Source organism: Eriocheir sinensis, chromosome 6 (assembly GCF_024679095.1).
Source record: "Eriocheir sinensis breed Jianghai 21 chromosome 6, ASM2467909v1, whole genome shotgun sequence".
Classification (NCBI taxonomy): Eukaryota; Metazoa; Arthropoda; class Malacostraca; order Decapoda; family Varunidae; genus Eriocheir; species Eriocheir sinensis.
This window is the reverse complement of record NC_066514.1, coordinates 26,884,888-26,999,887: the sequence shown is the minus strand read 5'-3', so window position 1 is coordinate 26,999,887 and position 115,000 is coordinate 26,884,888. Positions and strand designations below refer to the sequence as shown.

Here is a 115,000-nt window from a genome sequence, read left to right as displayed (position 1 = left end):
GGGGAAAACCGGAGTGGTTGTAGATGAGACGCAGGCGTTAGAGAGTTCGCAAAGATTAAAGTCAACTATAGGACAGAATGGGCAATACCAAGATCCGATACTTCCCAGCGTTACCTAAGGACAAGGACGAACGCGGCACTCCTGAGCAGGGGAAAACCGGAGTGGTTGTAGATGAGACGCAGGCGTTAGAGAGCGGTGCAGGTGGTGTGGCGTCCGTCAGTTCCCACGCGGTGTACATGCTTAAGTTCGTTCTAAAGTGCGTCGGCAGCAGCAACACTTATTTACAGCTCAGCCTGCTCGCCTTTCTTCTCGTCAGTGGCTGCTGATTTGAATTACAATGGTGATAAATTGCTACACGGTGTATTTCACGCCGCCACAAGGCCAGCTGATGGATGGCGAGGCTGCGGTGATATATACTCCAGGTGCTTGGCTGGCTGGCTGGCTCCTTGCTGCTCACCTTGCCTCGCCTACAAACACCCTGAAGCCCCCAAATGTCCGTAGGCTGGGTTCTCTCTCTCTCTCTCTCTCTCTCTCTCTCTCTCTCTCTCTCTCTCTCTCTCTCTCTCTCTCTCTCTCTCTCTCTCTCTCTCTCTCTCTCTCTCTCTCTCTCTCTCTGTGTGTGTGTGTGTGTGTGTGTGTGTGTGTGTGTGTGTGTGAGTGAGTGAGTGAGCGGTCGCGCGTTTCACCTCCCTAAAACGTTGGGGCCGGCGAGGCTGTATGTGCTGCCTCCACGGTCTGCCATACCTGTCTTGCCCCCCCTCCCCCCCCTCCCCCCCCCCCGCACCGCCATGCAGACCTTCGCTGTGCACTGACATTATTTTTAGGTGTCGTTAATTGTTTAGACTTTTCTCCTTGTGTCTGCTCCTTTTCCTAGTATATTCACATTTCATTTATATCGCAGAGCTGTCGACCTGTACACCTGCTGCATGCCTCCGTGTCACGTCAGTGCCCCTCAGCTAACCTTCCTCCTTTTCCGGCAGATGCCTGCGGGCTGAGCGACCTTTCGCACATCGAGGGGCTGCAGGAGAAGTCCCAGTGTGCCCTGGAGGAGTACTGCCGGACACAGTACCCCAACCAGCCCACGAGGTTCGGCAAGCTGCTGCTCCGCCTGCCGTCGCTGCGCACCGTCTCCTCTACCGTCATAGAGCAACTCTTCTTCGTCAGACTGGTCGGCAAGACGCCCATCGAGACCCTCATCAGGTGAGTGCAGGCCCGCTCTCTCTCTCTCCTCGCAGTACAGTGGTTTTGATGCTCAGTTTGCGTTACTTTCGGGTTGTCAATGTTGAGTATACGCTGATCCGCTGTTGTCCTGCATTTGTTAATATTTTCTTCCTTTTCCGACAGGGACATGCTGCTCTCAGGATCGACCTTCAACTGGCCCTACATGGGCAGCATGTGACAGGCGGCTCTGGGCACGAACCCAGGCCTCACCCCCGGGAACGTGCCCACCTCTGCCGCCTCTCACGCCCTCTCCTCCGCCGCCCACGCCCTTACGTCCGTCGCTCACGCCCAGACTTCGGGACACACACACACTCCACCGGTGTCCTCCTTCCAGCTTCCCACTCTCTCCGCCACCTTTCGGTGATGAACCGCTGAGGGAAGTCCCTCCCACCCTCCACCACCCACATCGCCCCCTCTCTCGCCCCCCATGTCCACTCAAGGCGCCAGGGATGCCGCTCCACTCCCGCCCACACTGCGGGGACTCGGTGCGCCCATGTCAACGAAAAGATTCCTCCCTCCCATACTGCACCCCAGCATGAGTATGGTGCAAGTCGCAGGATTCTTTCAGCTGCTGCCCAGGTGGGACGAAGGGGCGAGGGTGGCGCAGCGACGCCAGGACACCTAGTGGGTGGACCAACATGAGGAGGGCGGCTGCTACTACAGAGGGTCAGGGCGAAGGTGGAAGGAAGGCCCGCCGGCACAGTCCACGAAGCAGACTGGCGTCCACCGTGTGTCCGACGGTCGTGCTGCGGCAAGTCTCCGGTGAACCCAAGTATCGATATAAGCAGATGACGCAAACACAAATAAAAAAGGTTTGATAACAGTTGCCGTTGGGACAACTTAAATGTAATGAAGCTAAACATGTATCTGAAACACAATGAAGCAAATTTTCCACATGAAAAAGGAAATAAAACGAAAAACGAGGTTGGTGTTTTCTCCCTCGAGGAGCGAAAAGCGCGAGCAAAGTGCAGGAATCGGCGGCTCGCGCGGCCCGGAGCTGAGGTCCTCGCTGGCTGCCCCGCGAATGTGATACCAGACGCGCAGGACAACGCCAATACCACACCAAGCGGTTATCTTTTCTCCGGATGCTGTATATTTTGTATATAATACGATGTAAGTAAGTTTTATACTCGGGTCGGGGTGTGTGGCCGGCCGGCAGCACCTCAACGTGTACAGAATGACCTGCCGTCCTGGCCCCCGCCGCACGCCCACACCGCCTAGGACGCCCGCCCGTGTCCCCTCACGAAACTCCTTCATCACAGTGTTCCCTCCCCTTACACACACACACACACACACACACACAGGTGCGTCGGAGGCCAGGGCGGAGACTGCTAGAGCAGGTGTTCTAGCTCTTGTCCCGGTATGGTAGATTTTCCCTCGTTTTGGAAGGCAGAGTTGGGGACAGTCTCAAGTTTTGTACTGACCTTCACCCCAGACCCATCCAGATCACGTGTCTCACTGTTACGATGTCCACCGGCGGGAAGCGGCATGAAACACTTGACTTGTGGTCCTGAATCCCACTTATAAATGATTTGACGAATTTGAATCACATATCCAATGAATCAAAACCTAAGACGATGCAGTGCACAAGACAGGCTGTGTTCTGCACTGGTCCGCCCCAAGGCCTCCGCCGCCCGTCTCTCGCCGCCGGTGGTCGCCTCTCGTTACCCACCGCCAGTCAGCCCACCATCAGCGGCCGTCTTGTTACCCTTCCCACCACCACGGCCGTCAGGAAGGCTGACGCTCGGCCCTGCCCGAGGTGTGGCCGGCGAGCCCCGCCCGAGGACCTGCGGCGGCTGGGGGCGGGCGTGGGGGCGGAGAGGTGTTCCTCACTGGGCGGGCAGCATCGTCTGTGTGCTGAATGTTGTTTTGTTTGTACAGTCTCGCTCCTGTGAGGACGTGCGGGGCTGAGGCAGCAGCTCCCTGTGTGCCAGGGCCACCAAGTGTGCGGGTGCCGTTACCTGTGTACAGGTGCCGCTGTTTAGTGTACAGGTGCCGCTGTCAGGGGTACAGATACTTCTACCAAGGGTACAAGTGCCGCTACTAAGTATACAGGTGCCGCTACCTAGCGTGCGGGTGCCACCAGTGTACAGGTGCCACCGACAAGTGTACAAAGAAGCACGGGCCGGGCTGCACAGCGTCACGACTCCCCCCGGACAAGGGTGTCGGCCCACCGCCGCGTTGGCAGCGCTGCCCGTGCGAGCGTCCTAGGTGTGTGACAACCGTGACGTCATCCATGTTGTTTGTACTTAGGCTACACAGGTGTCGTAGACACATGCAGTACGTTTTCTCTTAAATAAATGATCTCAAAAATTCTGTTGTAAAACGTCTTTCTTTTCCCACCACAAGATAAGCCTTTGCAGCAGATTCCTGAGCAGGTGTGTCTCAAGGCCCAAGGCGCCTCCACACGATCAGTTGTGTATGGCGGAGGAACATGAGCTGAAGCAGTCTCGAAGCACTGGGTGGGAGCAAGGCCCAGTGGTGCCCACACGCCAGTAGCTCCTCGGCCAGTGTGTGGTGGACAACACGACGGTGCGTGGCAGACAACACCAGCGCGGCGGCGACCCAGCAGGACCCGGGGCGAGGAACACGGCGGCGGGTGAGTCGGTAAGGGAACCGGGAAAGGTGTTCGTTAATGGGTCGAGTGGCGCCCATGGGAAGACTTTGAGGGCGGGACTGGGGAGAGTGGTGGACTTGGGGGGAGGGGTAAAGTTAGGGAGGATGAGAGCGGGCGTGGGGCAAAGGTGGGGGGGGGGTGATGGGGAGAAAAGAACATGACGCTGGAATCACGGCGAAACGTCTGACAACATACAACTCCGCGGGGTCGGAGGTCAGCGTGAGGGGCACCAAGAATGTGCCCTCACGACTCCCTCCCTCCCTCCCTCCTTCACGGTGATCGTCGACTCCCTCCTCCTTCATCTCCCTCCTTCCCTCCCCTCCTACCCTACATGCCCCCTCCCTTCCTCTCCACTAACACAGTCCCCCTCCTCCCCATTCCCCTCTCGCCGTGATCGACTTCCCACCGTCGTCCTGGTTGTGGTGAAAGTTCCATGGGTTGGCCCCTCATCCCCTCACCACGGGCGGGAGGTCACGGCCTCACACCTGCTGCAGCCGTGTGGTGTTCTCTCCCTCCCCCCCCCTCCTCGTCTCCCCCCTCACCCATCTGCGCTCTTCCTCACTATATAACGCACCACCCATCAGACTTGAATCAACGCACTCTAGTTTGCTCCATAATTTTGGAGTTGCTGGCGCTCAAGGTTGTTAGTGCTCGTCCTGGCTACACCCTCCGCCGGGCATGCCTTCCTTGTCTCCGCTCCTCCCCAGACAAGTCTTTCTCCGTTGTGCAATACTCGCTCGTGTGAAGAAAACTACAATGTGGCGTGTCTTGTTTATTGTTACCGGTGTGAAATGTTATGAAGGAAAGGGTAAAGGTGAAGTTTGGGGCGTACGTCAGAGCTGAGCGTTGCCTCGGTGCTCATCTCCGTCTCATGGACCCTAGCGTCTATGGTGGCGAAGAATCCTTTACCCCGGGAGTGAAGGAAAATAATGATATAATCAGCTGCATCCTCGACAAAGGGCAAAGGCAGCGACAGACAATGTTATATACGCGGTGCTTCACAAGTCTGCTGATAAACTTTATTTCATATCAATTAAAAATACAATACCAAGACAATTTTACCTCGCATCTTACATCTCCTTACTGTCCAGATAGAAAGGAATCCCTCATGTTGAATTGATCTTGCCTGGAAACTCTTGCCATAAACTGAACCAATGCATGTCAGATCATTATCACAACAACATCCTGGAAAACCACAAGCTAGCTACACGACGAAGAATCATTAAAAAATACGTAACAGTCGAAATCAAAAGACATCTGGATTTGTGATGGGAATGGACGAAAAATAATCGGCTCGTAACAATCGATTCTAAGTGTACGAAGGCACGGGTCACCCACACCGCTCCTAACACGCTTGTCTCATCCACACGCCTGCCAGGGAACTCTTATAGGTTGGTTTTACAAGACACTCTGTCATCTCACATCAGCTCTTTCTAAAGGCCAAAGAGGGGATCAATCGGGGTCTAATGAGTGTTTCTTTAGGTTCATGGTACAGAAGAAGGGTCAGACTACCACCAGGGTCATAAAACTACTCCTGGAAATGCCCACAACTCCTACGAAAGCCTTGTCAGCTATTTCTAGAGGTCAAAGAGGGGATCAATCGGGGTTTAATGAGTGTTTCTTTAGGTTCCTGGTACAGAAGAAGGGTCAGACTACCACCAGGGTCATACAACTACTCCTGGAAACGCCCACAACTCCTACGAAAGCCTTGTCAAATATGTGTTCTTGGGCGGCGAAATGTCTCGTAATACGACTCATAGTATGATTTGTACGTTCCACGGCGTTGCACTCACACGCTGGTATTCAAAGCCTTAACTGTTTGGATCTTAACACTCACACCTGACTACACAAGAAACATTGCAGGGTTTAATCTGCGCCATTCATCTCTTACAGTAAGCAAAATTGAGTCAACTTCTTATCATGCTCTCCCGTTGCGTCCATCCCAGCAAGACCCTCTTCAGAGTTTCCACAACCCACATCATCTCTTCCCTCGTCATTTGATCAGGTTCTTTACGTGTCCATCCTCATTTTCTTCGCCTCGTCCTTCTCTTCCTTTTCCTCACTCTTCTTCTCGTTCACTCCCTGGTCTCCGGCTCCTCCCTTCTGCTGCCCTTCAGGAGGATTCTCGCGTCTCTCATTCTTGCTTGTAGGGAGATTTTTCCGCTCCTCTCCTCGCCCTCTTCCATCTCCTTTCCCAGTGCCTTCTGCGTCCTCCTTCACCGCCGCCAGCCGCTCCCTCAGGAACTTGAAGATGCTGCTGAAGCTCGCCCAGGACGTCTGCTCATGGACGGTCACGCCTGCGGCAAATGAATTGAATTAAGAATGGTTAGCGTGGCAGCGGCGGAGTTTACTTGAGTTGCCCCTGGAAACTCGGAGACAGAAAATGAGGTGCAAGATTAATTTCTCTTATGCAAATCCGAGTCTGTCTGGCTGAGGGATTATTATTATTATTATAGTCAGAGAGAGAGAGAGAGAGAGAGACCCCAACGTAACTACAAGAGTCCTCGGTGTGGGTCAACAGAGAGGTCGTAAGGTCGTGGGCAACCCTCTTCCTTCACCCCCACCCCCAGATGCCCCCTAACCCCCAACACTTCCCAAAAGAAACCCTCACTCCGTCCCCACTACACCCCTCACCCTCTCCCCCCCCTTCCCCGCTACCCCTAACCACTCTCTCGCCCAGCGCTCCCACCCCCTTTCCCCCTTCCTCGCAACCTCTGCCAGCCCCCCAGCACGTCTTCCTCGCCCATTACCACTACAATGGCAGTGTTTTGAGTCCAAGTCCACAGCACATTATAAAACCATCTCCCTGCCCATAGGAGGCAGTGCAAGTGAGCTCCCCAAGCAGAGTCACTCCCTCAAGAGGTCGGGAACAGCACTCGTCCGCTTGGCCAAACATCCTCTGTTGTCCCAGCTTATTATTCTCCCTCCGTTCCTCTCCTCTTCCTCTTCCCCCTTCTCCTTCTTCTCCTCCTCCTCCTCCTCCTCCTTCTTCTTCTCCTTCCCCTCCTCTTTTCCCAATCCTTTTTCCATCGTCTTTTCATTCTTTTTCGTCTTTTTCCTTCTCCTTTTCTCCTCATTCTCCTGTTTCTCTCTCAATTCTTCTTCTTCTTCTTCTTCTTCTTTTTCTCCAGCTTCTTCCCAAATTCTTCTTCTTCGTCTTCTAAGTTAGTTTTTCTCTTTTCTCATTCTTCTTTTTTTCGTCGTCTTTTCATACTTGCTCTCCTCCTCCTCCCGCACCGCCCCCGCCGCCCCTGCGCCTCCACCCTCACTATCAACACCAGGACGGCCGTGATCACCACTTCAGACCGACTTTCACTGCCTGCCAACCCGTCTCTGTCCCGCCGAACCCACCGAGAAAGGGAGGCCTCAACACTTCCCCGTCTCTATCTCTATCTATCTAACTATCTATCTATCTCTCTAACTAACCCCTTGACTGCGGATTTCCTACCAGAAGACATCACCAAGCTACAGGAATGGGACAAAAAGTGGCTGCTACAATTCACTGAGGAAAAATGTAAAGTCATACACCTAGGGAGGGGATACCCAGCATACCAATACCACATGGGAAACACTCCACTATCTACCACAGAGGCAGAGGAAGACCTGGGACTATATGTTACCAGGCTACCAGTGAACTATATTCGTTCTCCCTAGAAACGCGATCGAATGTTTCAAAATACTTAATGATTTTACGAATATAGACAAATCCAAATAATTTATGATCGACGACGCGTTTCGAACAAGAAATAACGACAAACAAAATTAAAATGTAAACAAGTATATGCACACTTCCGAAATTCCGAAATTGACCTCTCTCTCTCTCTTTCGGCCACCTCTTTTGATTCTTTTTTTTTTTTAGGAGCAGCGAGTAGCAGGCTTTTTTATTATTTTTTCCTTTTTGTGTGCCCTTGATCTGTCTCCTTTGTTGTAATAAAAAAGAAAAAATTCGTCACCAACGTTGTAGCGCGAGTATGGAATAAACTCCCGCCTTCAGTGGTCCAGTGCAGACGGACTTGCTGACCATTAGGGAATTCGTTCTGCCGTGGTATCACTTAGTTTTAAAGACAAACCACCTAGTCTGAACCATAGGGTCTGTGTGGTCTGAATATCTATGTAAACGTGTATTCACTGTCCACATACATCTCCCTTACCCTGAGAGAGAGAGAGAGAGAGAGAGAGAGAGAGAGAGAGAGAGAGAGAGAGAGGAGGGGGGACACATAAAGAAGGAAAACAGAGGAAATGAGAGAGAGAGAGAGAGAGAGAGAGAGAGAGAGAGAGAGAGAGAGAGAGAGAGAGAAGGGCTCATAAAGAAGGAAAACAGAGGAAATCAAAGAGAGGAGAGGCGAATGGACAGACGAAAAGGGAAAAAGACCCACCCCCACCCCCACCCCAACATGCATACGAACACACAGAAAACAAACACACTTCACATAAACCACAGACCAATCACCCCGACAACTACTTGACTGTTATGTTGTGTTAGAGAAAGTCAGAGAACAAAAAATGGGGACAAACCACCAGAACTGTGCCATGGAGATCCAAAGAGCCAGAGCCAGGAGCGAGCCACAGGGCCACACGAGCCGCGACGAGAGGGCCAGTAATTAGACAGTGAGGTGAGGGGGGGCGTCGGGGGTGGGGCGGCGGGGGCGGGGTAATCCTCTCTGCTGATCTGTTAATCCCTAATAGTGTGACCGCTCGTGTCTGCTCGCACCACGCCTGGGCAAACTGATAGTGACGGAGGAGGAGGAAGAGGAGGAGGAGGAGGAGGAAAAGAGGAAGAGGAAGAAGAGGAAGAAGAGGAAGAGGAAAAGAGGAAGAGGAGGAGGAGGATGTCTGGGTGTGGAGAGTATAGTTTTGATATCTTAATTCCTCTTGGTTTGTTTAGCGCGAGGTTTGAAAGGACATGATTAGCCTCAACAACGATGTATGTAATCAAAGTTGCAATGGTCTCTCTCTCTCTCTCTCTCTCTCTCTCTCTCTCTCTCTCTCTCTCTCTCTCTCTCTCTCTCTCTCTCTCTCTCTCTCGAAACAAGTGTATAAATAGATATATCATTAGCAACACAACACAAAACAACACAGCGCAATACAACACGACATCACGCAAAACAACACAGCGCAATACAACACGACATCACGCAACGCAGCACAGCGCAACACAAAACAACGCAGCGCAATACAACGCAACACAACGCAACACAGCGCAACACAAAACAACGGGCATCTCATAACCCTGGAAATCTCATCCCTTAAGCATTCACAAAACACTTGCTTGCGGCCAGGAAAGGCGAGAAACCCCGCAACACAATACACTTGGAAGAACTTAATATTTATTGCCACTAATTGCGTGTGTGTGTGTGTGTGGGGGGGGGGTGCGCTTGTGTTAACCAGTCCCATATATACATTAAAAGGATAACTTCCACGCTGCTGCCTGAAAGCGACTCCAAGGGCCGCGTTCATAGTCGTTTTGTTTGTTTTGATCGTTACCAATGGCGGGGATCGACGCTATAGTTTTCCACGTGAAACGGCCTATGGGGTAGAGGCGGCTGCAGAGAAAGCGAGAGGTGTTGAGAGTGCGTGGCAAGGTGCGGGGCTATATTTTAAGACACCATCGCTTCTCACATCAACTATTTCTAAAGGTCAAAGAGGAGATCAATCTGGTTTTCATGAGTGTTTTTTTAAGGTTCATGGCACAGAGGAAGGGTCAAACTACCACCAGGGTCATAAAACTACCCCTGGAAAGGCTTACAGCTATTACGAAAGCCATGTCAAATATGTGAACTTGGGCGACGAAATGTTTTGAAATACGACACTAACCCCACAGCCGCCACTACCCCATCGGCCAGTTTTACGTGGAAATACTATTGCGGCGATCATTGGTACCGATCAAAATGACTGAAAGCGGCCCATGAACACGAAATACTTGGATTTGTTACAGGCGTGACGGCAAGCGACTGACTAATCAATCTCAAATAGGGTTCGGAAACCTAAGACGATGTAGTCACTGTGAGAGCGTCATGAACCTTTCTTGGGAAAATAAAAGACTAACGGCCATATTTTAAAGCATTTCTGCGCCCAAGAACACGTAATGTACTAGTCTTTCGTGGGAGTTTAGGGCATTTCCAGGGGTACTTTTATGACCCTGGTGGTAGTCTGAGCCTTCTTCTGTACCGTGAACCTGAAAGAACACTCATTAGAAACCGATTAACCTCCTTTTTGGCATTTGGAAATAGTTGGTATGAGGGCTGGGAGCATTTGACAATACCAACCTGACCCTCTCAGAGTCTACGAACCAAAGCCACGGAAACGTGAGGTTACTGGGTGATATTTTAGTTCAGGTCAACGCGACAGACCGAGACATTTCTAACAGTGTCGCTGCAACTGTATTCAACATTAAGAGAAAGGACAAGAGAGCGGTAAAGACAGCACGAAAGGAAATGAGACGAAGATTAAACCCATTTCCAGGTGGCTATCGGACGCCTCTCAACTGCACATGACATTCGACAGGGAAAGCACTGGGCACCTGGTACATCTGAGACACGCACGAACGTACGAACTTGAAACCACGTAACCGGTATGCGAAAAGAGCGAATGTGTGCAGATAGATAGATAGACAGATAGACAAATAGATAGATAAACAGATAGATAACCCAGACAGAGCGGAGGAGGTGAAACACAGGCTGCAGGTCACTCGCAAGGTAATTTAACTCTTTCATAAATTCATTTTTCCGAAAGCATTTACGAATAGCCAACCATTTCGTTTTCACCTCTCTCTCTCTCTCACACCATGGTCCCACATATAGTCATAATTCCTCCCCGTGAAACACAAGCGGGAACACGATATATCTGCCGCTTTATTCTGGCGGGGGCGAGCGGTTCAGTCCACGCCAACAGAGTCCACGGCGGAGGTTGGTTGAGTTCCCCCCCCTCACCCCCCACACATACACACGCACACACACATACACTATATAGGCAGAGGTTTCTTTCTCTAGAGTCCGGGTCGATGGGTGGTCTTCAGGACAGCATGTGGGTAGTTTTAAGCCACTCGGCGGTGACTGAAAAATCCCAGGTGGTAGCGGCGGATTCGAACCCCGTCGTCCACCACGCGGTGAATGTAGGGCGCGCACGTTAACCACTCAGCCACCACCTCCTCGTATGTGTGTGTGTGTGTGTGTGTGGATGGTAAGAGATCAAAAGACACGCCACAGGAAGGGAAGAAGGGGGCGGCGGCAGGAACCCTTTAACCGCCCTCATGTAAAACTGCACCAAGACAAAAGTACAGACGCCATCTCCGGTCGGGTGTCGTGGCTGGCCGATCCTTAACTGCGGCAGCTTCCTTCCTCTACCTCCCTCCCTTCCCTCCCTCCTCTGCACTATTCTTCGCCTCGTTTAAGGCTGCGATGGGGTTAGGCTGCAGTGTCTGGCGGGGCTTGGTATTGTCAGATGCTCCCACCCCTCACACACACTATTTCCAGCGGCCAAAAAATGAGGTTAATCGAGTTCTAATGAGTGTTCCTTTAGGTTCACGGTACAGAAGAAGACTCAGACTACCACCAGGGTCATAAAAGTACCCCTGGAAAGGCCCTAAACTCCCACGAAAGACTAGTATATTACGTGTTCTTGGGCGCAGAGATGTTTAAAAATATGGCCCTGAACACGCGAACACGAGACTCAAATGCACTGTCGAGAAGGGAGATGGCGATGGAATGAATGTCGGGCCTTGAAGAGCGCCCACAGGAAGGGAGGTGGAGGAACGCTAGGTGGAGGAGGAGGTGGGAGAAGTGGATGAGGAGGTAGAGGAGAGGAAGGAGGAGGAACACGAATAAAAAAAAGATGAAAAAGATGTGATCATAATTTTCGTTCTGTTTCTTCTTATTATTTTTTTCTTCCTCCTCCTATTTCTCCTTTTTTTCTCCCTTTCTTCCTTTTCCTCCTCTTCCTCTACCCTCTCCCTCCCTCAATCGTCTTCATCTTCTTCTATCTCCCTTTCTTTCCCTCTTCCTTTTCCTCCTCTTCCTCTACCCTCTCCCTTCTTCCATCGTCTTCATCTTCTTCTATCTCCCTTTTCCTCCTCTTCCTCTACCCTCTCCCTCCCTCAATTGTCTTCATCTTCTTCTATCTCCCTTTCTCCCCTTCTTCCTTTTCCTCCTCTTCCTCTACCCTCTCCCTTCTTCCATCGTCTTCATCTTCTTCTATCTCTCTTTCCTTCTTCCTTTTCCTCCTCTTCCTCTACCCTCTCCCTCCCCTCATTATCATCCTTCCTCCCTTCCTTCGTCGGCCCATATTTCCAGGGACAATATAATTCTTTTGACGGGGAGAGTTTGGAATTCGTTTCGGATATAATCACGAATCTTCCCGTCCACCCATTACAACCTGCAGTGGGGAGACGGGAAGAGAGGGAGGGGGAGAGGGAGGGAGACGGGCGGAAAGGAAAACAACTGCAGGGGAGAGAGAAGATGGACGGGGGGGGGGAGATATGTATGGGAGAGAAGGAGTGATGGATGGAAAAGGGAAAAGGGAAAAGGTTAAGGAAGGAAAGGAGAAGGGAAAAGGGCATAGGAGGAAGAAATGGAGGGAAAGGAAGAAGAGAGGCAGAGAGAGAGAAAACCGGAGGAGGAAAAACAGGGAAGGAAGGAGAGAAAAGTGAGAGAAAAGCGAGAGATTGCGAAGGAAAAGGTTAAGGAAGGAAAGGGGAGGAAACCGGAGGGGGAAAAACTGGGAAGGAGGAAGGGAGGCAGGGAGGGAGGGAGCGAGGGAAGGAGCCAGCAAAGAAGGAAGAGGGGGACAGCGAAGGAAGGAGGAGGAGGAGGAGGAGGAGGCGAGGGAACTGCAGGGGAAACTTAACTGAACTAATTTTTGTTGGCATAAGTTTTCCTCCCTAACATATGAGAGAGAGAGAGAGAGAGAGAGAGAGAGAGAGAGAGAGAGAGAGAGAGAGAGAGAGAGAGAGAGAGAGAGAGAGAGGGGGTGGGTGGGAGGAGGGGAAAGAGACGCGAGCATAACCACACACACACACACACACACACACACACACACACACACACACGAAGGAAACCACGACAAAAAACGAACATAAAAGACAAAAGAACAGAATATACTAATACCAATATACTAATACCAGCACCCACCTACGAGCACCCACCTACGAGCACCCACCTAGCGAACAGAGGCTCCGGCGATGGACAGAAGTGAGGCTTGAGAAGAACGCGGGTTGAAAAGGAGGGAAAAACACTATTGACAGAAAGAATTGAAGATTGAAAAGAGAAAGAGCGTTGAGGCAGAAGAAGAAGAAACGTATTTAAGTAAGAACGGGGGAACGGAAGGAGGTTAGAAGAACGACTCTCAGTAAGAAGGAAGAGAAGAAGAAATGTTTTAAAGGAGTAAGAAGGAAGAGAAGAAGAAACGTTTTAAATGAGTAAGAAGGGAAAGAATAAGAAACGTTTTAAAGGAGATAGAAGGAAAAGAAGAAGAAACGTTGTAAATAAGAACGAGGGAACGGAAGGTTAGAAGAACGAATCCCACCAGTAAGAAGGAAGAGAAACAGACTCGAAATAAGAACAGACAAGAACGTGGAGTCGAAAGGAGGCGCAGAGGCAAACGAGAGCAGCTATATCCTGAGTAGTTTAAATACCTAGTCAGAGGAGCAATTTCCCCGCGGGTGGAGGAGGGCAGATGGGCGGGGAGTGGCCGCGCCCGGATGGAACAAAGGATGCATTAGGCCAGATTACGGCAATAAGCGTGGATTTCCTGCCCCCTTGACTGCGTGGTGAGGGCCCTTCGCCTTTTGTTGTCCTCCTTCCACCTCCTCAACACACACACACACACACACACACACGATCTTCCTTTTTTTTATATCGACATCGCAAGCTAATACTCTCCCTACGTTTGTAAGCCTTGCGCGGTTTCAGCTGACGACCGCTAAATGTTTATTGCTTATTTTTCGGGCAGAGTTTACCCCCGCCCATGAGAAGAGCCCGGTACGCCTATATGGATCTATGTAATTATCCTGAAATCTCATCACAGCCACAAAAACCTTCACCATTTGGGATATTTTATTTTTTGACGAAGACGAGGGGGTGGGGGGGGCGCGGGAAGGGAAGGGAGGGAAAAAAAATACGTGTGAGGCGCTTCCTTCACGCCCGTCACGCCTCTGCGCCATTTGCCAGCACTTAACCGCCCATTAACAATCGTCATCTGCCACAAAGCCGGCCGCCACAACTGCCATTTTTCCTTCCACCGCGCCGGGCTGGACGTCACTGGCTGCCTCTCTCACCACCAGGCTCAATTTATTTCCTGGCTAAATCCCATCGCCTCCTTGTTACTGCCAGCCCCCTCCTCCTCCTCCTCCTCCTCCTCTTCGTTCTTTTCCGTTCTTGTCCTCTTCCTCCTCTTTGTCCCCATCCTCGTTCCTCCCTGTCCCTCTTCCTCTCCTCCTCCTTCTCTTCATTTTCCTTATCCTCCTCCTCCTCCTCTGTTACTCGAGTCCATACCTGCCTCTTTGACGTCCCAATGAACAAACCTACCGTCTCTAATTTCTATGATACGTTTCCTTGTTAAATTGTCAACAAATTAAGTTTCCTCCTCCCCATCTTTTTCCATTAACCCCCGGCCCTCCTCCTTCCTCCCTCCCTCCTGCCCGGCTAAACACATCATCTGTCTCGCTTAATGAACGGCGCCTGAGTTTGCAGAAATCCGCCTCCCCCTCGCAAGGTCCTTAGCGGCGTGATAGCCTTACTTTCGGGTGAGCTGCTCAGAGTCAAGCGGAACCCATAGTAAAGGGGAAAGGTGAGGCGGGGATGGGAGGATGTGAGTTTTGCTTGTTACCTCCGCAGAGCTTGACGTTTCTGAGCCAGGTGTGGGGATGATATTATGGGCCATATTGCTAAACATTTTGGCGCTCAAGTTCACATATTTGACAAGGTTTCATAGGACTTGTGGGCATTTCCAGGGGTAGTTTTATGACCCTGAGTCTGACCCTTCTTCTGTACCATGAACCTAAAAAAACACTAATTAGAACCTGACTGATCCCCTTTCTGATCTTTAGAGAGACAGCTGATGTGACCAGTGAAAGTGTCTTAAAATATCAAGCTAAGTATACCATGGGACAGACGGGACACTGCATACCTCAGTCCCTATAAAGACAGGGAGGAACACTTTACCATCATTTAAATTTTATGATATTTTTACTTTTTGATATCCACAGCTGGACGGATCACCCATGGATGAGCTGTACAATTTGGAGAAAAAAATAAATAAAATAAAATAATAATAATAATAATAATAATAATAATAATAATAATAATAATAATAATAATAATAATAATAATAATAATAAAAATAGGCCACACCAACAACTACACCATGGGGGAAAATTACAATAATGTTATTTGTCTCCCATCCTGAACATTTATAACAATATTGAGACAACTGTCGAACAATTGAGATCACTTCCTTGTACGTGACAGCCAGACTTCCACGTCATATTGGTGAAGCTGTACAGTACAAGAGGCTCTACTCAAGCTCAACCTCCGCTGTTCATTTTACTACTCCCAAACAACCTGAATCATCCGTTCTTCCCCCCTCTCCTTCCTCTCCCGGGGGGCAGGAGGCTCAGAGCAGCAAGTAGGTTTGGCGCTTGACTCACGACAGAGTGGTTCAGCCCCAAGTCACGGTGGCTACTCAGTGAGACAAGTAAGCACCTGGCAGGGCTATATGGTCTTGGCTGCCTAGCTCAGGGGATTCTTTAATCACCTGAGTCCATGGTAAATATTGCCTTTTTATGGACATCTACAATGAAGGATTGAGAAGATATGGACCTAAGACTTAACTCAGGCCCAATAACAAAGCTAAAAGAGTGGTTCAGCAACAGGTGTCAGGTCAGGAGGCCCTTGGAAAAAGGAGGAAGAGACCTTGTCGGGTCCTGAAATGAATATTAATTGGCAAGGAAATACATGGAGATGAGAAATTATGAAAAGAGAGAAAGTATAGGAATAGGATACCTATTTTAACTAAATGCAAAGACAAACCCAGATTATTCTCCTTATTTGTGAACAGCAAAATGACCAGACTGTTTCTTAAGCCCAAGGGGAGGGGATGCAAGTAAGATGAAGACATATGAGAATCCACGAAGGAAAGATTAGAACCGTTTTCACAACAGAACAAAATTTTACCAAGTCAAGTACAAACTGGTAACCTATAAACATGAGGTAATCGTTGATCAAGGGAGTTGTTGAGGTTGATGAAGAGCCTTAAAGTATGAGGACCTGATGAGAGTGTTGAATGGATTTAGAAAGAATGTGCAGAGCAACTGGTTGGACTAGTCTGTGATGGTGTACAAAGATCACTAGATGACACAGAGGTGCAAGAAGCCTGGAAGAGCAAACATAATATACCTATCTATAAAAGCAACAATGAGGAAGACCCACTTAACCCAGTAGCAGTGAGGGGCCAAATTTGTGGCTTTACCCAAATTTGTGGCTTTGCCTTGTAGGAGGGACAAATTTGTGGCTTTACCTTGTAGCAGCGACGGGACAAATTTGTGGCTTTACCTTGTAGCAGCGAGGGGACAAATTTGTGGCTTTACCTTGTAGCAGCGACGGGACAAATTTGTGGCTTTACCTTGTAGCAGCGACGGGCCAAATTTGTGGCTTTACCTTGTAGCAGCGAGGGGCCAAATTTGTGGCTTTACCTTGTGGCAGTGACGGGCCAAATTTGTGCCATGATATATAAACCCCCCAAAATAGATGATACATAATCTGATCACAAATGCTTTGATATATATTATGAAATGGTTTGTGTGAGGGGTGATTTTTTCTCATTTTTCTCGCTTGGAGGGACCATTAAGAAACATGATCCCCGCTGCAACCGGGTTAACTACAAGCCAGCATCATTAACAAGAGTGATATATAATACCTCTATAAAAGCAACAATGAGGAAGACCCACTTAACTACAAGCCGGCATCATTAACAAGAGTGATATGTGAGCTATGTGAAACAATCATAAAGAACAGATACACTCAGTTTCTGGAGAAAAATTTAATATAAGAATGACAGTTTAGATTCAGTTAGACATCATCATATGTTTCAAATTTACTGAGTTTCAGGAGAGGTGTGAATACTTTGCAAGAGAGAGAAGGACAAGTTGACTGCATCTATCTAGGTCTTAAGCCTTTGATAGAGTGACACACATGAGACTCCTTTGGAAACTGAAAACGTATGGGGGAGTGCCGGGGAAGTTGCTGAAGTGGATAGAGAGCTGCTTGACAGAAAGATGGATGAAGGCGGCCATAAGACACCATCATGGAGGCCTGTAACAGCTGGAGTGCCACAAGGTTCAATTATGGCACCAATTATGTTCCTGGTGTACAGCAGTGACATGCCAGACAGGTTGACAAGCAAATGTGTTTGCAGATAATGCAATACTCATAGTCAATTAATGGCACCAGGTGTTGTAAAGAGCTTCAAAAGGATCTGGATGAACTGCATAAATAAAGTTAAGTGTGGAAAATGGGGTTTAATGCTAAGAAATTCCAGGTTTCAAATATAAGGAACTGATCTACTCAGGAGAGATCTGTTCATCCCAACAACCTTCCCAGTTTCCACCCAGGCCCTCGGGACGTGACGTGGACTCCCTGGCATGAAGCTTGAGGCCCAGAGTCCTTGGCCATGTCTCAAGGCATTACATACACTGCCAAACAAGACTTTGTAATGTTAGAAATTACTTTCCTCTTCTGCATTTTAAGAACAAACAGTTGAGTGCACCACTTTGGGCTTTCCAGTCCTAATGATTCCATGAGGAACTGAGATCAATCTTTACTGAACTACAGCTGAAGAGCACCCACTCCCAGCAGTGACACACAACACTTTCCCTTACCTGCAGACACACGGGTGATGTCCCCCGGATGTGTTTTGACGGGTGTGTCCAGGGGCTCCGGGCTGCACACCCAATTTTTGGACACCTGATTGGAGGGGACTGGGTCATTAGGATATTAGTATTAGATAAATTTTCTACTGTAATAATAATATTCCTTCACAAGCAACTGACTGCCTACATCTCCTGAAGATAATAACCTAAGGCCAAAAGATGCCAAGAGAACACTGGAGCTCAGTCACCTGTGCCAGAGGACAGCGCCTCAGTGCATGGAACAGAGACAACAACTTAAGGAGAGAATAATGCCACAGCTGCTGATGACTTCAACAGAGCATGCATCCTCAATGGCCCACTACCCTATTGTAATGGTAATAGTAATAAAAGACAAAGTAATAGATAATGGCTAAACAGACACCTGTCCAAATGGGCACAAGCCACTCCTGGGGAGGTATATACAGGTGCTGCAGGCCTCAATGACCCTCCAGTGTCTGCCCTCTCTGTCTCCTCTGTTAAGGACAAATTCTCTAACTTTCCACAACAAACACACACACACAAGACACACACATGACACACTATTCCTTAAAAAAAAAAAAATTGTAAAGCTTCTTCATTTAACCCGTCCGCTGCGATTGAAACGAATTTGGCTTTCCCTGGTAGCCTGGTAACATATACTCCCAAATCTTTCTCTGCCTCTGTGGTGGATAGTGGAGTGTTTCCCATGTGGTATTGGTGTGCTGGATATCCCTTCACTGGTAGCCTGGTCACATACACTCCCATGTCTTTCTCTGCCTCTGTGGTGGATAGTGGAGTGTTTCCCATGTGGTATTGGTATGCTGGATATCCCTTCACTGGTAGCCTGGTAACATATACTCCCAGGTCCTTCTCTGCCTCTGTGGTGGATAGTGGAGTGTTTCCCATGTGGTATTGGTGTGCTGGATATCCCTTCACTGGTAGCCTGGTAACATATACTCCCAAGTCTTCCTCTGCCTCTGTGGTGGATAGTGGAGTGTTTCCCATGTGGTATTGGTGTGCTGGATATCCCTTCACTGGTAGCCTGGTAACATATACTCCCAGGTCTTTCTCTGCCTCTGTGGTGGATAGTGGAGTGTTTCCCATGTGGTATTGGTGTGCTGGATATCCCTTCACTGGTAGCCTGGTAACATATACTCCCTGGTCTTTCTCTGCCTCTGTGGTGGATAGTGGAGTGTTTCCCATGTGGTATTGGTGTGCTGGATATCCCTTCACTGGTAGCCTGATAACATATACTCCCATGTCTTTCTCTGCCTCTGTGGTGGATAGTGGAGTGTTTCCCATGTGGTATTGGTGTGCTGGATATCCCTTCACTGGTAGCCTGATAACATATACTCCCATGTCTTTCTCTGCCTCTGTGGTGGATAGTGGAGTGTTTCCCATGTGGTATTGGTGTGCTGGATATCCCTTCACTGGTAGCCTGGTAACATATACTCCCATGTCTTTCTCTGCCTCTGTGGTGGATAGTGGAGTGTTTCCCATGTGGTATTGGTGTGCTGGATATCCCTTCACTGGTAGCCTGGTAACATAGCGAACCATGTCTTTCTCTGCCTCTGTGGTGGATAGTGGAGTGTTTCCCATGTGGTATTGGTGTGCTGGATATCCCTTCACTGGTAGCCTGGTAACATACACTCCCAGGTCTTTCTCTGCCTCTGTGGTGGATAGTGGAGTGTTTCCCATGTGGTATTGGTGCTGGATATCCCTTCACTGGTAGCCTGGTAACATATACTCCCAGGTCTTTCTCTGCCTCTGTGGTGGATAGTGGAGTGTTTCCCATGTGGTATTGGTGTGCTGGATATCCCTTCACTGGTAGCCTGGTAACATATACTCCCATGTCTCTCTGCCTCTGTGGTGGATAGTGGAGTGTTTCCCATGTGGTATTGGTGTGCTGGATATCCCTTCACTGGTAGCCTGGTAACATATACTCCCAGGTCTTTCTCTGCCTCTGTGGTGGATAGTGGAGTGTTTCCCATGTGGTATTGGTGTGCTGGATATCCCTTCACTGGTAGCCTGGTAACATATACTCCCAGGTCCTTCTCTGCCTCTGTGGTAGATAGTGGAGTGTTTCCCATGTGGTATTGGTGTGCTGGATATCCCTTCACTGGTAGCCTGGTAACATACACTCCCATGTCTTTCTCTGCCTCTGTAGTGGATAGTGGAGTGTTTCCCATGTGGTATTGGTGTGCTGGATATCCCTTCACTGGTAGCCTGGTAACATATACTCCCAGGTCTTCCTCTGCCTCTGTGGTGGATAGTGGAGTGTTTCCCATGTGGTATTGGTGTGCTGGATATCCCCTCCCAAGGTGCAAGACTACATTTTTCTTCACTGAATTGTAGCAGCCACTTTTTGATCCATTCCTGTAGCTTGGTGATGTCTTCTTGTAGGAAATCCGCAGTCAAGGGGTTAATGTCCCTTATGGGATTGGGTGGGTTGATGGAGATGACGTCATTCCTTGCCGTGGATTGCCTGCCATGGCTAACAAGACCCACATGCCCGGGAAAAAATTAGCCTCGTGGTTCTCATCTGGAGAGGAGACCAGATATGTTTCCAAGTTAGTTAGGACCTATTTCGTGAAGGGAGTGAGAAGGCAATTAGTTACCCTCCTCAATGAGAGTAAAAGACACCAATTACTGTTAGTGCTTTGGGATGATCTTTGACACTGCCTGAGTATTTACCTTCACGAGGCCTTTGAAGGGGCCTGCCTCATGCAGGTAATGGACGGAGTCAGTGAGGGCCACGGCAAAGACTCTCTTCCTGAATTCTTCCTTCACTTGTGTGAACTACAGGGGAGAAAATAAAATAATAAGTCAGACTACATCAGTCTTGGTCAACTGACCTAATATCGAGATGACACAGTTTACTTCATGTACTGGATTTCAAATAATAAGATTTCTTTAAAACAAGCACATTACAACTGAATGATTATGGTTTAAATGATCTTTTTGTTACTGTCTGTTTTCCACAACTACTGATTTTCTATTATAATGAAAACCTTTTTAATATAGCAAAAGACTTCCCACAAAAATTAATAACTTAATAATTCACTGGACCTTCCCCTTGAATGACAGACAACTTCCTGGACACCTTGCTCAAGGAAAACACAACACAACCAATTCAACACAACACAATGGGAACGTTTGGCTCACCAGGGAGGTCACCACACACCCTCCGTAGCTGTGGGCGACGATGGCCACGTGTCTTGCCTTGGCATTGTGGATGTAATGGTTCCACACGTGATGGGCATGAGACTCGGGGTTTTGACTGCCCTGTTAAGGAGACAGAATACAATTAAATGACAAATGAAGGATAAATTTGAAGATGTCTGAAACTGACCTAGGGCGCCTTTCTATCATTTTGTTTGTTTTGATCGTTACCAATGGCGACGATCGGCCTATGGGGTAGTGGCGGCTGTGGGGTTAGCCTAGCCCCGCACCTTGCCACACACTCTCAACACCTCTCGTATCCTCTTCAGTCGCCACTACCCCATCGGCTAGTTTCACGTGGAAAACTATAGCGTCAATCAGCGCCATTGGTAACGCTCAAAACAAACAAAACGACTGTGAAACCAGCGGCCCGTAGACTGGAACATTTCCTAACAGCACGTTGTCTGTGCTTGCCGTGGTCCCCTGTTGGCTCCATGAAAATGAGTCGTAAATGAGCAGCAGACTGAACAAGGCTGTAAATAGCATACAAAGGACATGAACACAGTTGGCAATTTATGATTTAATTCAGGTTTTCTTATTTTCTATTTTAACATGTCTTATAAAAATGTAATAGTTGCATGAGAGACATGAGCTATTGTAAAACTAAACTAATAACCTACACTCTACCACTTTCAACAAGCATCTTGAGGTTTTATGCTTTTCTTATAACATTCTCTCAACACTTGACTTACTTTCTATGTATGAACACACAAGACTCATCCCACAAAAGGGCAACTCTTTCCCATTACAGTGTCAAAAGGTATCTCTGAGGTACCTTGATCCTGCCCTTGCCAGGCCGAGAGTTGTCGTTGGTGTTGGTGACCACGATGCCATAACCCTCTTTCTGGGCCTCCTTGATGAAGGGAATCTGTGTCCCAGACTTCAGTGAATCATTGATGATCAACCTGAAAGAAATACACTGACTGTAATGTACAAGAAAATATGACAATATTCACTGGAGTTAAGCCTTTCCATCCGGGACGCAGATGTCAGAGTCACCGTATGAAAAGGGTCAAGAGGAAATGGAAGAGAATTAACCCTCTTTTAAACCTCTCAATCCTCCTCTATATTCCTCTTAATCCTCTTAAAGGTTTAGAAGAGGATTAAGAGGAAATGGAAGAGAATTAACCCTCTTTTAAACCTCTCAATCCTCCTCTATATTCCTCTTAATCCTCTTAAGAGATTTAGAAGAGGATTAAGAGGAAATGGAAGAGGATTAAGAGGTTTAGAAGAGGATTAAGAGGAAATGGAAGAGGATTAAGAGGTTTAGAAGAGGATTAAGAGGAAATGGAAGAGGATTAAGAGGAAATGGAAGAGGATTAAGAGGTTTAGAAGAGGATTAAGAGGAAATGGAAGAGGATTAAGAGGTTCAGAAGAGGATTAAGAGGAAATGGAAGAGGATTAAGTGGTTTAGAAGAGGATTAAGAGGAAATGAAAGAGGATTAAGAGGTTTAGAAGAGGATTAAGAGGAAATGGAAGAGGATTAAGAGGAAATGGAAGAGGATTAAGAGGTTTAGAAGAGGATTAAGAGGAAATGGAAGAGGATTAAGAGGTTTAGAAGAGGATTAAGAGGAAATGGAAGAGGATTAAGAGGTTTAGAAGAGGATTAAGAGGTTTAGAAGAGGATTAAGAGGTTTAGAAGAGGATTAAGAGGAAATGGAAGAGGATTAAGAGATCCAGGAGGGACGTCGGTTCGAATCCTGGCCGGTACACAGCTGGGATTTTTCAGTCACTGCCGAGTGGCCCAAGACTACCCACATGCTGCCCTGAAGACCACCCATCAACCCGGACTCTAGATAATCTTTCTAAGGAGAGGCTTAAAGATGAGCTCTGGGGGGCAGTATGAGCCAATGCAAGATGGCGCCACTATAAAAAACACTCGCCTGCGCCACAACGGACTGGGCCGACCATCAGGACCCACCAGTGAAGGAAGCCTGATGGCACAATAGGGTACGACGTAAAAAAAAAAAATACCCACCTTCGGCTCCACTGGCCCGCCCTCACAACTCCGCTGCCGTGGATCAAGACTAAGAGCTTGTCAGGGTTGCTCAGAGCGTCATCAGAGAGGAAGATAAAGGTGCCTTCCTCCTCCCCCTGAGAGTTGTAGGGCACAGGAGCTTTCTTGAGCTGACACTCTGACTCCAGGAGTTTGTACACTTCTGTTGTCACAACCTGCAGAGGGAGTGGAGGCAATTAATAGGAAAAAATGAGAATTGTCTTGCATTAAACCAGTCTTGATTTCCTCTTTCTGTTGGTTTATATAATGGGACATGTTTTTTGACTCCTTTCTCATATGCCAAAATATCATACTATTCCTGCACCTTGTTTGTTCTTTTTAACTTTTCCCAGTCCAGTTTTTCATAATGTTTCTTGAGATTTTCTATGTCCAATTTCCTGTAGTTTCTCCTTTCTATGATATGTCTTCCTCAGTGTCTTCCTCATTGGCTTCCAACTCTATTATTACATGATTGCTTTTTCCAGTGGGACACATTTCAATTCATTTAACAGGTGCACTCCCTTCATCAGTACCAGGGACAGTCTTGCTGGTTCGCCATCACTCCTGTATCTTGCTTTCTCAGTCACCCATTGCATCATTAAGTTTTCCATAGTCATTTGTGTGTGTGTGTGTGTGTGTGTGTGTGTGTGTGTTTACCTAGTTGTGACATACAGGAAAATAGCTACGCTCACGCTGTCCTGTATCCATATCCTCTCTTATCCAACTTTTCCTTAAAATCATGAACGTTTCTTGCACAAACCACCTCCTCCTCCAGTCCATTCCACAGCGCAATGCTTCTGTTTGGGAAGCTAAACTTTGTCACATCTCGCCTACACGTGGTCGCCCTCAACTTCTTTCCATGTCCTCTTGTGTGTATGTGTGTGTGTGTGTGTGTGTGTATATTATCTATTTAGTCATGTCAATATTTACAGATATATTAGAGTATTTCTACATCTATCTCTCACCTCTCCTAGTGCCTCGTAATGCATCTGGTTATAGGCCAGGTCCCCTTCCCTGGCCACAAACTGGAACCCTTCTCCCGTCTTCACATTCTGAATCTTGCCGTCTGTAAAATATCCTCAATCACTGGTTATATCCTCTCATTTTGTTTCATTCCTCTCCCAGATTTTCATCCTTCAATTTTGACTTTTGCTAACACTTATTTTCCTATTACGTACCTTTAGAAAATTCATATCCAAAACCCAGAAGTGTGTTAGGGAATTCTTCTTCCACCTCCTTTTTCTTGTTCTTAAAGAAGACAGCCATTGTTCACACCACTCCTGCAAGGGAGAGAACTTATGTTTTCATGTCCAAGTCTGTTACCTATGAAATGGATCACCCAAAGATTAATACTTCATGCACCTAAATAGCAAAAATATTCTTCTTAGTTGTTCTGAATATGGGAAAATCTTATGAAAAATAATTGTTTAACCCGGTAGCAGCGGGGATCATGTTTCTTAATGGTCCCTCTAAGCGAGAAAAATGAGAAAAAAATCATCACTTGCACAAACCATTTCATAATATATATCAAAGCATTTGTGATCAGTTTATGTATCTTCTTTTGGGGGGTTTATATCATGGCACAAATTTGGCCCGTCGCTGCTACACGGTAAAGACACAAATTTGGCCCGTCACTGCTACACGGTAAAGACACAAATTTGGCCCGTCGCTGCTACACGGTAAAGACACAAATTTGGCCCGTCACTGCTACACGGTAAAGACACAAATTTGGCCCGTCGCTGCTACACAGTAAAGCCACAAATTTGGCCCGTCACTGCTACACGGTAAAGACACAAATTTGGCCCGTCACTGCTACACGGTAAAGACACAAATTTGGCCCGTCGCTGCTACACGATAAAGACACAAATTTGGCCCGTCGCTGCTACACGATAAAGACACAAATCTGGCCCGTCGCTCCTACACGGTAAAGCCACAAATTTGGCCCGTCAATGCTACCAGGTTAAGGTTTTGAATTTCAAGAGTAATGTGGTTCTGACACTACTGAAGAAAATGATGGCGATTCCTCTACCCCTAGCCAACTGTAACAACATCCAGGGTGACATACAGTACCTTTCCCAGGGTGCCTGTGAAAATGAGCAACTCTGAAGGCTTACAGATTCATAGTATGGGAGCCTAATTAACATCACCAAGCTACAGGAATGGAACAAAAAGTGGCTGCTACAATTCAGTGAAGAAAAACGATAAGTCCTGCACCTTGGGAGGGGATATCCAGCACGCCAATACCACATGGGAAACACTCCACCTTGTTATTTGCCCTTGAACACATCTTCTGTATGTATGTTTCTGTGCACTGGTTTGAGCTGGAAGGGTGAAAATGTTGACAGTGTTTGTGTATGCTATCTCCTGTTGGGTGTTCTTCTGGTGCTTCTTGGTGTGTGTCAGTGTTCTGTCACGGAGCGCAGCGGTGGCGTTGGTTAGTGGCGGCTGCGGTGGGTTCATGGTGTAGGTGGCCTGAAGGTGAGGTAGCTGTGCAGCCTGTAATTACCATGAGGGCTTTGTTCTGCATGGTTTGTGAGGTGTTTCAGCAAGGTTAGGAGCTCATGTGGGACAGGCATAATCCATCACTGAGCTTTATATGTTGTTCGTACACTTGTGGTATTGGTTTCTTTGTTGTGTCCAAATGTTGCGCGGGTAAGTGATTTGAGGGTGATTAGTCTGGATATTATTGTTTTTTTTATGTTGTTTGAATGACATCCATGTGTCGTATGTGACATCAAAAAATTTGGGTATACAGTCATACCTCAGTTTACGAGCTCAATTTGTTCCAGAATTTTGCTTGCAAACTAAAAAACTCGTAAAATGAGAACCCATTCCAAATGTTTTCCGCTCTGAGCACTTTCGTCTTGCGGCAAACAAAGGGAACCCACGCTCGTGTCTTTAACTTGCACAACGGGTTGCTCGTACACCAAGACACCACACATAAATCAAGGCAATTTTAGTGATGTTTTTTGCTCATGAATCAAAACCCTCATAAAGTCAGGCACTCATAAACCAAGGTATTACTGTAAATGTATGTTGTTTACGGTGAGGCGTGGGATGTGTCTGTGATCTGTATTCAGTTAGTGACGGGGGTGACTGGATTTTGTCAGGGCTAGTCATAGAATCATCAACCTAAATACCGACAAAACATAAATCCTGCTGTAGTATTAAGGCACATACATACTAGCAACATGGTCATACTGAGTTGTGTTCAGAACCACTGTTATCTTTAATTTGCGGCAATAACAACCACACTTCTGCAAGCACCATGACATTGCTGGCTTTGGGCAGGACGCTCCCATCCTTTTGCTTTCAGGGAAAATAAATAATGAGCTTCTAAAATGTGAGGAATATATTAACCATTATTACAACCATCAAATAAACACTACTCATATAGTTTATAGTACACCATAATAAGCAAGTAAGATGGACATAAAACTATGCTTTGACAGAAACAAACACACCATGAAAAATTGGTATATTATGACTTCCTGGACTTGGCATCGAAGGGAGGGTGAGGCGACGCGCTCCCTGCATGTGTCCCCACTGACTGATTGATTATATGAGTGTGCATATATATATTCACACACATGCAGTATATAAAATTGCATCTCTGAAGGCCCCATTTCTTACATACAAGGTGGGGTCAAACAATAGCTATATGGCTGTTTTCACAAGCATTCTAAGCAAAAATGTCTAACAGGTGGGAGCCAGTCACAAGCCTTTCCTTCATGTTACAGAAACCCTTAAGAGCATTCCTTGCATGTCAATTAATGGCTTGCAGTGAACTGACCACCTGGGACCCTTCCAATGTAACTCTTGGGGTGCCAGTCAACTTTCGGTTCATCGGACACGTTTGGCCTGTTTTTGTAATGTCACCAAGTCTATCAACCACAATGATGTATTTTCTGAGGGCATTTCAGTGATGGAGCAATATAAGAACTGGTAACGACACATTCCCACTCTGATGGCTGTTTGTCATCCCTGGGTGAGGTGCTTACGTCACTTTGCACATAGTTTTATTTCTTCAAAAATCGCCTTTAACAAGTACCGACAACGGTCTCGCCTCAGCTGCAATGCTTGATGCCACTATGTAAAATGAGGATAACCAGACACAATCACGGTGTTCAGTAATTCAACCTTTACCTCCTATTTTTTTCCTGCACTACAGTCCCTATAAACTCCATGATTCTAAATTTGGGTAACTTTCATTTAATTTATTAATGCCAAACAAAACAGATAATATTTTTCATACAATGGAGTTATAAGATCCCAGTACATAGTATGATATCTAATGAAACTTGGACCACTACTTTTAATGTTTATATTTGATGAGGCAAACACTGTACAAAACAATCATGGAAATGGAGATTGAATGTACATGTGTGTGTGTGTGTGTGTGTGTGTGTGTGTGTGTGTGTGTGTGAGCATAGTTGGAACGTTCAGAATTTTAAAACTTATGTTCTATCTTCATCTTTGCTGCCATCCAATCTTATCAGACAATCACAGACATTCTTTGTGTGTGTGTGTGTGTGTGTGTGTGTGTGTGTGTGTGTGTGTGTGTGTGTGTGTTCGTGTGTCTATATAATTTTGATGTTACATATAGATATATATATATGACTATCATTCTAATTCTAAAATACCCCATACTCTCACACTCTCACTCTCTCTCTCTCTCTCTCTCTCTCTCTCTCTCTCTCTCTCTCTCTCTCAGTTAGTCATTCTTCTTGTCTTGCTTAGTTCCTTCTGAAGAGCTGTCAGCCTTTTTTCCTGAGAATGGGCATGCTGGTCCTCCATTGCTCACTGCTGTTCCATTTGATGCTGGGCAGGCAGCTTCCTTCCCATCTTTCTCTTTCCCTTCCTGGCCCGTCACCTTCTTCCAGGGGTTCCAAAAAGTGAGGAACATAGGCTGCAGGAAGCGATGCCAGATGAAGAGCAGCACTGGCACCACAATGCAGGGGATGCACACCATCTTGTCACTACTCAAGCAACCCAAATGAAGAGGAAATTCAAGCAAGTCTGTGGTGGCTTGGGTCTGGGTTAAGATTTCTTTGAGCTTCTTGCGCGTAGAATGACAAAACCCTTCCGTCAATGATTCCCAAGATGCACAGTTTGGATTGGTTTGCAAGACGCCGCTTTGCAGTTCAGTCTGCTGGAAAGAAGTGGCAAAGGTCAATGAAACTTCAATTGATACTGCTGCTTGTGTATTTACTCAAACAATACAACACATTGAAAACTTAATTCCTGAGTAGAAAATTAGATTCTCAAAGATTACTGACAAAAGATACTGGCTTCAAGTACTTTAATGCACAAATGTAAACATATGAAGGGAAAGGTAAAATTGGGGGCATATGCCGTAACAGCGCATGGCCTCGGTGCTCATCTCCGTAACATTGGCCCTTGAGCCTGTGGTGGGAGGGAGCCCATTACCCCGGAACACAAGGCCAGTGTGACATCCAGGTTACCTTCCCCAGGTACCCATTTATCGACCAGCCCGAGAGGGAGGATGAACAGCTGGGTGAGCTGCACGCCGACTGCCCAGGCCGGGATTCGAACCCAGGCCCATGGAGTAGAAGCCAGGCATGCTGACCACTAGACCACAGAGGCGTATAAAAACATGTGAGGAAATCTGAATAGTACACACACACACACACACACACACACGTATGCACTCACACATGCATGGAAACAAGCACGCTCTCTCTCACACACACACACACACTCCATAGTGCAGTGGTTAGCATGCTTGCCTCACAACTGAGAGGTTCCACACATGGCTGGGCAGTTTCCTTTAATCTGTGCCCCTTGTCCACCCAGCAGTGAACACTTAGACTCAGGTGTTCACAGCATGGAACAATAATTCAGAATGGATACTGCCAATAGTACAGTAAACCCTCAGTGCAATGGACCCGCTTTTAATGTATTTCGAATATAACGGACAAGGTCAGAGGGTCAGAAATCCACGGGGACCAACTGAGAATAGTTTTTGAATAAATCATGCCCGGAAACTACAATGGCGTCTGCTAGCACCTGACCCTCCTCCCTCTGTCTGATCTCCCGTCCTTTGGTTACTGTGGCTTTTTCAGTCCACCTGATGAAATATTTTCCTCCTTGTGGTTCCCATTCAAATAAAGAATGTATTTACTCCACAAAAACGTCTTATGCATCAATCCAGGACGTAAATGTAATGGAAAATAGCCAAGTGTTTGTGAGTGTTGGTACTGACACACACACACACACACACACACACACACACACACACACACACACACACACACACACACATTCATGGAGGCAAAATTAGAGGCGCGTAGCAACTCTCCATATTTACGAAACAATTAATGTTTTTCTGTCTGGGTTAAGTACGAGTCAGAGACGGGTGTAAGTCTGAAATAACATACAAACTATACAATATATAATGCTTAGGTTAGTTTTAAATGCAATATCAGACACTTTAGAAATTCCCCAATGTTTTGTGAGAGGTTTAGGTGCAAGGCCCCAATGGAGGGTGATGTAAGGAGTTCCCGCAGCCCTTCCTATGCTTCTCCTCCCTCCCTTGAGTAATAATTGTCTGCTAACTTGATATATGAGCCAAAAATGATATACAGGAAATAATTAATGAAGTTTTGTGAGTGGTTCTGGTACGAGGCCCAATGGAGGGTGACTTAAGGAGTTCTCACAGCCCTTCCCAATGCTTCTCCTCCCTCCCTTGAGTAATAATTGTCTGCAAACTTGATATATGAGCCAAAAATAATATACAGGAAGTAATTAATGAAGTTTTGTGAGTGGTTTTGATACGAGGCCCCAATGGAGGGTGACTTAAGGAGTTCTCACAGCCCTTCCCAAAGCTTCACCTCCCTCCCTTGAGTAATATCAGTCTGCAAACTTAATATATGAGCCAAAAATAATAAAGAAATAATTAATAATGTTTTGTGAGTGGTTCTGATACGAGGCCCCAATGGAGGGTGACATAAGGAGTTCTCACAGCCCTTCCCAATGCTTCTCCTCCCTCCCTTGAGTAATATCAGTCTGCTAACTTACTATATGAGCCAAAAATAATAAAGAAATAATTAATAATGTTTTGTGAGTGGTTCTGATACGAGGCCCCAATGGAGGGTGACATAAGGAGTTCTCACAGCCCTTCCCAATGCTTCTCCTCCCTCCCTTGAGTAATATCAGTCTGCTAACTTACTATATGAGCCAAAAATAATAAAGAAATAATTAGTAATGTTTTGTGAGTGGTTCTGATACGAGGCCCCAATGGAGGGTGACATAAGGAGTTCTCACAGTCCTTCCCAAAGCTTCTCCTCCCTCCCTTGAGTAATATCAGTCTGCAAACTTAATATATGAGCCAAAAATAATAAAGAAATAATTAATAATGTTTTGTGAGTGGTTCTGATACGAGGCCCCAATGGAGGGTGACATAAGGAGTTCTCACAGCCCTTCCCAATGCTTCTCCTCCCTCCCTTAAGTAATATCAGTCTGCATGCACGTCCAGGGTGGTTCTAGAGCTTAATTAATTCCTCCAGAGTTAAATTAATGGACAAAAAGTCACTCACGTCACGTCTCGGCCAGTGTTGTTGTGACTGTCCCTCCTGCAGTGTTGCCACCTCGTCCTTCCTTCCCTCCGCCTCAACCTTGACCAATGTTACCAGATTCTCGTACTCAGCTTCCTATTTTTACTGATTTCTGACGCCAAAATTGTCTCCTGGGCCCCAATAACGAGATTCATTCATAGTTATCGTTAAAATAGTTAATTCCTGATGCTTCTTGGCAATAGTTATGCGTTAGAAGCCGGTAAATACTATGCTCTGGGTACGATAATTTGGCAACGGTAACCTTGACCCAGAACTTATAGCGATGACCTTATATAGAAGTGAACCTATATATAGCAATGAATTGTAAGTTCATATTGCTATATCTTGAGTTCATTGGTGTAAGTTCATTGCTGTAAGTTCATATATTGCTTTAAGTTCATTGCTGTAAGTTCATATATTGCAGTAAGCTCATTGCTGTAAGTTCATATATTGCTGTAAGTTCATTGCTGTAAGTTCATATATTGCAGTAAGTTCATTGCTGTAAGTTCATATATTGCTTTAAGTTCATTGCTGTAAGTTCATATATTGCTTTAAGTTCATTGCTGTAAGTTCATATATTGCTTTAAGCTCATTGCTGTAAGTTCAATTAATATTGCTATAAGTTGTTGTAAGTTCATTGCTGTTAATTCACTAATTGCTATAAGTGAATCATTGCAATAAGTTCACTGATATATAAGTTCATCGCTGTATTGTTATAATTAAGTTAATATATGAATGTACAGCAATGAACTTAATTATAACAATGAACTTAAAGTACAGCGATGAATTTATATATCAATGAACTTATAGCAATGATTCACTTATAGCAATTAATGAATTTACAGCAATGAACTTAATTACAGCAATGGATAAATTAAGTTACGTACAGCAATGAACTTATAGCAATGATTCACTTATAGCAATTATCTTTCAGCAATATGAACTTACAGCAATGAACTTATAGGGTACAGCAATGAACTTATAGCAATGAACTTATAACAATGAATTTACAGCAATGAACTTATAACAATGAACTTAAAGTACAGCAATGAACTTAATTACAGCAATGGATAAATTAAGTTACAGCAATGAACTTATAGCAATGAACTTACAGCAATTATCTTTCAGCAATATGAACTTACAGCAATGAACTTAAGGTACAGCAATATGAACTTATAGCAATGAACTTACAGCAATGAGCTTATAGCAATATGAACTTACAGCAATGAACTTATAGGGTACAGCAATGAACTTATAGGGTACAGCAATGAACTTATAGGGTACAGCAATGAACTTATAGCAATGAACTTACAGCAATTATCTTTCAGCAATATGAACTTACAGCAATGAACTTATAGGGTACAGCAATGAACTTATAGCAATGAACTTACAGCAATCATCTTTCAGCAATATGAACTTACAGCAATGAACTTATAGGGTACAGCAATGAACTTATAGCAATGAACTTATAACAATGAATTTACAGCAATGAACTTATAGCAATGAACTTAAAGTACAGCAATGAACTTATAGCAATGAACTCTCTAATTGCTATCATGGGAACAGTGTTGAGCGGTCTTTATGTTCCTTTTATTTTGTTTTTGAGCTGTTTCCTCTGCTGTAAAAAAATAGTATCATGTATAATATTTCCCTACACCTATACACACGAGAAGCCATATATATAAGATCCATCACCTCTTAGAACAGCCTTACTTCTTTTTGTCTCATATATGTTTTCACTTTTTCCTCCCTTCCTCTTCTGCAGCCAATTAAATATGATAGCTTTTTTTCTTCCCACAAAGACTTTTAAATCATCTCACGCATGTCGATCTCCTTAGTTGTATATGATAACTTTTTCTTCTTCTTCCCACAAAGACTTTTAAATCATCTCACGCATGTCGATCTCCTTAGTTGTATGTGATAACTTTTTCTTCTTAATTCCCAAAGACTTTTAAATCATCTCACGCATGTCTCCTTAATTACTTGCATACGATAACTTGTTCTTCTTAATTCCCACAGACTTTTAAATCATCTCACGCATGTCTCCTTAATTAGTTGTATACGATAACTTGTTCTTCTTAATTCCCACAGACTTTTAAATCATCTCACGCATGTCTCCTTATTAGTTGTATACGATAACTTTTTCTTCTTAATTCCCACAGACTTTTAAATCATCTCATGCATGTTGAATACGATAACTTTTTCTTCTTAATTCCCACAGACTTTTAAATCGTCTCACGCATGTCTCCTTAATTACTTGTATACGATAACTTTTTCTTCTTAATTCCCACAGACTTTTAAATCATCTCATGCATGTTGAATACGATAACTTTTTCTTCTTAATTCCCACAGACTTTTAAATCATCTCACGCATGTCTCCTTAATTACTTGTATACGATAACTTTTTCTTCTTAATTCCCACAGACTTTTAAATCATCTCACGCATGTCTCCTTAATTAGTTGAATACGATAACTTTTTCTTCTTAATTCCCACAGACTTTTAAATCATCTCACGCATGTCTCCTTAATTAGTTGAATACGATAACTTTTTCTTCTTAATTCCCACAGACTTTTAAATCATCTCACGCATGTCTCCTTAATTACTTGTATATGATAACTTTGTACTGCCTGGGGGTTGGGATGGCATGCTCCTCCCTTCTCCTGTGTTGTTTACTTGCAATAATAAACAATCAATCAATCAATCAATCAATCAATCAATTAATCAATCTATCAATCATGCAAGAAATTAAACTTTGACCTGTGTACGACAATCCTGTGGTCGGCATGGCAAGGAGCTATCGTTACCAGATATGTATTAAACAAAGTCATATTTATCACATTTTCCTGTTTCTGGAACGTGATTTTTGCATTAAAACGTCAATAGTTAACGAATATAACAATAACTTTAATTGATAACCACTATTTATGCGGTTAAGATAATCTGATAACGCTGATGGCAAGCAGGGTCACCAGATTGTCGTACTAAGAACATCATACTTATTGTTTTTTTAACCCCAAAACTGTCACACTCGCACGACTAACAATATCCGGATAAAATTGTTAATCAAAACGTTCACTACTGATCCTTTTGTGGCAGATATCAGGCAGAAACCGGGGAATATAATAGATCATACTTATCGTTTTTTTAACCCAAAACTGTCACACTCGCACGACTAACAATATCCGGATAAAATTGTTAATCAAAACGTTAATTACTGATGTTTTTGTGGCAGATATCAGGCAGAAACCGGGGAATATATAATACGCAGAGTACGATAATATGGCAGCTCGAACATCTGGCAGGGACTGGAGGAAGGAAGGAGGGAGGAGAGGACAGGAGGAGGTGGACGTGTCGGGCTGTCCTGAAGCACCGCGGACCTTAATTATCACCCTTTTGCCTTATATCCCCGCTGAAGATGTCCGGCAGAGGTGAGTATTGGGCGTGGGGGCGTGGAGGAAAGGCGGTAATGGGGCGGTGAGGGCGGGAAGGGCCATAAGAAGGGATGGACTCCAGGATTTTGGCGCCAATTTGAAATCCTCGTAATGTTCGTCACGTGTACATGTTAATTCCGTTATTTCCTCACACTAGGCCTTTGTGGAGTTATCAGAATAGTATGAGGCTGGAAATGCAGGGATGTGGGGTGACCAGGAGGAGAAGTTGAGGGAAAGGGAAGGAATTTTGGGTTTGGCGCCACGTTGGGGTATGGAGAAGAGGGTTGGTCACTCTTATATATATTGTACACGTGGCATTTTCTCACACTAATCACTCTATGCCTAAGTATGAGTCTGGGAAGTAGATTATATATGAGGTCAAGCATTCATTCCTCACTCTTAATAACCCTACAGTAGCTATGCGTAAATATGAGTGGAGGTAAAACACTCATTTCTCATACTAATCACTCTATGCCTAAGTATGAGTCTGGGAAGTAGATTATATATGAGGTCAAACATTCAATTCTCACTCTTAATAACCCTACGGTAGCTATGCCTAAATATGAGGAGGTAAAACACTCATTTCTCATACTAATCACTCTATGCCTAAGTATGAGTCTGGGAAGTAGATTATATATGAGGTCAAACATTCATTCCTCACTCTTAATAACCCTACAGTAGCTATGCGTAAATATGAGTGGAAGTAAAACACTCATTTCTCATACTAATCACTCTATGCCTAAGTATGAGTGGGAAGTAGATTATATATGAGGTCAAACATTCATTCCTCACTCTTAATAACCCTACGGTAGCTATGCCTAAATATGAGGAGGTAAAACACTCATTTCTCATACTAATCACTCTGCCTAAGTATGAGTCTGGGAAGTAGATTATATATGAGGTCAAACATTCATTCCTCACTCTTAATAACCCTACGGTAGCTATGCTTAAATATGAGTGGAGGTAAAACACTCATTTCTCATACTAATCACTCTATGCCTAAGTATGAGTCTGGGAAGTAGATTATATATGAGGTCAAACATTCATTCCTCACTCTTAATAACCCTACAGTAGCTATGCGTAAATATGAGTGGAGGTAAAACACTCATTTCTCATACTAATCACTCTATGCCTAAGTATGAGTCTGGGAAGTAGATTATATATGAGGTCAAACATTCATTTCTCACTCTCAAAACCCTACGGTAGCTATGCGTAAATATGAGTGGAAGTAAAACACTCATTTCTCATACTAATCACTCTATGGCCTATGCCTAAGTATGAGTCTGGAAAGTAGATTATATATGAGGTCAAACATTCATTCCTCACTCTTAATAACCCTACGGTAGCTATGTGTAAATATGAGTGGAAGTAAAACACTCATTTCTCATACTAATCACTCTATGCCTAAGTATGAGTCTGGGAAGTAGATTATATATGAGGTCAAACATTCATTTCTCACTCTTAATAACCCTACAGTAGCTATGCGTAAATATGAGTGGAGGTAAAACACTCATTTCTCATACTAATCACTCTATGTCTAAGTATGAGTCAGGAAAGTACAGTATGAGGTCAGACATTCATTTGGCACACTAATGACCCTATGCATAAATATGAGTGGAGGTAAAACACTCATTTCTCATACTAATCACTCTATGCCTAAGTATGAGTCTGGGAAGTAGATTATATATGAGGTCAAACATTCATTCCTCACTCTTAATAACCCTACAGTAGCTTTGCGTAAATATGAGTGGAGGTAAAACACTCATTTCTCATACTAATCACTCTATGCCTAAGTATGAGTCTGGGAAGTAGATTATATATGAGATCAAACATTCATTCCTCACTCTTAATAACCCTACAGTAGCTATGCATAAATATGAGTGGAGGTAAAACACTCATTTCTCATACTAATCACTCTATGCTTAAGTATGAGTCTGGGAAGTAGATTATATATGAGGTCAAACATTCATTCCTCACTCTCAAAACCCTACGGTAGCTATGCGTAAATATGAGTGGAGGTAAAACACTCATTTCTCATACTAATCACTCTATGCCTAAGTATGAGTCTGGGAAGTAGATTATATATGAGGTCAAGCATTCATTCCTCACTCTTAATAACCCTACAGTAGCTATGTGTAAATATGAGTGGAGGTAAAACACTCATTTCTCATACTAATCACTATGCCTAAGTATGAGTCTGGAAAGTAGATTATATATGAGGTCAAACATTCATTTCTCACTCTTAATAACACTACGGTAGCTATGCGTAAATATGAGGAGGTAAAACACTCATTTCTCATACTAATCACTCTATGCCTAAGTATGAGTCTGGGAAGTAGATTATATATGAGGTCAAACATTCATTCCTCACTCTTAATAACCCTACAGTAGCTATGCCTAAATATGAGGAGGTAAAACACTCATTTCTCATACTAACCACTCTATGCCTAAGTATGAGTCTGGGAAGTAGATTATATATGAGGTCAAACATTCATTCCTCACTCTCAAAACCCTACGGTAGCTATGCGTAAATATGAGACCATTGTGACATTAAACAAATTTACACTGTTGTTTGACTTTGCCAAAGCCTTCAACAAAGTCCCACACAAGGGACTGACATTAAAATTGAAATGCTATTGTATTTCCAGATCTATTTTTCACTGGATCACTGCATTTATTACTAACAGGACTCACCTTGACGGCTCTTCATCTGGCACTGTCCCTGTTTCTTCAGGTGTCCCACAAGGCACTGCTCTAGGTCCTCTTCTATTCCTCCTGTACATTAATGATCTTCCACTCTCGGTGCCTAACTCTTCCACTAGACTTTGCCGACGATAGTTTACTGTTTAGAGCAGTAAAGACTAATGGTGACTGCAGACTTCTACAAAAAGACCGATGAATAGTTTGATGAGTTAATATCTGTTAATTAACTTCAGTAATTCACAGACTAATGTGCTAAATCTAATTGCTGAACTGTTGATTAATACAAACGGTGAAGGAAACACGACCACATGTTTGGCTTCCAATTTTCATATGGAATGGAAGGAGAGGCCTAACAGTCAACAATTTCAGGAAAGTCAACTGGGAAGAAGAAGTCACGATCTAACCGAGCTGGCTTGCAGTTCCCAGTGGGTAGAATTCACAGGCTCCTACGGAAAGGAAACTATGCAGAACGGATTGGCACTGGAGCATCTGTGTACCTGGCGGCTGTGCTGGAGTACCTGGCTGCTGAGGTCCTGGAGCTGGCAGGTCAGTTCAGGTCATGCTTCATCTTATTGGCTCATGCAGTCACTGCCCTTGTTGCCCCATTGACCATGCTGTATTGAAAGTCAGCTTGGTTAATATATATTGATATTGTATTATAGTTCATTTCTGTTGACGATAGGATGTAGTGAAGAGTTTGGGAATTTGATACTGGTAGATCTGGCAAGAAAGTGCCCTCCCATGACACACACACACACACACACACACACACACACACACACACACACATATATGGAGATCTGTAGTGCAGTGGTTACCATGCTCGCCTCACAAGCAAGATGTTTTGGGGTCAGCTCCCAAACAGAGTAGAGACAAATGAGGAGTCTCCTATAATCTGTCTCCTGTCCATCCAGCAGTGAATGGGTAGACTACTGTGTCAGGAGAGGGCTGTGTCCTGCCTCCCAGCTGTGTTTGGGTGTGAAGTTCCCACTGTACCCAAAGATCTATCACTTGTAAGCTCCAAGTTCATTTGGGAAGGGTACTGGCTGGCTCTCTGACTAGCACCTTGACAGACCTTGGTGAATTACACACACACACACACACACACACACACACACACACACACACACACACACACTGATGATTAAATAAAGGAAATAGTGACATTTTTTTTGCTCGTAAATCCAAACACTCATAAAGTAAAGCACTCGTGAACCAAGGTATTACTGTGCATATATTTTAGAACCACTGAATGCTAAATTTTCCCTTCTGTTCATCCAATGTATGTCTCCAGGTAATGCTGCGCGGGACAACAAGAAATCGCGCATAATTCCTCGCCATGTGCAGCTGGCCATCCGCAATGACGAGGAACTCAACAAACTTCTGAGTGACGTCACCATAGCTCAGGTAGGTGTGGTGCTATGATGGAAGTAACTATCATGATCGAGGTTTATAAATGGATGAAGGGCTTTAATAAGGGAGACATTCATAAGGTTTTGTTGGTAAGAGAACCGGGTAGGACACGAAGTAACGGGTTTAAACTGGATAAATTCAGATTCAACAGGGACATAGGCAAAAATTGGTTTACTAACAGGGTGGTGGATGAGTGGAATAGGCTTAGCAGTCATGTGGTGAGTGCCAATACAATTGTCACATTCAAAAATAGACTAGATAAATTCATGGACAGCGATATTAGGTGGGGTTAGATACACGGGAGCTTAGGCTCAAAGGAGCTGCCTCGTACAGGCCTACCGGCCTCTTGCAGACTCCTGCGTTCTTATGTTCTTATGTTAACTATCATTCTTATTATCATGAACAATGCCATCATCATCATAATCATTTGACAAAGTATATGCCTGGGGTGCATTGCTGCATGTGTCTACCAGTCTGCAGTGTTTTGGTGGGCAAGCTGATTCTTTAGAGATTAACACAGGTGGTATTTAGGGTGATGACACTGTTTACCACAATTGATGCTTTTCAAATACATGGCGTATGTTATTCATCATTTTGCTTTTTCAATGGAAATATTTTTTGATAAGAAAAGAAAAACTTGCCCTTTCTTTCATCACTGCAACAAAATTTCAGTAATGACAGGTTACTATTTTAGCGGTGATAGGTTACTATCCGTTAGTTAACAGTGAGGTGGTTAGTTTATAAACAAGCGGGGCCTCAGGATGGCCAAGCAGTATATGTTGCCCTGTTTGTCGTGCGTCTTGCCAGCCAAAGCACAGTGCCATTCCGTCAGCAAGTTCACGCTGGCACTGTCATGGCCTGTGTCAAAGACTGCTCAGGTCTGAATGGAAATAGACTGCTCAGGTCTGAATGGAAATAGACTGCTCAGGTCTGAATGGAAATAGACTGCTCAGGTCTGAATGGAAATAGACTGCTCAGGTCTGAATGGAAATAGACTGCTCAGGTCTGAATTATATAGTATTCTGCAAAATGGTGTTTTGTTCTTCAAATCATTATTCATTGTGTTTTCTTGATATTAGAAATGAATAACATGAACCTCCTGTACTGTTTTTTCTTTGTGGGGGCAATGCTTCATAGGCCTTTAAAGATTTTAGTATGCCTCTGAGCTGCTTCATCTACCTTAGAGTATGTGTTAGTGAGACCTTCACCAATAGGTACGCATAAAATAAATTCTTTTCCAAGGAGACAGGCAGAAATTATATAAAAAAAAATTTTTTGGATAAAAAAATATTTGATTTAAATTGTTTTTTCTTTTTTCTTTTTTTATGATTTTTTTGCTTTAATAATTTATTTTATTTACAGTGATTATTTTTTTCATTTTTACGAGGATACTTTCTTGTAATAAACTTTGCCAATGTGAAGTAAAGCCTTGGTTGAGTGTTGTTATGTTACCCAAGGTGAGTTTCCACTTGGAAATCATCAGTAGAAAATCACTGATAGTTTAATCAGATCTGACAAGTTAAAATAATCAGGACATAGGTACAGAGCAACAGAAGAAGGACTTTAATCAATATATAGTCAAATTTGGATCATACTAATATGAAAATAGACTCAGGCATGTTCCTGTGCTTTCAGAAAAGAATTATGCTTATTGAACTTCATCATTAAATTTATTTTTTGTGCTTTTGAATATTTGTCTTGTAAGAAAAGGCAACCATTCACTGGTGCCTGATCTGCTATGGGACCAGTACAGGATCACCACAGGACCAGAACTATACAAACAGACCATGCTTGTCCTGTACAAGTAGATCACATTTCTTCTACCTTATATACATATATGATTATAATGGCTGGCAGTGGTTGATGGTGCCAATGCAGTGAGGGTGTGCTGTGCTTGGGAAATGAGGGTGAATATGGTATTGAAGTGGGTATTTACCTAAATTAATAACAAACTGAGTACCCTTGATTCTGCTGTACCATGTGAATGCGTTTTGGAAGAGAAGCAGCTAGATTTTGTGGTTATTCAAGGTCAGTGTTGTCCAAAATCTCTTGAAGGGCATTTTTGAGGCGTGGAATATATAAGATGTGTCCTGGTCATGTAGCCGACGTTTGATTATTGCCCAGGGTTTCTGATTGGATTAAGATCTGGTGAGTTTCCTGGCCATGGTGTTAGCTGCTTCACGTCACAAACTCAAAGCAGTTCCTTGCTATCCTGGCAGTGTGACGTGGTGCCCCATCCTGCAGGAAAACTTCAGCTTCACACTGGGTTATACAGGCATCAAGTTCATCCAGGACAAGTTCAAAGTAGTTGTACTGGCTCGTGGTAGTTTTCTTGGGTAAAAACACAAGTTTGCCAACACCATGATAAGTAAAGCAACCCCAAACCATGAGTGAGTCAGGGTGTTTGACAGCATCTGGTGTAGTGGGGGTTGCAAGGGTTGCGGCCGCTGTGGTGGTAAACTCTTCCTCTGATTATCAGTCACTCAAATCTTGCCTCATCAGACCCTAACACCTGCCACTCATCAAGGCCCCAGTCTTTATGTTGAGCAGCAAATGCTAGTCTTTAACACAGTGAGCATGAGTTATCCATGGTTTAGGCATAGCCCTGCAACTCCTGTACTTCAAATCCCGCTTCAAATAGTTTCTTACTGTGCGTTTCAGCCACTAGCTGCCTGTGAATAACATTCAAAGTCCTCTGACTGACTTTCTCTTTAGACCGTGCTGGCTTGTGTGGAGGCGGTGCGTCACGTGCTCCACAATCGTGAATTTTTCTGGTCCAAGCAAAGGAGACAGTTCAAGGGCATAAGAAAAAAGAAAATAATGAGAGAAAAAAGCCTGCTACCTACTGCTCCTAAAAAGAGTGCAGAGGAGTGGCCGAAAGAGAGGTCACGAGGGGGGGGACAAAGTTGAAGCATGTATATAACTATAAAATGACAGTGAATAGTATTTCAGAAATATGATACAGTGCCTGGCAGGCAGGCTGGTGTTGTGCAAAATCCCCCAAATTGCTCCCTAACCGTTGCTACCCTGATATACTACAACCAACAAAAGGGCAAAATTATTCACTGCAAGCAACAAAGAACAATAAGAACTTTTACAATGGCAAATAAAAACTAGACCTGTACAATAGAGCCAAAAATTAACCAACATTTGTGTAATCCAAACTCTACTTGTTGATTTGAGTTTAGCTTGATCATTATTCATTAACCCCTGTAGGGATTTATATAAAGAAGAGGTATTTTAAGTTCCATTTAGTGTGTATTGGGTCTGCAGTGATGCTGGGAACCAAGAAAAATGAGAGAGGAATCAGGTCAGTGTGGGAAGCCTTTGGGCACGCAGATCTATGCTAGCCGTCTCACTGCCCTATTTCACAGATTTAGGTTTATTTGCTTGTGTGGAGGTTTTATAGACAGGAAGTTCCATATTGCTGCTTGTAATATGTGCTGGGACACATTTTGAAGCTTAGGGATTTTGTACAACACTGTTAGCCCAGCGGTTCTGTAACAGCCTTCTGGTGACACCTCATTGCTCCCTCACTTAACCTAGTAGTTCCAGTACTGAAACTTTTGGTGACACTACCAATGCCATTAGGTGATAGTTGTGGCACCTGCCCAGCTCTAACTTCTAGTAAGTAACCTTATCCCCCCCACAGGGAGGCGTGCTTCCCAACATACAGGCAGTCCTCCTCCCCCAGAAGGCATCCACCAACCCAAAACAGACTAGCCAGTCCCAGGAATACTGAGCCAACACTTGGAGGGATGCCCACCAGATCTTTGTCCTATGCCTAAGTGATGGCCACTAAGCTTTGTGCCTATTAGTATGATAAGTTTATCTTTTTATAGCTGTTTAGAACTTCTTATTTCATTGTTACTGTTAGGAGGTCATGCACTGATAACTGTGATATGAAGCAGTCAGTGTGTGCTGAGTCATGTTGCTAGTTCATAAGAAGTATTTCATGTCATTATTATATTTACATTATTTTTTTTTTCCTAGTTTAATCTTTAAACCAAAGCCAAGACTTTGTTTTCATTCACCATTTCTGGGAGTTAGGATATCATGAAGGGTGTGAGATCATTTCACTTATTTATTATTAAGTCTTTTTGTCCATTCAGGGAATACTTGCAAGCTTTTCTTCAGAAAACAAGACTTCCTGTTGTTTTAATGCAGTGAAGTTGACATGTTGAAATGTTTGAAAAATGTATTTGATTAAATGTCATGTGAATGAAAAGAGTATTCATGTGAAGACCTTCTCTAAAGTAGTTAAAGATAGAGAGCCTTCAGTTTACAGAATCACTGCACATCCCTGTCAGCCTTGTGGTTACGCTCCCACAAAACACTGTGGTGAGTTGAAACATGTGACTGCTGAAGTGAACACCATTGGGAAAATAGGTCACTTTGGTGAAGCTGTAACGATATGCAAAAACACAGTGTTTTAACTTCCTTGGGGATTAAGAATACAGTACAAAAACAGTACAGATATCATTTAACATGTTGTTCTTAGCAAAAACTCCAATAAGTTATTTGTCATCACTTTAGACGTGTGATGGTTTTCAATTTGGCAGCCACTGCCTGGCTGGGAGAGGGAGGGATGTAGGATGTGTTGAGGCCAAACAGTGAAATATATTTATAAGCATAACCACTCAACACCAGAGGAGACAGTCAAGGGCAATAAAGGCTGTTGGGTAAAAACTGCAGGAATACTTTTTTTTTTTTTCCCTGAAACTTTTTGGGGTGGAGCTTGTTGGTTGGCCAGCCCATTATGGTCCAGGCGAGTGTTTTACAGTGACCCCATCTTGCCTTGGCTCATGCTGCCGTTCCGGAGCTCATTTTTTGCCCTCTTAGAGAGTTAATCAAGAGTCCAGGTTGCTAGGTGGTCTTCAGGACACCGTGTGGATAGTCTTAGCCACTCAGCAATGACAAAAGATTGCCAGCTTGTATCAGCAGGTGAGATGAAAACCTGAGTTCTCGAGGACTTGGCAGCAGCATGATGACCACCCAGTCACTGTCTCCCCAAATCCAAGAGTGAAAAATAGGAGATGATCCAAGTATAAGATTAAAGGGAGGGTTGGAGAGGTGTCTCGAGGCTCCTCTCTTGAAAGTGATCATGTTGTGGGAAAGTGGAAACACAGATGAAGGAAGGCTGTTTCAGGGTTAACCAGCAAAAGGGAAGAAGAAATAAAGATGCTGGTTAACTTGCATAAAGGACTTGGACAGCATAGGCGTGGGCTGGAGCTGAAAGTTGTGTACTGGGAGGCCACAAGAGTGGTGGAGGCTTAGACTTAGAAAGTTCAGGAGAGTAGTTTGCATGAAAATATCAGAAAAAGGTAGAGAGGCAATATTGCAGTGGATTTTGTAAGAGGTGGAAGAGTCAGTGAGAGAAGGGAAACTGATGAGGTGAAAAACCTTTACCCCTTCGCTACAGCCGGGCGGATATCATGTCTTGAGGCATAACTTGCCACGAGTAAGTTCTGAGAAAAACGTGTTTCAAGTCTTTGCACTGTCAACGCATGACAAAAACATCATTGATAGGGATAGAATAACACCAAGTCTTGGTTAGGTGGTTGAAAATTCTGAAGAATCGAAGACGTGGGTCCAAGAGTGTGTAATATCATTGCATACATAGATGAAGCATCCAGCGTTTGACTAAATTTTAGGGAGGAGAAAAGAAGAGGTAACAACAGAAATTATTGCCAGCAGCCTCAGAAACGTGTGTTCTAGTTAGGAAGAGGTGAGGTGAGGTGTTCCACAGAATGGAAATTAACACGAAGACCTGGAATGTTGCAGAAGTTAAGGAAGATCAAGTTGGAGGAGCTATCAAGGCACCTCTCTGGGTCATCACCAAAAATGGGATGTGACTTTGGGAAATTTTCAGACCTCTCCCCAGACCTCTCCTGAGTGGCTGGTTGATCATTCTTCACCATAATTTAGTAGTAATTTTGAAACTATTTTGAGGAAATGGTGTGTGTATCTTGTGCATGTAGTTCGGTGTGGAAAGTGAGTGAGTGACTTTAATGAGCATGGTAATCTGCCCTGGTATTCAGTGAGACAATAATTAGATGGAAGGTGAGGACTCAGGAGGGTCTTGGACAGGCATGCAACACCCAATTGTGTCCCATATATAATTATCTCAACAGGAGTGGCATGCGTCTGGCTGCCTACTCCCTGTACTCACCAATAATATTGATAGACGTGATAACGCATACTTAGAAGAGTCATCAGTGTCACCTCCAGGATGGTTGTGGCCCAGTCAAACCAAAAATAACTATGATAGCAATGATTGTATCAGGTGCTGCAGACTCCAGGGAAAGACCTTTGGTTATGTTGTAAATGAGGACTGGGACACTGGACATCCATTATACTACCTCTCTACACCACCACTATTACCACCACCGTAAGAGAACACACACAAACATACTTTACTACAAGTAAAGTCTGCAGTTTCTGCCACTCAGACAGCACACAGCACCTGTGTAATCTGCACCAATGGTCACCATTTCTAAATATCAAAAGCAATTTTTTCAGCATTATTTTAATCTTAACTTAATATGTTTCATTGTTTCAAAAATATATATAATTGCATAGAATACAAAAAAATAAAAATATTTAAGAGAACAGTTCATTTGACACGTCCCAGCACAGAATGTGATGGATGCTGGTCTGTAATGACTGTCTTTCACGGCACCCTGTGACATCCACGCATGCATCATGCATCATAAATGTAGAACTGATATAAATAGTTGTTGATGTTTACTCCTGCTACAACAGCAAGTGTTAAACAAGTGGCCAACATCTTATGGAAAAATACATCATTTTGGTCCCGTTTCTGCACTAAAGTACCGTATTTGCCGGGGTACAGCTCCACATAAGGCACCTTGTTTAACGAGGCCATTTTGAAGGAAACTCAATGCTGTTTCATTACAGATTTATTTGAAGTGATTTTAATGTAATGTTGTACAGCACACTTGAATGTCCTGAAGTTGAGTTTGCAAGGCAAGCACAAAGTATTTCTCATTTGCTGAACACAGCAAAGCCTCCAGCAAGAAGCTGCAGCTGTTCAGTGTGTCAAGGAAGAAGGTCCTGCACACTTTGCTTGCTTGTTGTCAACTCAATGCAGAAAATATTGAGTCAGATATTCCATGTTTTGTCAGTAAAATTGAACCTTTATCCAGAGGTTGACGAAAGATTTAGAAATTTTGAAGAATTGAAACAATCCTTTTATGTAACTTAATGGAAGGTGATGTAGAGACTGTTGCCAGAACTTCAGCTCAATTTGTGTGAACTGCAGGCTGACCAATAGTTGCCTTCAAAGAAATACGAAAATCAGGAAAATTTCTGAAAGTTTGTCTGCAATGATTAATTCCCCAAGCTGACTAACTTTGTGCTAAATGTACACTTAATCTCCAGTTGTACACACACACACACACACACACACACACCATTTAATTTTGATGTGTGGTCCTGAAGCTGCAGGTTACCGCTGGCGGCGCACAAGTGACACCACCAGATTTTTTTATGAGTCAGTTACTGTCCCTGAAATATGTTATTTATTATTTTATTTTATATTTTTACGTTTCCGCCTTGGGGGGCTCCCGTGGTAGTCTCTGCCTTGCGCTTCGGCGGGGTGCTAAGGCGTGGGTTCGAGACCTATCAGTTACCATGAGGGTGGAGAGGCGGGCTCTTTCCGACACCCTCAGCCCCGTTGTTGGGCCTCCTCCTTGAAAGAATTGGGTATCTCTCTACCAGCCGTCTGGGGGGTTGCGCGGCATGCTTCGCCTTCCTCCATTGGGGTATGTCCCCAACGAACTACCAAAAAAAAAAAAAAAAAGTTTCCGCCTATGTATATAAAATTATATTTGCCAAAATTAACACGTATACCACATGCATATTGCGACAGCTTGGTTAAGTATACGGTAAACGAGGAAGGAAGGTATTTATTTGATGAGTGTATGCACCCCTGCTTCGAGGCTTACGACTAGTGAAGCCTGTTTCCACATATCTGCGGAGCCATACTGATACGGTACAGACACCAGTCCGCCGATCGAGATGGCGATAAGTGAGACCTTCAGTGTTAAGGATAATAATGACTGCGCCGGTCTTGTGGGGTCTCCAATGCGACTAACGGGAGCATGACTTACTGCGAGTTCAACAGTACAGGCTCGAAGCGTATCATAAGCAGTAATGGATTCAGATGCGTCATCACAATCGGGGACACCAACCATTACGAGGCGACTGTATTATAGCCACAATCGACTCATTTTCACATCCATCGTCAGTTGTCTTGAGGCTGCTGCACGCGATGAAAGGCTGCAGGGCCGTAGGGGGAGGGGGGCTATAGCACCCCAATGTCATCTATATTGACCTCAAAATGCCCCTAAAAGTACTTATTTCTCTAAAACAATCTCCCTCACCTGTGCATGCTCGCTTCGTTCGCCCTCCTCCCCCACCTCATGAACCTGTAAATGGTGCCCTCTAACCCCCCTAAAAGTTGCCAGAGTTACGGTCATGGGTTGGGACAGTGCGCTTGTGTATTTTCCAAGGCGAGTGCAATTTTCAGAAAATCATTTCTAGCGGAAGAGACATGATTGAAGATTGATGACCCCCGAGTGACGTCAGAGCCGGGCAATCAGTGTTGACCCGAGGCGGAAGTTTAAACATTTTGAGAAGGTCTCGTATTTTAAAACATTTCGTCGCCCAAGTTCACATATTTGACATGGCTTTCGTAGGAGCTGTAGGCCTTTCCAGGGGTAGTTTTCTGACCCTGGTGGTAGTTTGACCCTTCTTCTGTGCCATGAACCTTAAAAAACACTCATGAAAACCCGATTGATCCCCTCTTTGACCTATAGAAATAGTTGATGTGAAAAGCGATGGTGTCTTAAAATATGGCCCTGTTGTTGTGTCCCCTGACCTCCCGCGCCGCTATTCAAAATTGTTTGTAAGTGAGGAAAATAAGCATAATCGCCCTCTGACGCGTCCCACAATCACGGCGTTTCTTTGAGTCGCCTCACGCCACGCCACGCGCCCGTCTCGAGACAGAGAAAGTGCCGCTGGCGGGTGTTGAACCGAGAAACAGGGAAATATGGCAACTATCCATCACGCCCCACAAAGTCTGCGCGTGGAGGCATCTCATCAGCGGTAACATCACTCATTCACACACTAAGCGGCACTCACGCTCCAGGACATTCGACCCAAAGACCTCGTCAAGACAGGAGGTAAGGGACAGAGGTGGCTGGGGACGGCGTGCGCACCTCTAATAATCACGTTTCTTTCTTTCCCTGTCACCCTCGCACCCGCTCTCAGTGCCAGCGGCGGGGAGCGAGTGATCAGGCGGGTTCCTGAGGGAGGTATTGTGGTGGCGTGAACGGTCTTGTGGCTGTGCTGTGTTACCTGTAATACCTGTGTCTCGTGCTGTAATTGGTGATACTTTTGTTGTGGTCGTATATAAGTTGTTGGTTGTGGTGGTGGTGGTGGTGGTAGTGATGGCGTGTATACCGACTGGCGTGTTGTAGTTACGCGTGAACATGCAGTTGTTTGTAGAACCAGTGGGATGTTTTTGGTAGTTATAGTTAGGTTAGGTTAGGTTGTAGTGGTGGTGCTGGTAGTTTCAGGGTTGGTAGGGGTGATGATGAAAAATGCACGTATTAGTAAATATATCGCTCTACACTAGTTGTTTGTAGAACCAATGTGATGTTTTTGGTAGTTATAGTTAGGTTAGGTTAGGTTATGGTGGTGGTGCTGGTACTTGCAGGGTTGGTAGGGGTAATGATGAAAAATGGCCTTATAAGTAAATATATCGCTCTACACTAGTTGTTTGTAGTACCAGTGTGATATTTTTGGTAGTTGTACTTAGGTTAGGTTAGGTTATGGTGGTGGCGCTGGTAGTTGCAGGGTTGGTAGGGGTAATGATGAAAAATGGCCGTATAATTAAATATATCGCTCTACACTAGTTGTTTGTAGAACCAGTGTGATGTTTTTGGTAGTTATAGTTAGGTTAGGTTAGGTTATGGTGGTGGTGCTGGTCGTTGCAGGGTTGGTAGGGGTAATGATGAAAAATGGCCTTATAAGTAAATATATCGCTCTACACTAGTTGTTTGTAGTACCAGTGTGATGCTTTTGGTAGTTATAGTTAGGTTAGGTTAGGTTATGGTGGTGGTGCTGGTAGTTTCAGGGTTGGTAGGGGTGATGATGAAAAATGCACGTATTAGTAAATATATCGCTCTACACTAGTTGTTTGTAGAACCAGTGTGATGTTTTTGGTAGTTATAGTTAGGTTAGGTTAGGTTATGGTGGTGGTGCTGGTCGTTGCAGGGTTGGTAGGGGAAATGATGAAAAATGTACGTATTAGTAAATATATCGCTCTACACTAGTTGTTTGTAGTACCAGTGTGATATTTTTGGTAGTTATAGTTAGGTTAGGTTAGGTTATGGTGGTGGTGCTGGTCGTTGCAGGGTTGGTAGGGGTAATGATGAAAAATGGCCTTATAAGTAAATATATCGCTCTACACTAGTTGTTTGTAGTACCAGTGTGATGCTTTTGGTAGTTATAGTTAGGTTAGGTTAGGTTATGGTGGTGGTGCTGGTCGTTGCAGGGTTGGTAGGGGTAATGATGAAAAATGCACGTCTAAATAAATATATCGCTCTACACTAGTCCACTGCCCGTTAACCCGTCCGCTGTGATTGGCACGGATTTCGCCTTCACTGGTACCCTATAGTAACATATGCTCCCAGGTCCTTCTGTGCCTCTGTGGTGGGTAGTGGAGTGTTTCCCATGTGGTATTGGTATGCTGGATATCCCTTCACTGGTAGGCTAGTAATATATGCTCCCAGGTCCTTCTGTGCCTCTGTGGTGGGTATTGGAGTGTTTCCCATGTGGTATTGGTGTGCTGGATATCCCCTCCCAAGATGCATGACCTCACATTTTTCTTCACTAAATTGGAACAGCCACTTTTTGTTCCACTCCAGTAGCTTGGTGATGTCTTGTAGCAAATCCACATCCAATGGGTTAAAAGGCCTTTCCCAACGTAATGTAGTGCACTTGTCCTGCTCCGGTATATGGTCTGACATGATCTCTCCACCTGTTTCTTTGTCTGCCCTGACTTACGCGGTCCTGAGGCGGTCACACTTTACTTTGCTTGTCCATCTGTTCTGCACGTGATATGACCCGCTGACCAAGTTCATTTCTCATTGTTAACTGATTATCTTCCAACAATTCTTCGTTCACTAATCCATGAGACTCGATCAATGCTTCCTGTCACCATGTTGCATCCAAAAAATATATATATCAGTATTTATTTCCTTTATTGTCGTTTCCGATTTTTGTTTTCTTCTTCCATTTGATAGTTTTAAAAGCTCGAGTATTTTGAAGCATCCTGATAATTCTTCGTTCACTAATCCATGAGACTCGGTCAATGCTTCCTGTCCCCATGTTGCATCCAAAAAATATATAAATCAGTATTTATTTCCTTTATTGTCGTTTCCGATTTTTGTTTTCTTCTTCCATTTGATAGTTTTAAAAGCTCGAGTATTCTGAAGCATCCTTTGTTGCGTTAAAGAATAATTGTCGTAATATGTCGATGTCAGATATACTCCGCCGGGTTAGGTTAGCGCACAACATATGATGCCTCAAAACATCTTGGAAATTATCGAATGTAAGAAAAAATACCAAAAATAGGAAACGGTAATGAGGTAAATATTTATATATACATAAAAAAAAATCCATTTCCGCTTCGTGCGATTCTTAGCTTTCTCTTTTTTTTTTGTGAGGCTAACAAAGTTCACATATTTGACAAGGCTTTCGTAGGATTTTGGGGCATTTCCGGGAGTAGTTTTATGACCCTGGTGGTAGTGTGACCCTTCTTCTGTACCATGAACCTGAAGAGACAATCATTAGAACACGATTGACCCCCTCTTTGACCTCTAGAAATAGGTGATGAGAGATGCGAATGTGTCTTGTATTGCCGACCCAAGTGTCCCAGCCGTCTGTTAAGATTCAAGCCCTTCAATTCACCTCACCTCTCTTTCATTTCCCTTCCTCTTCCCTTTTCTTCCCCTCAACTCTCCTTTATTCCTCTATCTCCGTTCATCCATCTTTCTTCACGTTTCCGTTTCTACTAATTCTCACCTATCTCCCCTTCAACTCGGAGGGCTTCGTGGTGCAGTGGTTAGCACACTCGCCTCACAACCGAGAGAGCCCGGGTTCGATTCCTGGGTGGAGTGGAAAAATTTGGGCGGCTTTTCCGATAGCCTACGCCCCTGTCCACCCAGCAGTGTACCAGGTATTAATCGGGGTTTGTGTCCCGTCTCCTGGGGTCTGTTCCCTTCTCCTATAATTCCTTCCCCTCCTGTCTCTCTCCGGCATATGACCACAGATGTTGAGCCGACTAAACGAAACTTTCCACTCCTATAATTCCTTCCCCTCCTGTCTCTCTCCGGCATATGACCACAGATGTTGCGCCGACTAAACGAAACTTTCCAAACATTTCCCTTCAACTCCCCTTACTTACCTTACCTCCCCTCTTCTTTCCTTCATCTCTTCTTCAACATTCCCTTCATCCTCTTCTCAGCTATTATCTTCAGGGGGCGGCAGGTTGGTATTTTGACGTTAGTATATCAAGAGCACTCCATCCTATTTCTAAGCGGTTTATACCTCTGGGTTATCACATCAGTTTGCCATAGCTGTGTGAATTCCTCCACGCTCAAATGTCTCGTTCCCTGTCATCAATAGCTGCCTAGTCAACTAAGCAAGACTTGAATAATTTTAAACGTGTAGCATCGACGGTCCAAATTTGTGGGTTTACCGTGTAGCAGCGACGGGCCAAATTTGTGGCTTTACCGTGTAGCAGCGACGGGCCAAATTTGTGGCTTTACCGTGTAGCAGCGACGGGCCAAATTTGTGACTTAACCGTGTAGCAGCGACGGGCCAAATTTGTGCCATGATATAAACCCCCCAAAATAGATGATGCATAATCTGACCACAAATGCTTTGATATATATTATGAAATGGTTTGTGTGAGGGGTGATTTTTCTCATTTTTCTCGCTTGGAGGGACCATTAAGAAACATGATCCCTGCTGCTACCACCGGGTTTTAAATATATATTACATTCCCTAATGCCTTTTTGAGTTATTATTTTTCTCTTACGGAGATTAATTATAGTCACAAACAGTCCAGTCCTTAGACATGCCCGGTAGTACTTGCCAGATTCTGTACTGTGCTGTAGTGGCAGAGTGCCGAAGTGGGAATTCCTGTATCATATGCGTTGAGTGCATGAGCGGTTCTTTTATCCTACTTCTCAGACTAAAGCAGATAATCTTGCTACAATTAACGTTTTTCTGTAGTTGTGAAGAGAGACTTGCCCCGTGACCCTGCTTTATATGCCGCTCTTTCTCTCGGCCCCTCAGGAACCCACATTCTCTGCACGCCACGCCGTCCCTCCCTCCAATAAGCGCCGCGGTAATGCCTCAGACCCTCACTTGCTGCGTGCCTGCCCTACATACTAAGACCCTGAAGAAGGAATGAGGTTGTGTTTAGAGCATTCCAACTATTTCTGCTTAGTTTAGTAACGCTAACGTCTGTTAATAGCATATAATTACTGAGGTCAAGGCAATTTTGCATTCAAATTGTGTATACTCTTCGTGCATAACCAAATGCACGACTTCTTTGTTTAAATAATCAGATGTTATGAGGGTCCTCTAAGAGCGATGGTTTGGTGGTTTTGCGAAGGTGATTCGGGTCCGGTCCAGTGGTATGCAAAGGTGATTCGGGTCCGGTCCAGTGGTCTGCAAAGGTGATTCGAGTCCGGTCCAGTGGTCTGCAAAGGTGATTCGAGTCCGGTCCAGTAGTTTGCAAAGGTGATTCGGGTCCGGTCCAGTGGTTTGCAAAGCTGATTCGGGTCCGGTCCAGTGGTGTGCAAAGGTGATTCGGGTCCGGTCCAGTGGTATGCAAAGGTGATTCGGGTCCGGTCCAGTGGTTTGCAAAGGTGATTCGGGTCCGGTCCAGTGGTATGCAAAGGTGATTCGGGTCCGGTCCAGTGGTTTGCAAAGGTGATTCGGGTCCGGTCCAGTGATGTGCAAAGGTGATTCGGGTCCGGTCCAGTGGTTTGCAAAGGTGATTCGAGTCCGGTCCAGTGGTTTGCAAAGGTGATTCGGGTCCGGTCCAGTGGTGTGCAAAGGTGATTCGGGTCCGGTCCAGTGGTTTGCAAAGCTGATTCGGGTCCGGTCCAGTGGTCAAAGGTGATTCGGGTCCGGTCCAATGGTATGCAAAGCTGATTCGGGTCCGGTCCAGTGGTTTGCAAAGGTGATTCGGGTCCGGTCCAGTGGTATGCAAAGCTGATTCGGGTCCGGTCCAGTGGTTTGCAAAGGTGATTCGGGTCCGGTCCAGTGGTTTGCAAAGGTGATTCGGGTCCGGTCCAGTGGTCAAAGGTGATTCGGGTCCGGTCCAGTGGTATGCAAAGGTGATTCGGGTCCGGTCCAATGGTTTGCAAAGGTGATTCGGGTCCGGTCCAATGGTTTGCAAAGGTGATTCGGGTCCGGTCCAGTGGTCTGCAAAGGTGATTCGGGTCCGGTCCAGTGGTTTGCAAAGGTGATTCGGGTCCGGTCCAGTGGTTTGCAAAGGTGATTCGGGTCCGGTCCAGTGGTTTGCAAAGGTGATTCGAGTCCGGTCCAGTGGTTTGCAAAGGTGATTCGGGTCCGGTCCAGTGGTATGCAAAGGTGATTCGGGTCCGGTCCAGTGGTTTGCAAAGGTGATTCGAGTCCGGTCCAGTGGTTTGCAAAGGTGATTCGGGTCCGGTCCAGTGGTTTGCAAAGGTGATTCGGGTCCGGTCCAGTGGTTTGCAAAGGTGATTCGGGTCCGGTCCAGTGGTTTGCAAAGGTGATTCGAGTCCGGTCCAGTGGTTTGCAAAGGTGATTCGGGTCCGGTCCAGTGGTTTGCAAAGGTGATTCGGGTCCGGTCCAGTGGTTTGCAAAGGTGATTCGAGTCCGGTCCAGTGGTTTGCAAAGGTGATTCGGGTCCGGTCCAGTGGTGTGCAAAGGTGATTCGGGTCCGGTCCAGTGGTATGCAAAGGTGATTCGGGTCCGGTCCAGTGGTTTGCAAAGGTGATTCGGGTCCGGTCCAGTGGTTTGCAAAGGTGATTCGGGTCCGGTCCAGTGGTATAAGTCCGGGTCGGATCTAAGGGCCGCTTTTAGTCACTTTGTTTGTGTTGATCGTTACCAATGGCGGGGATCGTGTTATAGTAGGATATCAATGTATTATTATTATTTAATATCACCACGAATTAGGCATACAATATTGTCAATGGAAAAACCCACGACAGATAGATCACGCCACCTTATAGGAATGTCGTCCGTCAGTGTTTACCGTCTCAGTTTTGTATACTTCGCACTCCGATGGTGCGTGGAGGTCACCTTGACATACGTGACCAATTGTATGCCTAATTCGTGGTGATATTAAATAATAATAATACATTGATATCCTACTATAACAATCGACGCTATAATTTTCCACGTGAAACTGGCCTATGGGGTAGTGGCGGCTGCAGGGGAAGGGAGAGGTGTTGAGAGTGTGGGGCAAGGTGCGGGGCCAGGCTAACCCCGCAGCCGCCACTACCCCATCGGCCAGTTTTACGTGGGAAACTATAGCGGCGATAACAGCCATTGGTGACGATCAAAACAGTGACTGTGGAAAGCGGCCCTAAGGAACACTCTCTCAACGACCTGCCCAGAACTACAAGGGACCCGAAAAAGAAGCTTGGCCGTTGAGGGAGAAGAGAGAAACGTATATGACAAAGCTTTTAAATTACGTGACCTCGAGAATCTGGTTTAAAAGGAGGGAGAAAAGGAGGAGGAGGAGGAGGGAGAAGAGGAGGAGGAGGAGGAGGAGGAGGAGGAGGAGGAGTGGGGGGGTCCTAACACGCAAAAGCAGCCTTAGGTACACGAGTAAATACAAAACACACACACACACACACACACACACACACACACACACACAAACAATTTTCTCCCCCTCTCTCTCTCTCTCTCTCTCTCTCTCCCCCATCCACCCCCTGTGAAGACAACACCGTTCTCACGAAACTCCCGCACACACACACATACGTACGCACGCACGCCACGAGAGGAGCAAAGTAAGGATGGAAGGAAGGGAGAGGAGTGGGAGGAAGCTCGGTGTAGCTTGTTGTTGCTCTTCTTAATGCTGTTTTTAATGTTGTGCCTGAAGGGGTATTGGGGTAGGGAGAGTACGGGAGTGACGTTCATGGTACAGAATAAGGGATTGATTGATTGATTGATAGTTTATTGTTGCAAGTAGACAATAAATAAGGGTCAAACTACAACCAGGGACCTAAAACTATGCAGAGAAATGCCCAAGACTCCTACAACAGCCTTGTCAAATACGTGAGAGCTTGGGCGCTGGAATGCTTGAAATATGATCGATGTAACTCCCCCCTCTTCAAAGGTGAAACAGCTCATTGTAAGCGCCCAAACCAAACCATATTCTCCACAATGATCCGCTATTTCTGCTCAATATAACATACTAAAGGGACTATTACACTGGGCAAATTTTCCGTCGATCTTCAGTCAAACCACGATTTCCGCTGGCGTGGTTCTCCTATTTCCGTGGTTTTCTGACGTGTCCACGATCTTCCAAAGCTACGGTAGATTTCACTGAAGGACGATGGTATTACTCACCATCATCATCAGCAATAACAAGAAACAAATGAGAACCACGCCAGCGGAAATCGTGGTTTGACTGAAGATCCACGGAAAATTTGCCCAGTGTAACAGTCCCTTTAGTATGTTATATTGAGCAGAAATAGCGAATCATTGTGTAGAATTTGGTTTGGTTTGGGCGCTTACAATTAGCTGTTTCACCTTTGAAGAGGGAGGAATTACAGTGGTCATATTTCAAGCATACCGGCGCCCAAGCTCTCACGTATTTGACAAGGCTTTTGTAGGAGTCTTGGGCATTTCTCTGCATAGTTTTATGTCCCTGGTTGTAGTTTGACCCTTATTCTGTACCGTGAACCTAAAGAACGATCATTAGAACACGACTGAGCTCCGTTTTGACCTCTGGAAATAGTTGAATTGAGAGATAGAAGCGTCTGACAGCACCAGCCCATGTGTTTCGGGGTGTTTTCCAAGCTATGTTATGCAGAAATAGTTGAATTGAGAGATAGAAGCGTCTGACAGCACCAGGCCATGTGTTTCGGGGTGTTTTGCAGGCTATGTTATGCAGAAATAGTTGATGTGGGAGATAGAAGCGTCTGACAGCACCAGGCCATGTGTTTCGGGGTGTGTTTTCCAAGCTGTGTTATGCAGAAATAGTTGAATTGAGAGAGAGAAGCGTCTGACAGCACCAGGCCATGTGTTTCGGGGTGTGTTTTCCAAGCTGTGTTATGCAGAAATAGTTGAATTGAGAGAGAGAAGCGTCTGACAGCACCAGGCCATGTGTTTCGGGGTGTGTTTTCCAAGCTATGTTATGCAGAAATAGTTGATGTGGGAGATAGAAGCGTCTGACAGCACCAGCCCATGTGTTTCGGGGTGTTTTCCAGGCTATGTTATGTAGAAATAGTTGAATTGAGAGATAGAAGCGTCTGACAGCACCAGGCCATGTGTTTCGGGGTGTTTTCCAAGCTATGTTATGCTGAAATAGTTGAATTGAGAGAGAGAAGCGTCTGACAGCACCAGGCCATGTGTTTCGGGGGGTGTTTTCCAAGCTATGTTATGCAGAAATAGTTGATGTGGGAGATAGAAGCGTCTGACAGCACCAGGCCATGTGTTTCGGGGTGTGTTTTCCAAGCTATGTTATGCAGAAATAGTTGATGTGGGAGATAGAAGCGTCTGACAGCACCAGGCCATGTGTTTCGGGGTGTTTTCCAAGCTATGTTATGCAGAAATAGTTGAATTGAGAGATAGAAGCGTCTGACAGCACCAGGCCATGTGTTTCGGGGGTGTTTTCCAAGCTATGTTATGCAGAAATAGTTGAATTGAGAGATAGAAGCGTCTGACAGCACCAGGCCATGTGTTTCGGGGTGTTTTCCAAGCTATGTTATGCAGAAATAGTTGAATTGAGAGATAGAAGCGTCTGACAGCACCAGGCCATGTGTTTCGGGGTGTGTTTTCCAAGCTATGTTATGTAGAAATAGTTGATGTGGGAGATAGAAGCGTCTGACAACACCAGCCCATGTGTTTCGGGGTGTGTTTTCCAAGCTATGTTATGTAGAAATTGGAGCTTCACAAAGCGACATTTGCTTAGTGTAGAAAAAGCATTAAATGTAGACATGGGACTAGCAATATATAGTATAAGCCATAGTAAAAGACTTATAGATTTTTTTAAGATTTTGTACAATAACGGAAGCAGCTCAAGGCCATCATAATCATCATTCCTATCATTATTATTATTATCATTATCGTTATTATATTTATTGTATTACTATTATTATTATTATTATTATTATTATTACTGTTGTTGTTGTTGTTGTTGGTTAGTTAGTAGTAGTATCATTATTATTATTGTTATTTTTATTATGATTATTATTATTGATATTAGCAATTAGTATTATTGGCATCACTATCATCAATACTACCATCATCAACACCACAACCACCACTAATAACCCCTCCCGTCCTCCGCCCCCCCAGCACCACCCAGAGCCATCAGTGTGTCTCCTTGCAGCGCGCACCCACAGACCCAACCCACGAACATCACCACCACCACCACAGAGACGATACCACAGAGACGACTACCCCCCCCACAAAACCAGCAAAACCGGCCAAACTAACACCACCAGACCCACCACAGCACACTCCCACACGTCCACGGGCAGGCGGGGCTAACATATACGCCGGACTGATCTCTTTTGTTGACCCCCTCCGCGTGCGTCACCATGTGGAAGACAGTGATGAGCAGGATCCGCCCGACGCGCCCCTCCCCCACGGCGCTGATGGAGGCTGCAGAGGCCCTGAGGTGAGTGTGTGTCCTTCCGTTTTCTTCTTCCTAGTTAGACCGATTAGAACAACATGTAAAGGGTCGTATTTTATAAGACATTTCGCCGCCCAAAAACACGTATTTGACAAGGCTTTCGCAGGAGCTGTGGGCATTTGCAAGGGTAGTTATTTGGCCCTGGTGGTAGTTTGACCCTTTTTCTTCACCGTGTACCAGCGACGGGCCAAATTTGTGCCATGATATAAACCCCCAAAATAGATGATGCATAAACTGATCACAAATGGCAAATGTGTTGATATATATTTTGAAATGGTTTGCGTGAGTGATGATTTTTTCTCATTTCTTTTTGCTTAGAGGGACCATTAAGAAACATGATCCCCGATGCTACTGGGTTAACGTTGTGTGTATGAGAGAGAGAGAGAGAGAGAGAGAGAGAGAGAGAGAGAGAGAGAGAGAGAGAGAGAGAGAGAGACTACGATCTCCCATTGCCGGAAAGAGTTATGAGGCGAATCCTGAAAGTCACGGCGGAAAGAAATATTTCGGAGGAGTTTCCGGGAAGAAGCGTGAGGCATCCGGGAGCCAATATCACGCTCGTTGTGTCCGGGGCGGAGACGGTAAAATTTGTTGGTTCTTCTATTAAAATTGTTTATGATGTTTTTTATACACACACACACACACACACACACACACACACACACACACACACACACACACACACACACACACACACACACACACACATCACCTCCCCTCCCTCTCTTCCTCTCTGTTCTCCCTTATTCTCTCCCTCACTTCGTCCTCCCTGCTTCTTTTCCTCCCTTCCCTGCCTCTCTCTTTTCCTCCTCCCTACCTCTCCTTTTTCTCTTCCTCTTCCTCGTTCTTCTTCTCTCGGTACCTTCCTCCAACTTTTCCTTCATATCTTACACACACACACACACACACACACACACACACACACACACACACACACACAGGGGGGGGATCTTGCACGACACACGTTCCACGATTCGATTATCTTATTTGGAAAGGCAAACATACCCACTCGTTGGTCCCCCTCCTTCCTCTTTTTTTTACCTCGGAGCCTTACCTGGGGAAACCTGAGGAAGAAAAACTGTGCTGACCCCGGACGTCACACTTGGCCCATGTCCCGGGTACGTGATGGGCTACTACTCGATCCTCCTTTAACTATTATTATTATTATTATTATTATTATTATTATTATCATCATCATTATCAAGGCACTTCTCCAAATGATTCCGTCCTCTCTGTTCCGCAAGTCTTTTCCAACACACCGTTTGAAAGAGCACCACCAGCGGCCTTCCTTGTTCCTTGCATTCTTTACCCTTGAACTTCCTCCTTTACTGTAAAAAAAAAGAGCTTGATTTAGTGTCTGTCTTTATTTCATCCGACTTCATTCATATAACTTTTTTTTTTTATAATTTTTTTTTTATATTCCCTGTACAGCGATAATGATGTTAGTTTGCGTGTATTTTCTCTCTCTCTCTCTCTCTCTCTCTCTCTCTCTCTCTCTCTCTCTCTCTCTCTCTCTCTCTCTCTCTCTCTCTCTCTCTCTCTCTCTCTCTCTCTCTCTCTCTCTCTCTCTTCTAACCCCCCTCTCTTTCCTCTATCTCTCCTCCCCTCTCTTTTTCTTCCCTCCCCGCTCTCTTTTTTCCCCCTCCTCCCTCTCCCCCCCTCCCCAGTACGCAGGCTATACACTCCCTCCGTCACTTCCACGAATAGCAATACTCGTAACGGTGTCGCAGACCGTTCATTCATCAGGTGCTCCAAGGACAGGACCAGGGGCAGGACAACGCCACATTCGTTCTCCCCTAAAATATGTGCATTGCCTTCCGGTTGGGTACTAGGGGCTTCGTGGTGCAGTGGTTAGCACACTCGGCTCACAATCGAGAGAGCCCGGGTTCGATTCCCGGGCGGAGTGGAAAAATTTGGGCGGCTTTTCCGATACCCCACGCCCCTGTCCACCCAGCAGTGAATGGGTACCAGGTATTAATGGAGGGGTTGTGTCACACTCGGCTCACAACCGAGAGAGCCTGGGTTCGATTCCCGGGCGGAGTGGAAAAATTTGGGCGGCTTGTCCGTTACCCTACGCCTCTGTCCACCCAGCAGTGAATGGGTACCAGGTATTAATCGGGGGTTGTGTCCCGTCTGTAATCCTATAATTCCTTCCCCTTCTGTCTCTCTCCGGCATATGACCACAGATGTTGCGGCGACTAAACGAAACTTTCCAAATTTGTCCGTTGGATTCTAAATACATCTCAAGGCGAACTAGCAGCAGAGTATAAGAACATAAGAACGTAAGGAATCTGCAAGAGGCCGGTTACATGCACTACTTGACTGATCTGTAAAAACCTTCGGACAAACCAGCGAGAGAAAGAAAGCAAGATATGTGTTACCATGTGATGTTATGTGATGTGCTGTTGAGATGTTTAGTATTGTTTTCGTTACTTGTATTGTGGCATGCCTTGAGGTACCTCTGATTATTGTTATTATTATTATTATTATTATTATTATTATTATTATTATTATTATTATTATTATTATTATTATTATTATTATTATTATTATTATTATTATTGTTATTATTATTGTTGTTATTATTATTATTATTATTATTATTATTATTATTATTATTATTATTATTATTATTATTATTATTATTATTATTATTATTATTTTTGTTGTTGTTGTTGTTGTTATTATTATTGTTACTATTATTATTATTATTGTTATTATTGTTATTATCATTATTATTATTATTGTTATTATTATTATTGTTATTATTATTATTGTTATTATTATTATTATTATTATTATTATTATTATTATTATTGTTGTTGTTATTGTTATTGTTATTATTATTATTATTATTGTTTTCTTATATTCTTTTACTCGATCGACAAAAAAAAAATGTTACTGACGAAACTGCCCACAGAGAATGTTCCCACGTGATAATGAGGTGTAAGGAGAACAATTTTAATGGGCTTTTTTCTACCAGGCTTTTTTTTCTACCGGGCTTTTTTTCTACCTCAAAGGCAATAAACAAAGATAAAAAAAAAGCCCGCTAATCGCCACTCCTGGAAAAGCCAACCGAAACTAAAAACGTAACATAAATATAACAAAAAATTAAGGCGTATTTTTCATATATACTAATAAAATAAACAAGCATCTTAAAGGAAACAAATTGCCTTAAAAGACTCTTCTTATACCTGTATGAACGAATCTATAGACAGGGCATCCCTTATCAACAAACAACAACAAAAGGAAATATAAACTCAACAAGAAATTGACAAGTATTATTGACACATACTAATAAAACCGATAAGCATTTCCTATGATGGTGAAACTAAATTGTTGAGGCCGGTCTGACACAGGCTCCCGCGGGTCCTTTCCTCCCCTCTGCTCTGCCACACACTCCCATCACCTATCCCTTCCTCTCATATGTCAGCTATACGTTACATATGAGAGGAAAAAATAGGTGCTGGGACTGTGTGGTAGAGGAGAGGGGAGGAATGGACCAGCGGGAGCCGACGTCAAGTTTGGTTGGACTTGAGTTGGTTACGAATGCAACCAAAAAAAAATACGGACAGAAAAGTTAATTACACAAGGTATTCGGTATATGCGAAGGTTAGGTTCTGCTAAAAGCTCGCATACTGTGAATTTACATATATCGAACCTATCATCCCATTAATTATAGCGCGTTATGTTCCACGACACGTTTTCAAACCCTCTTAACTATTTACTCCGGCACCGTTTCACAATAATACAGCACTAAATATTGCTTCTGGGGAGACACATCCAAAGTCTACGATTTAAGCTGATAATTAACTACCTGAGGATTAACTTTAGGATCAGAGGGAGGAAACGGTTAATTATAGGCGAAGAAAGTGCATGGAAGCATTTGCACGCCCCGCTCTCTAGTGCGATTCGGCCACCATACCTCACCAACCAGTCCCACCAGCGCCGCTACTCGCATGATAACGAATTTTTCTCGCATAAAACGAATACTTGGCACATTTAGGTTAGTCGCATATGAGCGAATTCGCATATATCGAATACCCGTTGTAATAAGTGTCACGCCCAAGTCCCCAACAACAGAGGTGACGATTCGAGCTAAGCACAAACTATTGATCCTCCCATAGAACGAGAGGAAATAATAAGTGTCACGCTCAAGTCCCCAACAACAAAGGCGAAGACTCGAGCTAAGCACAAACTATTGATCCTCCCAGCTCCGCCTCGGCCCGGCCTTCCTTACTCGCTGGGATCTGATTTAACGTCCTCGGACCTCACGAAGCCTATTTATGTGACATGCAATGCTTACCTCCCTTCCTCCTCCTCCTCCTCCTCCTCCTCCTCCTCCTCCTCTCGTCTTCGTGGTTCCATGCTCCTTCCCTCACGTCCATTCCTCCTCCTCCTCCTCTTCCTCCTTCTCTTCCTCCTTCTCCTCCATTTCTTCTTTTTCTCTCCTCCCTCTCCTCTTCTCACGATATCCAATCCTCCTCTTCCTCTTTTTTCTCCTCCATCCTCCTACCCCCACATCCATTCCTCCTCCTCCTCCTCCTCTTCCTCCTTCTCTCCCATTTCTTCTTTTTCTCTCCCATCTTCCTCTTTTCTCTCCGTCTCCCTTTCCTCTTCTCACTATATCCATTCCTCCTCCTCCTCATTTTTTCCTCCTCTTCTTCTTCCTGCTCCTTATCACTTTCTTCTTCTTCTTCCCCTCCCGTTTTCTCTTTCTCTTTCTCTTCCTCTCCCTGCTCCTCGTCTTCTCTCAATGTCCATTCTTCCTAATTTCATCTCTGCATGCGTACATTTCTCCTCCTCCCTATCCCCTTTCCCCTCTCTTTTCTTCTCCTGCTTTCTTTCCTTTCCGTACTGTCCTTTTCCCCTTCCCGACCCCCGTGTCACAGCCCGGCCACTCGACAGGCCTCATGGGGAGAGTCAGACAAGGAAAGGAAAATGCAACACGCGAGGCTTCGAGAAGGGTTCACGAGCTCACGAAGTCATCGGCACTCTCTTTGTTTGGTCCGCGGGTAACGGTGGAGCGAGACATCATCCAAGGAGAGGGAGCAATCATAGGCCTTACAATACTCCGTTCATTATAACAGGACAACTAAGCCACGCCCACCCCAACAACCACTAATGAGATTCAACCTTTCCGAGCACTTACCAGCAGCATGCCGCCTTGGTTTAGGGCGGGTTGTGGCCTGCTCGTGGACCAGACAGTGACGTGAAGGGAAGAGAGACACTGAGCTAGCAAGGGTGGAGGAGCTGGAAGTGGAGCAAAGATGACATTCCGAGCAACTATTAACCGCATAAACAGACTGAGTTGAGGACGCGTTGTGGCTTGCTTGTGGGCTATTCAATGACGTATATTTAATAAGACAAACTATAGCAAGGGTGGAGGATCTGGAAGTGGAGATAATGACATTCCGAGTACCTACCAACCACATATATACAGACTTGAGGTGTTGTTCCTTGCTTTTGAACTAGCCAACGACGTACACTTAATTACTGGGAAGAGACAAACTGAGATAGCAGCGTTGATGAAGGATCGGAAAGTGAGTATGATACAAAGGGGATGGGGCGAGAGTTTAGTCCATTCTTAAGGTTGGTATTTCAAGACTATCGCTTTTCACATTAACAATTTCTAAAGGTTCAAGAGGGGGTCAGTCGAGTTCTTAGGTTCATGGTACGGAAGAAAGGTCAAACTAACACCAGGGTCATAAAACTACTACTGGTATTACAAGACTGTCGCTTCTCACATTAACAATTTCTAAAGGTTCAAGATGGGTCAGTCGAGTTCTTAGGTTCATGGTACAGAAGAAGGGTCAAACTAACACCAGGGTCTTAAAACTACTACTGGTATTTCAAGACTATCGCTTTTCACATTAACAATTTCTAAAGGTTCAAGATGGGGTCAGTCGAGTTCTTAGGTTCATGGTACAGAAGAAAGGTCAAACTAACACCAGGGTCTTAAGACTACTACTGGTATTACAAGACTATCGCTTTTCACATTAACATTTTCTAAAGGTTAAAGATGGGGTCAGTCGAGTTCTAATGAGTGTTTCCTTAGGTTCATGGTACAGAAGAAGGGTCAAACTAACACCAGGGTCTTAAAACTACTACTGGTATTTCAAGACTATCGCTTTTCACATTAACAATTTCTAAAGGTTCAAGATGGGGTCAGTCGAGTTCTTAGGTTCATGGTACAGAAGAAAGGTCAAACTAACACCAGGGTCATAAAACTACTACTGGTATTTCAAGACTATCGCTTTTCACATTAACAATTTCTAAAGGTTCAAGATGGGGTCAGTCGAGTTCTTAGGTTCATGGTACAGAAGAAGGGTCAAACTAACACCAGGGTCTTAAAACTACTACTGGTATTTCAAGACTATCGCTTTTCACATTAACAATTTCTAAAGGTCAAAGATGGGGTCAGTCGAGTTCTAATGAGTGTTTCCTTAGGTTCATGGTACAGAAGAAGGGTCAGACTAACACCAGGGTCATAAAACTACTCCTGGAAATGCCCACAACTCCTGCGAAAGCCTTGCTAAATATGTGTTCTTGGGCAGCGAAATGTCTTATAAGTATCGTATAGACTGGATTTCGTGCGAGTTTAGGGCATTTCCAGAGGTACTTTTATGACCCTGGTGGTGGTTCGATCCTTCTTCTCAACTATAAACGTGTAAAATCACTCATGGAAACCGATTAATCCCTTGGATGTGTATTTCCTACAAGAAGCCATCACCAAGCTACAGGAGTGGAACAAAAAGTGGCTGCTACAATTTAGTGAAGTAAAAATGTAAAGTCATGCACCTTAGGAGGGAAAATCCAGCACACCAATACCACATGGGAAACACTCCACTATCCACCACAGAGGCAGAGAAAGACTTGGGGCTCTATGTTACCAGGCTACCAGTGAAGGGATATCCAGCACACCAATACCACATGGGAAACACTCCACTATCCACCACAGAGGCAGAGAAAGACTTTGGGCTCTATGTTACCAGGCTACCAGTGAAGGGATATCCAGCACACCAATACCACATGGGAAACACTCCACTACCCACCACAGAGGCAGAGAAAGCCTTGGGACTCTGTGTTACCAGGCTACCAGTGAAAGCCAAATCCGGGCCTGTCGCAGCGGGGGGGTTAAGGGACTATTACACTGGGCAAATTTTCCGTGGATCTTCAATCAAACCACGATTTCCGCTGGCGTGGTTCTCATATTTCCGCGGTTTTCTGACGTGTCCACGATCTTCCAAAGCTACGGTAGATTTCACAGAAGGACGATGGTATTACTCACCATCATCATCAGCAGCAATAACAAGAAACAGATGAGAATCACGCTAGCGGAAATCGTGGTTTGACTGAAGATCCACGGAAAATTCGCCCAGTGTAAAAGCCCGTTAACCCCTTGACTGCGGATTTCTTGGTGGATGCGTGCGAATTCCGACCTTATTTCCGAAGTGTGGAATGAGTATAGTCCATTTTTGTCCGTTCCTCTCCTTACAAATTACGAATTCCTAAGATTCCTCACACTCCTTAACGTGCCGGTGCAGCGAGGGAAGTCACGACACCTTCTGTATACTGCTTTGTTCTTTGTTTCAATCGTGCATTTCACTCTGAGGAGGTATGTAGGGTATTGCTAAGTATCCAGGGCGGTTATTTTGGACTAGCTGGTACAAGTTTTTCACCTTTCGGATCTTCACAGGAGCAGAATGTAACACTTTCGAATATACCCTTGTAGGCGGTGGGCTACATAGGCCCATCGTGCACCCCCCCCCACAGCATAACGAAAGTGCATTTTTCTGAAGCTTTGGGATGTCCCCAATACCAAATGGAACTTTAACAGGAAAAATCTAGGGATGCAATAGGGGTAACTCTCATATGTTTTGAAGGTACCGTAAAAATACCACATCGGTGAGCGTAAAACAGTTCTTATTCAAAGCTGCCTCCTGACCTTACTTTTTTACACAATTAAGCATGTGACGTGTCATTTTAAAGGATTTTCATCAGTCTTCACTTTAGTATATAACAAAATACAATATCTTAATTATATTTACGAATAATATCACTAACACACGTACCACCACAGTTTCCTTAGCACAATCATAAAAAAATATTGAATAATATTTTACATACACAATTCTTGTAAACTTTTCACTATATTTTCAGTTTGATAGAGAGAGCTAGTTACATGATGGCACTGAAGAATGAACACCCTCACTCCAAGAGGAATAGATCAAATGCTGATGATGCTGAGATTGTCTGTGTGCTTCATATGGAGGGACAAAAATATGGAGCGATAAAGCCATTCTCCACTGTAACAGATCCTCAATCTAGATTGCTAAGACTACAGGATATCAAAAGGAGACGCCTTGCACAGCCTATAGATTCCCCATATCGTATGGAGTCAACATGTGAACTAATTCCTGATATATTAAATGATAAACATGGATACCATCAAATCTGTTATCAGAGATTCTGCGCCAATCTACATCGTCTGGGCATTCAAGTAGTTGACACTGAAGTGTCTTCAACTTCCAGGTCTAGTCGCAAGAAATCTTCAAGAGACAGCACTCAATTCAAACCAGATTGTATCTTCTGTAACAATGAAGGTCGCAGAAAGATTAAGAGTGGAGGAACCTGGACCACCGGTAATTCCCTGTGAGTCCCTTCTGCACCAGATACTTCCTGTAGCATTATGCCATGTGCTGTGTGAACTGAACCACCGCCAGTCATATCGTTGATTAACATGTCAAAATTATCAAACTCTGAATGGAACAGGGACAGTGGACCAGGATTCCGGACAATCTGGTTAGTCAGCAACGTAGAGGAATCTTCAACACACTGTGCTATAGCAGTTTCCAGCTCCAGTGAGAAGGCATAATTCTCTGAGTGACCAAACCTGCCGAAATACAAAGTAAAACAAATGTATGAATTTGGTAGAATGGAACTAGTTTAAGAGAATAAATTGTCAGTTACTATAGGTCATTCAAAGTACACAGAGGGTTGCTGAGTAAATAGTACGTTGAATTTCTACACTATCTCCTTGGGCAATATATAAGCAACAATACCAATGTTAAAATGTCAAATTCTACATAGTATTGATGCGAACCTGTTCAGCATGGTGACGAGACGCTCACTTCTGAACATATGTCGCAGAGTCAAACACATCAAAACATGCTTAGGGAGCTTCCATTCACTGTTGGTGGCTGCTCTACAGATATCCTGAGCAATGGATGACACTAATCGCTTGGATTTTTCAGTTCTTGGGGACGATGCACCATATTGCATGTTAGACAAGAATTTTTCTAAAGATGAAGGCAAACCAATGTCTGAGTTGATTAGAGATTGGGCAGTTGGTGGCCACATCAACTCTGCAGAATTCTTGAAAGCGTTCAGGATGTCCTGCAAAATATTTCCATCGTATGTGAAATCTACATGTTTTTCTTTTCAAAATACTGTGATTCTACCTGTTATTTTAAGTATTTAGTCACTCATTTTCTCAAACCTCAAAATTTAAAACATTTAGTATATGTGATATTTATAATATGTATTTTTCTATTCAAATTATTGTTGATGTAATACATATTTGCAGCATTACATGTTTAATATATGTAATAATCATACATCTTAGATAATCAATATAACACGGAAAAAAATAATAATTTTTGTCAATATACCTGATGTAGACGAGCTCCAGCTGTTTCAATCACGTCTTTGCTGCCCAGTTCATATGCATATTTCATGACTTGGTTGATTTCAACATTGCTGTTGTACAGGATATATGAATGAAATTGTCTCAAGGGGCAGAATGATAAGTGACTTCCATAATGCTTCTCCAGTTTTGTTTTCAAGTTTTCACTACGGAAGTTAGGATTTTTATGATCTGAGTTCTCCAGAGTATGTCTATATGTGTCACATAAATTTTTTAACATCAAAATGTTCCGTTGCTTCAGCACCACATCATCAACAATTTTACAAACACTCGCAAATGCATTAGCATGAGCTTCAACCATCGATTCTTGCTTCTCTTTCTTTTCTTTGTCAGGACTTCTCCATTTTATGGGATCTTGGCAATACTTGGCATGGCATGACCTGTGATATTTGGCTCCGCAAGCATACATGTCAACTCCTCTTATTCTGGTTAGTAGCTTTTGGTCGTTTCTCTTCTCTGCTAAATCCTGGATAAACTTGCCGCCGTCCCGATCGAAGACTGACATCCCTTCGATGGTCCAGGTTCCTCCACTCTTAATCTTTCTGCGACCTTCATTGTTACAGAAGATACAATCTGGTTTGAATTGAGTGCTGTCTCTTGAAGATTTCTTGCGACTAGACCTGGAAGTTGAAGACACTTCAGTGTCAACTACTTGAATGCCCAGACGATGTAGATTGGCGCAGAATCTCTGATAACAGATTTGATGGTATCCATGTTTATCATTTAATATATCAGGAATTAGTTCACATGTTGACTCCATACGATATGGGGAATCTATAGGCTGTGCAAGGCGTCTCCTTTTGATATCCTGTAGTCTTAGCAATCTAGATTGAGGATCTGTTACAGTGGAGAATGGCTTTATCGCTCCATATTTTTGTCCCTCCATATGAAGCAAACAGACAATCTCAGCATCATCAGCAATTGATCTATTCCTCTTGGAGTGAGGTGTTCATTCTTCATTGCCATCATGTAACTAGCTCTCTCTATCAAACTGAAAATATAGTGAAAAGTTTACAAGAATTGTGTATGTAAAATATTATTCAATATTTTTTTATGATTGTGCTAAGGAAACTGTGGTGGTACGTGTGTTAGTGATATTATTCGTAAATATAATTAAGATATTGTATTTTGTTATATACTAAAGTGAAGACTGATGAAAATCCTTTAAAATGACACGTCACATGCTTAATTGTGTAAAAAAGTAAGGTCAGGAGGCAGCTTTGAATAAGAACTGTTTTACGCTCACCGATGTGGTATTTTTACGGTACCTTCAAAACATATGAGAGTTACCCCTATTGCATCCCTAGATTTTTCCTGTTAAAGTTCCATTTGGTATTGGGGACATCCCAAAGCTTCAGAAAAATGCACTTTCGTTATGCTGTGGGGGGGGTGCACGATGGGCCTATGTAGCCCACCGCCTATTGTCATATGAGGGTCCATATTTGGTCTTAGTTGGTGGGTTGTGGGATATGTCAGAATCTTATCTCGACCTCTGTCAAAACTTATTCCTTGCTGTTGCTGAGATCTGAAACCACTGAAAACTAATTGGATTCCTCTTTTTTATTAATTGAAACTGATGCGCTGCTTCTCTGCGGTAAATGAAACTTCAAAATGATAAAAAAATAAAAAAGAAACCACCATTAATGGTTAACAGGATTGTGGAGATGTCTTCAAACAGACGACCAAGTGACTAACTATTTATTGACGTCAAACAAAGTAATATTTGTAAGAACGAAACAATCTACAGAAACGCTAGGCTTAGAATATTGTAGAAAATACGTCTAGTACATTTTATAAAGTCATTATTGTTGAAATTAAACCAAGTGAAAAAAAAAAAGCTCAACAATCCATATAAATGCCGCGATGAAACCACCATGCTATAGCTGCGCATGCCCGCGGTGCTCACCTCCGAACCACTGGCCCTTTGAGCCTGTACTGGTAGATAACAACTAGTCACGCACCCCGGGACACGCGCCACTGTGAAATCCGGGATCGTCAAAAGTTACGTTCCCCAGGTGTCCTCAGGTACCCGTTCATCGACCAGCCCGAAGGGGAGGGAACTACACCCCGACTGCCTGGGCCGGGAGTCCAACCTGGGCCCGAGGAGTCGTAGAGCCAGTTCCACAGTTCCCCATGATGGGTTAGTAAGCTCCCAAACCAATACCAGAGCCTTCGAAATTTCCTTGTATAGTGTCTGGTGTTTGTATTTAAGTTCACAAATCTGACGAAACTATACAGGAAGAGTCTTGTGTATTTAGTGTGGCATCGAAGACCTCACCGTTTGGGATTGTATGGGATTCTATAGTTTGGTTCGGGCTGTTACGAAGACACTGTGTTGGACTGTGAAATCGGCTTGTAGTCAGTATATATATATATATATATATATATATATATATATATATATATATATATATGTAGCCTGTTCGTGGATGTGGGGTGATATTTATTCGTGGTATGAATATCACCCAGCTTACCTTATTAGCACAGCGCCCAAAAGCTTATCTTTATAGGCAAATAATGATCATGTGTTGTTTGTCGTGGTGGCGGTGGTGGTGGAAATGATGGTGATGGTGGTGGTGGGGGAGGGGATGATGGTGGCGGTGGTGGTGATGGTGGTGGTGATGATCGCGTGTTATCACCAACAGAAGGAGAAGGAGAGGGAGTCACAGAAAAAGGAGAGAGAGAGAGAGAGAGAGAGAGAGAGAGAGAGAGAGAGAAAGTAGAGAGAGAGAGAGAGAGAGAGAGAGAGAGAGAGAGAGAGAGAGAGAGAGAGAGAGAGAGAGAGAGAGAGAGAGAGAGAGAGAGAGAGAGAGAGAGAGAGAGAGAGAGAGAGAGAGAGAGAGAGAGAGAGAGAGAGAGAGAGAGAGAGAGAGAGAATTAAGCCCCCATGCAGAAAGTCGCCCACCCCGCAGCAGAAAAAGGACAAGCCCAAATAGCCCAAAACACTAAAAAGTAGCCCAATCTGCCCGACCCCCGCGCGGCTCCCCTTTAAATGACAACAGCGATGATTAACTCCCCCCATCCATCATCTGCCGGGCCCGACGCTTGGTTCCCGCTGTCCTTTGCACTTCGATAATCCTGATTTTTATTGTTTCCGGGGCTGTTTTTTTTAATCCGCCCTTTCAGAGAGGAGGAGAAGGAAGAGGAAAAAGGATTAAGGATTATATAGAATTAACGAGGAGACTTGAAATTGTTGATGATGGTAATTATAAGAATATGGTAGAATTAAGAAATGATGGAAAATAATGAGAAAAGAAGGAAAATAAGGAAAGGAGAAGGAAGAGGAAAGGATTAAGGGTTGTATAGAATTAACGAGGAGACTTGATATTGATGATGATGGTAATTACAAGAATATGGTAGAATTAAGAAATGAGGGAAAATAATTAGAAAAGAAGGAAAATAAGGAAAGGAGAAGGAAGAGGAAAGGATTAAGGGTTGTATAGAATTAACGAGGAGAATTGAAATTGATGATGATGGTAATGATAACAATGGTAGAGTTAATTAAGAAAAGATGGAAAATAATTAGAAAAGAAGGAAGAGGAGAAAAAGAAGAAAGAGGAAAAGAAAAAAAAGAAAAAGAGAAGAATTAGAGGGAAGAGAAGAAAAAGAAAAGAAAATATAAAGTAAAAGAAAAAGAAGAAAAAGAAGAAGAAGAGGAAAAAGAGGAGGAAAAGGAAGAAGAAAAAGAAAAGGAAAAAGAAGAAGAAAAGGAAGAGGAAAAAGAAGAGGAAAAAGAAGAGGAAAAAGAAGAGGAAAAAGAAGAAAAAGAAAAGGAAAAAGAAAAGGAAAAACAAGAAGAAAAAAAAGAAGAAAAAGAAGAGAAAAAGATAAGGAAAAAGAAGAAGAAAAAGATAAGGAAAAAGACGACGAAAATGAAGAGGAAAAAGAAGAAGAAAAAGAAGAAGAAAAAGAAGAAGAAAAAGAAGAAAGGGAGGAGGAAGAGGAAAAAAGTGAACGATCGGGTGGACAGGCCAGACAAGTCACGACCACAACACAACGATCAATGCTGAAGAAGAAGAAGAAGAAGAAGAGAAGAAGAAGAAGAAGAAGAAGAAGAAGATGCGAAAGATGATAATGAAGTAGAGAGGAAATTAGAAGAAGAAGAAGAAGAAGAAGAAGAAGAAGATGCGAAAGATGATAATGAAGTAGAGAGGAAATTAAAAGAAGAAGAAGAAGAAGAAGAAGAAGAAAGTTAAAGATCGAAATGAAGAAAAGAAAAAGAAAAAGAAAAAAAAAGTTCCTGGAGAGAGAGAGAGAGAGAGAGAGAGAGAGAGAGAGAGAGAGAGAGAGAGAGAGAGAGAGAGAGAGAGAGAGAGAGAGAGAGAGAGAGAGAGAGAGAGAGAGAGAGAGAGAGGGGCAGGAAGGGTGGTGATGAGAGAGAGATTTACATAGATAGATTTACATAGAAAATCAGACCACACAGACCCCATGGTCCAGACTTGGTGGTCTGTCCTTAAACCTAAGTGATTTTACATTAATCAGAAGACTCCAAAACGTTGCATTTCTACTCTAGTTGATATTAAGTTGAAGGAAGTGACGGTCGAGCTTATTTTTGAAGGAGTCAATCGTGTTACACTGGACCACTGATGATGGGAGCTTATTCCATTCTCGCACTACAACGTTGGTGAAGAAAAATTTGGTGCAGTCTGAATTTACTTGTCTACATCTGAGTTTTACGCCATTGTTCCTCGTGCGCAAAGTGTCATCGATCATAAACAATGTTGATCTGTCTACATTCGTGAAACCATTAAGTATTTTAAAACATTCGATCAGTTTTCCTCGGAGGCGACGTTTCTCAAGAGAGAACATGTTAAGGGTAGAAAGCCTTTCTTCGTAGGATTTGTTGCGCAAGGAAGGGATAATTTTCGTTGCCCGACGCTGAACACCTTCTAATTTAGCAATATCCTTTGCATGGTGGGGAGACCAAAACTGTACCGCATATTCCAAGTGGGGTCTGACTAAACTGTTGTAGAGCAGGTATTACATCTTTATTCTTAAATAAAAGTTTCTTTTAATGAAGCCCAACATTCTTTTCGCTTTATTTGCTGCATCGATGCATTGCTGTGAGAATTTGAGGTTAGACGCGATTTTGACCCCAAGTCCTTGACGCATTGAACGCTTTTGAGTTTAACGCCGCGCATTTCGTAATCAAACTTTTTATTCCTCGTTCCAACTTGAAGGACCTGGCACTTGTCTACGTTAAAGGGCATCTCCCATCTATCCGACCAAGCTGAAATTTTGTGCAAATCCTCTTGGAGGCTTTGCCTGTCTTCGTCAGTGAGAACCGAGTTACCAATCTTTGTGTCGTCTGCAAATTTACTAATGCGGTTATTGAGTCCAACATCCACGTCGTTGATGTAAATAATGAAGAGCACTGGGCCAAGAACCGAGCCCTGAGGACGCCACTAGTGACAGGCGCCCACTCTGAGTTAAATCCGTCAATCACTACTCTTTGTTGTCTGTTGCTCAACCAATTCGCGATCCATTGGTTTACCTGACCGTCAATACCTATTTGTTTTAATTTGTAAAGTAATTTATGATGCGGGACTTTATCAAACGCTTTCTGGAAATCAAGATAGACTACGTCCAGTGATTTGGTTACGTCATAAACAGTGAAGAGGTCGTTATAATAGGTTAATAGATTTGATAGGCAGGATCTTTTATTTCGGAAGCCATGTTGTGAGTCCCCAATTAATGAGTGGCTTTCAAGGTAACTCACAATTTTGTCTCTAATTATGCCCTCAAGTAGCTTACCTACAACCGAAGTTAGACTAATGGGCCTGTAATTACCTGGTACTTTTTGTCTCCTTTCTTAAAAATCGGTGTCACGTTAGCCTTTTTCCAATCTGAAGGGACAATGCCTTGTCGCAAGGACATATTGAATACGGTTGTGAGGGAGGAGAGTATTTCGCTCTTTGTTTCTTTCAGCAGAGTTGGATATACTTTATCAGGTCCAGGACTTTTATTTGTTTTAAGTGATTTGAGGGCTTTAAGGACTTCATCGGGTTTTATTTCAAAGTTAGACAATGCATGCTCGGGATTTACATTAGTACTGGTGTTGGTGGTGGTGGTGGGAGGACTGTTATTATTAAACACCGAGGAAAAGTAATTATTTAATAGGTTTGCAACGTGTTGGCTGTCAGTCACTAGTGCACCGTCGCTGTTTATTAAAGGTCCAATTCCACTTCTGATCGCCTTTCTGTTGTTTATGTAACTGAAGAAGGATTTCGGATTATTTTTACAGTTGGCTGCAATATTTACTTCATATCTACGCTTTGCCTGATGCACTAATCTTTTACTCGTCGCCTTGCATCATTGTAAAGTCTAATGTTTTCAGGCGTGCTTTGGTCTTTCTTTAACCTGTAAGACAATTTTCTCTCCTTGACTGAGTGTTTAATTTCGCTATTAAACCAAGGTGGACTTTATTAGTGTTAATTCGCTTCTCGCACAAGGGGACAAATGTGTCCTGCTGAGTGAGTAAGTGATTTTTAAAGTTTAGCCAGGCGTCCTCTGCATTGCCGTCATCTGATAGTTGCATATCTATTAGTTTTCGTCGGATTTCTACGAAGTTGGCTCTTTTGAAATTGGGCACCTTAACTTTATTTTCAGTCACCGATGTTTGAGCTCTAATGTCAACGCGCACTAGTTTATGATCGCAGGAACCGAGGTGTTCTCCTACCGTGACATTACTGACTAGGTTATCTTGGGTCGCTATAACAAGGTCAAGTATGTTATTTTGTCGAGTTGGTTCAGAAACCATTTGGCTTAGATAATTTTCCTCTAGAAATTCGATCATTCTATGGGACTCACCTTCTGTACCCGACAGTGTCGCCCAGTCGATATGGGTGAGGTTAAAGTCTCCTAGTATCAGTGAGTCGCTGTTATTAAGTGACTGCCTTAAGACGCTGTACATTTCAAGATCGCCATCAAGTGATTGCCCCGGAGGCCTGTAAGTGACAGATATATTTAAATTGACTTTTGCAATGTTTACTCGCACGCACAAGTGTTCAACGTTACTGTTTCTTGGTGTTTTGTCAGTAGGTTGCAAGTAGCTTTTGACAAAAGGGCGACACCACCCCCTCTACGGTTTACACGATCATTGTTGAAGAATCTGTAGCCATCTATGTTATATTCGGAACTTAAATCAATATTAGTGGTGTCGATAAATGTTTCGGTTATAGCAATTACGTCAAAGTTTTCTGTCAGAGCAAGACATCGCAGTTCATCAAATTTGTTTCTTAGGCTACGCGCATTGAAACTAAGGACTCTTAGGTTATCTTGAAGCTTGGTAATAGAGGTACTGGAGGGTTCAATGTTACGAGTCTGTTGCGGTGTGAGGTGTCTATTTACACGGGCGGGATGGAAGGACGTGGCTGAGAGTCGTTTTTTGTTGTTCGGGCGTTACGTACGGCGTTGTTGAGAGCCTTCCAAATCTGGCTGCCCCGATGGGGACAGGTGTATGCCGTCCCTTTGGAAAAGTCTACTCTGGCCGTAGAAATCGTTCCAGGCGTTAAAGAATTCGACGTCAAGCTCTCCGCAGAGAGTCTGCAGGCGGTTGTTGAGGCTGAAGGCCTTACTGTAGAAGTCGCCCTCACCCCATGTCCGTGGTAGAATTCCTGAAATCAAAATATTAGGGATTTAGACTTATACTGCTGGATGAGCCTACGGTACTTGTCCAGCAGTTCCTCAGACCAGGTCGTGGTGACGTCGTTTGTACCTGTGTGGAGAACAAAGAGTGAGTCATTAGAGGCCACAGCGGAGACCTCGTCCAGTGCAGCTGTGATGTCGTCAACACCAGCTCCAGGATAACAGTAGTTACGCCTACGACGGGGACTCTGCCACAGAATTCAACCACCTGATGGCGAATCATAGAGTCACCGACCAAGAAGGTGCTCTGTTCCTCGTCCTCCTCCTCCAGTATGGCAAATCTGTTGTAGCAATGAGTAGGATAAATGGCTCTAGGGGCGGGTCTGGCTCCTCCTCTCACGGGGTTGAAGCATTCAGCGTCAGCTCTACCGGTTCCCTGTGACGTGCCTTCTTCGGAAGGTGGCTGGGCATCGAGTGCAGGTGAGGAGGGTGATGAGGCGTCAATTGCAGGAGGGGCGACGATGTTGGCCTGGATAAACTCCTGCAAGGTATCAACAGTACTTGTTAGTTCGGTGATCTTCTTCTCGCCAGCCGTCAGCCTTTCGTCCTGTTGAAGGAGTCTCGTTTCCATCTGCTGAGTCAACAGGCAGATCTTGCAGACGGTCGATCGTCCTGAGAAGAAATGACCAGAGAAGTTTCCTGTGCAAGTCGAACATTTCTTGAGCGCCATCTTGGTAAGGAGGAGGTATCTATATATTTGCTTTGCTTTTTCTTTTCGTAGGGCAGAGGGACGCGTGCGTGAATAAGCGAGAATAAGTGAGAGAGATGGGAAGGCGTAGGAGGAGATAGGGATGGAGGGAGGAAGAGGGCGAAGGAAAGGGGAGAGAGAGAGAGGGGTGGAACGAGATAGGGAGTGAGGAAGGAGAGACAGAGAGGGCAAGTGGGGGTAGTAATGAGAGAGAGAGAGGGAGGGGGCAATGGAGGGAGGCGAGAGAAGAGGAGGAGCGAAACGCGAGAGGGAGGAGGGAGGATTACTGGTCTCTGGGGAATAATCTGGTCAAGTCAGGTCAGGTAGGTCTGAACACCTGCGTAGGAAGTGGCGTCAGGTGGAGTGGAATCTGGAAATATATAAAGAATGTGGCGGAAAGAGTGTAACACTGTGTTTTGTGTATAGGTGTATATATGTTTTACAGGGCGCTACTGCGAGAGGGTAGATACAGGCGGAGAGAGGTAGTAAAAATAAGGGCAACACTTAATCCTGTCCAATGAAGCACGTGGTCGCACAGCAAACAGCACACCTCTGCGGGCAGCTAACTCGGTTGACAATAAGCAGTACGCAGCACGACGCGAAATAGCACACGGCACACAGCACAGCAAGATCTACAGTACAGTTCAGTACAGCACACGAGGGTGGATTCGCAAGCGAGAGGTCACGGAAGTGGGAGCGCGTGCGGTTTGACCTCTCGGGGTGAGGGCAAGGCGCTGAGAGAGAGAGAGAGAGAGAGAGAGAGAGAGAGAGAGAGAGAGAGAGAGAGAGAGAGAGAGAGAGAGAGAGAGAGAGAGAGAGAGAGAGAGAGAGAGAGAGAGAGAGAGAGAGAGAGAGAGAGAGAGATTTACATAGAAAATCAGACCACACAGACTCCATGGTCCAGACTAGGTGGCCTGTCCTTAAACGAGAGAGAGAGAGAGAGAGAGAGAGAGAGAGAGAGAGAGAGAGAGAGAGAGAGAGAGAGAGAGAGAGAGAGAGAGAGAGAGAGAGAGAGAGAGAGAGAGAGAGAGAGAGAGAGAGAGAGTCGTTTTATAAATTACGAGTTGTGAAAGGGGAGAAACTCACGTGATTGAAGACTAACAGGAAGGGCGGATGATTGGAAGGAGGAGGAGGTTTAGGAGGAAACACGAAAAGGCAGGCAACAGAAAGGGCCGGGGTGCTTATTTCTGTAAGGATTTAATGAGTTCGTCAGGCTTTCCGTGACGTGCGAAGCATAATTAACCATTTCCTGTACGTGTGCATGAACGAGAACATTCATATGGCGCTCCTGACGCAACAAGGTAACGGTTAATGAGATATTGTTTAAAGGGGTTGATCGTTTTCAAACTAACTGCTTTTCCAGGAAAGTTTAGTGGTTAGCACACTCGGCTCACAACCGAGAGAGCCCGGTTTCGATTCCCGGGCGGAGTGGAAAAATTTGGGCGGCTTTTCCGATACCCTACGCCCCTGTCCACCCAGCAGTGTACCAGGTATTAATCGGGGGTTGTGTCCCGTCTCCTGGGGTCTGTTCCCTTCTCCTATAATTCCTTCCCCTTCTGTCTCTCTCCGGCATATGACCACAGATGTTGCGCTGACTAAACGAAACTTTCCTTCCTTCCCCTTCTGTCTCTCTCCGGCATATGACCACAGATGTTGCGCCGACTAAACGAAACTTTCCTTCCTTCCCCTTCTGTCTCTCTCCGGCATATGACCACAGATGTTGCGCCGACTAAACGAAACTTTCCTTCCTTCCCCTTCTGTCTCTCTCCGGCATATGACCACAGATGTTGCGCCGACTAAACAAAACTTTCCTTCCTTCCCCTTCTGTCTCTCTCCGGCATATGACCACAGATGTTGCGCCGACTAAACGAAACTTTCCAAACTTTTTCCTACCCCTTCTGTCTCTCTCCGGCATATGACCACAGATGTTGCGCCGACTAAACGAAACTTTCCTTCCTTCCCCGTCTGTCTCTCTCCGGCATATGACTACAGATGTTGCGCCGACTAAACGAAACTTTCCTTCCATCCCCGTCTGTCTCTCTCCGGCATATGACCACAGATGTTGCGCCCACTAAACGAAACTTTCCTCCCTTCCCCTTCTGTCTCTCTTCGGCATATGACCACAGATGTTGCGCCGACTAAACGAAACTTTTCTTCCTTCCCCTTCTGTCTCTCCGGCATATGACCACAGATGTTGCGCCGACTAAACCAAACTTTCCTTCCTTCCCCTTCTGTCTCTCCGGCATATGACCACAGATGTTGCGCCGACTAAACGAAACTTTCCTTCCTTCCCCTTCTGTCTCTCTTCGTCATATGACCACAGATGTTGCGCCGGCTAAACAAAACTTTCCTTCCTTCCTTCTGTCCCTCTCCGGCATATGACCACAGATGTTGCGCCGACTAAACAAAACTTTCCTTCCTTCCCCTTCTGTCTCTCTCCGGCATAATTTTTTTTTATGACCACAGATGTTGCGCCCACTAAACGAAACTTTCCTTCCTTCCCCTTCTGTCTCTCTCCGGCATATGACCACAGATGTTGCGCCCACTAAACGAAACTTTCCTTCCTTCCCCTTCTGTCTCTCTCCGGCATATGACCACAGATGTTGCGCCCACTAAACGAAACTTTCCTTCCTTCCCCTTCTGTCTCTCTCCGGCATATGACCACAGATGTTGCGCCGGCTAAACGAAACTTTCCAACTTTCCGGTAAAGTTGTTCCATTGTCAGGTAACTCGGTTTGAGAAAGGAAAAGTGACGATGTCTCCCCTACATTGCCGTGCCTGAATTAACTGACTAACTCACTGAATGCGTGACTAATTGACTGCCTACCAACCCCTCTCCCCTATTGACTGACTGACTGATCGCCTTTCTCATTCATTCCACCCCAAGGTTCATGCGCGCAGCCGTGGTGGTGGTGCGTCGCGGGCTATCAACAGATCGTTATTTATAGTTCTCGAGTTAGGTTGAAACTAAAAAAGCAAAACAAAAGGAGAAGCAGGGAACCACACACACACACACACACACACACACACACACACACACACACACACACACACACACACACACACACACACAAAAGCGCAAAGCTCATAAAAAGCAGCTCCATGATAAACAATATAAAAAAAACATTTCACGATAATAATAATCCCGTAAATGCAATGAAGGTGAGAATGACAGCGACAGCGCGGAGGGAAATACGAGGCAGGGAAAGTGTGAAGCAGAAAGGTGATGGGAGAGGGAGGAAGAAAATGACAAGACACAGAGGAACGTGACTAAAGGAACGGAAGATGATGAAAAGGAAGGAGAGGGAGGAAGAAAATGACAAGACACAGAAGAACATGACTAAAGGAACGGAAAGGGATGGAAAGGAAGGAGAGGGAGAAAGAAAATGACAAAATAGACAAACAAAATAGTTGATCCACGAAACTGCCAGAGAGAGAGAGAGAGAGAGAGAGAGAGAGAGAGAGAGAGAGAGAGAGAGAGAGAGAGAGAGAGAGAGAGAGAGAGAGAGAGAGAGAGAGAGAGAGACCCACACCAGGACAAAGGGACATCATCATCGTCATCATCATCATCATCATTTTTCCACCTCTCTTCTTCTCCTTCTTCCTCCTCTTCCTCCTTCCTCTTCCTTCTTCTTCCTTTTGTTCTTCATAACCTTTTCTTTTTCATTATCTTTCTTCATTCTTTTATTTTATTTTATTTATTTATTTTCGTCATTTTTTTTTTTTTTTTTTTTTTTTTTTTTTTTTGATGTGGTAGTTGGAGGGTGCGGGAAAGGTCGTCCGGAATAAATGCATGGAGAGTATAATTTAGGAGACAAGGGCAGGGGGGGAAAAGGAGAGAGAGAGAGAGAGAGAGAGAGAGAGAGAGAGAGAGAGAGAGAGAGAGAGAGAGAAATTGACCTCTCTTTCGGCCACCTCTTTTGGTTCTTTTTTAGGAGCAGCGAGTAGCGGGCTTTTTTTTATTATTATTATTATTATTTCTTTTGTTGTGTGCCCTTGAGCTGTCTCCTTTGTTGTAAAAAAAAAAAAAACATATTTCACGAGGTCAACATCTGTACTAAGCTCGGCAAATTGGGGGCTCTTGGAAATTATATAATCTACGGTGTAAACTATGTGTGTGTGTGTGTGTGTGTGTGTGTGTGTGTGTGTGTGTGTGTGTGTGTGTATAGGTAGATAGTAGCTTTGCATTATCTACGGGACAAACTCCACCTTGTAATTATTTTAACATTTTAACGAAAATTGTTCCAGGCTCTGACATTTTACGGGCGGTGAAAAGCGTCGGGATCAAAGAATGGCTGTGTCTGTCTCATGTCTGCTTTAATTTTATAGTTTAAGTCATTCAAAGTAGCACCAAAACCTGATTGATTGATTGATAGTTTACTGTTGCAGGTAAAAAAACAAGGGAGAAGGGAGGAGCATGCCATCCCAACCCAGGCAGGACAGTGCGTGATCATGCAACCAGTAATAGTAACACTTTGGATGCCTTACCAGGGATAGCGTATTCTGCCCAGATGTGAACTCTTTGCACAGCTGATCCTTCACCATATATCAACTCAGCATGTCATAGATTACGACTTTTTTACAGTAGTGGGAGCAGCCCAAGGGTAAAAAGAAAGACAAGAAGCACACACTAAGCGCTGCTCTGAAAACATTAAACAGAATTGAGTAGCCATATGAAAGGGCCAATTTCGGGTGAAGGGTATATGATACATCCCTCTTGAGAGACTTCGTCCTTGGCAAGGTGAAATACAGACAGTGGGAGTCTATTCCAGGGTTTACTAGTTAAAACGATGAGTGGGGATACTGCTTAACTCTTGCATAAGGGATTTGGATGCTGTAGGGGTAAGAGTAGAGAGTCATGTCAAGTTTAGAAATGCATCACTATCTCCACGGGAAATCGGAAAAGTATATGTTCATGTCATCCCAGCGAGCTGAAACAAAATGCCAGAAGCACTACTTTGATGGGTCCAGAGATTGCATAGGAGCGACAGGGCAAGGGGAAAAGGGCTGTGATCGGAGGAGCACAAAGGAAACAATAATTTAACGGACTAAACTGAAGTATTAGAAAGTAAGGAGGAGGTTCAGAGTGTCGGACGTGTCTCCAAGTTGGTCAGGGATGCATCCAGATCATTAAGGAGAGCAAAGTTTAAGACTTGTTCGCCAGGCTGGTCTGTGAAAGAGGATGAAAGTCAGACCTAATTGTGAACGTTGAAATCTCCTAAGATGGAAATCTCAGCGAAGGGAGAGGGAACCAAGATGTGCTCCACTTTGTCATTAAAATAGTCAAAAAAATGTACATAGTTGGCAGAGTTAGGTGACTGATACACATTCTTTTATTGGTAAACTATTTTTGAGAGATGAGTAAAAGACTAAGGCTTCTACTAAATGCATGAAATACGTCAGTAATAGGGATGCAATATAACAGACCTGAAACTTATAAATGCTCAAAGAAGGGGCCAAGGTTCCAACACTCAAAGTCGTTTATAAAATGCACGAAAGAACTTGTTTCACGCCAGCATGGCCTCATATATGAATTTTACCGATGTGAATTTTATAGTCCAACCTGATGGAGCTTCTGGCCAGTCTTCAAGCTTACATCTGCTTCTTAGGGGGCTTCGTGGTGCAGTGGTTAGCACACTCAGCTCACAACCGAGAGAGCCTGGGTTCGATTCCCGGGCGGAGTGGAAAAATTTGGGCGGCTTTTCCGTTACCCTACGCCCCTGTCCACCCAGCAGTGAATGGGTACCAGGTATTAATCGGGGGTTGTGTCCCGTCTCCTGGGGTCTGTTCCCTTCTATAATGCCTTCCCCTTCTGTCTCTCTCCGGCATATGACCATAGATGTTGCGCCCACTAAACGAAACTTTCCAACTTTACATCTGCTTCAATCTCATGCAGATCAACATGGCTTTACTCACCAACTAATTTATTAAAAGCTCTTAGCAATATCTTGTTGTCTCTGATGTAGCTTGAGCCCAAAGCTGAATTGCTCAGATCACTCACTTCACCCTTCCTATCCTCCAGGAAGTCCTCGCAGCCTATGCTCATGAGACTCAAGATGATGGTGAAGCTGGCCAAGATCCTAGGACGCGACTCTGCCCCCGCGTCGTCGTCCTCGTCATCGTCCTCCAAACGCAGGCCCAGACGGGTCATCGACACTCGTGCCAAGCCTTCCGCCAAGGTGCGCCAGGCCAGAATATTGAATAAGTGAGTGCCTCGTTCCCTCGACCAGTGCTTGCTAAAGGGATAACGTAAATGGAGGGATGGACGGATTTATGGACAAAATCATTGGAATTCAGGAGAGAATGAGGAGAGCATAGAGGTACAAGATGAATTAATTAATTAGAAAAAAACAAGCTCTTGAATAACCGAACAGAAAGAAGGTTATAGGGTGAGGAGATACTGAAGAGGGGATAGAAAATAGTTAACGGATGAGGGAATTATCAACTAAAAAATACTGCACGAAATATTTTGTATATGTAAACCCCAAGGGCAAGGAGATTAAACGCTCATTAGGGGAAGCTGTCCCTGGCGGCCGTGCTACAAGGGGGCAGGTCGGGAGCAACAGTAAAAGCAGGTCAGCTATAGTTTGCAGCCTTTCTCTCAAAATACATGAAATTTAGTGAAGGAACTGACATGAAAAGCTAATCTTATACAATATCCCTATATAGTTCACTGAGCAAAGTTATCTTATGATGCGTCTGGCGACTTTTGCAGGTTTTCTTGGTTTGCAGTGCAGGCCATGTGCTTACTGTTTTCCTGCATATCGTGACCGGACAAGGCACTGAACAGAAATCAAATTGGAGGAGAGTAGAGAGTGAAGTTCCTCAGGGCTCGGAATAGTGAATTTCAAATAATTATTTCTATGGCAACCAGTACCCTTGACAGGTCTGGTCTGGGCAGGAGACTCCCCCGCCCCACTAAACACACCCACCATCGGGGGAACACCAGGCAGGGTGGTGCAGATGAGGCATAACCGCGCCAATCTAGCCCCGGGCTCAGCCTCCAGTGGGGTCTTCGTGTGGGTGCCTGGAACATCCTGAGCCACTGAGAGAGGCGCATCGACTGCCCCATCTCAGTTAAACTCGGCAGGTTGAGAGTGAACATAGTAGGGCTTTCTGGGACGAGGAGATCTGGCAATGGAGAGATCAGTATTGGGGGTTATATCTACTGTAACAGTGGCGGATACAGCTTCAGGTCAAGGGGGGCTGATTTATGCGCCATACCATATATATTGCAACTCATGTGAGGATGATTCAAACACAGTGTTACTCCTTCATGTGTGTGTGTGTGTGTGTGTGTGTGTGTGTGTGTGTGTGTGTTAATATCTTGCAAAACTGTAATATTTGGCAGACGGAATCACGCCCCCTTATATCCAGTTTAAGCCTGGTGCGCCCTTCAGTTTGGGAAGCACTGCTGTAGACTGTCTGTCTCCCGTCTCGGGGACCCGGGTCGAGCTCCGGGTGAAATGTTTGGGAAAAGATTTAACAACATCTCACGTGCTTCAAAAAGAGCAGTTACCCCCCCGACACACTATGCCTTCCAAGTCTAGGTTATGAAGCAACATTCTCTGCATTTCGCTAATGTTTCCCCGCACGCCAGGATGCGCTCAGCTCTGGGAAGAAAGCCGCGGAAGACACGGAAGCCGAAATCACACCTGTGGGAGCGAGCACACAACGCGGCGGCGGCGACGGCAGCCCCGGGGAGACCCACCTGGGACCTGCTGCTGCCCGAGAATGTAGAGGTAACTGTTGCCACTCCGGCGCAAGTTGAACCCTTGTCGGCATATCCCCCCCCTTGCCTGCACCTTCCCTCGATGCTACTTGTGTTCATGGAGCCTTAGAAGGTTTTTGTTGATGTTTCTCTCTCTCTCTCTCTCTCTCTCTCTCTCTCTCTCTCTCTCTCTCTCTCTCTCTCTCTCTCTCTCTCTCTCTCTCTCTCTCTCCTATTTTTTTTCCTCCTCCTCCTCCTCCTCCTCCTCCTGAAATTGACCTCTCTTTTTGGGCACTCCCCTGTACTCTATTCAGGAGCAGTAAGTAGTGGGCTTTTTTTTCAATATTGTTTTCTTATTTTTCACGCCCTTGAACTGTCTCCTTTTCTATAAAAAAAAAGTAGTAGTAGTAGTAGTAGAGGAGATGGCGCCACTATAAACACTTGCCTGCTCCATGACGGGTTGGGGCCAACTACCATCTAGCCCCCTAAAGAAAGCCTACCGGTATATGTAGTAGTAGTAGTAGTAGTAGTAGTAGTAGTGGTGTTATTATTATTAATGTTATTTTTTTTCCTTGAAGCCAGAAAACGAGCCTGAGATCACAATTGAACTGAGCTCGAAAGTTGAGAGACCAAGAACGACCCTGGTGGTGTACAACTTCACAAGTGGGTACTTTGAGGAGGTGGTGGAGGACGAGCCTCTGCTGGACCTGCTCACTCTCCACTCCAAAGTGACGCTCAAGGAAGACCTCGACAAGGCCCTTCACCGTTTCGGGCTCCAGTGGTCCGACTCGGAAGGTCAGGTCAGGTCAGAATAGGGGAAGGGTTTGAGAGGGATATTCTAAAAGTAATACAGGTAACTCAATTAACGCGAGGTAGGTTTGTACTTTTATTGCCTACTGTATCACTCTGACTCCTCTCCCTCTCGTGGTTCCTCCTCTGGCTGCCCTTCCCCTCATGGTAGCACAGCAGCGAGGGTGTTGTTGTTGAGTAGCGTGGGTACTGTATTGTTGTTCGTGTGGCGCGCGGGAAGAACCGAGCTCAGCTGTGTGGCTGCGGCGCTGTGTGAGTCCAGTTGCGTGAGACATCTGGTGCCCACTTCACAAAATATCGCGTATAAGTGAAAAAAAACGTGTAAATTAAACATTCATTTGGATTTTTGGACCCTGCTTTATTTAAAAAACGCGTAAACCAAACTCGCGTAAATGGAGTTACCTGTAGGCTACATGTGCCATAACAAATGACTAGAAAAACAGCAATGAGAGAAGAGATGTAAGCAGCCTTAAAATCTTACCACAAATATTGCCTAGTGACTACCAAGAATGGAGGGGGGCAGTAAAATGACAACAAGATGTGTTTTAACCCGGTAGCAGCGAGGGGCCAAATTTGTGGCTTTACCGTGTACCAGCGACGGGCCAAATTTCTACCATGATATAAACCCCCCAAAAAATAGATGATACATAATCTGATCACAAATGCTTTGATATATATTATGAAATGGTTTGTGTGAGGGGTGATTTTTTCTCATTTTTCTCGCTTAGAGGGACCATTAAGAAACATGATCCCTGCTGCTACCGGGTTAATGGTTCCTCTAAGCGAGAAAAATGAGAAAAAATCATCACTCACACAAACCATTTCATAATATATATCAAAGCATTTGTGATCAGTTTATGCATCATCTATTTTTGGGGGGTTTATATCATGGCACAAATTTGGCCCATCGCTGCTACCAGGTTGATGATGCTCTCCTTATGTGACCATGCAAGCCTCTTCCACAGACTCAGGACTGGAGCAGCTGGCGGAGGACTCGAGGAGGGAGATGGAGGAGGTGTACCAAGGTGTGGTGACCAGGGAGGAGCTGATGAGGATCGATGCACAGCCTAATCCTTTTAACTATAGCGACCGAGTGTCCCAGACCACACCCAATGCCACCAAGGTATAAATATCTATACATACATCGAGAGAGAGATTGATTTTAAAGATATAAGATAGATAGATAGATAGAACTATTTTCCTCTTTGCGAACCATTAGTAAAGAGTCCCTTCCATCAGGAGCTGGCGATGCAGACTGAGCCGCCTCCCCCAACCTGCTTCTCGGTGAATGTGGGCGAGTGGGACATTCACGACGCCTACATGAATGATCAGCTTGCCCTTCAGCGCCTCCAGCAGGAGATTCAAGAAAAGGAAAAGGAAAAGGATGCTAAAAAAGTTGTAGGTATCATTCCGTGTGTGTGTGTGTGTGTGTGTGTGTGTGTGTGTGTGTGTATATAAAGTACCATTAATCCTCTGATGAAGATGTTGTGAAGGGTCTGTGTGCTGTGTGCCAGGGAGTGTTTGGGAGTGTGTCCATAAACTCTCAAAACTTAAAGATCATTTTAACCCGGGAGCTGCGGGGATCATGTTTCTTAATGGTCCCTCTAAGCGAATTAATGAGAAAAAACCATCACTCTCGCACACCACTTCATAATATACATCAATGCATTTCTGATCAGCTTATGCATCATCTATTTTTGGGGGTTTAAATCATGGCAAAAATGTGGCCCGTTGCTGCTACACGGTAAAGCCACAAATTTGGCCCGTCGCTGCTACACGGTAAAGCCACAAATTTGGCCCGTCGCTGCTACACAGTAAAGCCACAAATTTGGCCCGTCGTTGCTACACGGTAAAGCCACAAATTTGGCCCGTCGCTGCTACACGGTAAAGCCACAAATTTGGCCGTCGCTACACGGTAAAGCCACATATTTGGTCCGTCGCTGCTACACGGTAAAGCCACAAATTTGGTCCGTCGCTGCTACACGGTAAAGCCACAAATTTGGCCGTCGCTGCTACGGTAAAGCCACAAATTTGGTCCGTCGCTACACAGTAAAGCCACAAATTTGGCCCGTCGCTGCTACGGTAAAGCCACAAATTTGGCACTGCTACACGGTAAAGCCACAAATTTGGTCGTCGCTGCTACACAGTAAAGCCACAAATTTGGCCCGTTGCTGCTACGGTAAAGCCACAAATTTGGCCCGTCGCTGCTACAGTAAAGCCACAAATTTGGCCGTCGCTGCTACGGTAAAGCCACAAATTTGGCCCGTTGCTGCTACAGTAAAGCCACAAATTTGGCCGTCGCTGCTACGGTAAAGCCACAAATTTGGCCCGTCGCTGCTACGGTAAAGCCACAAATTTGGTCGTCGCTGCTACGGTAAAGCCACAAATTTGGTCGTCGTTGCTACGGTAAAGCCACAAATTTGGCCCGTCGCTGCTACGGTAAAGCCACAAATTTGGCCGTCGCTGCTACACGGTAAAGCCACAAATTTGGCCGTCGCTGCTACACGGTAAAGCCACAAATTTGGCCCGTCGCTGCTACGGTAAAGCCACAAATTTGGCCGTCACTGCTACACGGTAAAGCCACAAATTTGGTCCGTCTGCTACACAGTAAAGCCACAAATTTGGCCCGTCGTTGCTACACGGTAAAGCCACAAATTTGGCCGTCGCTGCTACACGGTAAAGCCACAAATTTGGTCCGTCACTGCTACACAGTAAAGCCACAAATTTGGCCCGTTGCTACACGGTAAACCACAATTTATTACGTCGCTGCTACAGTAAAGCCACAAATTTGGCCGTCGCTGCTACGGTAAAGCCACAAATTTGGCCCGTCGCTGCTACGGTAAAGCCACAAATTTGGCCCGTCGCTGCTACGGTAAAGCCACAAATTTGGCCCGTTAACTGCTACGGGTAAAGCCACAAATTTGGCCCGTCGCTGCTACGGTAAAGCCACAAATTTGGCCGTCGCTGCTACGGTAAAAACCTAAATTTGGCCCGTTGCTACGGTAAAGCCACAAATTTGCCGTCGCTGCTACGGTAAAGCCACAAATTTGGCCCGTCGCTGCTACACGGTAAAGCCACAAATTTGGCCCGTCGCTGCTACACGGTAAAGCCACAAATTTGGCCCGTCGCTGCTACCAGGTTAAGATTCATCCTGAACATCAAGCAAATCATGTGAACTTCGAACGCAGTGAAAATGGTCTGAAGTGTTTGAAGCTGCAAAGGTGCAAAGTAAAATTGTATTCAGAGCTTAATTTGAACCTTCACCTGAAATGTCTAAAATGAAAAAGTATCATATAACATTAAAACCCTGTTCTAAGATTGAAGGGCAGTCGGATATGTGTATTTGGGACCTTCAGGGCCTTCGGTGGACAGGACAAGGCTAATATACTTATCTTATGAAGGGTGTTTTAGCCTCTGAATGCCAGCCAGTAACTAACAGCTTTTTGGAAGGTAAGAAAACGTAATGTAAATTTGCAAAAAGTTTATGAATTTGAGTGCAGCAAAGCATAAGTGCATTTTGGCAGCAAGGCGCTGGTCAGGTTAACTTACCCCGGTAGCAACGACAGGCCAAATTTGTGGCTTTACCGTGTAGCAGCGACGGGCCAAATTTGTGGCTTTACCGTGTAGCAGCGATGGGCCAAATTTGTGGCTTTACCGTGTAGCAGCGATGGGCCAAATTTGTGGCTTTACCGTGTAGCAGCGATGGGCCAAACTTGTGGCTTTACCGTGTAGCAGCGACGGGCCAAATTTGTGGCTTTACCGTGTAGCAGCGACGGGCCAAATTTGTGGCTTTACCGTGTAGCAGCGATGGGCCAAATTTGTGCCATGAGATAAACCCCCCAAAAGAGATGATGCATAAACTGATCACAAATGCTATGCTATATATTTTGAAATGGTTTGTGTGAGTGATGATTTTTTCTCATTTTTCTCACTTGGAGGGACCATAAAGAAACATAGGGTCGATTCTAAGACATTTCGCCGCCCAAAAACACATATTTGACAAGGCTTTTGTAGGAGTTGTGGGCATTTCCAGGAATAGTTTTATGACCCTGGTGTTAGTTTGACCCTTCTTCTGTACCATGAACCTAAGGAAACACTCAATAGAACCCGACTGACCCCCTCTTTAACCTTTAGAAATTGTTAATGTGATAAACGAGAGTGTCTTAGAATACCAAACATGATCCCCGCTGCTACCAGGTTAAATTAGGTTTCAGTTGAGTTAAATATAGTTTGGTTAGATTTGTTAAGTTCTTTACGATACATACGTGTGAGAAGCCTCGCACCGTGCCCTTGTCACTTGCAGCGGAGCGGGCACAATATCAATACCTCCATTGACATTTTTTCATCAGTATTTGTTACTTTCATTTCTTGTTATTTAAGGCCGTGGACCCCCTGGTGGTACTGGGAATGGAGCACCTGGGGGCTAGAAACCGAGGCGGCGTCAGCAGTGGTGTCGGAGGGGGTGACCCGTACCAAGCCAACCTGACGGAGCTGCGGAGGGTGGCACGGGTGGTGGAGAGGATGGTGACTCAAAACATTTATGATGACATATCACAAGGTCAGTGTTATAATGTTTGTAAGGCCTCAGCAGTAAAGGGCGAGAAGTGTTCCTCAAAACATGAGTCGTGCCCAAGTGTTGCATTGATAGCCGTTTTGGGGTCACAAATATAGGTGACTTAAGTAGCCTGCTATAGTAGAGCCACTTTTGCCAGACGGTGTTGTTGTTGGCCACTGCGAGTCAGCCCGCCCCGCCACTCTATTCAATTCAAGTCTATTCTATTCAAGTCTCCATTCTGTTCAAGAGTAATTGATATAATACAGGAAAGGGACGGTTGGGCAGATTGTGTGTATCTGGACTTAGAGAAGGCGTTTGATAAAGTACCACACAGGCAATTAATATGGAAACTTAATTATGTTGGTCTGGGTCTGGATAACGAACCTAATGCCACATTATCATAACATAACTCTATATGAGATCTGGCAACTATGGCTCACAAGCTCTTTGATGTATATTTCACTGTTTTGAAGGTGAATTAAATGTATGTGGTATGAGAGAAAACATCCATTGAAGGACACTGTTCTAGCCTGATTCCTCTGCTCTTTGATGTATATTTCACTGTTTTGAAGGTGAATTAAATGTATATGTGGGTATGAGAGAAAACATCCCTTGAAGGACACTGTTCTAGCCTGATTCCTCTGCTCTTTGATGTATATTTCACTGTTTTGAAGGTGAATTAAATGTATATGTGGGTATGAGAGTAAACACCCCTTGAAGGACACTGTTCTAGCCTGATTCTTTCGCTCTTTGATGTATATTTCACTGTTTTGAAGGTGAATTAAATGTATATGTGGGTATGAGAGAAAATATCCCTTGAAGGACACTGTTCTAGCCTGATTCCTCTGCTCTTTGATGTATATGTCACTGTTTTGAAGGTGAATTAAATGAATATATGGGTATGAGAGAAAGTATCCCTTGAAGGACACTGTTCTAGCATGATTCCTCTGCTCTTTGATGTATATTTCACTGTTTTGAAGGTGAATTAAATGTATGTGGTATGAGAGAAAACATCCCTTGAAGGACACTGTTCTAGCCTGATTCTTTCGCTCTTTGATGTATATTTCACTGTTTTGAAGGTGAATTAAATGTATATGTGGGTATGAGAGAAAACATCCCTTGAAGGACACTGTTTTACCCTGATTCCTCTGCTCTTTGATGTATATTTCACTGTTTTGAAGGTGAATTAAATGTATATGTGGGTATGAGAGAAAACATCCCTTGAAGGACACTGTTTTACCCTGATTCCTCTCCTTATTACAGACTTCAAGTACTGGGAAGATGGAAGTGATGAGTACCACCCACTGCAAGGCTCCCTCCTCCCGCTGTGGAAGTTTAGGCCTGAGATATCGCGTCACCTCACAGTCTCAGACGTCTGCTGCAGCCCGGTGCTCCCTGACCTCTTTGCTGCTGCTTATACAGGTTTGAGTCTTGAGGAGAGGGAGAGAATATTCATCCAAAGGCAGAGAATATCTTGTGTTTGTTCTGTGTCAACTCATAACATAGACGGAATATTGTACAATGTGGATCCTAATATGCTTACTTTAGTTAAGCCCTTTAGGTGATTAACCAGTATAGTTATCACAATTATATTTACCTGTGTAGTGAACAGAAATTTACACTGAGACTCTTAATAAATGTGGTGCCTGAAGTGTTCCTGAAATTCCCCTTTATCTTTTTGAGTTTAAAAATGTTGAACCAAGTTTTCTGAAAAAATAGGTTGAATGTTTCCATCCCATGAACTTTGGATTCATAAAAATAACATTTGAATAGCATGAAGCAAGTCTATGCAAAACAGTACGTTAAAGGAAACAAGGGCTCCAACAATGTCTTGCAATGGTTGAAATTAATATTTGAGTGTCCCATTAGACAGACACCCATGGATTCAGTTACACATTACCTTGGCCGGTGGTACAGATGCTGATGCTAAGGAAGAGATTGCCGGCCTGCTCTGCGTATACACCCTCAAGAATCCCGTCAGCCCCGAGCGTGTCTACCACACCCCCAGCGGCGTCACGTCCATACACTTCCACCCAAAGGCAAAGTGCATTGACCACCTCAGTAAAGTATACTACTCTCTTTGTTATGAAGGAATGATTGTGAGGAGATTTATATGATGATGAAAATACAGTACAGAAATTATGGCTTTAATGAATAATAATGAATAGAAAAAAGATATTAATTTGTGCTGCCTGTACAGTGAGGGCAGATGCATAAAAGGCCCCCGAATCAGTTGGTCTCATTGGGTCATTGATGTAATGTTGGCCCTCCCTCCTCCTTGGCTCATTGATGTAATGCTGGCTCTCCCTCCTCCTTGGCTCATTGATGTAATGCTGGCCCTCCCTCCTCCTTGGCTCATTGATGTAATGCTGGCCCTCCCTCCTCCTTGGCTCATTGATGTAATGCTGGCTCTCCCTCCTCCTTGGCTCATTGATGTAATGCTGGCCCTCCCTCCTCCTTGGCTCATTGATGTAATGCTGGCTCTCCCTCCTCCTTGGCTCATTGATGTAATGCTGGCTCTCCCTCCTCCTTGGCTCATTGATGTAATGCTGGCTCTCCCTCCTCCTTGGCTCATTGATGTAATGCTGGCCCTCCCTCCTCCTTGGCTCATTGATGTAATGCTGGCTCTCCCTCCTCCTTGGCTCATTGATGTAATGCTGGCTCTCCCTCCTCCTTGGCTCATTGATGTAATGCTGGCTCTCCCTCCTCCTTGGCTGGGTTCACATCCACACCAGGTTTGTTTTAAGGCTCACTCAACCTCTAATGGCTTCTCCCAACTCATCAATTTTCTCAGTATCTCAAGCTCAGTTTCTTCTCAGTATGTTGGATATGTCAGAGGTTTCAGTCCAGTCCAAACCAGCCTTGCATCCTCTAGTTTACTCACAGTCCAAACCAGCCTTGCATCCTCTAGTTTACTCACAGTCCAAACCAGCCTTGCATCCTCTGGTTTACTCACAGTCCAACCCAGCCTTGCATCCTCTAGTTTACTCACAGTCCAAACCAGCCTTGCATCCTCTAGTTTACTCATATTGCTGCCTCTCTTCTCCACGATGTTCCAAAAATATGATCTCACTGTTCTGGGAGTGCTGGGGAGGAAGGTGCTGCCCTTTATGCCCTCAAAGTGGGAGGGGCTTCCTCTTACATTTATTGCATTCACATAGAGCAGCAGTTCCCAAGGTGTGGTGTGCATGCCCCTGGGGGTGGGTGAGCTGGTCACAGGGTTGTGTAGAGAAAAACAATAATGTAATGGTGGATTTTATGTCTCATTAAAATTTCAAACACATCATTAACTGCCATTGTTTTAAAACTAACATGTGCTGTACGCTTCAGCGGAGTTGTCTGTTCTTTGTCTGAAACTTAGCCAGACTCTGAGGAGCACATTCAGCCACAGGTACATTTTCGTTCAGTTTTGATAGCCATCGCTCAGAGCCTCAATAATTGCAAACACAAAATACCTTAGTACTGCTCGAATCTTAGCGGGGGTGATGGACTCAGTCACAGCCTGGGAGGTGGTGCGCGGCCTCAAAAGTTTGTGAACCGCTAATACAGACCATGCATATTATTCAACTTCATTCTCTTAAGCTTACCAAACTTGTGTGTATCATCTGACAACCTCTGCCACCCTACCATGCATTCTTTTACTCTTTTACAAGTCCTACTAAAACTACTGCTGGCAGGTGAGAGTGAGGTGAGAAGATGGAATGAGTATTTTAAAGAACTGTTGAATGTGGACGATGAGAGAGGCGGCGATAGTGACTGCGGGGGATGCTAGGAGAGTAACTGTGATGGGTGAGGAGATTGAAAGGAGCATCACTGTGTGTCGGGGGAAGCAGGAGGAAAGGGAGTGAGTGGTGGGATGAGATGAGAATGGCAGTGGGGGAGAAGAGGAGAGCATATGAAGAATGGCTGCAAAGAGGAACAGCTGAGGCATATGAGAGGTATAAAAGGAAGAGTGGAAATGAATCGCAGTGTGAAAAGTGCGGAAAGGAGAGCGGAGGAGCGGGGAGGCCAAAGTTTATCTGAGGATTTTGAAAGGAATAAGATGTTTTGGAACGACGTGAGAGAAGGTGCAAGGGGGCGACTCTGGTAGAGAGGAAAAGGGGAAAGGACCTGATGGGAGGCTGCTGGTTGATGAGAGTGAGGTGAGAAGATGAACTGAGTGTTTTAAAGAATTGTTGACTGTGGAAGATGAGAGGAGAGTAACTGAGATAGGGGAGGAGAGAATGAAAGGAGACAAGAGAGGAAGTGCAAGTGGCGTTAGGGAAAATGACAGCAGGAAAAGCCCCAGGGTTGGATGGGTGTCATGGAGAATGTCTGAAAAAAGGTGGAATTGGGATTGTGGAGTGGTTGGTAAGGCTGTTCAGCATGTGCTTCAGAGAGGAGGTGTCCCCTTGGAGTGGAAGAGAGCATGTGTAGAGCCACTGTATTAAGTAAAGGTGATAGGTTTGAGTGTGGTAGTTTAAGGGGTATCAGTATTGATTGATAGGGTCCAATGGGGGACAGAGTGTATAGATCAGGTGTTTGCGGTAAGACAGGTGTGTTAGAAGTATTTAGGCAAGGGTAAGGAAGTGCTCTTGGCCTTAATGGACCTGGAGAAAGATATAGACACACCCAAATGAATGCCAAGATGTTCAGTGGAGATGCAGCCTAACAAGTGATGGTCTTTAGGTTGGCAGACTTCTGGCTGCTGGTTGGAGCGATGGCCGGGTGGTGCTGTATGATGTGTGCCCCACCACCCCACGGGCCCTCTCCTGCACCATCACCTCTGGCAAGCACCTTCTCCCTGTCACCCAGGTATTGCTCACTGTTACATAGACACACTAAGAATGTCTGGGTTCACTTATAGTACTTGAGACATTTTTCTGTGCTCCTTTTAATTGTGAAAATCACCCTTCAATACGGCCAGGCCAAAACAGTGCTCCGCGCCGTATCCGAGATCGCCGTGCGCGCCAAATTTCAAATGTCGCTATTGAATATAAAAAGTTTTCAGCCATAAACTCAACATAATCATCGTGTATTATATATAAAAGCATGCAGAATTAAATGGTGCACATAAAGAAACTCACTACGGCCGAGCCAAAACAGCGCCTCTGTAACATCTCGCCTGGAGTAGAAATAGAGATAGAAATAGATAGAGCGGTCAGTCTTCTTAGGCGAAGGTCGTATGTAGTCGTACTCCCAACAGGAAGGAAAACTAGATACTGAAAGGCAGAGATGTGGGAGTCTGACAGGAAGGAAAAATATACTGAAAGGCAGAGATGTGAGAGTTTGACAGGAAGGAAAAATATACTGAAAGGCAGAGATGTGAGAGTTTGACAGGAGGGAAAAATATACTGAAAGGCAGAGATGTGAGAGTTTGACAGGAAGGAAAAATATACTGAAAGGCTGAGATGTGAGAGTTTGACAGGAAGGAAAACTAAATACTGAAAGGCTGAGATGGGAGAGTTTGACAGGAAGGAAAAATATACTGAAAGGCAGAGATGTAAGAGTTTGACAGGAGGGAAAAATATACTGAAAGGCAGAGATGTGAGAGTTTGACAGGAAGGAGAACTAGACACTGAAAGGCAGAGATGTGAGAGTTTGACAGGAAGGAGAACTAGACACTGAAAGGCAGAGATGTGAGAGTTTGACAGGAGGGAAAAATATACTGAAAGGCAGAGATGTGAGAGTTTGACAGGAGGGAAAAATATACTGAAAGGCAGAGATGTGAGAGTTTGACAGGAAGGAAAACTAAATACTGAAAGGCAGAGATGTGAGAGTTTGACAGGAGGGAAAACTAAATACTGAAAGGCAGAGATGTGAGAGTTTGACAGGAAGGAAAAATATACTGAAAGGCAGAGATGTGAGAGTTTGACAGGAAGGAAAAATATACTGAAAGGCAGAGATGTGAGAGTTTGACAGGAAGGAAAAATATACTGAAAGGCAGAGATGTGAGAGTTTGACAGGAAGGAAAACTAAGTACTGAAAGGCAGAGATGTGAGAGTTTGACAGGAAGGAAAATTAAATACTGAAAGGTTGAGATGTGAGAGTTTGACAGGAAGGAAAAATATATACTGAAAGGCAGAGATGTGAGAGTTTGACAGGAAGGAAAACTAGGCGCTGAAAGGCAGAGATGTGAGAGTTTGACAGGAAGGAAAACTAGGCGCTGAAAGGCAGAGATGTGAGAGTTTGACAGGAGGGAAAAATATACTGAAAGGCAGAGATGTGAGAGTTTGACAGGAGGGAAAAATATACTGAAAGGCAGAGATGTGAGAGTTTGACAGGAAGGAAAAATATACTGAAAGGCAGAGATGTGAGAGTTTGACAGGAAGGAAAAATATACTGAAAGGCAGAGATGTGAGAGTTTGACAGGAGGGAAAAATATACTGAAAGGCAGAGATGTGAGAGTTTGACAGGAGGGAAAAATATACTGAAAGGCAGAGATGTGAGAGTTTGACAGGAGGGAAAAATATACTGAAAGGCAGAGATGTAAGAGTTTGACAGGATAGGGTGTCACCATGGAAGCACTTTTCAGATGTCGTTGAAGTTAGGTTTATTGAGATCTGAATAGCATGTGTGTAATGTTCTGTCTTTCAGTGATAGTTAAGAATTGTCAGCTGGTCGTGGTAGGACTCAAATATGTGTTATCAATGTCACCCTGCTGGCAGACTGACTACTCAGCCCATGCCTCCCTCACACACAATTTCCTCCTTGAATGGGTTACTTTGCTTTGAAATTATGTTCTTGTAATTGTACCACGAAGCTTAAAGGATAGACGAACCAGAATGCAGTGAGTGTTGGTGGCTGTCGCAGGTCCGATGGATAGAAACATCGCCTGGAGAGGACGTTAGTTTCTTTTCTGTGGCACAAGACGGGCGCTTGACACAGTGGCACCTGAGAGACTCCTGCCGGCTTACACACGCTGATGTGTTTGAGCCTCACCTTCCTCGCACCCTTGGCTTTGAAGGTAACTCAAATATGATTAACATCTTGCACATTGTGACATATATAGGTAATATTAAGTATTTTCAGATTGCTTATTTTTTCAGACACTGCTCCCCTCCATTTGTCTGCAAGTCACAGGTCCATTGTGTTTATTTACTTAGTGTGTGTTCGCTTTGTAAGATGTTGATTAAATGCCTCTAATAAGCTTGGGGGGTTTTCAGAGGAAATTTGACAACTTTTGTTCCCTGTTTTTTTGTGTGCATACTTACCAAGGATGCAATTGGACAACCTTCCTCTTAGCCCCCATGAGACGGGCTAGAGGGAGATTTTCTGCTCACAAGCGTGTGCCGCATTGATCAAATTTGGATAGTACAGTGTTCTTCATCACTGCCCTGTGTGGCGATTTCAGACAAAAACAAAGTAGTTCATAGTTCTTTAACATTGCCAGTCTTTCATTTACGTGATGAAACAAACTAGAAGTTCCTCGGTTGCAGCACGGCAGAGATATGACGTTGGGAAGGACAAATTTTGGCGGGGCAGCGGATGATGGGAATTCCTGCGCCCCGCCTGTCTGCCTCTCTCCACCCAAGCGGGTATTCCCGCAAGCCGTCCTTTAGGGGTTAACATTCCATTAGGGTAGTCAGTAATCAGACACTGCACAAGATGCACAGATTTATTTGATACCACAAAACTGTTCCTAATTTTTTTTCATACTTAGGTAAACAAAATGCCTCGTGATATTTGGTATATTTATGGAAAAATATAAGGTCTTCTTCGTAATGATATCACGGAAAACAAAACCAGCTGCACATGCCTCGACCCTGTTGACTGGTTGGCAGATGTTGCTTAAAAAATACAAAACAGACAAAATACTCTGAAAGACAGTGATTTGTGGTATTAACACAATGCAGTGACTGTTTGTTGCAAAGACACCTTTACAACACTTTAATGATAATTTCCCTTATAAAAGTATAGAAATAAACTTTCAATAACAGATTATCAATACAACTCTCCTCTTTGAACATGTTTATGGCAGCAGTAATCAGAATTTCCTACCACTGAGGAGATCGAGGTTCTTGGAGACAGAGTAGAATTTCAGTTGTCAGATGGACTTGAATTGCATGTGAAACTTACTAAGTCTTACTGTACTGTTTATCTACAAAATAGATACTCGCTTTAGTGAACTTCTCCAAACACAAGGATTCTATCCATTTAAACAATTATAACTTTTCCTGCAAATATTTCTTATTTTGACTCATGTTTTAACAACCATTTTTGTAAATCTCATTGGTGAGGTGTGATTACATGCCTGGCAGTGCGAGAAGGAGGTGAGGGCATAGTGCTCCTTGGCCTGGACTCTGGGGCAGTGTTTCAATGCTCCATGGTCTGTGTGAGCCACTCCCTGTTCCACTACCCAGCGCACTCCTCTGTGGTACGTGACTTGGCTTGGAACATTCATCACTCCCAGGTCTTCCTCTCCTGTTCCCTTGACTGGTCCATCAAAGTGTGGTTCCAGCACTCCAAGTAAGTTTCCTTCCCTTTTTCCTTCTGGAAGTGTTATCTTGAGCGTCGTGCAAGTCCCTCGGCCAACACTGATCATTCCACTTTCAGAACTCCACTGGTCGTCCTGGATGTGGGAGGAGCAGTGGCAGGGGTCGCGTGGTCACCTTACAACAGCAGTGTTTTGGTGGCAATAACTGATGAATGCCGAGCATTTGTGTTTGACTTGTCAGTGAGGGTGTGCACGCCCTTGTGTGTGCAGCCCATGGCCCAGCGCAGACCTCTTAAGGCCTCCTGCGTGACCTTCAGCCCCTTCTATCCCATCATCTTTATTGGTGGGGAAAAGTAGGTGTTGTGTGAAATGATCACATTGAAATGGATACATATAAAAAGTAAAGCATCAATGTTTGTTTTATAGTTATGCTTCAAGTAACACCTGACTCAACTCACTGTGGCTGGTCAGCTGACATCACACCTGCCTCAGCTCCTGACATGTACATGGCCCCACTTGGGTCACCTTCATTAGCTCTTCCCCTTGCTTGGGTTCCCTCCGATCTATCACTGGCAGAATTGACAAGGGCTGGCTTTTCCCACCCAACTGGAGTACATAAGTGAACCAAGCTTCATGCCTAATCAGGACCATGATAATCAAAACAGAACTCTAACTCACAAAACTATATCCATTGGCCTTATGAGAAATAATAATAATGGATTTTTTGAGGGGCTGAAACCCTTGCAGGGTATATGCCAGAGGCTGGCCCGCCTCTACTGCTTTGGGAAACACCACAAGGCGTCTCTCGCTGGGCTCTTCACCAGACATCCTTTTGGGTATACTGGCTGGTGCACATAAAGAAACATAAATTAATTGATAATTTTGAGATGTAAGCATAAATATAGTGATAAAGTAACTCGTATGTTGGCTAAAGCGAGCCAGGACGCAGTATGCGCTTCCTCGGATATGGTACATGGCACGCAAGGACGCAGTATATGCGTCCTTGTGTTGAAGGGGTTAATAATGGGCAGGGAACATTGACATCACTTGTAGTTCATTTTGAGTTTCAATTTATCAATAATGTTGCAGACAGCTACTTTGTTATATTTTACTCTGCAGAGGGCAGCTCTCAGGCTGTGATAAATATAAAATCTGCCCTCTCTGCAACATGATTAGCAATTTGAAACTCAAATTCAACTAGAATTGACGGTTTTCATCGTTGTTGGCTGCATATTATTAATACTGACACCTGTTTCCTGTGTGTAGGCTATAATGTATCATCCACAAAATTGGACAGGCTGTGTGACAGCAGGTTGCCAGAATGCAATGATGCACACCTCGGACTTGAGCGCCGTGACTGTAACGAATGCTGTTTTCTATAAAAATCACATATTAATATGAAAAGGGTGATCACAGCTGGATCATAACCACAAGCAGCTGTCCAGGTGATAACTGTGAAGGAGCACGCAGGTGATGGTGTTGGCGTGGCGGTAGTCTCGTTAACACGGGGAGAGGAGAGTCTTCAGTGCTAATTTAGTGTACGGTCTACTGTACTATTTGTAGGCTACCCCAGTATCTGCAGTCTGAACTACATAATGACCTGACGTGTCTCCTGAGACCTCATCTGATGTTGTACTGTTACCCGAGTACATATTTATGAGACGTTTACATACATTACGGTACAATTTATAGTATGTATAGCTGATGAACGATGCTATTCATGATATTCTATGATGCTTTCAGGTTACGGAAATGCATTATCAGGTGTGGTTTATGTGTATGATGCTGTGTTTTTGTGGTTTTAGGTGTTTTCAGTAGAGTTTTGCTGGTGAAAGGGTGTCGGAACATACTTTGAAAAGAGTTCAAAATCCATGGGAACAATGCCACAAATTCTGTGGATATAGATATTAAGTTTTGTGGTGCTGTTTAGTGCAAAACTCAATGAAGCACTGTATTAAATTTAGAAATGCAAGTAAGAAGGCACAACCTTCCTATTATTCAAAAAATCATGATTACTATACAAAAATAATAACAGAGCATAAGCAGAGATCCAAAAATCATCTGTGACACCCTGAAAAGAGGTAACCTTCTCTTCCCAGAGGCCACTTGTCCTCCTTCAAGCTTTCGCCCAACCTGAGAAGAGTTCAGAAGGAGATGAAGGACGGGGAACCTCGAGATACAAGAGAAGTTGAGCGAGGCAAGATTGAAAAAGTAATTGCAAGCAACCGGTGAGGGGAGGCTGCCAGGACCTCCCCTCAGGTAATGTGTTGACATTGATTGATACCTTTTGGCTGCCAAATAAAGAACATTTAAAGTCACCCCAAAAATAGTCTGTTTGGGTTTTATATGAAAATAATTTGTTAATTAAAAAAAGAGGAAGAAACTATCATCCATAAGCCAACTCCACAACCATTGTCACTAACAATGAGACTATTTATATTACTTATAGCATCTTCCATCTAGCGTAACCTGTTTTTGGGTCGTGATCTGTAGAGTCCCTTATGGAGTCCCGACTACATAAGATTTGGACGCCATTATTGGGCCTGTTTTCGCCGTGCTTTTCAAACGCTAGCACACGCTCTCGTGGTGAAAACAGGACCAATAATGGCGTCCAAATCTTAGGTTGTCAGGACTCTATCTATCAAAGGACTCTACAGATCACGACCCAGAAACAGGTTACGCTAAATGGAAGACACAATTATACTTCCATGAGATGCAAGGCAGGGTTTCATCGACTAATTCTGTGCTAGCATGTTTTACACTGTGTCAGAACTGCATCTGTTAACATTATTCCTTCTGGGAATATTAAAATCATTTTACACACAATTAAACTTTTGTGACCTTTCCATGAGCCTAAGTTTTCTAGGAAATAGTTATCTCATCCAAAGCTTTGTAGCTCATCATATAAGTGTTTGTATACATGCATTTTATAAATAAAATATGTAACAAACTTTTATGAAATTGCTCTATTCTTTTAACCCGGTAGCAGCAGAAAAAATCACCCCTCACACAAACCATTTCATAATATATATCAAAGCATTTGTGATCAGATTATGTATCATCTATTTTGGGGGGTTGATACTTCTACTTCTACTACTACTACTACTACTACTACTACTACTGCTACTACTTCTACTACTACTACTACTACTACTTCTACTACAACTACTACTACTTCTACTACTACTACTACTTCTACTACTACTACTACTACTACTACTACTACTACTTTCAGAGGAGTGCACCTGGTACACTACAAGTACCATCAGTACCGGCATTTGCCAAGTATTGTACCGTCACTTCCGGTACTGGTGCAAAAAAGAAAAGTTCTGCAATCACCACTGAATATAATAAGCATGAAAGCAATAATAATATAAATAATAGTAATACAAATCATAACAATAATAATTAAGACACTATTATTTTTATAACCTTGCCTTACCTTACCTTAAAGTCTCCTCTCTCTCTCTCTTTCTCTCTCTCTGGTCATCTCATACGTAGTTAGTTAGTAGGTGGTGGTTGGGGGCGCCCAACATCCACTCACTCGATGTAGTGTTTCTCCAGTGGAAGTACTACACTAAGTGACAAGCCGAAATAGTTAACAAGTATGCTAACTATTTCAATACGCTGGGTGGTAACCAAATAACCAGGGTAGGGGCAGGTCTATCTGAATGAGGAATGCAGCGCCCTCAACCTCCCTCGAGCTGTCTTTCCCTGTTTTCTCTCTCTCCTCTGTTCATGCTTCTTTGTTTGGGTAACCTGTGTCCCTGCCCTATGGCGAGCAGTCAGGCCAGCCCCTGTCTCTGTAATAGACAATCCTGAGTGGAGGAGGCCAAGAGGACGCCCACGCAGTTTGTGATTGGAGCAAGTCGATAGATCCTGCCGGGAGGTACTCTGGTTGGGAAGGGGGCCTGCATGGCTTGGCGTTTTGGGGTGGACGAGGCGACGCGCCCCCCGGCATATACCCACATTGATTGATTGATTATACGGTTTAGTTAGCTTTCTTTCTATATAACATACAGTCTTGTACGGTTAGCTATAGTACATACAGTTGACAGTTTATTTTGTTTGTATCTTCTTTGTTTACAGCTTAGTCAGTTAGTAAGTTAGTTAAGCCCTATTACAATTAACATTATTACCTTGTACCTTGCCTTATCTTGCCTTGCTTTATCTTGCCTTGCTTTACCTTACCTTGCCTTGCCTTAACGTCTCCTCTCTTTCTCTCTCTCCCTCTCCCTTTTCTTCTCTCTTTCTCCCTCTCCCTTCTGATGCCTTTCTCGCTCTCTTATCTTCCTTCTATTTCCCTGTTATCAGTAAATTTCTTGTTCTTTCTTTCATTATTTATTTTCCTTCTCTCATCTTTCTCCTTCCATTACCTCCTCTCTCTCTCTCTCTCTCTCTCTCTCTCTCTCTCTCTCTCTCTCTCTCTCTCTCTCTCTCTCTCTCTCTCTCTCTCTCTCTCTCTCTCTCTCTCTCTCTCCTCACATTATTTCCATCTCTTCACCTCAAACTTAAGACTTCAATATCTCTCTCTCTCTCTCTCTCTTTACCTCTTCCTCTACCTCCTCTCTCTCTCTCCTCACATTATTTCCATCTCTTCACCTCAAACTTAAGACTTCAATATCTCTCTCTCTCTCTCTCTCTCTCTCTCTCTCTCTCTCTCTCTCTCTCTCTCTCTCTCTCTCTCTCTCTCTCTCTCACAGGAATATAACACACACATTACAAATTAACTTATTTATTAATAGAAAATACACACACATACATACACATAGTAACATTGATAAGCCATGTTGGCACTATGTTGGCTAGGGGGGGGAGGGGGTCCTTCATGTGGCTGGGGGGGCATGTGACTGTGGGGGGTACATCTGTGGGGTCCTGTGAGCTGTGAAGTGTGTGTGTGAGAGAGAGAGAGAGAGAGAGAGAGAGAGAGAGAGAGAAGGGGGGGGGGAGGGGGGACCTCTATTTCTCACCTGTCAAGTCTAGTCTCTCACTCTATGATCTAATATATAGAATTATGCATATGTTGTATAATAGGATTGTATGTATTGTATATATAATGAATGTTATATGGACTAATAAAAATGCATAATATAAAAAAAATAGATGTTTGTCTTACGTACCTGTGTGTGTGTTCTTCTTCCTCCTCCTTGCTGAAGTTCTTCCATTCTTTCTCCTCCTCCTCCTCCTCCTCTTCTTTTCTTCATGTTGCCTCTATCATCATCTTCCTTCTCCTCCTCCTCCTCTTCTTCTTCTTCTTCTTGGTCCCAGCATAAACACACACCTGAGGAAAAAAACTTTATTAATGGAATGGAGAGAGAGAGAGAGAGAGAGAGAGAGACCAAATGAGGATGAGGAAGAAGATGCAATAACAGGAGGAGGAAAAACTATGCTAAAGATGAGAAATATGAGAGAAAAAGGAAGAAGGAAGAGAAGGAAGAGGAGGAGGTAGAGAGAGGAAGGAAGGGAGAGAACCAGATGGAGGGAGGAAGGAGAAATTACAAGTAGAAGGGAGAGAAAGAGAGAGAGAGAGAGAGATGCTGAAGTTATCGAAAGAAGAGAGAGAGAGAGAGATGCTGAAGTTATCGAAAGAAGAGAGAGAGAGAGAGAGAGATTCTGAAGTTATCGAAAGAAGAGAGAGAGAGAGAGAGAGAGAGATGCTGAAGTTATCGACAGAAGAGAGAGAGAGAGATGCTGAAGTTATCGAAGGAAGAGAGAGAGAGAGAGAGAGAGAGAGAGATGCTGAAGTTATCGAAAGAAGAGAGAGAGAGAGAGATGCTGAAGTTATCGAAAGAAGAGAGAGAGAGAGAGAGAGATGCTGAAGTTATCGAAAGAAGAGAGAGAGAGAGATGCTGAAGTTATAGAAGGAAGAGAGAGAGATGCTGAAGTTATCGAAGGGGGAGAGAGAGAGAGAGATGCTGAAGTTATCGAAGGGAGAGAGAGAGAGAGAGATGCTGAGGTTATCTAAGGAAGAGAGAGAGAGAGAGATTCTGATGTTATCGAAGGGCGAGAGAGAGAGAGAGATGCTGAAGTTATCGAAGGAGAGAGAGAGAGAGAGCTGAAGTTATCGAAGGAGAGAGAGAGAGAGAGATGCTGCAGTGACCGAATTAAGAGAGAGAGAGATGCTGAATTTATCGAAGGTTGAGAGAGAGAGAGAGATGCTGAAGTTATCGAAGGGAGAGAGAGAGAGAGATGCTGAAGTTATCGAAAGAAGAGAGAGAGAGAGATGCTGAAGTTATCGAAGGAAGAGAGAGAGAGAGAGAGATGCTGAAGTTACCGAAAGAAGAGAGAGAGAGATGCTGAAGTTATCTAAGGAAGAGAGAGAGATGCTGAAGTTATCGAAGGAAGAGAGAGAGAGAGAGAGAGATGCTGAAGTTATCGAAGGAAGAGAGAGAGAGATGCTGAAGTTATCGAAGGAAGAGAGAGAGAGATGCTGAAGTTATCGAAGGAAGAGAGAGAGAGAGAGAGAGAGATGCTGAAGTTATCGAAGGAAGAGAGAGAGAGAGAGAGATGCTGAAGTTATCGAAGGAAGAGAGAGAGAGAGAGAGAGATGCTGAAGTTATCGAAGGAAGAAAGAGAGAGAGAGAGATGCTGAAGTTATCGAAGGAAGAGAGAGAGAGAGAGATGCTGAAGTTATCGAAGGAAGAGAGAGAGATGCTGAAGTTATCGAAGGAAGAGAGAGAGAGAGAGAGAGAGAGATGCTGAAGTTATCGAAGGAAGAGAGAGAGAGATGCTGAAGTTATCAAAAGAAGAGAGAGAGAGATGCTGAAGTTATCGAAGGAAGAGAGAGAGAGAGAGAGAGAGATGCTGAAGTTATCGAAGGAAGAGAGAGAGAGAGAGAGAGAGATGCTGAAGTTATCGAAGGAAGAGAGAGAGAGAGAGATGCTGAAGTTATCGAAGGAAGAGAGAGAGAGAGAGAGATGCTGAAGTTATCGAAGGAAGAAAGAGAGAGAGAGAGATGCTGAAGTTATCGAAGGAAGAGAGAGAGAGAGATCCAGAAGGTATCGATGTAAGAAAGAGAGAGAGATGCTGAAGTTCTCGAAGTCAGAGAGAGAGAGAGATGCTGAAGTTATCGAAGGAAGAGAGAGAGAGAGAGAGAGATGCTGAAGTTATCGAAGGAAGAGAGAGAGAGAGAGAGAGAGAGAAATGCTGAAGTTATCAAAGGAAGAGAGAGAGAGAGAGAGTACTTATAATATTACATAGAAAACAACACACACACACACATTGCCTGCCTGCCTATATACTGACAATGTATAACAGTGGTCTGGTGCTGGGCCAGTCCACAACACCGCGGGCTGCCAGGCCTGGTAAGACCCCACCGCTGCCATGCACTACACTACCAATATCCCCCCTTCCTTCCTTGAAATATGGCTTGGTTCTGTAATGGAGGATGGGATGTTGTTGTGTTCCTTGTTTTTCTTAGTTCAAAGTGGCCGCCCCGACTGAGGCTCTCTTCCCATTGTTTTCCGCTGTGAGCACTCTCGTCTTGCGGCAAACAAAGGGAAGCCACGCTCATGCCTTCCACCTGTACAAAGAGACACACAAGTCCTCGTAGACAGACCGACTTGCTGGCCAGGCTGACGTAAGCCGATAGTCGGTCTGTCGGCATCCTCTCCTCCCCTTCATGAGCCATCACTCGGCAGGGGACGTACGTGCTTGACCCTGACGGCCTCCATATAGCCCATGTCCCCACCCTAAACAGCCCTAAATTAACCCCAATCACCCACCACTCTCACTCTCTCCCTCTGTCTCTCAGCCCTATCCCTTTTCTAAACAGTTTCAGCCCCCCCAAAACAGCCCCAAACACTCATTTCTTGAAACCATAACACCCTGACAGCACCCTCACTCCCCTCACCTTTATTCCCAGCCCCTTTCCTTTCCCTTAACCTCTCTCTCAGCCCTAAATCAGCCCCAGTCACCCACCACTCTCTCTCTCTGTGTGCCAAGACTACTCACTAAAGTGTCTGCTGTGTCAGGTCATCCCGGGACATGAGGTAGGTCACCCCACACACCATGGCAATGTTCCTAAGGCCAGGCTTGTGAAGGGAACTCTTGGGCTTGGTCTTGCCCGCCGCCACCGCCACCAGGGAGGGCCAGAAGTGTTGAGTTTCCTCGCTCCACCTGGAAAGATGACCAAGCGGATGAGGTAGAGAGAGAGAGAGAGATCTAATCTATGTAGCAAACTGTATAGGCCTACCTAGAGACTGAACTCTATAATAAAGGCAATATTATCTTTACAGAGAGAGAGAGAGAGAGAGAGAGAGAGAGAGAGAGAGAGAGAAAGAAAGCTATCTCTAACCTCTATATAGCAAACTGTATAGGCCTATGTATATGCCTACCTAGTGAGAGGTAGGCTGAACTCTATAACAAAGGCAATATTAAATTGAGAGAGAGAGAGAGAGAGAGAGAGAGAGAGAGAGAGAGAGAGAGAGAGAGAGAGAGAGAGAGAGAGAGAGAGAGAGAGAGAGAGAGAGAGAGAGAGAGAGAGAGAGAGAGAGAGAGAGAGAGAGAGAGAGAGAGAGAGAGAGAGAGAGAGAGAGAGAGAGAGAGAGAGAGAGAGAACTAGATAGCTATACAGTAAGGTCTAAAACTGGGTACATTTAGCCCACCCGTAAGGAAGGATGAACATAACATAACCTTACTCACCTACATCCCTATGACAAAATGAATTCTTACTCAAAATGTTCTGGGTAAATTCATAAGTGGGCTACAAATGACTGTCCAGGGAGGGGGATTCCAACCCTGGCCGGCAGATTCATAGGTAGGCATGCTAACCACTACACCACAGAACCAGAAGAATTAGCCCTACTATACCAGGACAAATAATTCTTAGTGTGCCCTGGTAAGATTCAAATGTGCAGCCCTGAGTAAGATATGGGGGTAAGGTGAGTAAGTTTATGGGCACTGGTGAGTAAGTTTTGGGGGCAAGGTGAGTAAGTTTTGGGGGCAAGGTGAGTAAGTTTTGGGGGCAGGTGAGTAAGTTTATGGGCATTGGTGAGTAAGTTTATGGGCATTGGTGAGTAAGTTCATGGGCATTGGTGAGTAAGTTTTGTGGCCGGTTTTACAGTCACCCGTTTTCGTTTGCTAGCCAGCGAACGAAAGCCTTCCGCGCGCGATCGGGTCTTACAGTCGCTCTTGGCCGCTGCTTTTATTTCGCTTCATGACGAAAAATCGGCGTTTTGGTAAGGAGATTTTGGGGAGCGGTTGAGGTGACGAAAACGAGATTTGTAACCAGTGAATTCAAAGTAAATGAGTAAATCTGCAATGATATAACATACCTAGCATGCAGAGAGCATATACAAGGCAAAATACAAAGACAAATAATATGTAATGATAAATTCTTTACCCCATGCCAAATTAATTAATAAAGGTAAAGTTGGGGGCATATGCTTTAGCGGCATGTGGCCTCATTGCTCATCTCCATCTTGCTGGCCCTAGAGCTGGTTGTTGGTAAGAACTATTTATCCTGGGACATGGCTAGTGTGACAGGAGAGTTACCAGGTTATTTTCCCCAGGTTATCCCAAATATCCATTTCTTTGAGTGAAGAAACAATTCCCCCTGCTTTATTTCTTAGTATTTTTAGATTAATAGTACTCAAAACCATTATAATTTGAAGAAAATATACAAGTAATTCAATAGAAGTAATAAAGAAAACTAACTAATCTAAGAAAACCTAACATAACCGTAGCAGAACTGTCAGTGCACTGGACAGTCAGGGCGGCGGCTGCAGTGGTTAGGTTTGTTTAGGTTATGTCTGTTTGGTGGAGGCAGCAGTCTCCGTGGACCATGACATTTATGGGTGACATTGTGATGTGTAGTGAAGGCAGGAAAGAAACTGAAAATGAACTAGGAGGAGCAAGCCTGAGTACACGTGAGTGAGCCCTATGGAGATGGTACAGTAAGGTTTCATTAAGTTGGCAAAGGTAGATAAGTTCCTCCCGAAATTAACCTCTGATTTGGACACTCCTTTAACTTCTGTTCGGGAGCAGTGAGTAGCGGGCCTTTTTTTCTTTTTTTTTCTTTGCGCCCTTGAGCTGTCTCCTTAGCTGTAAAAAAAAAAAAAAAAAAAAAGTTCATTTACTAAGGCTTAACAGTCCAAAGCAATGGAATGCGAGCTACAGAAGAGAAGAAAAGAGAACCGTACAGGCCAGATGAAATGGAGGGAGAATAGTGACAGAATCATCCGATATTTCTGCTCCCTGGGGCTGTCCTGTGGTGACTGTGTCCATTTACAGCATCAAAGAGCAGTCAAGATACAAATATCATAAAAGACCTTTTGCTGTAAGAAAATCTTTACCTGGTAGTAAGTTTACCTGTATTTTCAACATGGAAAAATAAATTATTAGACTGTGTAATCCTTTTTCATCGCACGTACTAAGGCCAATCCCCTCTATGCAGCACACAGTCCACCCCACACCCACACCTGCCAATCCCCTCTATGCAGCACACAGTCCACCCCACACCCACACCTGCCAATCCCCTCTATGCAGCACACAGTCCACCCACACCACACCTGCCAATCCCTCTATGCAGCACACAGTCCACCCCACACCCACACCTGCCAATCCCCTCTATGCAGCACACAGTCCACCCCACACCCACACCTGCCAATCCCCTCTATGCAGCACACAGTCCACCCCACACCCACACCTGCCAATCCCCTCTATGCAGCACACAGTCCACCCCACACCCACACCTGCCCATCCCTCTATGCAGCACAGTCCACCCACACCACACCTGCCAATCCCTCTGCAGCACACAGTCCACCCACCCACACCTGCCAATCCCCACCACACAGACCACACCACACCCACATCTGCCAATCCCATATATGCAGAACACAGTCCACCCCCCAACCACAACTGCCAATCCCCTCTATGCAGCACACAGTCCACCCCACACCCACACCTGCCAATCCCCTCTATGCAGCACACAGTCCACCCCACACCCACACCTGCCAATCCCCTCTATGCAGCACACAGTCCACCCCACGCCCACAACTGCCAATCCCCTCTATGCAGCACACAGTCCACCCCACACCCACACCTGCCAATCCCCTCTCTGCAGCACACAGTCCACCCCACACCCACACCTGCCAATCCCCTCTAAGCAGCACACAGTCCACCCCACGCCCACACCTGCCAATCCCCTATCTGCAGCACACAGTCCACCCCACCCACCTGCCAATCCCTCTATGCAGCACACAGTCCACCCCACGCCCACAACTGCCAATCCCTCTATGCAGCACAGTCCACCCCACACCCACCTGCCAATCCCCTCTATGCAGCACAGTCCACCCCCCCACCTGCCAATCCCCTCTATGCAGCACACAGTCCACCCCACACCCACACCTGCCAATCCCCTCTATGCAGCACACAGTCCACCCCACACCCACACCTGCCAATCCCCTCTCTGCAGCACACAGTCCACCCCACACCCACACCTGCCAATCCCCTCTATGCAGCACACAGTCCACCCCACGCCCACACCTGCAAGTCCCTTCCGTCCACCCACACTCCCAAGCAGCAGTCACCTTTCCCTGCGGCTTCACACCGGCACCCTGAAGCAGGTCCTTACGTGTTACGGGTCTTGGCAGGCCATGGCTTGTACAGGAACACACGATCATGTCCCCTACGTGTTCACCTCACCACTGTGCCCTCGTCCCGGCCCGTCACCCCCGGCGGCTCTGGCCTCGGCTTCTTCTCTGCTGAAATCGGCCACTAGCTCTTGTATGTTGTCGCCAAAACCTCCTGTCCTCTGCATCCACTTCGTCCAGAGCCAGCTGCCCCATGCTCACAGATACTCACAGATGATGTTCTGGAAGAGGCCTAATTAAGCCCGTGGCTCCAGTTCAAAAGCCAGTGAGTCTGTTTTCCTCTGGCCTCGGCTTCACTAAACGGCCGTTGTTAGTGATATTTGCATGCAAGATCTTCCTTTTTACATCTATGGGTCGTTCACATGTTCCACTGTACCTATAATGTGTGAAAGAATTTAGATGAATGACTTATTCTCGCATTGGGATCAATCACTGGGATCAAAAGCAATATATTTACAACGAGGAAACACATGAAAACCTAGATACTTCATTCCAATGTGCTCATAGGTCTTATAATTACTGAAATAAGAACAAAACAATGCAATCAACTCTCCAAGGACCAACAATAGGGAAATAATTATTATTCCTCCCTTAATTCTCCCTTGTTGTTGTTTACCTGCAACAATAAATTGATTGATTGATTGATAGTTTATTGTTGCAGGTAAACAACAAGGGAGAAGGGATCGAGGAACATGCCATCCCAACCCCCAGGCAGGACAGAGTGTGATTATACAACTATTAATACATGTGTAGGTAGCACCATGAAATTAAAAAGATACAATGGTAGGATTATCAATCAATCAATCAATCGTTATTGCTCCGTGTCGTGAGTAACCAACTGGTCTTACACGTATATATAGGCCACACACACACACACACATGCACACACTGAGTATTTGGATGAGTGAAGGAAGGGAGGGAAAGAGGGTGGGATGGAGTGTGTGTGTGTGTGTGTGTGTGTTAGATGTGAAAAATGCAAAATATAAAGTGCTCCACATATGCTGTGTATTCTCACACCCATTTAGTATACATTTACATAACAATAAAACTATTAGTTATAAATAATGCAATATATAAAATATAAGTGCATAATAATTAAATGGCATAAACCAAATATAATATATAATTTCCGATATTTCTAGTTGGGGGGCGATTCTTCAATTGGGAACTCTGGGGGGCGATTCTTCAATTGAGAACTCTGGGGGGGGGGGCGATTCTTCAATTGGGAACTCGGGGTGGGCGATTCTTCAATTTGGAACTCTGGGGGGGATTCTTCAATTGATCCGGTATATGTAGTAGTAGGAGGAGGAGGATAAGGAGTAGGAACAGGAGAAAATGGAGAAGTGTAGCAGTAGTAGTAGTAGTAGTAGTAGTAGTAGTAGTAGTAGTAGTAGTAGTAGTAGTAGTAGTAGGTGGTCCCGAGGTTTTGCCTGATGACAAGGCGCTGGTGTACTATCGCCGAGCCGTTATCCCCACAAGGCTGTTTTCTCGTCAAGGTGGACGGGCTGTTTGCTCCGTCACAATGACAATGTAAACCTTTTAGCGTCACTGCAGTAACAGCAGTGACTAGTGGTGACGTTGTCGCCTTCACGTGAGGACATGACAATTAACCTGCCGCGTCCACCTTCAGGGCAGGACAAGTGAGCCTGGCAACGCCCCCGTCCCTGGTTGTGTCACCGGCCAACGAGGAGTTCCTGCCTCTGTAGGCGGCGGCGATAATGCTACGTATATTAATGCCGCTCCGCCAGCCTTGAGTTGCTCGAGTCCCCCCTGCCGTTCTCTTTGGTGACGCCACGCGTGACGTCACGTCGCCGCCACAACAGGATTCTCCTCCATGGTGAGGCTCTGGGGGCCGGGCCCTCGGATGTGTGGGTGCAGGCCGTGTGTGTACACGCAGAGGAGTGTGGCAGGCGAGGCCCCGGGGCTGCCAGGCCCTGCCACGGCCTGCTGGAGGCCCTGTTGCAGGCCGTGACGTCACGCCAGTGGAGGAGCCACGGCCGGGCAAGGGTGAGTCACGGCCTGGCCGCCCCGGTAGGTGCTGCCCTCTGTCCCCAAACACGCGGCGCCAGGTAGATGCAGCAGCCAGCAGCACGCCTGGAGAAGAAGAGGAGGAAGAAGAAGAGGAAGCCAGACCGCCTCCTCCTTCATTTTCTTCCATATATTAACTTTGTCCTTTATGTCTCCTCTTCCTCCTCATAGTGAGCGCCTTGTCCCCTTCGTCTGGTCAACCTCACACGCTTACTTCCGCCCACGACACGGCAGTAATGAGCTCTCTCTGTCTCTCTCTCTCTCTCTGGGTTATTCCTATTTTTTTTCTTCCTTCTTTTCCTGTGTATCTGATATTCTCTCTCTCTCTCTCTCTCTCTCTCTCTCTCTCTGGGTTATTCCTATTTTTTCTTTCTTCCTTCTTTTCCTGTGTATCTGATATTCTCTCTCTCTCTCTCTCTCTCTCTCTCTCTCTCTCTCTCCGCGGTCCGCATGAAGATTAAAAATGAGGAGGCGGTATGAGAGATATATTTCCTCCTCCTCCTCTTCTGTAGTGGGCGTGTTGAGGGCGTAAGGGCTTTGTGTGTGTGTGTGTGTGTGTGTGTGTGAAAGGGGGAAGGCAGGCAGCGACTCTCCCAAGGAAAAACACACACACACACACACACACACCATTACAATCTCGCTATATATCTTAGAAGTAGTAGTAGTAGTAGGATTAGGAGAAAGAAGAGAAGGAGTTTTGTAGTAGTAGTAGTAAGTAGTCACCCACCTGGAAGCGCCTTATGTCCCTGGGGTTGCCGGCGTTCTTGAGGCAGTTCTGGTTACACTTGAGAAAGAACTTAATTGAGGAAGAACCTGCAACGAGAAGACGAAGAAGATTACTGAACGAGAATAAGAGAACGACGAAGAGGAGGTGATAAACAAAGGGAGAGGAGAAGAAAAAGATGAAAGAAGAATATGGAAAGACAGAGAAAGAAGGAAGGGAAAAAGGAAGAAAAGAAATAAGGAGATAAAAAAGATGAAAGAAAGGAGATAGAGAGAAATGATGAACTGTGAGGTAAAGACAGAACACACAGAGATTAGAGAGAGACAGAACTAGACATAATTAAAGCAAGAATTATGAGATAGAGAGAAATTATGAACTGTGAGATAAAGACAGAACACACAGAGAGAGACAGAACTATTATAAAGATGAGTGGGAGAAAGAATTCATATTAGAGTTGGCTGACGATTAGAAATGGATCTTGGTATGTACGGAAAATTGTGTACAGGTGTGTGAGGGCCCTATAAGGAACAGCTGGCTGGGATGATTAAGAGAGAGCGATCGAGGATTAATTAAAAAGACGAGAGGGCAATCAAGATATATATATGAGGAAGAATGAATTAACTGTGAGGTAAAAACAGAACATTTGAAACATTTGAAATATTTCTTAATAGCCCATTAGGTACAGTTACATATGTTGTTCCATGTATTGTTAGAGGCCAGCCTTTATATAACACAGAGATAAGAGAGACTTCAGGTTCATGGTACAGAGGAAGGGTCACACTACCACCAGGGTCATAGAACTACTCCTGGAAATGCCCTCAACTCCTATGAAAGCCTTGTCAAATAGGTGTTTCTTCAGGTTCATGGTACAGAGGAAGGGTCACACTACCACCAGGGTCATAGAACTACTACTGGAAATGCCCTCAACTCCTATGAAAGCCTTGTCAAATAGGTATTTCTTCAGGTTCATGGTACAGAGGGTCACACTACCACCAGGGTCATAGAACTACTCCTGGAAATGCCCTCAACTCCTATGAAAGCCTTGTCAAATAGGTGTTTCTTCAGGTTCATGGTACAGAGGAAGGGTCACACTACCACCAGGGTCATAGAACTACTCCTGGAAATGCCCTCAACTCCTATGAAAGCCTTGTCAAATAGGTGTTTCTTCAGGTTCATGGTACAGAGGATGGGTCACACTACCACCAGGGTCATAGAACTACTCCTGGAAATGCCCTCAACTCCTATGAAAGCCTTGCCAAATAGGTGTTTCTTCAGGTTCATGGTACAGAGGAAGGGTTACACTACCACCAGGGTCATAGAACTACTCCTGGAAATGCCCTCAACTCCTATGAAAGCCTTGTCAAATAGGTGTTTCTTCAGGTTCATGGTACAGAGGAGGGGTTACACTACCACCAGGGTCATAGAACTACTCCTGGAAATGCCCTCAACTCCCATGAAAGCCTTGCCAAATAGGTGTTTCTTCAGGTTCATGGTACAGAGGAGGGGTTACACTACCACCAGGGTCATAGAACTACTCCTGGAAATGCCCTCAACTCCTATGAAAGCCTTGTCAAATAGGTGTTTCTTCAGGTTCATGGTACAGAGGAAGGGTCACACTACCACCAGGGTCATAGAACTACTCCTAGAAATATCCACAACTCCGACGAAAGCCTTATCAAAGAGATATTCTAAGTGTATACATTCATAAGTATATACATACACCATCTTGCATTGGCTCATGCTGCCCTCCCGGAACTCATCTTTAATCCTAGAATCTAGAGTCCGGGTTGATAGGTGGTCTTCTGGACAGCATGTGGGTAGTTTTAAGCCACTCGGCGGCGGCTGAAAAATCCCAGCTTGGTGGCACCGGGCGGGGATTGAACTCGCGTTGTCCCGAATGTGGAGCCATCATGCTATCCACTCAGCCACCGCCTCCCCCACTGCTCCGTCCATGGTAGCGTTGCCCACCCGGGTCACCTCAGCGCGAGTAGGACAAGGCTTCTTCACCATGGATGGGCTTGTCAATCTGGTGGAGAGAGAGAGAGAGGGAGGTTAGGGTAGCTTAGGGTAGGGTAAGGTAGGTTAGGTAAGGAGGAGAGGCTAGATTTGGCAGGGAGGGAGAGATATGCCAGGGACACAGGCAGGGAGAGAGTGATTTGGCAGGGACAGAGGCAGGGAGAGAGTGATTTGGCAGGGACAGAGGCAGGGAGAGGGAAATATTTGGCAGAGACATGTAAAGAGAGCAGGGGAGGACACAGTGCTGGGAGTTTTAGTAGAGGACCTGGAAACAGTGCTCAGAAGGGAAAGACTCCAATGGTTTGGACATGTAAAGAGAGCAGGGGAGGACACAGTGCTGGGAGTTTTAGTAGAGGACCTGGAAACAGTGCTCAGAAGGGAAAGACTCCAATGGTTTGGACATGTAAAGAGAGCAGGGGAGGACACAGTGCTGGGAGTTTTAGTAGAGGACCTGGAAACAGTGCTCAGAAGGGAAAGACTCCAATGGTTTGAACATGTAAAGAGAGCAGGGGAGGACACAGTGCTGGGAGTTTTAGTAGAGGACCTGGAAACAGTGCTCAGAAGGGAAAGACTTTGATGGTTTGGACATGTAAAGAGAGCAGGGGAGGACACAGTGCTGGGAGTGTTGTAGAGATTGGAGGTAGAAGGAAGGAGACCAGTTGGTAGACCTAGGAAAACGTGGAGAAGGTATGTACAGGAAGACTTGGCAGTGATGGGACTGGATGAACATTGGGAAGAAGACAGTAGAATGGAGGTAGAAGGAAGGAGACCAGTTGGTAGACCTAGGAAAACGTGGAGAAGGTGTACAGGAAGACTTGGGATTGATAGGACCGTATAAGCATTGGGTGGAAGACAGAGTAGAATGGAGGTAGAAGGAAGGAGACCAGTTGGTAGACCTAGGAAAACATGGAGAAGGTGTACAGGAAGACTTGGGATTGATAGGACCGTATAAGCATTGGGCGGAAGACAGAGTAGAATGGAGGAGAGCCATAAAGCGTCCAGCCGCTCAGGAAGATTGAATTAAATGGACCTTAACCTAAATAATGATGATAATGACATTGTACTTACCAGGGATTGAGTGGTCGTAGTAGTAGTAGTAGTAGTAGTATCAGCTGTCATGGAAGTACTATATAAGGGATTCAATAGTACACATAGTAGCTGTATAGAGGATTTAATAGTACATATATCAGTATAGAGGATAGTAATAGTAATAGTAGTAGTAGTACTCTCAGCGATCTCCTTGAGTCCGTCGTCAATGTAGATGCCGTTCCCCAGCTCCACCACCTTAGAACATTGATGTGGCCGAGGTCAACAACATCGGCCGAGCACATCTCACAGAACTCCTTGTCCGAGGCGAGCTTGACCCGGCCGCCAACCTTCCGCCAGCTCGATCTCCGCTGACGCTCCCTGGGAAAGGTCAGGTCAGGTTAGGTTAGGTCGCGGGAGGTCATGGTGGGGTCAAACGGGGGTGGGTTATGTTTTAGGAGGCAAGTAAAGAAATGGAAAAATCACTGGGCTATTTTTTTATATATATATTTTTGTGTGTGTGTGTGTTTGTGTGTGTGTGTGTGTGTGTGTGTGTGTGTGTGTGTGTGTGTGTGTGTGTGTGTAGTGGAAGGCAGGGTACAGGGTTCCTCTTCTTACTAAAACCTTGATTAAAATAAAATAAATAAATATATATAAATCCTGGGACCTGTTTTATTCTTATGTTATGTAAATGGTATGTCAATTAGTGTTTCCTATCCACTACTTCTATATGCAGATGACACAGTATATATATTAGCTGTAACACACAAGGATGCCAATTAAGGAAGTTTCAGGCAAGCAGGGAAAAGAACTGGACTCCTGTAACAAGTGGATGCCAGAGAACAAGTTATCACTTCACTGAGGAAGAACTGAAGCCTTGTTAGTAGCTAGGCTCATATAGAAAACAAGGGAAAGGGAAAAAAACTCTGTCATATGTAATAACCATACTATTGAGCCAATCTGTGTGTTTATTTACTTCAACAATGACACCTAGTCTTTCCATATGGTCTAATTCCTTCTTAAGTTTATCCCTCAGAGCAACAGGTATTTCT

General features: G+C 44.6%; 3 protein-coding genes and 2 long non-coding RNA genes across 12 annotated transcripts; 3 read left to right on the top strand and 2 right to left on the bottom strand.

The window, feature by feature from the left end:
* Positions 1-4,597: 4,597 nt before the first annotated feature.
* On the bottom strand, positions 4,598-30,573 carry LOC126991091 (cotranscriptional regulator FAM172A homolog). The gene is made up of 9 exons (XM_050849794.1): positions 30,495-30,573; positions 24,114-24,215; positions 23,901-24,001; positions 22,918-23,111; positions 21,715-21,844; positions 20,883-21,002; positions 20,412-20,516; positions 17,709-17,793; positions 4,598-6,135 (listed from the first exon to the last, which is right to left on the bottom strand). The coding sequence occupies exons 2-9, from the start codon at positions 24,199-24,201 to the stop codon at positions 5,849-5,851; spliced, it is 1,110 nt and encodes a 369-aa protein (XP_050705751.1). The 5' UTR covers positions 24,202-24,215; positions 30,495-30,573; the 3' UTR covers positions 4,598-5,848.
* A 3,242-nt stretch (positions 30,574-33,815) lies between these two features.
* Positions 33,816-42,288, top strand: LOC126991097 (histone H2A-beta, sperm-like). Its single transcript, XM_050849796.1, has 4 exons — positions 33,816-33,941; positions 37,017-37,193; positions 37,942-38,054; positions 41,713-42,288. The coding sequence occupies exons 1-4, from the start codon at positions 33,929-33,931 to the stop codon at positions 41,800-41,802; spliced, it is 393 nt and encodes a 130-aa protein (XP_050705753.1). The 5' UTR covers positions 33,816-33,928; the 3' UTR covers positions 41,803-42,288.
* Positions 42,289-47,114: 4,826 nt separating this feature from the next.
* On the top strand, positions 47,115-99,616 carry LOC126991060 (dynein intermediate chain 2, ciliary-like). 8 transcript variants are annotated; one of them, XM_050849775.1, is made up of 15 exons: positions 47,115-47,269; positions 56,688-57,012; positions 81,091-81,247; positions 82,669-82,810; positions 83,362-83,574; positions 84,555-84,712; positions 84,829-84,987; positions 87,970-88,147; positions 89,408-89,566; positions 90,062-90,183; positions 92,813-92,938; positions 94,937-95,090; positions 96,364-96,592; positions 96,680-96,913; positions 98,660-99,616. In XM_050849775.1, exons 2-15 carry the CDS (start codon positions 56,933-56,935, stop codon positions 98,790-98,792), a joined length of 2,244 nt encoding a protein of 747 aa, XP_050705732.1. In that variant the 5' UTR covers positions 47,115-47,269; positions 56,688-56,932; the 3' UTR covers positions 98,793-99,616. The 8 variants fall into 8 exon arrangements, 7 of the variants coding, with proteins under 7 accessions (XP_050705732.1, XP_050705726.1, XP_050705714.1 ...); XM_050849769.1 differs by having other exon boundaries at positions 47,117-47,269; positions 81,091-81,273; positions 83,358-83,574; positions 96,385-96,592; positions 98,660-99,614; XM_050849757.1 differs by having other exon boundaries at positions 47,117-47,269; positions 81,091-81,273; positions 83,358-83,574; positions 98,660-99,613.
* LOC126991107 (uncharacterized) lies at positions 58,734-77,374 on the top strand. Its single transcript, XR_007745174.1, has 2 exons — positions 58,734-58,995; positions 76,559-77,374. It is a non-coding gene; the product is annotated as an uncharacterized LOC126991107 (long non-coding RNA).
* A 1,890-nt stretch (positions 99,617-101,506) lies between the features above and the next one.
* Positions 101,507-108,211, bottom strand: LOC126986759 (uncharacterized). Its single transcript, XR_007739936.1, has 3 exons — positions 108,092-108,211; positions 104,514-104,678; positions 101,507-101,841 (listed from the first exon to the last, which is right to left on the bottom strand). It is a non-coding gene; the product is annotated as an uncharacterized LOC126986759 (long non-coding RNA).
* Between the last annotated feature and the right edge of the window lie 6,789 nt (positions 108,212-115,000).

Bases quoted from the DNA above. Each gene is read 5' to 3' on its own strand.
- LOC126991091 (XM_050849794.1), bottom strand. From the start codon at position 24,201: ATGGCTGTCTTCTTTAAGAACAAGAAAAAGGAGGTGGAAGAAGAATTC. The intron at 21,003-21,714 runs GTACCTCAGAGA...TCTCCTTAACAG, and splicing joins CTGGCAAGGGCAGGATCAAG to GGCAGTCAAAACCCCGAGTC. The intron at 17,794-20,411 runs GTAAATACTCAG...CCCTCCAATCAG, and splicing joins CCTTCAAAGGCCTCGTGAAG to GTGTCCAAAAATTGGGTGTG.
- LOC126991060 (XM_050849757.1), top strand. From the start codon at position 56,933: ATGTGGAAGACAGTGATGAGCAGGATCCGCCCGACGCGCCCCTCCCCC. The intron at 84,713-84,828 runs GTATAAATATCT...CCCTTCCATCAG, and splicing joins CCACACCCAATGCCACCAAG to GAGCTGGCGATGCAGACTGA. The intron at 95,091-96,363 runs GTAACTCAAATA...CTCATTGGTGAG, and splicing joins TCGCACCCTTGGCTTTGAAG to GTGTGATTACATGCCTGGCA.
- LOC126991097 (XM_050849796.1), top strand. The intron at 37,194-37,941 runs GTCAGTTCAGGT...GTATGTCTCCAG, and splicing joins TGAGGTCCTGGAGCTGGCAG to GTAATGCTGCGCGGGACAAC. The intron at 38,055-41,712 runs GTAGGTGTGGTG...TCCCCCCCACAG, and splicing joins GTGACGTCACCATAGCTCAG to GGAGGCGTGCTTCCCAACAT.